The following is a 144,179-nucleotide window of genomic DNA, read 5'->3' on the forward strand; positions in this document are numbered from 1 at the left end:
CGTATTTGGGTATCGGCCAACAACAACATAATTACTCATCTAGGGGTTACACACAGCAGCAGTAACAGCAACCATTGCCTTCCGACTGCGAAAACTTGGCAAGACCCTCCTGAAAAAGCGTCTTGAGACTTAGCGAGGCTTTCTGGGGTAAACATGTGGATTAAAAACAATAATACACAATTAATAAATAAACAGACACGACCGTGCTCGCGAGGGTGGCGATTCAATCCACAGTGGCTAGGAGATGTTAACAACCTCGCGTGGTCTACAGGAGGTCGTGGGTTCGACCCCGACCCCCGACGCCGGCTGCTGCTGTATATTTGGAGTTTGCGATGTTTCTCTCTCTCTCTCCCCGTGGTCGCGTGGATTTTTCTCCGGGTCCTCCGGATTTTTCCCCTCCACATTTAGAAACGTGCGTTTCAGAGTATTTAGCTGCTGTACATTTCCATGCGATGACAAGCCACTTCTTTGAACTGTCATCTATGGCCAGAAAAAAAAAGTTCCGTAGCTCAGTTGCCCTTAGAGGGTAAACAAAATGAATTGTTTAGTTTAGCTTAATTATTTCCCAAATCAGCCAAATTGCAGATCTGTTTTAAGTTGTCAACGATCTTCCCCCCCGATTGGCTGTTGCTACGGAAACGGTGTCCATGGCAACAGTCGTCCTTGAAAACGTGAGGACCCGTTGCAGTGATGGAGACGCGGTCTGACGAAACAACAACAACAAGCACACATCACCTTGCAGTCAGAGCCAACTTTTCAATTTATTAAAATGTTCTCTCCGTTCGTTTGTTTCGGTTTATTTTCTCGCACAAAAATAAATAAATAAAGCTGTGTGGGGTTTTTTTAAAATCCTTTATATTAAGTTCGCTTGCTTGCTTGCTTACGACCGTGCAAATCTTTCGGTCGTTTTTTAACCCACTTCCTGTGATCCAATCGAGCTGACATTTTCCACACAGACTCGTTGTGCGTGACAATTAATGTTCGTGAAATTTTTTTCCAAAATTTTACACTTTTTAGGACAAAAATATTATATTTAATTACCAATTGCTTAATGGTGCAATGCAATCATCTGACCCATAGGTGGCAGCCATCTCAAGCCAGAGGACGAGAGGACTCTAGCCGCCATGCATATAAAGGATTTATAGTGAAAAACTTTGTTTTTACAGGTTATACTTATTCCGGGCTGTTCTCATTTCTCTTCGTGACTGCCCATGAGGACACAGCTAATCACAGCGACGCTGCGTCACAGGCGAGGTGGCACTGATGGTGGACATGCCCCGGTATTGATGGCGGACATGCCCCCGCATTGATGGTGGACATGCCCCCGTATTGATGGTGGACATGCCCCCGTATTGATGGCGGACATGCCCCCGTATTGATGGCAGACATGCCCCCGTATTGATGGTGGACATGCCCCGTATTGATGGTGGACATGCCCCCGTATTGATGGTGGACATGCCCCCGTATTGATGGTGGACATGCCCCCGTATTGATGTTGGACATGCCCCCGTATTGATGGTGGACATGCCCCCGTATTGATGGTGGACATGCCCCCGTATTGATGGTGGACATGCCCCCGTATTGATGTTGGACATGCCCCCGTATTGATGGTGGACATGCCCCCGTATTGATGGTGGACATGCCCGTATTGATGGTGGACATGCCCCCGTATTGATGGCGGACATGCCCGTATTGATGGTGGACATGCCCCCGTATTGATGGTGGACATGCCCGTATTGATGGTGGACATGCCCCTGTATTGATGGTGGACATGCCCCCGTATTGATGGCGGACATGCCCCCGTATTGATGGTGGACATGCCCCCGTATTGATGGCGGACATGCCGCGTATTGATGGTGGACATGCCCCGTATTGATGGCGGACATGCCCCCGTATTGATGGCGGACATGCCCCCGTATTGATGGTGGACATGCCCCCGTATTGATGGCGGACATGCCCCCGTATTGATGGTGGACATGCCCCGTATTGATGGCGGACATGCCCCCGTATTGATGGTGGACATGCCCCGTATTGATGGCGGACATGCCCCCGTATTGATGGCGGACATGCCCCCGTATTGATGGCGGACATGCCCCCGTATTGATGGTGGACATGCCCCCGTATTGATGTTGGACATGCCCCTGTTCGACCCCTGGTCTGCACGGTCTAACTCTACTAAATAATAACAACGTCCAAACTTCCTGGCGATGATACTCTTTGGTTCTTTCGGCAAAGTCACGTAGATAGAAAGTTAATAGATCACGACGTTTCGATCGCAACACAAGCAACCGTCATCAGGTGACACAAACACAGCAGCAGAACTGCTGACGAAACGTCGTGATCTATCAATGTTCTACCTACGTGACTTTATCGAAAGAACCACAGAGTATGGATTCCTGCGGTCACGAAAACTTCAAATCAAGATTACCGGCGATTCTTTGTTATTGCTACTCGACACTCACAAACCAATACAGCCGGCCGACTACGACCGAAGTGAGAGTGTGTGTGTGTGTGAACGCTTCACCATCCTTTAAAACCACGTAAAGATTCATCAAAGGCAGCTCTATTCTTTTCAATCCACTATTTAACTCCCTGCTACTTTAAACCTGCTGCTCGTTCTCTTCCCTCCAACTCCAACCCCCTCCACATCCTGGTGGCGCTCCTCTGTTCTCCACTCCTCCAAAATGTACAACTACTCGAACTATTCTCCACTCTCTCCTTTATCACAACCCCGTGCCCACCCCCCAGGTGTCGTTACCCAATCAACCATTCACAGATACCCACGCCTTCCCAATGACACACCCGTTCCAGCCAAACCAACCCATTGCAAACAGGTCCCTGCGGGGTGGGCTGGTAGGAACGAATAACCAAAGAATATAAACATCATGTATTATTACACTTGTTTAGCCAGGAAAGCCTCACTGAGTGTAAAGGTTTTTGTAGGATCCTGCCAAGTGTTTGCAGTAGGGGGCGATGCTGCTACACCTAATCGAACGATACGAAGGGAGAGTTTGAGGCCTGGTTCTAGGCTTTAGGCCTAGCTGTAGGCTTTAGGCCGCTGTGAGTTAATTTTTAATTTAAATGTTTTAATTAAAAGCTATCTCAGGGAATTATAAGGGAATGTTACACTTGTTTAGCCAGGAAAGCGTCACTCAGTCTAAAGGTTTTGTAGGGTCCTGCCAAGTGTTTGCAGTAGGGGGCGATGTTGCTACACCTAATCGGACATCGGACGGACGGACGATATAATCTATTGTAGGCTGGTTCACTTCGTTCCTACCAGTATAACACAACGCTCCCATCCTTCCCTTTCTCGCTCAACATACATCATCGTTCAACGCGGCGGTGGATGCCTTCCTCCAAAAAGGCCACGCTTTCAAGCCAAAATCAATGTGCGTGTCCGCTACTTCAGTTCACCCCCCCCCCCCCATCTCGTCCGCTTCGTGTGACTTCGGCTTAGAGAGTTTGCGGGTCAATTCTAGATATGAAGCTTTAGTGACTGCAAGGATTCATATTCTTAGGTTTTTTCGGTAAAGTCACGTAGGTAAAAAAAATTAATTAATAAAAGTAAAATAAAATAATAAAATAAAAATCACGACGTTTCGGAGGCAACACAAGCCTCCGTCTTCAGGTGGAACCGTCACAGCACGATAGCTGTATCAAGTGAGAGAAATTCCAAGAACACAGTATTTGTATATATACTGGTTGAGGGTGGGAGGAGCCAAGGTAGGCCCTGCATATTATTTTTGTGAGGTTCGGTGCGGCTGAAGCACGCTGCTAGGAATGAGCCTTTGTTGTTTAAGGCGCAGGCCCTGCAATTGCGTGCTTCGGCAGTAAGGGGGCCTCTGTACAGATTCAAATCCAAGGCAAAGATCTCGGCCCGGCATGCCGGGCTCAATTAGCTCCGGCGACACATCTTAATGGGGCCATCTGTGCATTGTTCGTCTCTGAACTTCGATTTTTTTTTTTTACACGGTCGGTTAGATACGTTAGGTTTATAGTAGGTTAGAAACACTGAGTCAGTCTGTGGTGCTGATCTCCAGTTGACTGGGTGAAGAGTGAACTCCGTTTTGCCCAAATCCTGGCCAGTTGGCTCAACAAACTTAATAAACTAACATCGAGGCTCATGGCGATACATAGCTATAGATCGTCTTATAGGGATACGTAGAGACACATAGAGACTCACAAGGATACACAGAGACTCATAGAGATACATAGATACTGATAGAGATACATGAAGTCTCATAGAGATACATAGGGTCTCACAGAGACTCATGGAGATACAGAGACTCATAGAGACACAGACTTATAGAGATGCATAGAGTCGCATAGAGATAGATATACTCATAGAGACACGTAGATACTGATAGAGATAGTCACATAGAGATACATAAAGACTCTTAGAGATACATCGATACTGATAGAGATACACAGAGATACATAGAGGCTGATAGAGATACATAGATAGTGATAGAAATACACAGAGGTGCATAGAGTCTCATAGAGATACATAGAGACTGGGTGAAAAGTGGGCGAAGTTATACCCTTGGTTATTTCGGTAAAGTCACGTAGAAGGGAAATAATAAAATAATAAAAATATAAACCAATTAAATTTTCACGACGTTTCGACTGCAACACAAGCAATCGTCATCAGGTGTGAAATCCACAGCTGGCTCCAAACCCGGATGGACGCACGAACTCGGACCTGAAGCCAAACGTCCCTTTGCCCTTGCCGTGTTCTGTTGTTCGTACAACTTGTGTCCGCCAACTTCTGTGGGCCAGGTAAGGCGAGGCGGTGGGGGGGGGGGCGGTGTTTGGGCCCACTCAGTAAGGGAGGGGGTGGGGGTAATGGAGGGAGGGGGGAGGGGGAGCCCTTGGCCGGGGAAATGAAGCGATCGATGATGCGTCGCCTTGTTGGCCTGTCATTTTTGTAGCCACGCAAACCATATCGGTGGCACAATCACTGTCGTCATCTTCATCAATGTCGTGCAATGAGCTTTTGTAGAGGCAAGGATGGCGCTAGGAGTAACACGTGTAGCCTCACATCAAGAAGGCGCTGGGTTCTAAGCCACTTTGTTGAGCTATAATTTGCAGCTGTGCAGGGAGGGATGTGTGGAGGAACCAGAGATGAGCCGGCGCCAACGATTGCCCAAGCTCTGCGCTCCTCTGTGTATCACGGGTGTTGTCGGCCAATTAATGAGTGCTTGCATGTGGGGAATGTTTGCCTCTTATCAGTCGCAGAAGCTGCGAGAACGCTGTGTGATTGCAATAACGGGGCAATGAAGTGGATATCAAAGGAGCTATACATTGCATTATATCGACACCATAATAGAGGTTTTTCTGGGGGGGTTTGAGTTAGATCGCGAAAATTTCAATGTGTCGTTAAACCCGCCGCCACCCAACACCGCCAATTACCGTATTTTCCCGCATATAACCCGCGGGGTATACCACTTTTTACAAACAAAACAAGACCCTGCGGGGTATATGGAGGTGCGGGCTATCCCAACAATATTTTAACACGTGTGACATGTCATAACTCGTTCAATGTTTTCATGGTAGGACTATCCACTATGCAACACTTACCTTTGACTAAAGCACTGCTGAATAAACCACTCACACTAAAATTGCACATGTTGTCACGTTTTTAATTATTCGAATTGTTTGTACAATGAAACGACAACGTTTGAAGTGGGCGACGGAAGAGCTGGGGGAGAGAGAGGTTTGGGGTTGGGGGCGAGGCAACGCGTTACCGTAGTGCCGCTATTGTCTGCGCAGTGCGCAATCTAGCAGTGCTAAAACTGTACTTACTTATCTACCAGTTATGTGTTACTTATTTATTGGATATTTACTTTTGTTATTTATTTACTGTTCTAAGTTCACTCGTTTCCGGTTAGTTTGTTTTCTTTGTGCACGTTATGGTTTTAATATTAACAATTGACAGTGGAATGTATTACAAATGTAAACTTCGTATTAATGATGGAATTAAGCTGCGGTAACGACGTTAAAGATATGAATGCATGCGGGGTATATGGAGGTGCGGGCTATCTGAAATTTGTTTTACACAAAACGCCAGAGGTGTGGACTCGAGTCATGTGACTTGGACTCGAGTCAGACTCGAGTCATGAATTTGATGACTTGCGACTCGACTTGGACTTGCATAACAATGACTTTGTCCCACCTCTGCAAAACGCTATTTTTGCGGGGTATATGCATCTGCGGCTTATATGCGGGAAAATACGGTTGTAATTGTAAATGTTGTGGGTTTACTCTTCAACACAACCGGTGTGCTGTGCTCGTGTAGTGACATAGAATCGGTCACTACGTAGCATCGTGCTGGCTGCTGTCAGGGCAAGATATCTGTAGCTTGAAGCAGCCCTGACTGACAGCAGATCACGTGATAGACCGAGAGGGATCTAGGAGAAAGGTTACGGAAGGGACGCCTCGAGAGCCCCGCTAGTAGCTTCCAGAAGGGGGGCGTGGCCCGGGCGGAGCGGGGCCACGCTGGGAGGATAAAAGGGGACCCCGAGCGGGAGCTCGAGGCTGTCGTTTGGAGTGGGATCCCCGTCGTCGTCGTTTCTGCTGAAGATCGTCGCCATCGCCGCTGTCGTCTCGTGCCTTCGTCGCTGTCGCCTCCACTTGATAATTGCGCTGCTAGACGTAGTTGGCTGTCTCGGTTCAGCGCCGTCAGTGTCAGACGGCTAGCGTTGTGTGTAGGCTTGCAACCAGTGTAGAGTTACGTATAAGCGAGAGACAGAGAGTGTGTAACAGCGTAGGGTGTGTATTGTATAAAGTGTACAAAGTGTGCTCGGTGTTTAATTAGAGAATTGCCTCCAAGAAGTTACGTCTCTAAGTAAGTCACTACACTAGTAACGAATCGGCACGTTTTGTGCACGTGACAAACCTCACTAACTGGCTGTGTCGGGTGGTGGCGGGTTTAACGACGCATTTATATTTACGCCATCTAACCCAAAAAACAACATCTCGTATGGATAATATTGGTAGCAAAAGCCTACTACTACTCTTAGGTTTTTTCGGTAAAGTCACGTAGGTAAAAATAAATAGCGCTGCGTGGCACCACGCTTGGAGTGCACTACTACTACTACGTGATATTTTGCGGGAACAGAACAAAGCAGAGGAATTGAAGCACAAGCATTCGAAGCGAACTCCCAGTGCCCTAACGCAGCCTGAATGTGGGGCATCACGAATCAACAATGGACACTAATGACCTTAATGGTGCCTTGGGCTGCACATTGATTGAGCGTTAATGTTCGAAATTAGCATCACCAGAGTGGCTTATTCGACCCTCTAGCATCGCGGGGGGGGAGTGGGGGCTAGCCCCACCCCCTTCTTCCCCAAACCCACTTCCCTTTTGAAGGGCTCCACCCCCCCCTCCCTCTATAGTCTTACAGTCGAGTCAAAGAATGTTGGTACAATATTGAACACCAGTGGCAATTAAGCGATTGGGCTACACAGCCTTGAACCAGAGGTCGCAATCGGGTACCCGATACCCGTACCCTACCCGATACCCGGCTACCCGTACCCGGGTACGGGTACCCGTTTGCGACCCTGGTGCAGCCGGGTACGGGTACGGGTAGGCCGTGAGTCACTGGTGAGTCACCGTTTGTCACTCATTTCCCAACGTCTTGTCTCTTCTCACAATTCAAGTTCCTAGAATCAACCCACCCGCGCCTGCAACATAGCTTCATCCCAGAGGTCGCAATCGGGTACCCGTACCCTACCCGATACCCGGCCGGGTACGGGTAGCCGGGTATCGGGTACGGGTACGGGTACCCGATTGCGACCCTGGTGCGGCCGGGTACGGGTACGGGTAAGGAATCACAACCGGTTTGCGACCTCTGCCTTGAACCCAGATGTAGTGGCATCGGCAGGATGTCACTGTGCTGTGCCGGCCCTACAGAGGCTCGGTGAGCGCTGGTTGACAGCGCTGCGTGGCACCACGCTTGGCGTGCAGTGCCGGCCCCTACAGGATTGGATGTGCCGGGGTTACCAGAGTGCCATGGCGATTTGTTCGTAGGCTTATTTTGAGTTGAAATTCATTTTAAAAGATGCAACACCCAAAATGATTGCTTAATGAACCCAATTCCACAGGTCAAGGGCTGTCTCTGACAAAGCGGCTGTCACCCCACTGTGATTTATAACAAATAAAAAAACGTTATTGCTCAAATGTAAATGTGTACAATGTGCACGCCAACAGAAAACCACGTCCTATCCAACACAATACTTTTCAGACTTCATCACAAATTACCATCGACAACCGGCTAATTATCTATCAACTGCTGGGTGAAAGTCTGCCCACACCATCATCACTAGTCGTGGTCTATCCACTGCTGAATGGACGACACCTCTCCCCCCACCACACCATCCACATTGACATCGCCATCACTCATAATCCCGCATACGAGCTTACAGTATCACTCCAACCGTGATGATGGGTACAAACTGAGTAATCATTGGAAAGATGTTATTAACCATGTAAAAAAGATTTAACTACACATATTTGAACCATCTTATTTGACCGAGTGTTGACATCCCCAACGTTTAACAGTACTCTCCTTTTTGTATTTGGATTGTCAACCAACACCGGGTACAACAACATGTGCACCTATTGTTCTCTTTTAGCCCCGCCCACCCCCCCAACACGTTCCATTGATTGGCTACCACATTCAGATAAGCCCCTCCCCCCTTAACTTGTATTTAAGAGCTTGTCTCTTGGAATTTTGCCTCACTTGATACAGTAAATTTAGCTGTGACGGTCCCACCTGATGACGGAGACTTGTGTTGCCTCCAAAACGTCGTGATTTATAATTTTATTTCTATAATTTTAATTTTATTATTTATTTTTACCTACGTGGCTTTACCGAAAAAAACCTACTTCATCTCCGATTAATGACGGTGATAATTTAGATGATGATATTTACGTTGAACTTATTTTACGCCCCGTACGACTGAGCGTATGAGTGGTTTTACATCACATCTCATCAACACATTTGGCATATCTCTCTCTCTTCCACACAGTGACAGCGAGCTGTTCCCTGCGGGTTACGAGACGACTTCGCGAACCGAAATTAGTCTGCCAGTAGGGGGCAGCGACAGGCGGCTGCGTGCGTAATCCCAATCGAGTAATATGTGAAGCGACTGACAAACAACAACAAAACCACAGCCTTTAGCGACGCATCATTTATTCATCTGAACCAAAAGAAAGTCAATTCAGCGAGAAGATTAACTGGCAGAAAAACAAGGGCGGGCTGAATATTTTTTTTAAAGTGTTTAATTTTCTACCTCTGCTTGGATAATTAATTTGTAAATTTTCGACGGCACTGAGAGCAGGGAGGGGTGTTTTCTCAATGGTGTAATGGCAATACATCAAACATTGCTGGCTACATTACTACCCGTCTTAATCATCGTCAGTTAACCATCAACCTGTACACGAAAACCCTGTAAAGGTGTATGTTAACGTTGGGCACAATGATCATCATTCATAATCGTCATCGTATTATCACTTCCGAATATTATGAGACTCGCGTGAAATATCGTTGATCATGAAAACCATGTCATCTTATAAATGTCATATAATTCGCTTTTGTCGAGGCAGGGTGGCGCCCGTGATGATGGATGCTTGAGTTGCGCCCGAAATGTCGTGATTTATTTTATTTTATACCTACGTGACTTTACCGAAAGAACCAAAGAGTATATTAACTATTTTTTATTTTACCAGGTAAGGCCCACTGAGCTATACGGCTCTTTTTCAGATGCGACCTGGCCACAAATGATAGCTCAACGAAGTGGCTTATCGTCAAAGTGGAAATGTATAGCAGGCAAACACTCTAAACGTGTGATGTTGATTCTAAATGTGGAGGGAAACATCGGAGGACCCGGAGAAAAACCCACGCGACCACAGGGAGAAAGAGAGAGACATGCAAACTCCAAATATACAGCAGCAGGCGTCAAGGTCAGGATCAAACACACTCCGTCATGCATACCACAGCCAGGCAGATAACATCTCGTCACAATGGAACTGACCTAACATCCCAATGCCAACACAGTTACCTACACAGCACACCACTCAATTGAGATTGCACATAGCAGCAGCGCCCCTTCCTGCAAAAACCTGCCAGGACGTTCTGGAAAATGGGTCTTTGAGACTCAAGTGAGCGTAATACGCGTATCACTCCCATCACATCCCTACTTCATGTGATAATATAACACGTTATCATCGTCATCGTTACAATCACTGTCACCCCTCGACCATGGACTAACACGTGACCCCTGTGGATGTACCTTGGGTAATTTCAGCCCCATTATCGTCACCATCGCAATTAGACTGAACCATCATACGATGTACCCTCGTCATCACCATCGTCAACGGAATCATCACCTGCATCATCACCTTGCATGTGTCCACTCTCACTCCACATTATCATCATTCCGCTTGCTCATATCTAGCTGGGAGGCGCGAAAGAAACGCACCCAATTCACAATTGCCAGTTTTCGAGTTGGTGTCGCTATCAAACCGTTTGGAAGCTAGGCCAGGTGTGGTGCTTGTGCAATGACTGTCCCACGCTATACCTGGGACAGAGTAATCAAGGAGGAGGGAGCAAACACTCCACGCTCTGATGGGTTAGGGCACGGGGAGCAAGAGGCTTGGCCGTAACATTCAACAGGGAAAAGAGCTGGAGGGTTGGATGGGCGTCAGGTAGGACGGTTAGGCCAGGTGAGGGTAAGAAGAGAGGATGGTGATTGGTGGAGACGAAGTGCGGAGCCAGGAAGAGGTTAAAAGAGGGAGCCGGTGGGTGAGCGGGTGAGTGGATGGGTGGATGAGTGAGTGGGTGAGCGGGTGAGTGGATGGGTGGGTGAGTGGATGGGTGGGTGAGTGAGTGAGTGGGTGAGTGAGTGGGTGAGTGGATGGGTGGGTGAGTGGGTGAGTGGATGGGTGGGTGAGTGGGTGAGTGAGTGGATGGGTGGGTGAGTGAGTGGGTGAGTGCATGGGTGGGTGAGTGGGTGAGTGAGTGGGTGAGTGGATGGGTGGGTGAGTGGGTGAGTGAGTGGGTCAGTGGATGGGTGGGTGAGAGTCAGGTGGGAAGGTTAGGCCAGGTGAGGGTAAGAAGAAAGAATAACGATTATTGGAGACTGAGTGCGACGAAGTGCGGAGCCAGGAAGAGGTTAAAAGAAGGAGGCCGGTGGGTGAGCGGGTGAGTGGATGGGTGGGTGAGTGGATGGGTGGGTGAGTGGATGGGCGTCAGGTGGGAAGGTTAGGCCAGGGGAGGGTAAGAAGAGAGGATGACGATTAGCGGAGACGAAGTGCGGAGCCAGGAAGAGGTTAAAAGAGGCAGACGGTGGGTGAGCGGGTGAGTGGATGGGTGAGTGAGTGATTGAGTGGGTGAGCGAGTGAGTGGGTGAGTGAGTGGGTGAGTGGATGGGTGGGTGAGTGAGTGAGTGAGTGGTTGGGTGGGTGAGAGTCAGGTGGGAAGGTTAAGCCAAGTGAGGGTAAGAAGAGAGGATGACGATTGGTGGAGACGAAGTGCGGAGACAGGAAGAGGTTAAAAGAGGGAGCCGGTGGCGGAGTTCGTGGGCGTTGCGGGAGAGAGAGAGAGAGAGAGCGAGGAATGGAGGTGTTGAACCCGTGCCGTGGAATAAAGACCTTATCTCGTGGATAAGGAAAAGGGCCCAGCGTCTTCTTTCACTTGTACCCAGAGTTGTCCGCTTGTATCAGGATTTTCCCTTTGTCTTTGCCACCCGTTGTAATCTAAGCGTGGGTAGCTCGTACCAGAACCGCGCTTGTTGTATAACGTGCGCTCACAGCCAGCTTCTTAACTGTAACACCGTCGTTGGAAGTCCAACAATTACTCTGTTTTTTTTCGGTAAAGTTACGTAGGTAAAAAAAAGGAAATACAAATAAATTAAATCACGACGTTTCAGAGGCAACACGAGCTTCCGTCTTCAGGTGGCACCGTCACAGCAAAATTACAGTAATGTTGCTGTGACGGTTGCCGCCGAAACGTCGTGATTTTATTTATTTGTATTTCCTTTTTTAAACCTACGTGATTTTACCGAAAAAACCAAAGAGTATGGACCCTTGCAGTCACGAAAACTTCAAATCTAGAATTAGTCCAACAATTGTCACGTCCGGGAAGAGACTGGCAGTCCCTGTGAGAGGAATGTGGAATTTCCACCACCGGCTGAAAGCAGTGCACAATTTAGAGAAAGCCGCCACTCCCCATTCGCCGGCTTGCCTTTTTTTTCAATTCCCAAACGCAACGAATTCAATCATCTCAAAAAAACACCACCACAACCACCAACAACAACGAAACAACATGCCTCGCTCACTGTAAATCTCCACTCTCATCAGCACTCTGGGCCGAGAGACCGCTGCGAGCAGAGGCCATAACCATCACGGTCGTTAATCACGGTGAGCATCAATCATTGGTGAGCGAGCGACCCCCCCCCCCTCCTAATGAAGGCGCTCGCGACTTACACGAGCACCCCCCCCACCCGCCGCCGCTCATAACAAGGATGAGATTTCATTTCTTCTCTCGTCGACCCGTCCTCCGGGGATCTCGAGATTTCAGAGTATCTTACCGCTCAGGGAGACCGCGTGGGGGGATTTACGCGTGATCCTTAAATATACCTTAAGACTTTTCTTTCTGATGAAACGAATATGAGAAGGCTGTAATGGTGGAACAAAAAAACTGCACCCTCCGTCTTTTTTTTTAACAAGACAATATAAAACATAGGGTGCGGGAATCAATGCACCGCGCGAGCGCGTGACACATTGATGGTATAATTTGTTTGGTGCGAATGCGTGGAGGGAATTACGCTTCAGGGTGAAGAAGAGATCGTGACCCGTGGCGCAACCGCCCGAGTGTGTGCAGGCGGTGCAACTGCGCGGGGGCTGCAAGGGGGCCACAAGAGGCCCAGACACCGGGGCTATGCAGAAGTAGTAAATTGGACATTGGGGTCGGGGGGGAGATCCATCACATCTCATTCCTTGCATCAGGGCCCATGCCAATCACCCTATATGCGTCACCGATCGTGGCCAATGCTGCTGGTGCAATATCTCGCCATTGCTTGCTTCCTTCTGCTAGATTCGTCATCTGTCATTGAGTCGACCTCCAATGACCGCCCTTCTGCAAGCTCATCATCATCTTCCCCACCACCTCCATCTGGCTTTCGGTCTTCTCTTCCCCTTGGTTGGGGCGCCATCGTGGCGAGCCGTTAACTACCTCGCCTGGTGTCCAAGAGATAGTGGGTTCAATACCGACCCTGACGCCTGCTGGATATGTGGAGTTTGCGTGTTCTCCCCGTGGTTTATAATCACACGTGTTTCGGAGTATTTGGCTGCTATAAATGTCCACGTGATAAGCCACTTCGTTGAGCGATCATTTGTGATGGGCCAGGTCGCTTCTGAAAAATAAAAGAGCTATATACGCTTTGGTTCTTTCGGTAAAGTCACGTAGGTAGAAAAAAATAATAATAAAAAAAATAATATATCACGACGTTTCGATCGCAACACAAGCGGCTGTCCTCAGGCGGAAAAAATAGTGGGCCTTACCTGGGAACGTAAAAAAATATATTGGAGTAATAATAACCTCTGCGTGCCACCACACCTCAGTCACGTGCCCTCTTCCATCCTCCTCCAGCTCCACCCCCGCCTGCCCCCCCCCATCCCCCCATAGGAGCCCAATTTTGTGAATGACCACAGGCAACGTGTTTCCGTAAAACGTTAATGAACCCGTTTATAAACGCGTAAAGTGTTCACGCGTCATTTAAATTTGAGCATCACACGCACATTTACCATTTGTATCGGAGAATATACACGTTAACGCAACACACTTTCGTTTACACAAACACAATTCCGGAGCGTTGTAAAATGGCACGGGGTTTTTTTGTTGTTGTGCAATAGCAGCAACCAAATGGTCATCGATTAATAACACAAGATTAATTGAATATATGCAACTTTAGCACTGGTAAAAAAAAGTACAAATCACGTACAATATTAATCAATGCCATTTAAACCACAAACATAAACACTTTGCAAACACACTCGCGGTATCTTTGGTGGCATCAAGTAACAATTGTTTGCAATGAAATGTAAGTAAACAACCTATAGAATAATCATGTTCAGAAATCACAATAAATTACGTGGCCATCTTTGAAATCATTAAAGGTACAGCATTTGGTCGGGCTGTTCTCCGCTAGAGCACTCCTCCCTCCATCACTCACAATCGCGTGGAGTGTCTTCAGGAGTGGAGAAAGGGCCGAGTGTCCACTCTCTTACGTACTCGTTGTCCGACACCAAGCGTCCCGAGGCTTTCCATACGCGCCGTCGACGTTTTGAAGTCAGATCAAGTGCTCTGACTTCATCACAAACGTCGCCGTGACAGCCGGCACTGGTTGGGGCACCGCGGTGGCGAGATGTTCACTACCTCACCTGGTATACAGGAGGGCGTGGGTTCTATGCCGACCTGACGCCTGCTGCTGTATATTTTGAGTTTATGGATTCTCCCCGTGGTCGTGTGCATTTTTCTCCGGCTCCTCCCGTTTTATCCCTCCACTTTTAGAATAACGCGTTTAGAGTATTACGGCCGCTATACATTTCCACACGACGATAAGCCACTTCGCTTGAGCTATCATTTGTGGCCAGGTCGCTTCTGAAAAATAACGACATAGTTCAGTGAGCCTTACCTGGTAAAATAAAAAACAGTTTAGTTATATAGTTTACTTCAGTCTCCTCAATGGAGAGGACCTCATCCGCCACCGCCACCTTGGCCCATCGGGGTCGCGCATAGCTCGCCTTCGAGTGTCGAGGTCAGAGCCGAAACAAATTCCCGGCCGTACGCGAGCTCAAGGCGCAAGGGAGGAAAACACTAACACCGGGCATGGTGCTGCAACGCGGATCATCACACTCCGCGATGCGCACCGCATCTATCCCCACCACGGGAGTCGATGGCTCAGTGACCACCGCTAACGCCTATCAGGGGGAGAGCCATTGCCGTGAAGCAACGCGCTGCACTGCTCACCGTCAGTGTCCGAAAAAAATATTTCCTTCGATTTATGTTATGATGGCGATGGCACAGATGGAATGTAATTTACAGAAAATAAAAAAAAAATGTGTGTATGTGTGTGTGTTGAGTCTAGTTCAGGGGTACGACGAGAGGGAAATATGTTCGACCTGCTAAAACCGCGTTTCTAACTTTAATAATCTTAGTCACCACCTCTCTGACTACAAGGTACACTTCATACTCGGTCGACACTAGGGTTGCCACCAGTCCACATTTTCCCAGGAATATCTCCTTGTTGAGGTAGCGACTGTCCTGGGAAATATGTAGTTCTTCCCAGCACATTGAAAGTCCTGCGTTTTGTAAGCTGCATAATACTAATATACACCACTCGAGACGATAAATTCACATGTAGTTCTCCCCATTTTTCCGGTATTATAATAAAATGTTCTCCTTCCCATTACGTCCCGGTTATTCGAACCTCAGGTGGCAACCCAAGTTGACACGTGCGTTATTTTTCGCGTTATTATTGGATTACGCTGACGACGCGTGTGTTCGTGTGTTCGTGTGTTCGTGTGTGAGCGGCCAAAGGTGCACCTCGACGTTTCCTGCCGTTTCTGGAAGGTGCACAAGCGCCTTAGCGAAAAGCGGTCGGATGTCTGTTGTTGTTGTCGTTGTGGTTGCTGTTGCGGCCCTGAGTGTTGTTTGAAAAAAAAGGGTTTGCCGCCGCTGGTTTCAGGCGGTGTCAACACTGCCACACCATAGCACTCGTGTCACATTCAGAGGTCGCAACCGGGTACTCGATACCCGTACCCTACACGATACCCGGCTACCCGTACCCGGCCAGGTACGGGTACGGGTACCCGTTTGCGACCCTGGTGCGGCCGGGTACAGGTACGGGTAGGCCGTGAGTCACTGGTGAGTAACCGTTTGTCACTCATTTCGGGTAGGGTACGGGTAGGGAACGGGTACCCCATTTGCGAGCCTGGTGCGGCCGGGTATGGGTAAGGAATCAAAACCCGTTTGCGACCTCTGGTCACATTTCAGCGAGTCAGCCAAAACCCACCAGGCGGCGAGGCTGTACTCAGGCAACAACAACAACGAAATTCATTCAACGGCAACAATGCCCAACGCCCGCGGGACAAACAAAAAAACCTGGACGGCAACGTGGATGGTCGCGTTTCACAAGCCAATGGCCCTCCTGGCGATTCCATCGGCCACGGCTGAGATGTCCTCAACGGACGAATAGGGGGGAGCCGGCGGGGGGGGGTTTCGATCTGCGGTGAATTGGGCGGTGCGGCACTTTGAACGAGCCGCGCATTCGCGGAGATGTTTTTGCGCCGCGGTGTCTCAGGCCGCGTGGCAGCGGAGTCATTGAGGGTCCAACACTGCCACCAGGGGGGATAAAGTAGCCACAGCAGCTCGGGTCGGGGGGAGGGAGGGGTGGGGTTGCTGGTGCGCCTCTCCCACTCGCAGTAATTCCGCAGTGCTTCTACAGCCGGTTGAATCGGCTACTGTGACGTTGCGTGGAATCGACGCGGCAAGGCGCGCTGTCACGCAATTCCGGTCGAGGTTCGAAGTGTAAATGCATTCGCTCCGGTCCGTCTGTGCATAAGGCAAAGGGGGTTCACGATCACTCCCATGAAGATGATCCAATGTGAACCGAAAGTACTCAAGCGTGGAGTTGCATTGCTGTGGGGAAATTGCCCTCGACCAAAAATTTGGCCAAATTTGACAAAGGGGGTTGCTCAAAAAAATCTGGACACAAAAAAAAACAACGCAAAGAGGTTTCGACTTAATGGACAAGGCGAGTGTGGATACCCTCCCGATGACGTCATTACGTAACGTTATCTGGCGCGGTGTGACATCGTCTGATTGTGCGGCTTGAAATGTAGCACGGTAGCCAATTAACAACAACCGCCATTCGCCACTAAGTGGTGGTGACGTCACCACGGCGCTTGTGCCAGGCTGTGTGCACATTAAGGTCAAGTGAAGTGTCGAACGCCCGCTGGCAGGAGGTCACGGGACAGACCCAGCAGGTGCCATGGGTTGACTGACCGAGATGGCTCAGATCCGAGGACAAACGCGTACGTTGGAACGCGTTACATAATCCATGCATACTCGTGGTGTTTTCATTTTCTATCCACAGTAGGTAGGCAGCAAGCAGGCTTGCGTGGCATAACAATTCAAGCGAGCAAGCAACGTGACGAATAAGAGGTGGTGAAGAGGTTGAAAGATTAAGGAGATTGAACACATTTCGCCATAAACACTGGTTTATAACCGACAAAAATATATATAACAGGCTTGTGTTTGAGGCAATGGTCCTTCTTCGCAGATGGCAGAGAGATTGACTACTTTCGAGAAAAGTGCGACCACCCTTAAGTCGATTTGCATGCTCAAAATAAAACATCAGTCTGCTTTTATATATAAATGATGAAAGTGGTCAGTTTTTGCTCTTCTAGGGAAACTTAAAGAGCTTTGTTCATGCTATGCTTGTGCGTTAATGCTAAGGGGGTCTCTCCCCTTAACTTCCATAGAATTCAAGTAAAATTGTAAGGTGAGATTTTACAAGCTTCGTGAACCGAGTCAGTTAATAATGCGAGGCAGTAGAGGCAGACCAAGCGAGGGAATTACAAAAGTGTGAGCTGTGTGTGCGAGAGAGAACGAGGAAGAAAAATCATGCGTACGCGTGTATTCTGAAAATTGCTTTCCGAGACGCATTTGCCATCGGAAGGATTGAATTACCTCCAATAACGTTATCTTGGGCACCGCAGAACAATTAATGCCACTTGAAATGACATCGTGGGGAGCCGGTGATATCATGGCCATTATTTCTGGGGGGTTTTTTTATCTTCAGGATTCGTGCAACTTTTGATCGATTTGGCTGGTTTTCGGTTGTATAAGTCCCTAATGGCAACACGACTTCATCCTAAAATGTAATTTGTATTGGATTATCTCTCCGAGCGTTACCATGACCCCCCTGCTACAGACGGACACGGTTAATGAGAGTTAGAAATTATGGGACGTGCTCTGTTCTGCGGTGAGGCAGCTGCACGGAGTACAGACGAGACAATCGGGCCCAGCGTATAGGCCTCACTCTAGATGTCAGAGCCAGAATCAATGTTCACAGCAGTCCGACGTGGCTGTGCCTCGGAGGGTGAATTCCAAGTCAGAGCGCTGAGCCAACACCATGGAGATTCTGGGTTTACGTCCAGGCAACTACCCATGATTGCAATCAAGTGTACAGTACCTGCGATAGCATGCGGAATCAGTGAGTGGATTTTTATTTAGTTTATTATTTTATTATATTATTTTACCATATTATTATTATTTTTTATTATTTTTTACTTTTATTAATTTTAATTATTTTATTTTTATTTAACTTTTATTAATTTTAATTTTTAACCTACGTGACTTTACCGAAAAAACCTAAGAATATGGAATCCCACCGCCAAGAGGCAGATTGCAGAACAAGCACAAGCAAGGCACCCACGATGTTGACTGTTAAGTAAGTCAGCGGGCCAGGCCGGGAGGTCGTCGCGATTTGGGGCGATGGTTGAGACGGATGACAAGGGTGGGTGGCAGCCAAAGGAGGAAACGTGAACGAGAGGACGTCCACCGGGGAGAGACGGAGCCGTGAGGTCGGCCCTCCTGCAGGCACTTGATGGGATCGTTACATTGCAGGACCGGGAAGGATGTCAGCGGCGTGGGGAGAGACCTTTATCCAGCGGTGGATGGACAACAGCTGGTGTAGCCAGGTCTTCGCCCGGATCAGCAATAACTGCACACACACACACAATTAATGATAAATTAAGTATACATCCAACTGTCTTGAGTACTACGATTTGGGATTCAAATGCCATGTCATCAGAATCGTTAGGTAGATTTAAGTCTGTCTTGAATACTCACCTCCTTAAACTGCCCTTTACCCCCAAACTGCGACTGTGGCGAAGCCAAAACCGTCAACCGCATCAGCGACGAGTTGCGCCATCCACGCACACACCCTGGCGGTATCGCTGCAATCCATACAGAATCGACTACCACCTTGAATTGGTTGAAGGACCTTAACATTCAACGGTGACATCTATACAAACTGTTGCTGCCCCCCCCCCCTCACCCATGCCATACGAAAGAGGAAGAACACCCTAGTTCTGGCCGTTTACCCTGCTTCTGATTATTTCCTATTTTAATTACATGGCACATTTGGATCTACGAATGAAATGCGCCTTGCAAAGGTTAATTTATATTTATTATTATTATCTACATTGCAGGACACATGAGAATGTGCGGTGACGCTAGTGTGGATAATAAGCATGTAGTGAATCACCCCAACCTGGCTACTCGATGCACTGTCAAAATTCAGGATCGGCATTCGATTCAACAACGGATTCTTCTTCTTTGGCTTCTTTGTGCCGTCTCAATTATATCGTTTCTCGTTGTAGTTTGCCTCGGTTGTAATAGTAACAAAAGTGCAATTTGTTACGCACGCAATATTTCAGGGGCTTCGTGAACGACCGTGATTGTGATGCTCACAGCCAAGTTCAGTGTCACTGGAAAGCCAGTTGGGGCACGAAAGAGGTAGGGCCTTTGAGTGGCTCTTAACAGTCGGTGAAGATTGCTGCGAGTGTGCAGTGGGGTGGCGTTCCAGATACTGAGGAATGTAACAGTTCTGTTCGCTCCATTAACCCAAATTTAACATCAGCATATTATCGCCTGATGCATTGCCATGTGCATGAGCCAAGGCTTAACTTTATTACACTAATCGATGCATTGCTGCATGCCTAATGGACAAGAGGCAAATTAAAGAATCTCATAAATGGTTGTCTGATATCACCTTCAAGTGGGCATCATTTAACCTGCACTACAGCAAAGGTTCCAGATTGAAATTCCTTCGTTTCGTGGCACGATGCCGAGTGAACGTTTTTAAACGTAATCCGATAAAAGACAAACAAAAATGACATTTGAGAAGGCACACACTGGTCCTTGACAGCGACAGCCACGACAGATGCAGAACAAGTTTCCGCAGAAGATGCGAGAATGTGCAGGCACGCCACGACGAAGCTTGCTAGACGACTGCGTAACAATTTCGAACGCCTCCTCGGCAAAAACAAACCTTGGGCAATGGGCGCTAGGGCCTGTTGGCCAGGCCTTCCCTGAAAGTATGCGAGGCCGAGAGCAGCTGGTTCCTGTAGTCATAGATCCTCTGCCACTCGGCGCTGCTCCGCAAGTGGTCGTTGTTCTTCCTGGCTTCGTAGTGGAATTGAGGACCCCTCATCTCGTACCTGTCATTACATAAAAAAAAAAATACATTTAATACGCCCGATCCTGTCGAATGTACGTATGTTGGACTTCTTTCGTACCGTATGTAGCCAACCGTGCTAACTGTAGGTGCGGGGAGGAAGGACAACACACTAAACACAAAAAGCATTTCTAAAGAAATGAGTTTTCAATTTAGATTTAAAAGTGCACGGTTCAGTGGCTTCCTAATATCGGAAGGAAGAGTGTTCCAGACGGCTACAGAAGCGCATCTGAAAGCGCGCAGTGCAGTGACCGTTCTATGGTTGAAAGCTAATCAGCTTTGAGCCTGGTTAGTAGCTTGATGGGAGACCACCAGGGCTTGTCAGGTGTTGTAGGTACAAAGCTACAGCTCCATGGTTAATCTTTACCCGTAGCCATCACTCCTCCTAGCGATGCGTCCTGCCCACTTTTTTCAATGGTCAGCATGACGCATGTATGTTGCATGTGTTCTCTAATCCGTGTATTCTTCTTCCTGTCATTGAAACTAATCCCATGCATGTACACTTGAGGTGTATAGCAAGTTTTAAATATATATGGAGAAATATGGGTGGGGTTGGGTTAAAAGCTCTTGATAAAGGACCAATCAGCCGAAGATAGTGAGGATTGTCTTATCAGAGTTTGCAGAGATGTCAGTGTGTCATTCAAATATCCCGGAGAGTCCCAAGACTCCCTTTCAGGGGGGACCTGCATTGGAATGTTCGGTCAATTTATTTTTTTAAACCCAGGGTGTTCCGGTCAAGTTGACCGAAATTTCCCCGTTACCCGGGAATGAGCACATCATGCACTGGCTCGTTCACGAACCAACTTGCTGTACTTCCTTCCCCTGGCCAGATGGCAGGAAATTTCTGAAAATCTGCATGAAATAAACAAACCCTTGCTTCTCAAGCGGAGTATTACAGATACGTGCCACCACGCCCGGCTATCAGCCTCATGAAATGCGATAAGTTCTCATCCTCTGGAAAAAAAATCCAAAGCCATTTAAGAGCACAACATTCGCCAAACAGTGTATTGCAATTGTGCTGCTACAGAGATCGCACTATTGTCGTAACACGACATGGAATTTCAATTCAGAACTCTCACAGCAAGTAGTTTGACACGAAATACTACATACAGGCAACAAGGTTATTATACCGGGGATCCAGACATCAGCTCCACAACCTTAACTTTCCCAAAATTGACATCTGTGGCTTTGTCACTGAACCAAAAATAGACGCTAGTCAAAGCCTTAAGAGTTATTTTTGATTCCAACCTTTCCTTTGAGCCCCATATCTGAAATGTTACCAGGTTCTCTTTTTTTACAGCTCAGACACATTGCCACTCTCAGACTCCCCCTTGTCTCTCTCACCCGCTCCCCTCTTCTGAAGGCGAGAAGTTAATGCATTCTAGATTTTAAGTTTTCGTGACTGCAGGGATCCATACTCGTTGGTTCTTTCGGTAAAGTCACGTAGGTATAAAGTATAAAATAAATTAAATCACGACGTTTCGATTGCAACACAAGCAATCGTCATCAGGTGTGAAAACTACAGCAAGAATATTATTTTTTTCCCACTTCAGCTAAACATTTTCTTGCTGTAGTTTTCACACCTGATGCAATCGAAACGTCGTGATAAAATTTATTTTATACTTTATACCTATGTGACTTTACCGAAAGAACCAAAGAGTAGTGAATGCACTCTTTTACTTTATCTCAAGTTGACTACTGCGGTGCTCGCTTTATTGGAATGTCTGCGAGAAGCATTGTCCCCACTGCAGGTTGTACAGAATGTCGCTACCCGGGTTTTTAACAACATCTTAGAAATCTGTCCACATTACTCCAACCCTGGCCTCGTCACACTGGCTCCTGTGTCGTTTTCGAGTAGATTTCAAGGTGTTGTGTTTAACTTTAAAACCATGAGATGGTCCCGCTCCCTCTCACCTGACTGAACTCCTGTCTCTTTATATCCCAAGCTGTTTACTCTGTTTAAGACTCTAGACTATTACCGTTCCCTTGGTTCACAACATACACTCAAGGTGATAAGAGCGTTAGCATTTCATCCTCCCAACCTATGGAACGCATTACCGCCCACAGTAAGCGTTGACGATTCCACGATGATTTTAAATCGCGGCTGAAGACGTATTTGTTTAATGAGACTCTTGCTAACATATAATTTAGGAGCAATGAGGTGTTTTTTTTATTTGATTATACATCATATTCGTCTGCTTTGATAGTCACTCCGTATTTAAGTGCAATCGTTGAAAGATGCTATCGACATGAAATGTTATTGTTGTACATGTTTAAGAAGACCTACTCTCTTACCCAACACTAGATGGCAGGGATATAACGATTCACCCACCTCGCAAGTCAAGGGATTTTAGCAATTCTTTCGAAAAATGTATTCTCACAACCATATTTAGCAAGGATGTGTGTTCTGAGCTAAATTTGATCGTGAAAATTGCTCTTAAACTTACCGGTCAGCTGAAACAATAATTAGCGCATTAAACACTTGTACGCGTGACAATTTAACTCGCTATTTTCGGTAGTGGAGTTTCACAGCAAGATATTTGGCCAGATGATTATGTGGCCTAATCTGGATTAAATTATAAATTATCATACATTTGCCTAAAGCATTAAGTGATCAAGTATCATGCGCATGATATTATGCAAGCATCGCAAGGATCAATTTTAATCAATTACTCAATGGACGATGACATTATACACCAGCTGAGTCGGCATCCATTTAACTATTTTTATTTTACCTGGCGATCACAAATGACAGCTCAGCGAAGTAGCTTACCACGTGGAAATTAATAACAGCCAAATACTCTAAAAGCATATGGACTCTAAATGTGGAGAAAAAACCAGGAGGACCCGGAAAGAAATGCCACGCGACCACGGGGAGAACATGCAAACTCCAATATACATGCATCAGGGTCGGGATTGAACCCACGACCTCCTGTATACCAGGAGGAGGTAGTCAGCCTTTTCTTGTTCAGAGATGTCTGCAGGTTTCAGGGTGGAACGCGCAAGCGGTTAGCGTTAATTTTATTTACAGAGGCATAGCGCTGCTGTTTTTTAAGACATTGTACTGTACTCCCCTCAGAGAACTGTAGTGATTCGACCACACTCTATGATAGCTGGCGTCACTCTGTGCCACACGTCCTCCCGCATGGCACTTCCGATTCCGTTAAAAATCGATTTTATTCCGTTTGGAATCGATTGCATTTCGATGACGTACACGTACATAAATCAGAACGGAATCAGAAGAAAACCCGATGACGGACACGTACGTCATCGGAAAAAGAATGGGTTAACATCTCGCCACGGCGGCTACACGGCAAGTGAGGTCTTTGTTATTTGGGCTGTATCTTCATTTCACACCTCGAGGCCTTTGTTTTGTTTATTGCGTCCACATGGGACCACACCTCATGGCACCGTGACTCTCACTGAGCGAGAGGCCACGGGGCGGCACGCACCACTTAGGTCGGGGCCCGCGCGTCCTCTCCAGTTCCAGCTGCCGCTTGAGCTCCAGCAGCAGATCCTCCTCCACCCGCAGACGCTGCCGGCGCAGGCGGCGCAGAGCCTCCCCGTACGGAGACGTGCCCCCCAAGCGGCCTCCCAGAGAACCAACAAACCTGGTGGGGGGGGGGGGGCGGGTAGCGGCAGGGACAGGGTTCGAGTCAGAGAAGTTTAACATAGGGCAAGGGGTTAACAATTATGAAAGGGGTGAGAGCTATGGCTTGGGATACATTAGATTCCGTGTTGAAGTTCGAGTTGGGGATGAAGTCGGGTTTTAAACTTAGGGATAGGATTAAGGGTTGTAGCTAGGGTCCCAGGATTCTCCATTTCCGTCTCTTTCCTTGTTATCGTGCGTATTACTCTCCAGGTCTCTCGTTGTGCCTGTCTCTCTATGAGACTGTTTCTCTTCATTCCTCTTTGCGTTTCTCTCCGTGCTTCTGCGTTTGCTCCTCTTCACGTGTATCTTTCCTCATGTAACTCCATGTAACTCTGCGTGCGTCTCTATTGTATCTCTCTTGCTCTGCATGTTTCTTTCTGTCTCTATCCCTGTCCGGGTCCCTCTTCATGCGTCTTTGCCCATGTTTCTCTTTGCATCACTCTCCATGTCTTTCCGTGTCACTCTCTGGTTTTTCTTCGTATCTCTCGGTGTGTCTGTGTCTCTTCACGACTCTATTCACGTCTGTCTCTCTTTGCGTTTGTTTTTTCCTCTCTCCAGGTATCGCTGTGTGTCTCTTTACATCTCTCCAGGTTTCTCTCATCTCTGGTCGTGTCCGTGTGTGTTCCTATGGGAGCGGTAGTGTCGCGGTTTGCGTGCTGTGCTACAAACCCAGGAACCCGAGATCAATTCCCGCTCACGGCTAACATCACTGACGATTATCTGAACCGGTCCTGGGCCTCCCCTATGTCGACTAAGCCTCAAATGAGTACCTGGTGCGGTGTGTAAACATCGCCACATGGAAACAAAGGCGGCTGGGCGTGGTGCTGACCACCCACCCCCCCGTGTGCCATGACAGCCTTCATAGGTGCTCGCTAACAGCACTTGCCCCAACAGTCTTGTTAAGGCTATGAGAGGGATCTTTGTTCCTATGGCCACATCCATGCCTCTCTACCTGTGTCATCAACACAGGCCTCCACTCGGCGTTGCGGCATCTCTGCGAGTGGGACACACCTTTCGCTCACGTCCAGTGCCGTGGGACCCCGAGAAGCGGGCCTTGGACTGTGCTCGGCGGAAAGCGACCGCAGGGACGACCGCAGGCCCCGCCAGGGCCGCCGGCCACGCTCGTCCTCCGAAAGCCGTCCCTCCTCGTCACTCCTCCCCCTCGCTCCGCTCCTGCGCGCTGCACGCAAAGGGTGGGCGGAAGCTCGCTTGTCGCTGCAACGTTCGATTTAACGGGCGGAGCCACCGTCTACGGTATAACGGTGACGTATCTTTCAAGTTTGCAGGTGGTGTAGCTGCACCGGGGCACACAGGCCGGTGGGGCCCGGGTGTCGTGCTATGGAGATGAGGGGAAACTTGAGACACTGGTGAGACCCATGGCACTGCTTGCACCAGTGCCCATGCCAACCATGGATTTTTTTTTCCCTAGGTCCTCCGGTTTTCCCCTCCACATTTAGAATCATGCGTCTAGGTTATTTCGATAATTTTGCTATGGATTTCGACATGATGAGCTATTTCGTTGAGCTATCATTTGTGGCCAGGTCGCTTCTGAAAAATAAGCTAAGAGTTCAGTGGGCCTTATCTCGTAGATAAAAAATATATCTGTATATGTTTTTAAAGTGATTTTTTTTTCTTTGACTATAATTTTCACTACTGAACATCCATCAAAAAGAGCTTATTACCTCATCGGATTCCTCCAGTATGAATAAGTATTCTGATTCTGATTCAACCACACTACACCACTGATCCAAGCTCCATATAGGCGTTGTGACCACTGAGCACAATTGGAATAAAAAATGAGCGGACAAATGTTTTTGTAAATAAAAATGTCATGCAAATGACCGAGCACTGCACACGCCGGCGAGTGTGACGTACACCGCAGCGGCGGCGGAGGCCGTGAGCTGAGGTCGGGTTTTGCCGAGCTGGGCCTCCATGCCGGCTTTGGCGACTGCGACCGTGAGCGGGCCATCCCGCTCCTCCGCGCGCCTCTCCCGTCCGCGGCCCAGCGCTCAAGCGAGCGCGAGCGGCGAGCCCTCGCCACCTCCTCCAGCACCACCGTCGCCACCGTCCGCACGGGTGACCTGCCCCGCACGGGGATCGCCGGCGGCAGCAGCGACGGCACGCCGACGACGTGCGGAGCGCCGATCTGCACCGGGAACGCCTCGCGGTGCAGCCCCAGGCCGGTAGTGGTGATGGTGGTGGCGCTGCCGTCCAAGGAAAACCTGGAGCGGCGTCTCGGACTGAGAAACCAGGCGTCGTCACTGTCGTCTTCAAGAGCGCCCATGCCGGGCTCCGGATCCGGCAACAAGGACCACTGTCGGGTCTTGCGGGTTTCTCCGGCGGCCTTGTCCGAGGTGAAGTCGACATCCAGGCTAGAACGGAGGTCACTCACCTGGAGCTTCAAGTTGTGTAGGCTCAGCTCCAGCTCGTCCAGCGTGGGGCTGTCACCATGGCCATTCACTGCCGAGGAGCCTGCTGCATGAGGTTAGAGCAAGGGTCAGAACCTTTCAAAGAAGAAGAGCCATCTTTTTTTGTTTTTATCTTGACCAAAATAGGTCGAGAGCCACATCACACGCAGAGCTACTTATACACATATACGCAAATACAGCAGATATACAGCAGATGACAGACATTCTAATTTCAATAAGCAAAATAGGTGATGGAATAAATTGCATCTATTTAATGTTTTTTCCCCCCGAGTTATTCTTTAACAATAGAGTTTGACTGTACATTTTGTCGTCACCAAGACATTCCATAGTGACCCATTCCATGCCATATTTCATCAATTATCTTTACAAAAAATTTTGTTTAAGGTTTACGGGGTTTTTTTTAACGGCTGCCCGCAAAGGGGCAGCTAAAGAGCTGCAACGGGGAAGTCAAAGAACCACCACATGCGGCTCCGGAGCCGAAGGTTGCCGACCCCTGGGTTAGAGTGATTGGGAAGGAGCATGCTGCTACACACACAAAGACAAACCTCCCCCGTATAGCCATTCAGAATGTTGGGGCAAGTGCTGTTCAAAAGCACCGATTAAGGTTGTGACACAGCAAACAAAAGAGATGGTTGGTTGTGGGCAGCACAATGTTAGGTCAGCTTGGCCTCCCCAGGGCTCATGTTTGCACACTGCACAAATGCTAATTTTGCAACTGACATGGGTTGAAGCGAGGGCACCTTGCACCAGTTCAGGTATCACTCAGCACCCATTTGAGTCGTGGTTATAATTCAAGCTCAGTTCACCGGTTTGTTAGCACAGCACAGTGGAAACACCGGTTGTATGTCAAAACTGGAAAACACAACCGGAAGTGCATATCTAAAATACAATTTGGCTCTCGAATGTCTGGATGCAACTGATATGTATATGGGACATACATATCACGTGAAAGAGGAGGCCTATACTTGTGTATTCATATTCCCCAATTTTATGAAAAATATCTCACGTGATTATTTTTGTGCGGTTATCGGTAAACCATCAACTCACTACACTTGCAAACTCAGTTTAATCAAAGGCAACTGCCTGGATTCAAATCCAGGATCTCAGCGGTGCAAACTCAAGGCTCTGACTTTTGTGCCACCCGGCCACTTCTCGTTATGATATATTTGTAAGCAGTCATACAAGAGAAGAGAGGAAGGTCTCGAGGCTGGACCTCAACATGGGTAAGACGAGAGTTGTATTAGATATGCATGTGTGATGTACAGCTCCTTGAGAAAGGCGCTTTTACAAATGTAATTTATTCATGTTATTTGCTGTGTTGCATTTTATTTTATTGCATCACATACCAGCAGTAGGCATACCTGGGACACTTTTTGGCCTCATGTTCCCAGCTGAGAAGCTTGGGCTCTGGCTGAGGAAAGAGGACGTTGAAGTCCTCTGAGAGTTGGTGAGGTAGTCACCTGGCTTGTCTCTAGCAGTGGCACAGGGGACGAAACTACAAGTCAGAGAGATAAGGAGCCAACATTCTTTGCTAAGCGCAATAGCACTGAGGCAGTGTTTTATTTCAATTCAAAGGTGGGAGATAATTAAAAGTCGCTTTTTGAAGAAAAAACCCGGAGTGCAAAGTACGTAGTGGGCATCTAACGATGCACTGATTCATCGATGGCAATTCGTGCACAAGCTGGCAATCGTGCACCGAACGTTGCCAGTGTGAACCAATTGCTTAATATGTATGTAAAGCATATGCCAATGTTACATTTAGGGAAACAAAAAACTGCATGGAGAAAATAAAAGAGAAATTATACGAACAAGATGACAAAATATGAGTTTAAAATAATAATGTTTTGAAGAATTGTTGCATGCTTACGAAGGTAACTAAAAACATATCTCAAATCAATACGTTTGAACAATGTCTCAAAACAAATATATTCGAAAGGAAACCTTTACAAAAGTACAACACAATCACTAAAATGTACAAAGTTCAATGCTTTAAGACCACAACTCACTATCAGCTGGTCGCAAGTTTAAATCCCTGTTGACTCAGCCGAGGCGAATGGGAATAGATGAGAAGTTAGGTACTTTTTTTTAAACAAATAACAATAAAAGCTAATATCCTTTATTTGTTTAGATCAGCCTCACTGAACGTCAAGACGAGTTTTCAGGAGGTTCCTACATTTGACATGTTTGTAAAATTAATGTTTTAACGAAATTAAATACTGTAAGCAGGCACGAATGTCCCCTTCACTCATCCCATCAGCCGCACGGACCTTCTTCTTGGGGGTGCGTAGTTTGAGCAGCACAGATTAAAGACGAGCACTCAAACGCGGGGCCGGTTTCGACACTCCAGTGTCTCATCAGCAGTCAGACTGCATCGAATCATTGCTGGTGCATTGCCGATCTTCGTTACGCCACGGGGTCTCGGTTCGATGCACGTTTACAATGTGATATTATTCATAATATAGGTTTTTGGGTCAGATCGCGTTATTTATGAATGTGTCGTAACCCTCCACCACCCGACACGGCCAAACAGTAAAAAAAATGTGTCACGTTGACGAAGCGAACGATTATGCTGCGCCCAACTGCAATACACAACATCATAATGATCTCGATTTAAAGCTTTCGTGACTGCAGGGATTCATCTTCTTGGTTCTTTCGGTAAAGTCACGTAGAAGGGAAATAATAAAATAATAAAAATAAAACATAATAAAATACAATTTATTGCTATTTTAATTATTTTATTATTTCGACACTCCAGTGTCTCATCATAATAAAAATAAAACATAATAAAATACAATTGTATTTAATTATGTTTATTTTTTATTATCCGGTCCGAACGTGTACGAGCTCGTAACTCTGTTCGCCAATTCAACACCCAACGCCCATCGATATCCGAAGGTTTAAAACAAAATACTTCGATCTGCATGCCCTTGCCGTTCGCGTTGCTAGGCAACAACTCGCGGGTTGCCTAGCAACCCCTCGGATGCCCCTCCACCCCCCGACTTAAAATTTTACATTTTAAACAACTCGACGCTTTCTCGACCGGGGCTGCTTAATCTTTCGTGATTTAAACAATAACAAAACAACGCGCCGTAAACGAACACAAAGTTGGGAGTGGGTGGTGGGCGAAGACCTGAGGGCGGCCTTGAATCCGTGCAGAACGAACGCCGAGCGTGATCCGCGAGCCGACATCTTTGGGACGCCGTCGTGGTTGCTATGGGAGAGGAAGAGGTGGGGGGGGGGTTGATGGGAAAGGGGGGTGGCGCCGATTGGTCCTTAACGCATCACGTGCGCCGGGCCCGCGATCGATTCCGAAATTTGTAATCGATGGTCGATTCCGGTGTTATCGAGTGCGAATCGAATCGAGTGTTTCCGAGTTAGAAAGTAACCGTGCAGGTAAAGTCACGTAAATTGGTTCAAATTAATAACAAGTATAACCCGTAAAAACAAAGTTTTTCACTATAAATCCTTTATATGCGTGGCGGCTAGAGTCCTCTCGTCCTCTGGCTTGAGATGGCTGTCACCTATGGGTCAGATGATTGCCTGCCACCATTAAGCAATTGGTAATTAAATATAATTTGTATGTCCTAAAAAGTGTAAAATTTTGGGAAATTTTTTTCACGAACATTAATTGTCACGCACAACGAGTCTGTGTGGAAAATGTCAGCTCGATTGGATCACGGGAAGTGGGTTAAAAAACGACCGAAAGATTTGCACGGTCGTAAGCAAGCAAGCGAACTTAATATAAAGGATTTTAAAAATAAACAAAAACACAAGTGATCGAAACGTCGTAGTTTTTTTGTTTATTTTATTAATTTGAACCTATTTACGTGACTTTACCGAAAGACCCAAAGAATATGAATTCTTTCAGTCACGAAAGCTTTAAGTCGAGATTTAGCCGTGCAGGTTGCAACGTGCGTTGTGTTTTAAGTCGGGGCGGGTGTACGTATATATATGTACGTGCTGCGTTGGCAATAACAATGTGGGTGGCCTTAGAAGGGAAACGGTGCAATGGACGATGTTTCGGGCAATGGGCCTTCTGCTTATATGCTCTACGTTCACACACACAGTACGCACACGGTGCACGCACACACAGTACACTCACAATGTTGTGTCTCTGTGTATGTAGCTGTCTGTGTTCATGTGTGTGTGCGTCTTTGTATTTCTGTAGGTGGGGAGCGGTGGTGTAGCGGTTAGCGCGCTGCACCACGAACTCGGCGACCCGAGTTCGATTCACGCTTACGACCACCACCAGTGACGAACAATCCCAACCGGTCCTGGGCATCCCCTAGATCGACTCAGCCTCAAATTAGTACCTAGTGCGGTGTGTAAACATCGCCACGGGAGAGACAAAGGCGGCCGGGAGTGGTGCTGGCCCACCCACCCCCTCGTGAGCTGTGCCGACCTTCATAGGTGCTCGCTAACAGCACTTGCCCCAACAGTCTGGCTATATTGCTGGTAGGAACCTCGTGGTTACACCAGCCCACAGGGGATTATTGTGTCCGTCCGTCGTGCAGGGAGGGGCTGTGTGGGGGGTGGGGAGGGTGGGGCTGGGTGGGGAGAGTAGGGCTGGGTGGGGAGGGGCTGGTCACCCCGTGGTGCCCTTATAAAACTCAACGTTTAACCTACTCACGCCGGCTTGTGCCCGCCCTCACAGTCGGCCATATTTGCGGAATACACCACGCCGCCGTTGACCCTGGCCATTGACCGAGCAACCCAACGTTCCTACCAGCTCCCTCCGCAGGAATGTGTTACGGGGGAGGGGGTCTTTGCGTAGTGAAACACGATCCTTAATGATGACATTACCTCGCGTGTGAAGGAATTGAGAGGCTGTGTGATGAAGGGACGTGGCCACCACGACGGGAGACTGCAGGGATGAAACCCCCGGGACTCACGGTGCCGAGTGAGAGCGTTCACAGCGCCACTGAGTGGACAAGAGCCCCGGCCCTGCAGCTTGTGGCTCTGACTTGGGAGTGTGATCGGCGGGCAGCCACAGGGCTGTCAGTTGGGGCAGTTGAAGGGCAGCCACGGGGCTGTCATTTGGGGCAGTTGAAGGGCAGTCACGTGGTTGTCATTTGGGGCAGTCACGGGGCTGTCAGTTGGGGCAGTTGAAGGGCAGCCACGGGGCTGTCAGTTGGGGCAGTTGAAGGCCAGTCACGTGGTTGTCATTTGGGGCAGTTGAAGGGCAGTCACGTGGTTGTCAGTTGGGGCAGTTGAAGGGCAGCCACGGGGCTGTCAGTTGGGGCATTTGAAGGCAGTCACGAGGTTGTCAGTTGGGGCAGTTGAAAGGCAGCCACGTGGTTGTCAGTTGGGGCAGTTGATGGGCAGTCACGTGGTTATCAGTTGGGGCAGTTGAAGGGCAGTCACGTGGTTGTCATTTGGAGCAGTTGAAGGGCAGCCACGGGGCTGTCAGTTGGGGCAGTTGAAGGGCAGCCACGGGGCTGTCAGTTGGGGCAGTTGAAGGGCAGTCACGTGGTTGTCAGTTGGGGCAGTTGAAGGGCAGCCATGGGGCTGTCAGTCGGGGCAGTTGAAGGGCAGTCACGGGGCTGTCAGTTGGGGAAGTTGAAGGGCAGCCACGGGGTTGTCAGTTGGGGCAGTTGAAGGGCAGTCACGTGGTTGTCATTTGGGGCAGTTGAAGGGCAGCCACGGGGCTGTCAGTTGGGGCAGTTGAAGGCAGTCACGAGGTTGTCAGTTGGGGCAGTTGAAAGGCAGCCACGTGGTTATCAGTTGGGGCAGTTGAAGGGCAGTCACGTGGTTGTCAGTTGGGGCAGTTGATGGGCAGTCACGTGGTTATCAGTTGGGGCAGTTGAAGGGCAGTCACGTGGTTGTCAGTTGGGGCAGTTGAAGGGCAGTCACGTGGTTGTCAGTTGGGGAGTTGAAAGGCAGCCACGGGGCTGGACATCTGTGGACATGTGTGGAAAAGAGCTTTATAGCTCTTCGGATTCCTCCAGTCTAAATGAAGATTTTGAGACGTCTCGTCACGTGACCACACGACGGGCGTGGCCAGTCCCGTTACCCTGGTCACGTGGTAATACCCCTCCGCCCTCCCCCACACGGTATCACGTGACACGATTGCCCCCCCCTCACCAAACCCCCCCTCACCATGCCCCCCCCCCTCCGGCACGTGATTGGCTGGCACGGGCGACGGGTCACGTGCTCGTCCCAACCAACGATCCAATGGGAAGCGCCGATGCTAGCCAGGCAATGCTTAAACGGACTGCGAAATATAGAACTAAGCTCGCCTCTGTACGCGCTTATCTATTGTAGGGTTTTATCGCCGCTTTAAATATCGCTAAAGAACGCCTCGTTTAAGCGCGAATTAACGCCGCGAGCGATAACAAAAAAATAATTTAAGAACAAGAAAAAACACGCTATTATTATTACTACTTTTAATTGTTTATCATCAACGGGTGCTCGCAAGATGAACGAGTCGAAGGTGCGTGCGTGCGTTCCGTTTGATTGTGGTGGCTTTTTGCATGTAACTTTGTGTATTTGTATTGCTGCTGCTTCACGCCAAGCGTATGATGCCTCTTACAACCCATACGGTTATAACCCCGTATTCTTGTACAGGGAAAATTGAGTTTTCAGGTCCATACTGCATCCAGCCGTTTCAATACGGGTAAAAAAATGTGTCTATTTGTGTTGTGTTTCTCGCCTTGTGATGGGGCTTTTGTAGGATGAACGTTGAGATGTTTAAGGGAACGGGATGACCAATACGGTCTGAGTTGGTCTGTAATAAGGTGGGGCACTGATAAGCGGTTGACAGGTATCTGAAACACTACTATACACTATATTACTATACACTACACTATACACTACACTATACACTACACTACTATACACTACACTACTATACACTACACTACTATACACCACATTACTATACACTACACTATATTACTATACACTACACTACTATACACTACACTATACACTACACTATGCACTACTACACTATACACTACTACACTATACACTACATTACTATACACTATACACTACTACACTATACACTACACACTACATTACTATACACTACACTATACACTATACTACTATACACTACACTATACACTACATTACTATACACTACACTATACATGACATCACTATACACTATATTACTATACCCTACACTATACTCTACACTACTATACACCACATTACTATACACCACATTACTATACACTACACTATACACCACATTACTATACACTGCACTATACACTACACTATACACTACACTATACACTACACTATACACTACACTACATTACTATACACTACATTACTATACACTACATTACTTTACACCATACACTACATTACTATACACTACACTATACACCACATTACTATACACTACACTATACACTACATTACTATACACTACACTATACACTACACTATACACCACTACTATACACCACATTACTATAAACTATACACCACATTACTATACACATTACTTTACACTACACTATACACCACATTACTATACACTACACTATACACTACACTATACACCACTACTATACACCACATTACTATACACTATACACCACATTACTATACACTACATTACTTTACACTACACTATACACTACATTACTATACACTACACTATACACTACACTATACACCACTACTATACACTACATTACTTTACACTACACTATACACTACATTACTTTACACTACACTATACACGACATTACTATACACTACTACACTATACACAGTACCATACCTGTCACAACCAATACGGCCTACCCCGTATTCTTGTACAGAGACATTGAGTTTTCAGGTCCATACGGCGTATAGCCGTTTCAATGCGGGCAACAACAACAACATTGTCTAGTTGTGTTGTGTTTCTCTCACCTTGTGATGGGACATTGTAGGATGAACGTTGACATGTATAAGGGCACGGGGCGACCAATAAGGTCTGAATTGGTCTGTAAAAAGGTAGGGCACTGATAAGGGGTTGACGCATGTGCAAATTTGTGCTAGTTTCCGATTATACTGGTGGGAACCTCCTGGTTACACCAGCCCACAGGAGATTATTGTGTCCGTCCGTCGTGCAGGGAGGGGCTGGGTGGGGAGGGGCTGGGTGGGGAGGGTGGGGCTGTTTGGGGAGAGGAGGGGGGCTGGGTGGGGTGGGGCTGGGTGGGGAGGGTGGGGCTGGGTGGGGAGGGTGGGGAGGGTGGGGCTGGGTGGGGAGGGTGGGGCTGGGTGGGGAGGGTGGGGCTGGTAGGTGAGGGTGGGGCTGTGTGGGGAGGGTGGGGATGGTGGGGCTGGGTGGGGAGGGTGGGGCTGTTTGGGGAGGGGAGGGTGGAGAGGGGTTGGGTGGGGCTGGGTGGGGAGGGGAGGGGAGGGTGGGCTGGGTGGGGAGGGGAGGGTGGGCTGGGTGGGGAGGGTGGGGTGAGTGGGGATGGTGTGGCTGGGTGGGGAGGGTGGGGCTGGGTGGGGAGGGTGGGGCTGGGTGGGGAGGGTGGGGCTGGGTGGGGAGGGTGGGGCTGGGTGGGGCTGGGTGGGGAGGGTGGGGCTGGGTGGGGAGGGTGGGGCTGGGTCGGGAGGGTGGGGCTGGGTGGGGAGGGTGGGGCTGGGTGGGGCTGGGTGGGGAGGGTGGGGCTGGGTGGGGAGGGTGGGGAGGGTGGGGCTGGGTGGGGAGGGTGGGGCTGGGTGGGGAGGGTGGGGAGGGAGGGGCTGGTGACCCCGTGGCACTATCCAGGATCAACCCCGCTTATCTTCCTGAGATCTGACGAGATCGGGCCTATTCCGGGTGAATTGCTCATGGTATTTTAATTATTGTTTACCATTATTATTTAGCCAATGTTAGTTACAATTAAGGTTTACTAATTTTATTTTGAGGTTCATTCGTTACGTATGGTATCCTTTCGTACTGAGAATAATTGCCATGTTGTTTATTTAACTTGTTGGTATTTCTCTTCTTTAAAAAAATATTTCACGTGAAAAAATCCATTTTGAGATTTTAAAAAACATCTCGTTTGCAACTTTATTTAACCATGAGATGATCTGGCCAAATGTGTGTCGCTAACACACTCTGCGACCCGACGCAGCCAAGAAATTGGATTGTTACGTTTACAAGTGTTTAGCGTCGGAGAATGTATCACATTTTGAATCCGAATTGGCTGCGAAAACCCTAAATCTTAGGTCAACATGGGAACCTGTTATAAATATATGTACGTTGAACTTCTTTAGCAGCACCGTACATAGCCAGTTGCGCTAATCGGAGTTGTGGGTCGGGGAGGGAAGCACAGCAAACTAAAGACAAGTAAGCAGTTCTAAAGAAATAAGTTGATGCAAGAAACTCATTCACAGTGGTGACCCAGGTCACTCTTGCGAATGACACTCGTCCTGGTATCTCTGAGTTCTCACCACCCGGTTACACAAATGAAACCTGAAACATCGTCAAGCCACACGGACCAGTTTCAACCTTCCACGCCGCCAATAGTCAAGCATCAACCGAATCGGGACCGCGTGGCCGATGCGGCCACCTGATGCATAAGTGGTGCATCAAAGATTCGGCGAACCTGTGAGTGCGGCCACGAAACCCAAAACATCGACCGCATCGTAAACACTCCGCTGCTGTTGCTGCTGTTTTCACTCCTTTAAAGTTCAAGTTCAAGTTCATTTATTAGGTATAGCCCTGTGAAGCCATTCGGCTCTTGAATCGGGTGCAACCGCAACAAACAAAAAACGTGAACAAAAAAACATATTAAAGTGACTGTGTGGCTGAGTGCAAACAGAAAATCCAAGAAAAGACAGCAAAATATTGCAGAAAAAAACACCGTATACCAACGCTGTGTGCAAAAATCCCAGTGGGATGCAAGTCAAACAACAACAACCACAAGACAACTTAGATTAAGGCCATCAGTTTAACTCTGTACTACGACAAACAAACATGGCCAAACCAAAAAACTTTTCGAAAATCACCAAAATAAAGCCATAAAAGCAGTGAAACAGTGGTCATAGTCATCTCGGGTCAACCCATGGCACCTGGGTCTGTCACGTGACCGGCTCATGCACCTAGCCTGGCACAGTGGATCTGCCAATCATCTCGGGTCAACCCATGGCACATGGGTCTGTCACGTGACCAGAAAAAGCACCGTTCACCAACGCTGTGTGCAAAAATCCCAGTGGGATGCAAGTCAAACAACAACACCAACAACCATAAAGGAGGAATGGATGAAATCCACTCTGCGCCTGAGCAGACAATTGAGTGGATAACAAATCTAAATTACATCTGTAATCTTCTGCTGTTACGAGAGAAAGATGAAGACTGACCAGTATGGTGGTGTATGGCCACAATGACCAACACAGCATAATGGGGAGGACTGCATCCAGCAGCGGATTGACAAACGTCTGAAAAGTATTTTCACTCTAAAGAGTGATTTCCTACTCGGAGAAAAGTCTCGGTGAGCCAAAAAGAACCATTTTCAATAGGATACTGTATTGAAATGTTGGGCCAGTTTCTTTGTTTGCATGTGATAGGAAACCCGAGTAACGAGAGAAATCTCACACACATGGGTATAACACTCAAAGGTCGATACTGATGTCAGCACCCTGCTTGCTGTGCTGCTATCTACTAACCTCTGCTCTGCTGAGTTGTTGGAAGTCTTGACACCGATTTAAAATATCACTACATGACCCACCAACCCCGGCTCCTAAATGCTATATCACAACTGCTGTAATTGAACCCCCACATGCCTCTATCGGGAATTGAACCTTCGCTTATGTGGTTCGGTGGCGGGCTGCCCGGTCATTGAACGCCACTCAATATGCGGGTCCACCCACGCGTATATGTGCAATCATCTCGAATGTTGATTGAACTACTTGTTACTGATAATGAGAGAGATCAATCATCATATTTATGGTCATTAAGTTAATTAAACCGCACTTGGGAATTCCGAATATCGATCCCCTCCAGGGTATGTGCCTTCGGCTATAAATCCAGACCTTGTGCCATGCTTAAATAGATTAGAAAGAGTAGTTTTATGCGAGGAGGTCCCTGATCTTAATAATGACCCTTGGTAATAACAGTAAAATATGATGATGATGACAATGAGTCAAAAGTGTCTCCCTGCTCAAATGACCATTGCGCAGCACTCGCCGCGCCTAGACTTTCGATCGTCCACCGTATCATCGTGCCCGTCACTTCGCACTACAGCTCACGGGAGAAGTCTCCGCAGTAGCGCGAGTCACAACCTCCTCCGCTCTACACAAAGGACCGTCACTGCCAGGGGTCGTTTCTCTGCGTGGCAGCCCCCCATATCTCTCTTTCTGCTCCTGTCCCCCTGCACTACAACTAATGGTAGAAGTCTCCACAATAGCACGAGTCACAACCTCCTCTGCTCGACACCAAGGACCGTCACTGCCAGGCGTCGTTTCTCTGCGTGGCAGCACCGGTATATCTCTCCGGTCCTGTCCCCCTGCACTACAACTCATGGTAGAACTCTCAATATCGCGACTCACAACCTCCTACGCTCTAACCTAAGGACCGTCCCTGCCAGGCGTCGTTTTTCCGTCGGAAGCCGGCCATCACCGTCGCGCTGCATATTTGCAGCAACATTCAATCTTCACCGACTTTTTGAAGGCACTTAATGGGCACAAACTCTATCCCCTTTTTCGCCCGGATTTTGATCGACGCCGAGCTTGGCTCCGTGCCTCCCAGGGGCCACGATCATTTATGCCCGTGCAATATATTGTGTGCGTCGCAAATTGCGTCATCTTTATTATTTCTGTCGACGACCATGTAACGTTGGGGAAAACTCCTCATTCCTATGGCAGGGTCCATTCCCTCCCTAGCATTCATCTCCCGCACTTCCGATTTGCACTGCCGGCTACGAACGGTGCGGAAGAAGATCAACAGACACTGAGGAGATAATGATGTTGATTTTTTTATTTTGGGCTTTCAATATTGAGTCTGGTTCTTTGAAACTCCACCCCCCGCAACTGGAAATATCAATCGTCGTGAGCCATGATCGACCCACTGCTCGATGAACACCTCCTCCCCAAACCGTCGCTACGTCACGGTGCAAATACTAATGCAGCTTCTGTACTTGTGCGTGTGTATATGTTGCGCTTCTTTCGAACCGTACAACAAAACATAAAAATAGGCTTTACCCTTTCTGGCAATGAAACAGGATGTGTTAAGATGCTCAAACACCAAATACTGACAACTATTGCAAGGCATCACACCTGCATTAGCCACACATACTTGTGGGAAATCATGCAAACAAACACGCTCCGATTATAATAAACGGCATTGTCATTGAAACCGATTGACGCACACCAGAGAAAGCCTTATTTTATGACCTTGTTTCACCAGTGTTAGACCTGAGAATGCCAAAAGATGAACAGTACAAAGGCAAAGCAAGTATGAAAGTATTAATGGCTCGGGTTGAGGCGTTCTATCTATTGGACCTTTTTTCTTGTATTGCCAGAAAGGGTGAAGCCTATTCTTATGTTGTGTCCTCATCAATTAGATACAGACAAAAATGGAACCCATAGATATCACCAATTGCTGTTGTTGGTTTTATCCATTGCTATGCAATGGTTTCAGTGCAAGGGCGCCACAGTGGCAATATGTTAACTACCTCACCTGGTATGCAGGAGATCTTGGGTTCGATCCCGATCCCTGACACCTGTATATTTGGAGTTTGCATGTCTGTCTCCCCGTGGTCGCGTGGATTTTTCTCCATGTCCTCCGGTTTTTCCCTCCACACTTAGAATCAACATCACGCGTTTAGAGTATTTGGCTGCTATACATTTCCACATGATAAGCCACCTCATTGAGCTATCATTTTTGGCCAGGTCACTTCTGAAAAAGAGCTTTATATCTCAGTCGGCCTTACCTGGCAATTTAGTTTTGTTTTTAAATCCTTTATATTAAGTTCTCTTGCTTGCTTGCTTACGACCGTGCAAATCTTTCGGTCGTTTTTTAACCCACTTCCCGTGATCCAATCGAGCTGACATTTTGCACACAGACTCGTTGTGAGTGACAATGTATTTTCGTGAAAATTTTTTTTAAAAAATTTTACACTTTATAGGAAAAAAAAAATTATATTTAATTACCAATTGCTTAATGGTGGCAGGCAATCATCTGACCCATAGGTGGCAGCCATCTCAAGCCAGAGGACGAGAGGACTCTAGCCGCCACGCATATAAAGGATTTATAGTGAAAAACTTTGTTTTTACGGGTGAATTTTTTAACGCTTTGTAATAAAATGGCAGCCTCGTGGTGTGCGGTCCCCCCCCCTCCTCCACCCCGTCGCGTTCCTTTCAAGAACCAGTCGGCGAGTAAACCGAAGCCCGGCTCGCTGGATTCAGCCACCAAGAGGGACAAGCCGAGGACCCCGAAAGAGGCCGGCAACAAATTGGACAAAAACAAGCAACAAAAGACGGCACTGCAGGAGACCAAGGCGCGGCAGAGAGCCGAGGTTAGTTTTCTCTCCATCCACTCCCGTACGGCACGATATCAACACGGTGGCTAGGAGATGCTAACTATATTCTTAGGTTTTTTCGGTAAAGTCACATAGGTAAAAAAATGTAATTAAAATTAATAAAATAAAAAATTAAATAAAAATCACGACGTTTCGGAGGCAACACAAGCTTCCGTCTTCAGCAAGCGTGCTGTAACGGGTCCACCTGAAGACGGAAGATTGTGTTGCCTCCGAAACGTCGTGATTTTTATTTTATTTTACTTTTATTAATTTTAATTTTTTACCTACATGACTTTACCGAAAAAACCTAAGAATATGAATCCTTGCAGTCACGAAAGCTTCAAATCTAGAAGAGATGCTAACTACCTCGCCTGGTATACAGAAGGTCGTGGGTTCAATCCCGACCCTGACTCATGTATATTTGCAGTTTGAATGTCTCTCTCCTCGTGGTGGTCATGTGGATTTTTCTCCAGGCCCTCCAGTTTTCCCCTCCACATTTAGAATCAACATGTGTTTAGAGAATTTGGCTGCTATACATTTCCACATGATAAGCCACTTCATTCAGCTATGATTTGTGGCCTGGTCGCTTCTGGAAAAGTGCCTATACAGCTCAGTGGGCCTTACCTGGTAAAATAAAAAAAATATCGATTTAAAGCTTTCGTGACTGCAGGGATTCATCTTCTTGGTTCTTTCGGTAAAGTCACGTAGAATGGAAATAATAAAAAAATAAAAATAAAACACAATAAAATAATTCTCACGACGATTCGGCCACAACGCAAGCAGCCGTCCTCAGGTGAAGACCATATTGTTTCCATTCTACGTGACTTTACCAAAAGAATATAAAAAAAATAGTTTAGTTTTCTAAATGAACAAATATAATAGACGTTCCAGACAGTCACCCTTTTTCGGACCACATTGTTTGATTTGTCTTGTGTGTGGACAACACGTCCAGGAGCTAATTTGCCAATGGCAAGGTCTGATAGCCACGAGAAGGGTTTCAGCAGTCTTAGAGGCCGTGTAGTTTTGCTCCTCCTCCGCTGAAGGAACAACAGACTACGGTGGCATGGCTTGCGATATGGCCACCACCGTTTGGGTTGCAAGGCCACAGAGCACGTTAATCATTCTAGATTTGAAGCTTTCGTGACTGCAAGGATTCATACTCTTAGGTTTTTTCGGTAAAGTCACGTAGGTAAAAAATAAAATGAAAAATGTAAATAAATTATAAAAAATAATATAATAAATCACGACGTTTCGGAGGCAACACAAGTCTCCGTCATTAGGTGGGACCGTCACAGCTAAATTTACTGTATCAAGTGAGGAAAAAATCCAAGAGACAAGCTCTTAAATACAAGTTAAGGGGGAGGGGGGGGAGGGGTTTATCTGAATGTGGTAACCAGGGAATGGAACGGTGGGGGGGGGGGCGGGGCTAAAAGAGAACAATTGGTGCACATCGACTTGGGGTTGTGGCCGGTGTTGGCTGATAATCAAAATAAAAGAAGAAAGCAGTACTGTTAAACACTGGGGATGTCAACACTCGGTAAAGTAGAATAGTACCTGTCAGATAAGATGGTACAAATATGTGCAGTTAAATCTTTTTTACATGGTTAATAACATCTTTCCAATGATTACTCAGTTTGTACCCATCATCACGGTTGAAGTTATGTCTGTGTTTGTATATATGGATGGCTTCGTGTACAAACCTTTGATGGTAGCCAGAAGGTTGGCAGAGCACCTTGGTCTCGGAAAAGACAATATCATGAGAGCCCACAGCGTTGTAGCAATGATCGGCAACGGCGGAAGACTCAATTTTGCCGTGTTTCAGATCTGACTTGTGCTCGCGGACACGATCGGAGACATGACGTTTCGTTTCCCCAATGTAACAATCACCACAGATGCAACTCACGTTAATCATACCTACAATATTACGTTTGCCTGTGCATCCTTATTGTCAATCCACTGCTGGATGATGGCCTCCTTGATGCCTGCGTGGGTTGCGAGGGTCGTTTGAGCATACTTCACCAAGCTGGTCAGTGCAGAGGTTGGCGAGGTGAGCGTAGATGTTAGTCAGTTTAACACATAGGCTTTCACGACCAATCGTATCCATAATAAAGGGGTTTTTTTTGGGTTAGATCACAGAAATTCTGGTTGTCGCCTGACGAGGCTGGTTGTAATCACCAGCGAAACGTCGTACTCGAATTGTAAATGTGGGTTTACTCTCCAACACACCATTGTAACTAATTAGCCAGTTTTGTTTACTCAAGAAACCTTACTGATCAGCTGTATGTGTGGGTGGCAGGTTTAAGGATGTGGAACTAATTAATTGTTGATGCTGCTGCAGCTGTGGTAGTGATGCACAAGCCCAATTAACAAAATAAACAGTGTGGCCTTAAAAAAATTGAAATACATAAGGGACGTTTTGGGCCATAACCCTTCTGGGGACTTTATCATAGTGCCGCAAAGAAGGCTTCATTGTCCGAAACTTCGGCTGTTGTATTTATATTTCATTTAAGACAGTTTTGTTGGTGTATATTTTCCAGGTTTTTTTGGTTGTCTGTCATTAGATGTGGATGCATAGAAGAACAATACAACGATGGATTTTCCCGCACTGCCTTTTGCTTTGTGAATCGCGACTGAGCAGTTTCGCAGAATGCTGTGCAACGTTTAATGACTATGACCTTGGGTATGCAATGCTACTTTGAGCAACTGGGAATAAAAAAAATCCAGTACTATTTTGCATTAACTTGGTCTTACAACCCAACAAAGTTTCTCCAGGAGAATCTTTGGAAAGCTGCCATGCAAACGCATGCTGTGCGGTAAAATTGCTCTCCGTATTATCCCACGTGAAATTAAAATTTCATGCATAATTCATAGCTTTCTAATGTGCCACCACGCACGTCAGTTAAGCAGCTTATCTGGGGCGCTGGTGGGGCGCGTATCACGGATTAATAAATATCGCAAGCAAACGCTCATTACTCCCTGCTGCGACAGGAAACAGAAATGCCGCCACAACGTGCCCTATTGGTACGAGTTGTGATGGATTATTGTAAATAATAATCCCATCAACCCCTGCTTCGAAAGCGCCCGCCGCAGATATAGAGGCATGTGCCCTCGACAGCTCTGACGCGGCGGTCTCCGCTCAGGATGTGCGTACCTGTCAATCCCTTATCCGTGCCTTCCTTAATTGCAGACCAATTCAGACCTTATTGGTCACCCTGTGCCCTTATAAATCTCAACGTTCATCCAACAAAGTCCCATCGCAAGGGAGAAACACAAACAAATAAACTAAACAAATGTGCCCGTATTGAAACGGCTGTACGCCGTATGGTCCTGAAATTTATATTTCCCTGTACAAGAATATGGGTGAACCGTATGGGTTGACAGCTATGGACGTGTTCCTGATTTTGGCATTATTTTTTGGTTTTTTTTCCTTCCCCCGCACCTCCAATTAGCACGGTTTGGCTACGTACGGTGCGAGAGAAGTTCAGCTTACACACATTCAATCCGAAAATCGAGCCTCGATATGAAACGCCGCATGATCCGTAGAAATAAATGTGCTCGGATTGATCTAAACAAATGAATGACACAGGAAGTGGTGTTGCTGTGGTGAAGTCACGGGAATTGACGTCGCTTTCATGATATCACTTCCACACTTTGCCTGCCGCTCGACATTGAGTGATGTCACTTGTTGGCAGGAAGACATTAAGTGATGAAGTAATGCAAATTGTGAGAAAATCTGAACAAACGATTTGGTGATGGTGTTGCCGCATTGGCAGTGGTGCACAAGCACAATTGACGAAAAAAAACTCAACATGTCCGTCACCAACGCTGCGGCGTTAAAATAAAATACATACTTGGTGACGTTTTGGGCAGTGGCCCCTTCATCGCGCGTAAATGAAGCGTGCATAGAAAGTCCAAAAATTTCCTCGAAAATATGAGAATCCAAAAAATCGTAAATGTTTACTTTCGAAACTCATCGCTGGCCCCTGCCGATTGCTGCTTGCGCGGGCGCGGTGCGGGCACACAGATCTACGCGCTCAACAAGGTGATGACGGAACTGGAGCAGCAGCAGTTTGAGGAGTTCTGCCGCCAGATGCACGAGCAGATCGCCAACGGGGAGGAGGGCGGCACGGAGGCGCACGACAGCGACATCATCGCCGCGTGCCGCGTCTGATTGCGGCCACCAAGAAAGAGCAACCCCTTCCACCTCTCACACCCCCCCCCCCCGCCCCCTCACTTCCCTCCTCCCCCCCCCCCACTAACGCCCTCACCGAGAGCCACGTGCAAGCGACCCAGCGGTCTTAACTTGGCGTCAGAACAATCGGCGCAATTCACGGACGCTGTTCGATTTGCGAGATTGTTCTTTTTATGTCAAATGGTAGCGCCTCCAGTGGCTGCTGCTGCTGCTGGGGTGACGTGAGCCTGTCGTGCGGAACTTGGCGCGAAGCAACAAAAGCATTGGTTGTTACACGTGCGATCTCATGCATTCATAGCGGGTCGAATAATCGGTATTGATCGACGACTTTCAAACTTCGTTCTACCCAATTATCCTTAAGCTCCGTAATACGGCAATCGGATCATGTGCAGGGTAATCGCTCGATGCAAATTATACGCGGACACACGTCGAAGCCATTGGAACAAACGAGACGGAACAAATTTCAAGCTTCCAGGTTTATTCAAATTTAACCAGATGAGAACGCAAAAGGCCAGGATGAGTCTCATTTGCAAGAGTCACCTTGGGGCATCAGTCTGCCAGTACCGTTGGTGGAGGGGTGGCACGGTGATATTTGCTATTATGTACAATCCCAATTGTGTGATTGGAACAATCGACACGCACTGTTAAAAATAATGAGGGTACCACAGAGGCGGGGAGCGGATCGATCCTCGACGCGGAAATCGTGCCGTGACGTTGCGACCGACTACAACGCGGTAAGAGAGGGCTTCTGGATTGCTGCGTGAATACAAAGCGGCCTTGTCATCCGTTGCGCTGGCCATGGCCGTTATTCCTAACGGTCGCTCGCATCCATTTCCCTATTGTATCGTGGTTGTTTACCTTTTGACGGGTAACTTTGCCACCCACTATTTGTTGGAACTGTGTCCATGTCTTTGAGCTAAAAAAGTCAACGATCCATGGGCGGTGGTGCTCATATCAACCCGCGGCCCTGAGTCAATGTCACGGAAAAATTCCAAGCTACAATGGGGTGATGATGAGCCAGTCACTGCACAGAAGAATGCCTGCTTTGTTGACCACTTGCATGTTTAGTGGTGGCTATTATTTTTAAAATCTACAGGGTGGATGATGGCCTCAGTTGTAACGCCTCAATGGGATTCGATATCGCATCGTTAAGGTCGTGAGTCGCACGATGAAACAGCACTACGCAATATTTCGTCCGCTTTCGAAGAGTTATATTCTTTGGTTCTTTCAGTTAAGTCGCGTAGAAAATGTTTCGAATAGTTGTTGCCGTCCCGTGTATATTTTACACACACAGCCCAACGATGAATTTTGCTGCACTGCCTTCTGCTGCCCACCATTGTAACTTATAACACCTGTTATGCATGGCGACCACTCATCAAAGCACTATCCAGGCTTAAAAAAAAAACCCTGCTTGGCTTGCTAAATCTGATCGGGCGGATGTCAAGTTTCATCTTCGTACGGCTGACATTGATGTAAGGAGCGGTGTTTCTCAAACTTGTTAGGCCCACGAACCACTCGGCTGATGAAAACATGAGGTGGTGTTTGTTGAGCCAGATGATCGCGTCGGGAGTCGCGGAGTGGTGCATCGGCGCTTCTGACGATGCTGCCTCTGTTTTTTGTTGTGAATCTGGAATCGAGGCACGGGTACGTTCCCACGGTTAAATTTCTGGGTGGTGACCACAGTCGCACAGCGAGGAGTTTTTCAGTTTAACACGTAGGCTTTTGCAACCAATATCATCCATAATATAGGTTTGTTTTCACTATATAACCCAAAAAACTTATATTATGGGGAGTTTTTTAATTGCCATTTGTGCATCATCAGCTCGCCACATCAGCCGCCACCATTTGTGCGGGTGTAGTTTAGAGTTAGATTTTGAGTGATTTGGTCACAGGTTTTCGTCGGATAAGCTATTTTTTATTGTATTAAATTTTTCACCACATAAGGCGACTTGGGCACAAATGATAGCTCAACGAAGTGGAAATTTACAGCAGCAAAATACTCTTAAACGCGTGATGTTGATTCAAAATATGGTGGGAAAAACCGGAGGAGCCGGAGGAAAATCCACGCGACCACGGGGAGAACATCCAAACTCCAAATATACAATATGTGTCGGGGTCGGGATGGAACCCACGACCTCCTGTATACCAGCCGAGGTAGTGAACATCTCGCCACCGCGGTGCCCCAACGCCGCTGGATACCCAGTTTATCGGTCTACAGTAGCAACATTACTGATTTGGATTCATAAAAAAAAACTTTGGGATGCATTTTTAAATACTCGACAATCAAAGGTGGCAAGGTTATAAGAGGGCACCGTCGTGGCCAGCGCTGTTTACATCGCCACAACTCGCCATCACTTCCTGCTGGCAGATCCACAGCTGTTGCACAGTCGCCACACCGTCTCCAAGGGACGGAGTTTGTGACTGTGCCGCCATCTGGCCCTCCAGTCTCTTCTCCCCCCTCGGCCGCCGACCGATCAGCTTTGCATGCAGCTGGCGCGCCAATTCGTCGTGGCTCCTATTCAAGGCTCTTCAATCCAGCGTCCGTTAGAGGCGGCAGCAAGGGTCGGTGGATCGGTGCGCGGCTTCCCCGCGAGCTTCGAGGAATTGACGTCGGAGAATGAAATGCAGCAAATGCGGACTCCACCTGTTCCATCTGTGTGAGATAGTGTTGTCGAACCCCCCCCCCCTTGTTTCATGGGTTTTCTCCGCGCTCTCCGGTTTGCTCCCACATGTATAAACACTCATTCGTTTGCCGGTAACGTTTTGATAAGTAGAGGACTGCAGAGCTTGGGCAATTGTTGGTAGTGCCGGCTCCTCGCCGCGTGGCTGCTGCTGCTTCCGCCGCCTTCGCCGATCGTCGGTGGCTGCTCGTCCTCCATCTCCGGGTCGTTCTCTCGCTCGTCCAGAGTGAGGCAAATTATTGTAGTTGTTTAAAAGTTTCCCAAGGGCGTGAAGCGTAATTCGCACAGTTGAAAGTGCTTTCCACACCCGATTTGAGCACGGGGCGGAAGGTCGTCTACCGCTCGCATTCCTCAGCCAGTGGTGGAAATTCAACATTTCTGTGGCGAGGTGTGGGCCAGGGTGGTGGTGAGTCTTGTTAAGACAACCACTTTTCATCTTCTTGGTTCTTTCGGTAAAGTCACGTAGAAGGGAAATAATAAAATAATAAAAATAACACGTAATAAAATAATTAATTTTTTATGCATTCTTTTTTATAAAAATAACTTAATAAAATAACTAAATTATTATTTTTTATTGTTTTATTTTAATTTAAAAAATTCAAATAAAGCATAATCAAATAATTATTTTTATTATTTCCCTTCTACGTGACTTTACCGAAAGAACCAAGAAGATGAATCCCTGCAGTCACGAAAGCTTTAAATCGAAAGACAACCACTGTTTACTTACTCTCTCATGGTATTAATGTTATTGACCCCGCCCTAAGGGATGAGAGGCCGAGTTGACCCCCGACTGGGATTTGAAGTGGAAACGTGCATTGTCGAGTATTTGGCTCCTGCTATAATGTCCGCATGATAAGCCGCTTCGTTGAGCTATCATTTGTGTCCAGGTCTCTTTTGAAAAAGAGCTATACAGCTCACTGGGTTTTTACTTGGTAAAATAACAACAAAAAATGTTTATAGTTAGTTACACCCCTCTCCTACCACTGTGCCTCGTAGTATTTCTTGCAAGATTTCAATCTCGGATCTAACTTCGAGGACATTGTTTCGTTCTAGCGTGAGACACATAGGGGCTTTTTGCTACTTACTGCCGCTAAATAATCAACAAACGATCAAAGTGCTGTCGCTGAAGAAGACGCTGATTGCTACTCTCAGCCATCGGCATTTGTTAATGTTTATATTACCAAGCATATAATGTTGGTTGTCTTGTCTTGTTGTTTTGTTGGCGATACACATGTACTGACATTGCCACTGTTTACGTGCAAGCTGTAACACTAAATTATAACTTCCACTACTGTATCAAGAAAACATTTCGTTTCTAAAAAGGAAGTGCCCGGTTTTTTGTATTGCCTGTTTTTAAGACAACGTCATTGTCGTGAAACATTGATAAAAGCAAAAAAAGCACCTCTAAATGAGGTAAAATGTACCGATCCATAGTTACCCGAGCGCTTGCGTGAGTTTGGTGTGTACCATTTGGAATAGGGGTGTTTGTGTCTCTTTCTATCCTACCACTCCTGCAGCAACCCACTGCGTGTGACTTCTGTATTGACACGAGTCTTGAACTGAACTGTTTCTGTTTAAATCTCAATTGTAACGGTTTAAATAAAACAAATGACAATCTTGAACTGTTTAAAAATACATTCATGCGTTTTTGTTTTTAATTCCATGAAATATCCAGAGGTCAGAGTGTGCACACACAAATAAATATTGGAGTGATCTATTTGGGTCGGTCCAGAACCACGTATGGAAATTCCACAGTATCATGACGGGGGAGCAGTCCAAAAATGTAAAAATTTTTATCATATAATTTGATCCTCTTACTCCAATAGAAAGCTGGATGATAATTATAATATTTAGGGTTTTTCGGTGAAGTCACGTAGATAGGTTCAAAGAAAATAACAAAATAATAAATAAAAACCACGACTTTTTGATCGCAACACAAGCGTTCGTCATCAGGAAAAGGGGGGTTAGCCTCTAAAGGCAAACTCTTTATAAAGGTTTAAAATGGGCGTAGCCCAGACAGTTATGACTTAAACGGGTTGATCACGTCCTTCCAATGATTGCTAGGTTTGTCCCATCCTGCCACCTTCCGATGTTATTTTCGGCTCCGCTTTTACATTAACAGCTTACATTTCTCACACCAACACAGCCACCTTCGCGCGCCGACCTAGAGAGGGACAGCTGCTGAGGCAGAATGTTTTAAAAGGTTCAAAATGGGTGTAGCCCAAGGGTCATAAGCGAAGTGGGCGGGGCGAGTGATGTTATTGTGAGAGATTAGCATGTTAATGTGATAAATTAGCATGTTAATGTGATAAATTAGCATGTTAATGTGATCAATTAGCATGTTAATATGATAAATTAGCATGTTAATGTGATCAATTAGCATGTTAATGTGATCAATTAGCATGTTAATGTGATCAATTAGCATGTTAATGTGATCAATTAGCATGTTAATGTGATAAATTAGCATGTTAATGTGATAAATTAGCATGTTAATGTGATCAATTAGCATGTTAATGTGATCAATTAGCATGTTAATGTGATAAATTAGCATGTTAATGTGATAAATTAGCATGTTATTGTGAAAGATTAGCATGTTAATGTGAAAGATTAGCATGTTAATGTGATAAATTAGCATGTTAATGTGATAAATTAGCATGTTAATGTGATAAATTAGCATGTTAATGTGATAAATTAGCATGTTAATGTGATAAATTAGCATGTTAATGTGATAAATTAGCATGTTAATGTGATAAATTAGCATGTTAATGTGATAAATTAGCATGTTAATGTGATAAATTAGCATGTTAATGTGATAAATTAGCATGTTAATGTGATAAATTAGCATGTTAATGTGATAAATTAGCATGTTAATGTGATAAATTAGCATGTTAATGTGATAGATTAGCATGTTATTGTGAAAGATTAGCATGTTAATGTGATAAATTAGCATGTTAATGTGATAAATTAGCATGTTAATGTGATAAATTAGCATGTTAATGTGATCAATTAGCATGTTAATGTGATAAATTAGCATGTTAATGTGATAAATTAGCATGTTAATGTGATAAATTAGCATGTTAATGTGATAAATTAGCATGTTAATGTGATAAATTAGCATGTTATTGTGAAAGATTAGCATGTTAATGTGATAAATTAGCATGTTAATGTGATAAATTAGCATGTTAATGTGATAAATTAGCATGTTAATGTGATCAATTAGCATGTTAATGTGATAAATTAGCATGTTAATGTGATAAATTAGCATGTTAATGTGATAAATTAGCATGTTAATGTGATAAATTAGCATGTAAATGTAAGATCGGAGGGCGACCTCCACAACGAGAGCGTTGAGGTGGCTATGTTAATGTGAGAGATGAGCATGTTAATGCGTGGAGGTGGCTCTGTTAATGTGAGAGATGAGCATGTTAATGCGTTGAGGTGGCTATGTTAATGTGAGAGATGAGCATGTTAATGCGTGGAGGTGGCTATGTTAATGTGAGAGATGAGCATGTTAATGCGTGGAGGTGGCTATGTTAATGTGAGAGATGAGCATGTTAATGCGTGGAGGTGGCTATGTTAATGTGAGAGATTAGCATGTTAATGCGTGGAGGTGGCTCTGTTAATGTGAGAGATTAGCATGTTAATGCGTGGAGGTGGCTATGTTAATGTGAGAGATTAGCATGTTAATGGAAGATCGCAGAGCAGCAACTTCGAGCTCGCGAGCGAGGTGGCTGCTTTAGTGTGGGAAATTTAACCTGTTAATGTAAAATCAGAGATCCGAAAATAACAACTAAAGTGGTATGATGGGAACATAGCAGCCAGTTCTGAAGCGTCGTAGTTTTTTGTTATGTTTTGGTTATTTTCTTTGAACCTATCTACGTGACTTCACCGAAGGACCCAAGAATACGAATTCCTGCAGTCACGAAAGCTTTAAGTCAAGATATAATATTTAGCTTTATTCTTTTTGTGTCATCGTCCGTCCGTACAGGTTACATGTCACAATCGCTGAGGAACCAAAAAACTGGAAGGCATCGGCCATTCGGTGGTGAACCGGCGCTACCATCAATTAAATTACCAAAGCTCCGCAGTCCTCTATATATAAAGATGTTTCAAACCAATCGACGAGTGTTAATGGGATCAAGGAAACTTTCACCACTGACCTGCCCACGGGGACATAGAGCCCGGCGAAAGCAGAATACTTGAAAAAAATGCATCTTTCTTGCTGAATGCGTGCAGCAAATCAACTTCAAAGTTCGCGTATTGAAAAGTATTCGCTGTTTCAACCACTCGCAGCGACGACGAGATGGTGGTGATGGTGGTGATGCCAGATTACGTCTCCTCCATCACACGACACCGAATGGGCCGTCGCCAGCCGCGGTAAATCTTTCGGTCCTGCACCCCCCCCCCCTCCACCCCTCCACAGCGTTGGTGAAAAGCATCGGCAGGCTCTCAATTAACGGGACCCTCGGTAAGATGGAGCGAGCACGCGCGCGTGAATCATTTTTCTAACAGATTCAACTTCCAGGAGGTGTGGCCACCCCCCTCGTCGCTCTTTTAGAGATGGAGAGAGAGGGGCACGACTCAGAGGTGTGCCAAGGAGGAGGAACCGTCGGCAAGCAGGAAGGCAGCCAAGCGGTGAGCCGCCACCAACAATTGCCCAAGCTCTGTAATCCTCTGCATATGATGGTGTTATCGACCAATTTACCCTTGCCCATTCCACCCTGTATAATACTACTGTAATAGCCATGTGTGTCCTGACTTTTTGATGTCACTCTTTCGTACTGAAACGACCACATTCCGATAATCCCTGCGTATAAGATGACGATTAACAAGTCGCAGGGTCAGACTTTTGAAAATGTGGGTATTTATCTCAATGGACCCGTATTTTCCCATGGCCAATTGTACGTGGCTCTGTTAGATCTAAATATCCTCAGCGGATCAAAGTGTTCAAGGATAGCCAACTGCAGGGAACCATTTTGAACGGTGATAAGAGATTCACATAAAAAGTGCTTAATTTTGTTTAATAAGTTAAGAACATTGTCTTCATGTGCTACACAAAAGTCAAACGTTAATTTACACCTTCAATATTACAGCTTCCGTCCTAGGACAGGCTAACAAGCTCGTTCTATCTTCTTGGTTCTTTCGGTAAAGTCACGTAGAAGGGAAATAATAAAATAATACAAATAAAACAATAAAATAATTCTCACGACGTTTCGGCCACAACGCAAGCAGGCGTCCTCAGGTGAAGAACAGGTCTGTCGGAAAGACAGCGTCTGAAATTCAGACTCTGTCTGTTTTATTTTTATTATTTTATTATTTCCCTTCTACGTGACTTTACCGAAAGAACCAAGAAGATGAATCCCTGCAGTCACGAAAGCTTTCAATCGAAATTTAATCTCGTTCTAAATAACAAAATAAATCGACAGACATGTCGCCTTTCGTATATCCCCTCTCCCTCCCTCTGCGCACGGTTCCTATGAATAATTAATTCATGCTTCATTGTCATTAGAACCTTGCCGTGTTATTAAAATCGTGGTGGTGGCATAATGAGTGTGCCCTTGAGAGCTTTCTGCAGTCGAAGGCCCCCCCCCACCCCGGCTGCCCTGATAGCCGCATCTTTGATTGTCTGAGAGACTCATTCTCCTCTCGGGCTGGTGGTGTGAGGAGTAGATAAGAGCGGCCATTCGTTCCCCTCCTTTTGTTAACAAAGCCCCACAGCTCTCCGATCAACACGTGCGGTATGTTCGTGTGCTGAACCTCTTGCGCGCCGTACGTAGCCGAAAGGTGCTCATCGGTCGGTAGCCCTGAACCCCGTTGAACCTGAACCCCCTTCCACCCTGAACCCCCTTCCACCCTGAACCCCCTTCCACCCTGAACCCCGTTCCACCTGAAACCGTTCATGGCTGACATAAATGGCGAGTATGTTGAACTTCTTTCGCACCGTACGTAGCCAACCGTGATAATCGGAGGAGCTAATCTGAGAGGCAGGAGAGTGAGATGAGAGGGGAGAGGTAGGCGAGTGTGTGTAGGGGTGAGGAGTGAGATGAGAGGGGAGAGGTAGGTGAGTGGGTGCAGGGTAGGAGAGTGAGATGAGAGGGGAGGGGTAGGCGAGTGGGTGGGTGTAGGGTAGCAGAGTAAGATGAGAGGGGAGAGGTAGGCGAGTGGGTGCAGGGGAGTAGAGTGAGGTGAGAGTGGAGAGGTAGGTGAGTGAGTGCAGGGTAGGAGAGTGAGATGAGAGGGGAGAGGTAGGTGAGTGAGTGCAGGGTAGGAGAGTGAGATGAGAGGGGAGAGGTAGGTGAGTGGGTGGGTGGGTGCAGTGATGGAGAGAGTGGGATGAGAGAAGCACGTAGCAAGGGGATAAATCGCCCCCTACTTGGCCGTTATGAGCCCCCCCCCCCCTCTCTTCTTCGTCTAATGCGAGAGGCGCTTTGCGACCCGTGACTTGGCTCGATCCGTCGCATCGCAGAGGTCGGCGTTTTGTAAACTCATTGCTTGCCAGAGGGGAGCGGCAGGGGGGGGGGCAGGGGAGAGATTCAAGGGCTCTCATTTTAGGACTCATTAACCCAACACCCACACCCCCCTCTCTCTGTCACGCGGCGAGCCGGGGACAGGGGGGACACGCGGGAGGGGGTACAGGTCACAAATTGAGTTCAGCACCGCCTGAATAATTATCGCATGGCTACCACGTGTCCGAAGACACGACAACAACGACGACAACGACAGCGGCCACACAAATCTCCACCAAGGAGCCCATCACCTTGGGCAATAACGCCGCGCGGTCTCTAAGACGGCAGCAGAAGGGCCACAGAGAGAAGAAGGGCGAGATGAGATCGGCTTTTAACGCAACGTTGCGCGAGGTGTAGGATCGAGGCACCATCAATCATGAGACCGCGAACGACAGCGCGGTGGATAGATCTTAACTTCGGAGTTTGATGTCGAGACTCGATTTTCGGAAGGTACGTATGTTGAACTTCTTTCGCACCGTACGTAGCCCAACCGTGCTAATCGGGGGGTGCGGGGGGGAGGGGAAGGTCAACAAACTTAGCAGAATAAAATCGCTTCTAGAGAAATTAGTTTCTGCGTGTTTGTTCAACTTCTTTCGCACCGTACGTAGCCAACGTTGCTGATCGGGGGGTGCCCGGGAAGGACAACGGGTTCATTGTATTCCTCTGAAGTCGCTTTTGCAAATGAGGTTCAAAGTATGAAAAACAAGAATACATTTTGACCATTTCTGGCAACAACAAAAAAAACTGGTGTTGAGATGTTCAAGCACCAAATCGATACATTTTGCAAGGAACCAAGTGTGCATTAACCACGCGCGCTTGCGGTGAAGCTTGCAAACACACGTGCTTTGATCGTGTCACCAGTGTCAAACGAGAGAACGCCACAAGGCGATCAGTACAAAGCCAACGCACGTTTCTATTTATCGCATTTATAGCAGCTTTATGCCATGCTACAATTGCTCACACCGAGCTATGAATGCTCTGATAACAAGGGTCGTCGTCTAAATCGAGCTGTCACTTCGTCGCGTCGTCTTTGATTGATTCGTTAATTTTCGGCTGAGTTGACCCAAAGGTCACCCAAGGCGGGTTCATCACGGGGGGGGGGGGTGGGGGGGGTCAGAGTTCAGATCGTGAGCCCCTTCGATTCACCTGCCTTTTCACGGTCCCCTTTATTTGCCAACAACAACAATCTTCTTGGTTCTTTCGGTAAAGTCACGTAGAAGGGAAGTAGTGAAATAATAAAAATAGAACATAATATGTTTTAATCCTTTATATTAAGTTCGCTTGCTTACGACCGTGCACATCTTTCGGTCGTTTTTTAACCCACTTCCCGTGATCCAATCGAGCTGACATTTTCCACACAGACTCGTTGTACGTGACAATTAATGTTCGTAAAAAAAATGTGCAAAATTTTACACTTTTTAGGGCAAAAATATTATATTTAATTACCAATTGCTTAATGGTGCAATGCAATCATCTGACCCATAGGTGGCAGCCATCTCAAGCCAGAGGACGAGAGGACTCTAGCCGCCACGCATATAAAGGATTTATAGTGAAAAACTTTGTTTTTACGGGTTAATTTTTATTATTTTACTACTTCCCTTCTACGTGACTTTACCGAAAGAACCAAGAAGATGAATCCCTGCAGTCACGAAAGCTTTAAATCGAAATTCAACAACAACAATTTCGTGCGGGGAAAAACCCGTCACGCAGCGTCACGTGACTCTCGTTCAGGAGGGTCTTGGTTTTTCGGGATGTTTGACCCAATGCCTTTAATGAATGCGCCGTTGTTGTTGTTGTTTGCTTCCTGATGGGAGGAAAACCCCCGGAGAAAAGCCGCCGACGCGTAAGATGAGGCGACACTGGCCAAACTATTTTAACTATTTTAACAATTTTTTCCGTGTTCTTCAGCAACAGCACTTTGGTCGTGTGTTGATTATTTCGCGGCAGTACAAACAGTCCCTTTGTGTCTCACGTAGCACGTAACGATGTTCTCGAGGTTAGAATCGGGCTTGAAGTCTTGCAAGAAATACCGGGAGGGTACGGTGGTAGGAAAGTGCACGGCTCGCAATCAGAGGGTTTTAACTAACTATGAACTATTGTTTTTATTTGACCAGGTAAGGCCCCACTGAGCGAAAGAGTTCTCTTTCAGAAGCCACCTGTCCATCACAAATGCAAGCTCACCGAAGCGGCTTATCATCATGTGGGCATTTATAGCAGCCGCCAAATACTCTAAACGCGTGATGTTAATTATGAATATGGAGGGGAAAACCAGAGGACCCGGAGAAAATAATCCACAGCAAACTCCAAATATACAGCAGCAGACGTCAGGGTCGGGATCGAACCCACGACCTCCTGCATACCAGGCGAGGTAGTTAATATATCCTAGCCACCGTGATGATGATGAGATAGAGACACGAAAGCTCCAAATACACAGCATGCGTCAGGGTTGGGATCGAACCCATGACCTTCTGTATACCAGGCGAGGTAGTTAACATCTCCTAGCCACCGTAATGCTGATGATGAGATAGAGACACGCAAACTCCAAATATACAGCAGCAGGCGTCAGGGTCGGGATCGAACCAACGACCTCCTGTATACCAGGCGAGGTAATTAACATTTCCTAACTACCATCATAAGAAGGGGGGACTGGTCGGTTGGTGGTGGTGGGGTGGCCGCGATCCCCTGGAAGTAAATGAGATTCATACTTTTAGTTCTTTCGGTAAAGTCACGTAGGTAAAATTAATAAAAAAAAATAAAACAATAAAAATCACGACGTTTCGGAGGCAACACAAGCTTCCGTCTTCAGGTGAGACCGTCACAGCAAAATATCTGTACCTTATATAGTGGTTAAGGGGGGAGGAGCCAGGAAGGGCAGCGGGGGAGTTGTGAAGTGGTCAATTACTGCTTTTGTTATACTGCTGGGTGGGTAAATGAATTATATACGATTAAGCCGCTCTTTGTTATGCTGTTTATGCGCAAGTCACTGTGGGATGAATGGACTCACCTGAAGACGGAAGCTTGTGTTGCCTCCGAAACGTCGTGATTTTTATTGTTTTATTTTTATTAATTTTACCTACCGAAAGAACTAAGAGTATGAATCCTTGCAGTCACGAAAGCTTCAAATCTAGAAGTAAATGAGATCCCCCTCATTGAACCTTGACCTTCCCCCTCCCCTGCACCCCCCTCCCACCTGCCCCACCAATTCCCCACCAATTCGTAACTGTGCGGTTCAATTATTCACGCACGTTGCACTCGCAACGTCTCGTTGACATTGACGGTGGGATGGCAGGGGGGTGGGGCGGAGAGGAACCACCACACCACACCTGACGTGCCCGTCTCGTTCAGCCAGCGCTGTACCCATGTGCATCTTGTCAGCCGAATGTGGCAGATGTTGTTACTCTCTTTACACGCGGAGGGGAGATTGGAGGTGCGGGGGGAGGGGGGAGATTTAATTTTGGCTCAAATATGTTTTTATATATTCCCGTCAGTTAACAAACTGACATCACGTTTAAAATAAATAAAAAATAACAGCGCGTTGAAATGATGAGTCACTCAAACGTCTTGTCTTGACTTTGTGCCCGCGTGTATGAGGATGTTGAGGGCAATGTCGCCTACAAATTGAAAATTAAAGACACAGCCACAAGTAGCAGCAGTGCGATTGTGGGCCACGCCATGCAACCCGAGCTATGGACCCGCACAGTAAACGCATCGAGACACGTAGAGATACGTAGAGACTCATAGAGATGCATCGGGATACACAGATACCCACATAGATATATCAAAGACAAGCCACACGTAGTAGTGCGATTGTGGGACATGCAAACCGAGCTATGGACTCACATAGAAACCCATAGAGATCCGTAAAGACTCATAGAGACACGGAGAAAGACACCCACACATGTATAGAAACACATATAGATATAGAACGCATAGAGATACATAGAGAATCACAGAGACCATTAGATATATATTAAAGACAAGCCACATCAGTGTGATTGTGGACCATGCAACCCGAGCTCTGGACACGCACAGATACACTCACTGTGATCTGCGCTCCTTCAACGGAGGAGGAGGAACAGCGACACGACACGAACGCTCTCTCTCTGTCTGCTGAAGCCCTCTCGTCGTTTGCCAGCAGCAAACCTCAACATTGGCATTTAACCCCTGAATATATTGCTACCATACGCAAGGACAGAAAGTGGGGATGTAACGATCACTAGGTTGCCTTTAAGAAGCAGAAGAAAAAAATGTGGCTATTTTTTTTATAATAAATAAAAATTGCCACCTTCATAGCCTTAAAACTAATGTTCAAAGCGTGAATGCATCGGCTCTGTCCATCTGTAAAACCGGGGGTTAACAGGGCTTACGATTACTTAAGATAATGCGTAACGTTGATCCGATACAGTATCACCTCCATTATATAATCCAATTTTTTTCTACATTTTAGTATAACGTTGTGTGTATGTGTTGCTATTAGGATTTACCCTGGAGAAATCCGACCAAATTGGTGAGAGTTGGCCAAAAAAAACCGTTGCAGTAAAAACTTTTTTTGAAAATTGATAAGCCTTAATTAAATTCAGGCATGAAAAGTCTTAAGGCACAGGTCAAAATTTGACCGACGCATAGGCACGTAGAAATAATGCTTTTGTAAACGTGACAATCTTATCAGGTGGTGGTGGGTTAGGTCAAGAAAAAACGTATTTCGCACCGTACGTAGCCAACCGTGCTGATTGGAGGTGCGGGGGAATGACAACAAACTAAACATCAAAAGCAGTTCAAAGTAAATGGGTTTTCAATCGAGATAACCGAAAAGTGCGTACCTCCTAGCGACTTCCTAACATGTTAAAAGTAAGAGCGTTCCAGACGGCCGCAGAAGCGCATCTGAGAGCGCGCGATGCGGTGACCGCCTTTGTTCGACGGTCAGCCAAAAGTCACCGCTGCTGCCGCTGCTAATGATCGAAATTAGAGATTTCGATCGGATCATTCGGGTTTATTAGTAATAAATCGGCATTTTGCGACCCCCACTGCCACTGTGTAGCATATTATTACGTGCCAGGGACTCTACGAGATGATAGGACAATAGTCTGAGTCGATAATTGGCAATAAGTAACGGCAAGCGGTTATAAGTGACTCACATAATTGTGCGCAGTTGCGTCTACAGTACACGACTTCCCTGAAGACATTCACCTTCAGTGAGCGCGATGCCGATCACACAACGCGGTTCCAATTCGACCCTCGATCGATGGCTGCACCATCGCCGCACACGCGTCGGATAAAAAGCAAGGGACAAGTCCTTACTTGCTAACAACTCCTCTATCATTTCTCATTGCTGGAGGGGTTGCCCCCCACCCTACCTGAAAATCCTGGCTCCCGCCATTGACTGCGAGGATGATAGATTGTCACGGCTCTGACTGGACACATTTTCACTTTCCGTCTCTCTCCGCTCGCAAAGTATTCCTCTGCCATCAAATTGTTAACTGCTGGCATTGTGCACTGTTTTCATTTTGTGTGTGGTTTTTTTTTTACTCCAGACTTATTGTTCAGCCCCCCCTCCTCCTCCTTGCCAATGTAATCACAATTTGTGGTCCCGAGGTCATGCCACTGAATGAAGAGATGACCTTGAGGGATGAACGTGCAGGGGTGGGGGGGTGCTTTTTTTTTTCGTGCTCGTACAAAAAACAAAGTTTGGGCGGTTCTTACATTCGTTGACAAGGCCCACGACTCAATGGGGGACGGGGTAATTCCACGTTCCTGTGGCGTGGTGGTGGGTGGGTGGCGGGTGTGGGGGGGAGAGACCAGAATTTCGGTCTCGGAAATTTGAAACGGAACGCGGCTGTTGTAACGACACGCTCCGAATCTAATTTTTTTTTATTAATTAGCAGTTTTAATAATGCGTTTTGTTGCGATACATTTTAGAGCAGTTTGTCTATGAAATCACAGGGTGCTTCAAAAAGTTTTGAACACTTCTGATAATTTACAACAATATCACAAGAAATATGCCTCCTCCGGGCTCTGGAGACCACCTGGAGAAGATTCCAGGCCACGCGTTGACAACGATGGCGAACAAGTGCGAGACTCTTGGACTTTTTGTAGTTATTGACATTACATTTGTGATCATGTCACAGTGAATTATCCGCTCTTTTTCCATTAAGAACGATCGTGCCATATAAGTGTAAAACACATTCCTGCGGAGGGAGCTGGTAGGAACGTTGGGTTGCTCGGTCAATGGCCAGGGCCAACGGCGGCGTGGTGTATTCCGCAAATATGCCCGACTGTGAGGGCGGGCACAAGCCGGCGTGAGTAGGTTAAACGTTGAGTTTTATAAGTGCACCACGGGGTGACCAGCCCCACCCCTCCCACCCCCCACCCAGCCCCACCCTCCCCACCCAGCCCTTCCCCACCCTCCCCACCCAGCCCCTCCCTGCACGACGGACGGACGGACACAATAATCCCCTGTGGGCTGGTGTAACCAGGAGGTTCCTATCAGATGCATTGTTGGCTGTTGCTAATGTATAATGGCATGGGTTTTACTCTGTTCTCAGATAACTTTTGCACCGTAAACTTTAACTATTTTAGAAAATTTTCCCTCCCAATCACGGGATATATATAAAACATCCCAATGTCAACCAATTAAAGTGTAATTCCAATTTTGCTCTGCGATTTCACGAAGCGAAGGAATTTCAATTCAAACTTCTAGTGTAGTGATAGGGGTAGTGACAGGGGTGGTGATAGAGGTAAGTGATAGGGTCTGGACAAGGATAGTTTAAATAAGAAAGTGAAGACTGCCTGACTTATGCCTCAGAGCTGCCAATGGAGGACATAAAACAATTTGTATTTGGGAAAAACTCGCGAAGATTCAATATCTCTTGCACCGGTAAGATTATTTATATTGTTATTTTTTGGGGAGAGCTGCTATAAATTTCCACGCGATAAGCCAACCACTTTGCTTAGCTATCATTTGTGATAGCCAAGTCGCTTCTTAAAGAGAAGCTCATCGAGCTCAGTGGGCGTTTTAGGACCGTCCATAAATGACGTCACGCGATTTTGGACAATTTATGACTCCCCCCCCCTTCGTCACACGGCGTCACAAAAAGTCAACCCCCCCCCCTCAAATATGACGTCACAAAGCTCTGCCCCCCCCCCACCCAAAATAAAACATGCTTCAAATCGCTTTAAACTATTGTCATTGTAGTGCGTATTTAATATGGCGCTGCACTCTGATGTTGTAGGAGAAAACATTTATTAAAAAGTCTATATTTATTTAAAGTTGCGCATTTTGATGTGACGTCACATTTCTCAACCCCCCCCCCCTCGTCACACATCGTTACAAATGTCTGACCCCCCCCCCCCCTAGGTGCGTGACATCATTTATGGACGGCCCCTTACCTAGTAAAGTAAAAATTGTTTTTTTTTTTTAAAGCTTTCGTGACTGCAGTGATTCATATTCTTGGTTCTTTCGGTAAAGTCACGTAGAAGGGAAACAATAAAATAATAAAAATATAAAACAATAAAATTCTCTACGACGTTTCGACTGCAACACAAGCAATCGTCATCAGGTGTGAAATCCACAGCAAGAAAGTTTGAAAAAAGTGGCGTTTTTTTCTTAACGTCAGCACCACGGACAGCGATTTGGCAGTTGGTCAGACGGACGAGTCCATCTATGTTCGGAAAAGAGGAGGGGGGAGAGGAAGAGAATGGAATGCGGTCTGAAAGTCACCGTAGGCGTGACCACAATCAATTAAGACCCGAAATGGTTTATCAAATCCTTCCAATGATTGCTAAGCCAGAATCCATCTTCTCGGTTGAAATTGTCTCTGTGTTTGTATATGTGGATAGCCTCATGAACGAATCTCTCATGGTAGCCAGATGGCTTGCAGAGAACCTCTGTCTTGGAGAAGTCAATGTCATGTGAGCCCACTGAATTATAACAGTGATCTGCCACGGCCGAGGTGTTGGTCTTACCGTGTTTTTATTTTTTATTTTATTGTTTCCCTTCTACGTGACTTTACCGAAAGAATCAAGAATATAAAAATATCTTCTTGGTTCTTTCGGTAAAGTCACGTAGAAGGGAAGTAATAAAATAATAAAAATAAAACATAACAATACATATAATATATATTTCTATTATTTTATTACTTCCCTTCTACGTGACTTTACCGAAAGAACCAAGAAGATGAATCCCTGCAGTCACGAAAGCTTTAAATCGAAATATATAAATAGTTTAATATACTTTTCACTCTCGTGGTTTGTTGTTGTTGTATTCCTTGTTGTAACGTTCTGACCCATTGCCCCTACTGGACATCTGTGGAGGGGATGGGGGGGAAGAGCTTTTTAGCTCTTTGGATTTCTCCAGTAAAAAAATAAAATGTATATTCAGATTCCATATTCACATGGCCTCTCTTGCCAACCACTAGAGGCCGCTAGCGGATATTCTAACACCTGCTTCGCCGTGTTACCAGCCATCTATTTAATAATGCATCACCAAATTGTGTTATTTGTTTGCGTGGGTAATTAAAATTATGTTAAAGTACAGCAGCTGTACCTGATTGTGTGACTTTGATAATGTTATCGCGGTCGTGTTTACAATTAGTTCATGATATGTATGGGGTTGTTGGGTTTTTTTTGGAGGGTGGGGGGGTGGGAAGGATTTCCAACACATAATTTCAATATTAATCAGTACACGACTGAATTATAATAATAATTAGCAGTTTGACGACAACATTAATTAACGGCGTCTTTTATTTACAAAAATGCGCAACATTTCAATTACATTTCTCAGACAACACAAGCATAGGCTGCACTTTGGCCGATTCTGATTGGTCGACCCTCTTAGCAACGGGCGCGCACGCGCAGCCGCGTGATCGATCGCGACCAATCGGCTGCCTTGCACAGGCGCGGGGTCGCCCATGCGTGTGGGAAATGTAAACGGGGGGAGCCGCGCTTCGGCCTAAAACTACGTCTAAGCAGCTACGCACTTTAAAAATTTCAAATTAAACGGCAATTTTTTTCTCGGACCACTTTCTAACGAATTAATGTAGAACAAAGTGTGCCCTTTGCACATTTGTATTCTTGATATTTTTTTAATATTTTTTTTCATTTCACAAGGCATGCCGCAAACGCCTCTGCGTGTCGCTGTCATTTGCTCAAGCAATCAGAACCGAAGCATGGAAGCGCATAGCTTGCTCAGGTAATCGATAATGTATTCATCGATTATTGATAACAACGGCATGATCGTTCGATTAATTTCGCGACGCATCTTAAACCCGATACAACTCTAGTTTGGATTGTGTGTGTGTGTGTTTTTATTATGATGTGAGATGACTTATGAACTGACGGTAATCGATACGCGAGTTAATCGATCATTAATCAATTGCTTGATGCACCCGACTTGTAACCGGGTTGAAACTCCGTTGTGCTTTGTGTTTTTTTTTCTAATGAGGGAGAGGCGTTGGTAACTTGCTAACTCATAGCCGCTCGTTTGGTGATAAGAGAGTAATCGATTACAGCGTATTCTATCGATTTATTGAAAGATGCACCTTAAACCAGGTGAAACTGCGTTGTGATTCATTCTGTGTGATGTTTCTCAAGAGCGAGATGCCTATGACGTGTAAACTCACAGTCACTTGGCAATCGATCAATCGATTAATCTAGTAAATGGTTAATATCGTTTAATCTCGTAATTTAGCGAGTGAGTCGTGGGGCCTCTAACTTATAAAGGACAAAGAGTGACACTATTCAAGGTGATGCTTAATCGTTTGTGAATCTTTTTTTATATCGACGTCCTTAATTCACCTCGGGGGTTGTTATTTGTGATTCGTTATCGTCATCTGATAAGGGAACCGTACAAGTAACCCCGTATTTGGAAGTCAGCAGTCATTTCACGAATAATTCGCAGATCATATGACGATTAATCGATTAATTAGTCGATCTTAAAAGAGGTAATTTCCCAAAATGTGATTTTTTTATTTTCATTTAAGTAACTTGCGTTTATTGGATATCATTCATAAACTGGCTGAAAACATCTTAATATAAAGAGGACCGGAAAACTTGGGCAATCGTTGGTATCGCCGGCTCGCCGCCTGGCAGCTGACCTGCCCCGCTTCTCTGCGATGTCTCAGCAGCCGTGAGATGCAATGTGCATGAAGGGCGCTATGCAACAATTGAACATTCTATATTAATACTGGTAGGAACCTCCTCGTTACACCAGCCCACAGGGGATTATTGTGTCCGTTCGTCCGTCGTGCAGGGAGGGGCTGGGTAGGGAGGGTGGGGAGGGGCTGGGCGGGGAGGGGAGGGTGGAGAGGGGCTGCGTAGGGAAGGGCTGGGCGGGGAGGGGAGGGTGGAGAGGGGCTGCGTAGGGAGGGGAGGGTGGGGAGGGGCTGGGTAGGGAGGGGCTGGGTGGGGAGGGGCTGGGTAGGGAGGGGCTGGGTGGGGAGGGGCTGGTCACCCGTGGTGTCCTTATAAAACTCAACGTTTAACCTACTCACGCCGGCTTGTGCCCGCCCTCACAGTCGGGCACATTTGCGGAATACACCACGCCGCCGTTGACCCTGGCCATTGACCGAGCAACCCAACGTTCCTACCAGCTCCCTCCGCAGGAATGTGTTATTGCCACTACTTTGTACGGTGTCATTTTTCGTATCCACCTGCACATCAGCCATCCTAATCTCCCAAGTAGATATCCTCCTGTGGATCTTTTGTTCTGCCTTGGCTATCACTTAGTTGTTATTCCCATCCGCCTTGCCATTAGAATGTCTTCTCGCGACATATCCCGTCAAACGATGTCCTTTACAGTCAACATTACGCCTTTAACCAGTTCACTCTGTATGTATGTTGAACTTCTTTCGCACCGTACGTAGCCAACCACGCTAATCGGAGGTGCGGGTGAATGACAACCAACTCATCCACGTTCATCTTTGCTGCTCCCATTGCAATCCTACACACGCACCTATCCCGTGCTTTGCACACTTTTCAGTTTTTGTTCCACCCTCTTGTCCAATCAGTGTCCCGTGTTTCTGATCCGTATGTCATCGCAGGTAATAACGCACTGAATAAAAACTCTCCTCTTCGGACGCATCGGCGGGTTGCAATTAATTCAACTTTCCAAAAGTGCTCCAACCTGCTCTCATCCATATTTGTTTTTATTTCGTCATTTTGATGTCGGTATGCGTCCAATAACTGCCCTCGGTACACCATCTCGCTGTGTTTTCATTCTATTTGCGTTCTCACCGACAAGAGATCTCTTACTATACTCTAACAATAAGCTGAGTTACTAACAACAAATAATAAATTACAATTCTACGTCGTATTATGTTTTATTTTTATTATTTTATTACTTCCCTTCTACGTGACTTTACCGAAAGAACCAAGAAGATGAATCCCTGCAGTCACGAAAGCTTTAAATCGAAAGAGATCTCTGTTCGGCGAACTTTGTTGTCCGTGATATTCGTTTAGCAAATATGTACACGTAACGTTCTAATAATACAATTATAATGCACGGACTTGTACCAATCCACTCCTCGGTGAGGGACACCCAGACGCCGTGGGGAGTCGTGGATGTTGATTGACCATACTTCACCGCAGTGCTTAATGCGGGTGGGTGAAGTGGAGCGACAGAAACACGAGGCAGGAAGATGTTAGATACCACTGGTCAACACACTTTTTCTGGCATAAGGTATTCCAACAGTTGTAAGGTAATTTTAGGGGTGCTGATTCCAAATCTGGCATCAGTTTTTGTCTATCACATCAGGTGTTTGAGATATCAAATATTGCATTTTCAATAAAAACTGCAGAATAAAAATATTAAATAAATGTGGATATCTACATAAAATGATATTATAAACACACTATCCTAAAAATACAGCACCATATTTTAACACTAAAGCAGTCACTGACTCGAAACAACTTGCAATCATAAGTGACAGAGTTAATTTTGGGTAAAATCAATGAAAATGGAGTATGCCGATAGCATAAAATGAGATGTGATAGAGCAAATCTGAGATCAGATTTGGAATCAGCACCCTGAAATTAGTCTAAAACAGCTGCAAAAGTCCAGGCCAGAATTTTTTTTTTGCTGACCAGTGTATAATCTGAAGGAAGGAAAATATAATCACACGAGAAGAGAGAACGGATATTGAATAGGAGAGTGAAGACCGCTTGACGTATGCCTCAGACCTGTCAATGTCGACAGAACACAAATTGGATTTGGAAAACTCAGGAGGATTCAATACCTCTGGCATTGGTAACTGTTCTTGCCAGGGGACAATAGTAAGCACTGGATTTTCGGCATTCGATCATTTGCTGTTTTATTTTAACTAAATAAGTGTCTATTGACATTCATTTCCGTTCAAAATGGCAGGCTTGATTACCTGCTCTTAAGAGACAAAAGTTACCCATGATTATACTGGTAGGAACCTCCTGGTTACACCAGCCCACAGGGGATTATTGTGTCCGTCCATCCGTCGTGCAGGGAGGGGCTGGGTGGGGAGGGGCTGGGTGGGGAGGGAGGGGAGGGGCTGGGTGGGGAGGGGAGGGTGGCGAGGGGCTGGGTGGGGAGGGGCTGGGTGGGGAGGGTGGGGAGGGTGGGGCTGGGTGCGGGGTGGGAGGGGTGGGGCTGGGTGGTTGAGGGGCTGGTCACCCCGTGGTGCCCTTATAAAACTCAACGTTTAACCTACTCACGCCGGCTTGTGCCCGCCCTCACAGTCGGGCATATTTGCGGAATACACCACGCCGCCGTTGACCCTGGTCATTGACCGAGCAACCCAACGTTCCTGCCAGTTCCCTCCGCAGGAATGTGTTTAATCCACCAGTGGATTTTGTATCTTTCATTTTACCACGTGAGAGTCCCATTGTGGGTCTGTTTTTGTCGAAGTTGTATTTCTAGAAGGGAGACGTGAATATTGTATTACCATTGGAAACGTTGGGATAAGCATTGTTTAACATGGTTTAGCTGTGCACTTGGATATGATACTGCTACGGATTGCCAAGTGTATAGGCTTCAAATATGAAGTGACGAGGGGATGCAAGAACAGCAATGGATTTTTTTCCGTGTGTCTGTGCAGAGCGTTAAATGTTAAACTCTCGTATTGTGTGGGCTCAAGCCAGATACTACCAGTTTCCTCCCATATTGAAATTGCACGAAAAAAATTACTCATTTATAATGAAAAATGAGACGTTATTTTTACTCTAACCTAATGATAACAGCTGAACAAATATGCTTGTAACTTAGGACAGCAATTTGTTTAATCTCAAATCGCATTTTCCTAAACGATTGTTCCTAATGTGAGAACTGTGATGATTATCCACGACGAAATTGACCAATAATTCTGGATGGTGCGATAAACTTAAAGAGAGAGGCTTTTTTTAAAATATATATCGGTAACCCTGCCGCAATCTATTCGGTCTCCTTTCACGAGCGGAGGAGCCACCCGAGCATTACCTTTTTTTGCGCCACAATTAAACGCCCGTTCATCAGAGATGATTAGTCCGATAGAGTCACAGCGCTATTGACAGGAGGTGGACTGTGTGACTCAGGGGGCCCATCGTGGCTATGTCAGAGCAATGAGCCAGCACTTCCGTTATGCCTGGTTCGAATCCAGGCAGCCGTCAGCAAAGGTCGCAATCGAGTACCCGATACCCGTACTCTACCCAATAGCCGGCTACCCGTACCCGGCCGGGTACGGGTACCCGTTTGCGACCCTGGTGCGGCCGGGTACGGGTAGGCCGTGAGTCACTGGTGAGTAACCGTTTGTCACTCATTTCGGGTAGGGTACGAGTACGGGTAGGGAACGGGTACCCGTACCCGGAGGAGCCACCCGAGCATTACCGGGTACGGGTACGGGTACCCATTAGCGACCCTGGTGCGGCCGGATACGGGTAAGGAATCAAAACCCGTTTGCGACCTCTGCCGTGTGGCGTCGCGGGCGGTTGGGCAGGGGATTAGCACGAGTTAAGCCGATAGATCACCATATTTCTTCTTTGTGATGCCAGGGGAGGTGTACGAAGGATGTGGCGGTGCAAATACCGCCACCAGCACCATCATCAATACCATCACCACCACAATTACCACCACCACAATTACCACCACCACCATCATCACCAGTGTTTTGAAGATACCACCCTGTAAAGTAAAGAGATATGTTTTTTTTAAATCTATTTTTCAGGGAAGACCAGGGACATAGGAGCAATGTAGACATATCTGTAGAGTACTACACACTGTTAACCAGGTCAAAAACAGCATTTAGGGTCAGGATTATCCGCATTACAATTGTTTTTATTTTAAATTAAACTGGACAAATGTTTTTTTACTGTAAACTGAAAATGTAAAATGTGATATGTTGTAGTACTATACATATGACATGCCGGCCTCCCAATGGTGTTTTCGGGTTATGCCAAGTGTTGTTCGTCACGCTGTTCAATGTATAAGCTGGGTGCTTATTCAGCACGAAGAAACTCTCAGGGTGTGATGCGGAACGTCGGACGTCACGCTGAACAACACGTGGTAAAAAAAAAACCCTGAAAAACACTCGTCTTTAGGAGCAGTACATAAACGACAGCGAAATAAAATATAAGCAAAACTGTAGCAATATAAGGTAAAATTCCGAGCAGTGTGATGTCCAATAATACGTTCGTATTTTTTGCCTTCTGTCTGAAGAAAGGTCATCGTCAGAAATTTTAACCTACTACTTCGTATCTATTTTAAGGTGGCAAAGATTTTTGTTTTCGCGTAGAGAGCACCCACCGTGTTACGTGGTGGTGTGGTGTTTTTTAGTTTGTTTCAATCTGTGTTTTGTACACCACTGCCAAGGTGGTGCCCCTGGAGTTTCGTTTTAATTCCAGGAAAGTTTTAAGTGAGACCCGACAAGCTTCGTGAATCGAGTCGGCTTAACTGAGGTTCGAAAGACGGGGGGATCAAGTTCAAGTTCATTTATTATATGAAGTCAGGTGAGTTCCTAAAGGCCAAACTGTCGCAAGCAGGCACTGGAGAGAATGCTGCTGGGAGGCAGATAGACGCGGTGGGGAAAGGAGTCGTCGGCCAAAGGTCTAGACAACATCTTAGAAAGCAGATTTTAAATGACGGAGGCAGTGGGACAGAGGTCGCAAACGGGTTTTGATTCCTTACCCGTACCCGGCCGCACCAGGGTCGCAAATGGGTACCCGTACCCGGCCGGGTACGGGTACTCGTACGCTACCCGTACCCTACCCGAAATGAGTGACAAACGGTTACTCACCAGTGACTCACGGCCTACCCGTACCCGTACCCGGCCGCACCAGGGTCGCAAACGGCTACCCGTACCCGTACCCGGCCGGGTAGGGTACGGGTATCGGGTACCCGGTTGCGACCTCTGCGGTGAGGGTGTTTTTTCGAAATCTTCACGAAGCATATAAATAATTACTCATCCTGGCTTTTCATCGGTGCGTTATCACAATTGGGCATCGCAATTAAATTCGAGAATCAATTTTGTTTTATCTCCGTGCATTTTGTCTACCTTTTTCTTCTTCATTCCCTATACCATTAGCATATGATTTGCATTATGTCTTTAAGTAATTTATTCTTGAGGCAGCCACGTAGCTCGGAGGTCAGAGCGCTGAGCTAGTACTACGAACAACCTCGGTTCGAATCCGGGTTTCAGCTGCCCTGTGATGACATCGGGTTCTCAGGTGTAGCAATCCATAATTAGATCATGGGACCTCCTTTGCCAGTGCCAAAATATGAAAATAGGTTTTCCCCTTTTTTCTGGCAACAAAACAGGTGCTAAGATGTTAAAACACCAAACTGAAACCTTTGACAGGGAATCATGTCTGCATTAACCACAATACTTGTAGTCAGAATGCAAAAAAACATACTGATAATATATGCATTGTCTTTGAAACTGATTGTTCTACACCAGAGACAGCTTTCTTTCGAGCCTAGTCTCAAACGGTGTTAGACCAAAGGACGCCAAAAGGCATGAATGCCTTTTCTCAATCCATAATTAGTTTGTTTGGTTGAATTAGATTGCGTGAATATAAATGTGTCGTTAAACCCGCCACCACCCAACCCAGCCAATTAGTAAGGTTTGTCATGTAAACGAAACATGCCAATTCGTTACTAGTACAGCACACCGGTGTGTTGGAGAGTAAACCCACAACATTTACAATTCGAGTACGACGTTTCGCCAGTAATTACGACTAGCATCATCAACTCAGGTGACAACTCTGGCTGTCGCCTGATGATGCTGGTTGTAATTACTGGCGAAACGTCATACTCAAATTGTAAATGTTGTGGGTTTACTCTCCAACACACCGGTGTGCTGTACGAGTAACGAATTGGCACGTTTTGTTTACGTGACAACCCTTACTAATTGGCTGTGTTGGGTGGCGACAGGTTTAACGACACATTCATATTTACGCGATCTAACTGGAAAAAAAAAACTCTTATGGGGATAATACATGTTCAAATCTGTAACTGACGAGAAAAATATACCGTGCTGATGACAAAACCAGTCCACAGCTGTCTGTCACTACATTACCGGTGCCTGTCAGTCAGTCACATTTGCTTACGTTTATTATGATCTTTACCTGAGACGAGAGGACCACAATGCACCTCGTTGAAATGCTGATAGTTTTGCATATTCACACGGAGGATGTGTGCTTTCTGCATATTTTTGGCGGCTTTAACGACGCATTTATATTGACGCAATCCAACCCAAAAACCTCTTGTGGATATATGGGAAAGTGTGAACCCTGGTACGTAAAGGATAAAAGAGGCCACATGAAGGCATTTTCAAAAGTCGTGTGCACAATTTCTTCTGCCGCCATTTTCTTAACACTTGGTGGCGCACTGGTCTTCAATATTATCCAAATTGGATGATCTATAGTAGTAGGTTTTTACCCTTTCAACTGGTACAAAAAATGACACCTTTATACAAGGCATCATGTTTGCAATAACCACAACACAAGCAGTCAAAATGCAAACAAAAAGAAACAACTCTGATAATGATATGCACTGTCCTTGAACTGACACCTTTATACATGATGCCTTGTATAAAGGTGTCAGTTTTTGTACCAGCTGAAAGGGTAAAACCCTACTACTATATTTTGCCACTGGTAAAGGAGGTCTCATAGTGTAAATGCTTACCCCGAGCTCTCAATACTCTGATATTGCGCTGTTTTTGAGTTGTACGCCTTTTGGCGTCATCTGGTCCAACACCAATGGAGACTAGGCTCTAAGGAAAGCTGTCTTGGGTGTGGACCAATCAACTTCAGGGACAGTGCATATCATTATCAGAGTTGTTTCTTTTTGTTTGCATTTTGACTGCTTGTGTTGTGGTTATTGCAAACATGATGCCTTGTATAAAGGTGTCAGTTTTTGTACCAGTTGAAAGGGCAAAAACCTACTACTGTATTTTTCCACTGGTAAAGGAGGTCTCATAATGGATGATCTATCTTTAGATATAATGCCAATTGCGTGATGGGAATATTTTCCAGTACCAAAAAAGAAAACAGTTTTATTTATTTATTCATTCATATCAAGTGTACTGAAAGTAATTGTGGAAACAACGACCCAAAAAAGGGTATGAAAGGAAAATAACACAGGAATGTCACCCCTCAAAGAATAAAATAATAAAGTACCGTTCTGTGTCAATCTCCTGCTGTATATAGGCCTCCCCGTGCCACGTGGTCTATGGGAGCTCTTCACCCCGCTGGACAATGTGTGTTGCTGAAGGAGGGGGGCGTTGCACAGGACAGGTTTCTGATAATCACCCGCCACTGGGGTTTGCCGTGGCTAGGAGTGGAACTCGGCTTGCCATGTTGGCGGCGCGGTGCGCCCACCACTGCACCACCACTCCACCTCGCTCTCTTATGAAAGCATGACGTTGACGAATCGATCGTTCACACTGCGACACGCACGATCTTTCGCATCGGGATCTATCTCAATCGTAGCATACGACGAATGGTTGGCGCGTCTTGTACATAATAGAGACACATTCCCTGTGCAATATCTCCAGTGGAGCGGCCCTGATGAGGGCCATTTCTTGTCATCTCTGTCACGACTTAGCCGATGTGACCACATCACCTTGTGTTCCGGAACACGTTTAAACGGGTAACCCTCGCACGAAGGTTGTTTCTGCGACGCAAGGACACGGCCGCGCACGGCACGGCGCTCCTAAGCGAGGCGAATCCAGCCAGCGTGCCACCGCTGATTGGCGTCGGCCACCGCGGCCACCGGAGACCCACCGCCTCCCCCCCGCCTCTCCCGTCTCTCCCCGGCCGCATCGCCCACCTCGTCGTTGCGGTTTGTTGGCCGCCACGTGATTTATTTGCCGCCACGTCTCCGTGTGTGCTCAGCACGGCTCGCGTCGCCGTTACGCTGACACAGGCAGAGTTTTCTCCCTCCTCCTTCCCTCCCTCCCTCCGACCGCGGTTAAACTGGAGCGCGCAAAAAACCGAGCTGCGCACGCCAAAACGTGTACCGCCTAACGTCCCACCCCCCCCCCCCCCGTTCCCATTTCGCTGTCTTCTTTCACGTCCAAGAAAGAGCTCGCTGCTGCGTAGGTATTCGCAGTTGTGCCGTACAGCTCTCCGAAGTGTTTTTAAATCATTTATATTAAGCTCACTTGCGCGCTCGCTTGCTTGCTTAGGACCGTGCAAATATTTCGGTCGTTTTTTAACCCACTTCCCGTGATCCAATCGAGCTGACATTTTCCACACAGACTCGTTGTGCGTGACAATTAATGTTCGTGAGAATTTTTTTCCAAAATTTTACACTTTTTAGGACAAAAATATTATATTTAATTACCAATTGCTTAATGGTGCCATGCAATCATCTGACCCATAGGTGGCAGCCATCTCAAGCCAGAGGACGAGAGGATTCTAGCCACCACGCATATAAAGGATTTATAGTGAAAAACTTAGTTTTTACGGGTTATACTTGTTTGGGTTGTGGCCGCGTGCTGTTTGGCTGCGAAGATACGTCGTCGCCGTCGTCGACAGCAGCCAGAAACGCCGCCGTATAATTGAGGGAGAATTAATAATCTGAGAGCCAGGGAGCTTACTGTTCACACATCGATTAAAAAAAGATTTTCACGGTTACGACGCACGCATCGAATTTTGGTGCGCGCGAGAAACGATTAGTTTCAATTCTCACGTGTGTGGTGGCTGTCAGTGCAAAATGCGTCTACATATGTTGAACTGGTCGTCTTTGCTCTGGTTTAATGTGTCAGGGGTGTTTGGACAGCCCTTTTGATTAACTTGGCCTATTTTCAATGGGGTAAGTCCTTCAAAGCAACTCGAGTTTGTATTCCAGTTTCGTTCATCTTGGATCATCTGTACGAGAGTTACCATGCCTCCCCACGACGGACAGACCACTGGACAGAGATTATGCATAAATGCTTTAAACCTTTGTTGGAAAGCGTTTAAAACATCTGCTTTTTTAACACATTCGTTAATACTGCATTATCAATGATTTTTTTTAATACATTTTTATTAATTTTGCTTTATGCAAAATTTCCCCCTATGTTAAAGAATATTACATTTTCATCAAAATCCTGTGAGCTTGTTGTGACATTCTAATTTAACTTGATTTGTTTAGTCTTTGTGAATTAGGCCTATATTACATTATTTATTGACCAAAGCGAACCTTGAAAAAGAGACTATAAAAAATTCCAACAGATTCTCACCCTGTAAAGTCCATCAGTGGATCAATTATAACAAATGATTGTGCAACAAATTATACGGCAACATGACCAAGTAACTCGCAACGGCGCCGGACCTGATTCAAACTAAGAAGCTATACGCAGATTTACACCATTGGAACCTCATTTGCCAGTAAAAAATATGATAATTGGTTTTTTACCCTTTTATCTGGCAACAAAACTGACACCTTTTGGCGTCATCTGGTCCAACACCATGTGAGACTAGGCTCTAAGGAAAGCTGTCTCGGGTGTGGACCAATCAACTTCAAGGACAGTGCATCCATTATCAGAGTTGTGTTTTTTGTTTGCATTATGGCTGCAGGTATAGTGGTCAATGCAAACATGACTCCTTGTAAAAAAAGGTGTCAGTTTTGTTGCCAGATAGAAGGGTAAAAAAACAATTATCAAGCTAAGCAGAATTAAGCCTGGACAGCGCTTGATAGGGTTTACGAACGTGCATAACGAAACGGGCGTTACAGGCTGCAACTGCAGGGCTCCGTCGTTGTGATCTGACGACAGTGCAGCAGCATCCATTCTTGGACTGTATCAACAACCCACGCCGGCCAGCGTGGTGATGCAGTATGGTCAAATCGCCTCCACAATTTCGATTTAAAGCTTTCGTGACTGTAGGGATTCATCTTCTTGGTTCTTTCGGTAAAGTCACGTAGAAGGGAAGTAATAAAATAATTCTCACGACGTTTCGGCCACAACGCAAGCAGCCGTCCTCAGGTGAAGAACAGGTCTGTCGGAAAGACAGCGTCATTCAGACGCTGTCTTTACGACAGACGGCTGCTTGCGTTGTGGCCGAAACGTCGTGAGAATTATTTTATTATGTTTTATTTTCATTATTTTATTACTTCCCTTCTACGTGATGACTTTACCGAAAGAACCAAGAAGATCGCCTCCACAATCCGCAACGTCACCGGGAGACCCTCATCCAGCAGTGAATCGACAAACAACGACTGCGCGTGTACATGCAGCGCATCCAAAAAGTTGCCCGCAACAATATGCTACGAAGGAGAGAGACATTGCCCCGCGACGATATAATTTTCTCTCAGAAGGCCGTTGTTAATGAGGGCAGTGGCGAAATGTTTACGATTTTCTCTATCGCGGTCTTTGGTAACGAGGCGGTTGGTCGTCTCGTGGGGGGGGGGGGGGGCTCGTAATGGACGTGCTGAGCCAGCGCTGTGTTAACATTCTACGTTTTAACCCCAGGCACTTCTTCTTCTTGGTTCTTTCGGTAAAGTCACGTAGAAGGGAGATAATAAAATAATAAAATAAAACATTTAAATAATATAATTCTCACGACGTTTCGGCCACAACGCAAGCAGCCGTCCTCAGGTGAAGAACAGGTTTGTCAGAAAGACAAACGTCGTGAGAATTTAATTTAAAGCTTTCGTGACTGCAGGGATTCATCTTCTTGGTTCTTTCGGTAAAGTCACGTAGAAGGGAAATAATAAAATAATAAGAAAGACAGCGTCTGACAGATCTGTTCTTCACCCGAGGACGGCTGCTTGCGTTGTGGCCGAAACGTCGTGAGAATTATTTTATTATGTTTTATTTTTTATTATTTTATTATTTCCATTCTACGTGACTTTACCGAAAGAACCAAGAAGATGGGTCGTGAGAATTGTATTATTTTATTATGTTTTATTTTATTATTTCCCTTCTACGTGACTTTACCGAAAGAACCAAGAAGATGAATCCCTGCAGTCACGAAAGCTTGAAATCGAAAAATCCCAGGCACCTCGTTCAAGGGATGCTCATTTTGCTCCGTGTACTCTCAGCTGAACAGAAGCTGTATTAAATTGGTGTGGCCAATCGCATAAATGATAGAAATGTATAAAAAAAAGCTTCACTGAGTTCTCAAGGTTCTCTCTCTCCGATTCTGCATTGGGACGTTTGGAGAATTCAACCTCATGGCGATACCCCGGCTCTCGCATAATGCCTGTGATGCAGTCATTAAATCCTTTATATTAAGTTCACTTGCTTGCTTGCTTGCGCGCCTACGACCGTGCAAATTTTTCGGTCGTTTTTTAACCCACTTCCCGTGATCCAATCGAGCTGACATTTTTCACACAGACTCGTTGTGCGTGACAATTAATGTTCGTGAAATTTTTTTCCAAAATTTTACACTTTTTAGGAAAAAATTAATTATATTTAATTACCAATTGCTTAATGGTGGCAGGCAATCATCTGACCCATAGGTGGCAGCCATCTCAAGCCAGAGGACGAGAGGACTCTAGCCGCCACGCATATAAAGGATTTATAGTGAAAAACTTTTTTTTACTGGTTAATTTTTTTTTAGTCTGTTGATGGTCGGCGATGTGGCAATCGACTCATCTCGACGAGCTGTACACTATGATGCACCGCTACGGTGCGTACCGAGAGCGTTCAGGGTTTCAGCGCAATCGTCCTCGCTGCGTTTCGACATCGCGGAGTGGCACCGATTTCGGATTGATTGGTACCCCAGTCGCGGAGTTAAGTTACACCCCTTGGAAAAAAATTGTGTCCCAGAAATAAAATATTTAATTGCCTCGGCCAATTTGTATTATTTGGTACCACGGGGTCCAGCCATAATGATCAATTACTACTTTGAATGTGGATAGCAGAACACCTAGAAAAAAAACCCACACGCGCCAAGGGGGATAAGCGCGTAATCGTTATTTACAACCTAGTTGAGAGTCCGTTGAGACGAAACATACTTTTCAAGGGAGCCCTGCCTTAGGAAATGAAATGCAAATAGCAAAGCAGATACAACGAATACAAAAAAACACTCAAAGGTCCGTACGCGTAGATTCAAGGATCCACTCGCTGCCCTGCCATCTACCGACCACTTATGCAACCAACCAGATTTGGGAGCTTTAGAACCCTGCGTTATCCACCAACCCTCCTCTACAAAGCACCGGATCTCATGCGTGTGCCGCGTGATTGTATTTCCATTATTTTCTCCGTCGTCATCAGTCACGATCGATCCACTGCAATAAATTTCCACGTAATGATCAGGCACTTCGTTGAGCTATCATTTGTGGCCAGGTTGCTTCTGAAAAAGAGCGAAACAGCGCAGTGAGTTTTATCTGGTAAAATAAAATAAAAAATAGTTTCGTTTTTAGTTTAACTTAGTCCGGTCACAGACGTATGCTTTTTAACGTAATCAACTCGGTTTAACACGTAGGCTTTCGCGACCAATATTATTCATAATCAACGTTTTTGGGTTACATCGCGTTATTTATTAATGTGTCCACCACCCGACACGTCACCCTGCTGCTGCTCTATATAAGACCGGGAGCCAGAGCAGAGCCTCACCATTCTGGCGAATTGCCCGATGATGCTGGATGCAATTACCAGCAAAACGTCGTACTCAAAAATTGTAAATGTTGTGGTTTCACGCTTCAACACACCGGTGGGCTAAAGCAGTGAACTATTTGTCTTTTGTCAACGTGACACTTTTTTTTGCTGATTGGCCGTGTCGGGTGGTGGAGGGTTACGACACATTTATAAATAACGCGATCTAAACCCAAAAACGTTTATTATGAGTAATCAGCTCGGCACAGGGCAGCTTCGTGGGCTAATTTGGCGAGACAGGCATGTGGTAAACTTCTCCCAAGTCGCCACAGCATGAGCGGCTGTTGTAAGACAGATCCTTCAAGGATGTAAGCCAGAGGGCCTGGCAGCGTCTTTTCTCCAGACTCTTGGCATCTGTTCGGTCGCGTGGAATTGAAAGCGTTTTGCCGCATGCTCCCAAATGCCAGTACCCTGATTGTGGGAAAAATGTATTAAACAACATTTTTCTTGGGCTTACCCCCTCCGCCCGCCGCTCCCAGCATTATCAACCACACCCTAACAATCACGGAGAAGTATAGTCAAATTACAATCTCATCCTTGACAGACGCGCCGGAGGGGGAGGCCTTCATCCAGCATCGGGATTGTCAAAGGGCAATTGTTGGTGCCACTTCTGTCTACTTTATCGCTTTTCTGTGCAGATAATTGCCAATAACAGTTTCTCACCCCCCACCCACCCCCCCGGCACTCCATATCGGCGCGTATAAAAGGCGTTTCACCATACTGTACCAGGACCCATGATTTATCCTGAAACTCTTAGCCGAGTCTCAAGGCTCTATTGCCGGAGGGCCGTTGCACTCGGTGATTGGCCGATGTATCTCTGAAGGGCATTGTGCAAACTCCCGAATACAAAGCTGCCATTGGAGGAGGTTAATTATTTGGCCGGCAAACGCGGGCCACATCTGGCTTAATGATATCACTTTTGAAGGACAATGTTGATTGTTAAGTCATTTTTTTTCTCGTCAGCATCCAGCAGAGCTCCAATTAGCCAGCCCACGCACTCAAGAGCTCTTTAATTGCTTTCAGTTCCCAGTGGTCTCTTCGAGCCCTATACTTAGCCAGGTCGCTTCCGAAAAATAATCTGATAGCTCAGTGGGCCTTATGTGGTAAGAAAATGTTAGTTTAGTTTTATTTGTATAAGCATTTTAAGTGATTTGTTTACTTTTGCTATATTTTGAACTCCTATCGTGTGTTTTTGTATTGTGTGTTGTCGTAACGTCCTGACCTGCCCCTAATGGACACGTGTGAAAAAGATCGTTATAGCTCAATGGATTCCTCCGGTATAAATAAATACACTGATTTACACTATGAGACCTCCTTTACCAGTGGCAAAATATAGTAATAGGTTTTTACCCTTTCAACTGGTACAAAAACTGACACATTTATACAGGGCATCATGTTTGCAATAACCACAACACAAGCAGTCAATATGCAAACAAAAAGAAACAACTCTGATGATGATAATGATATGCCTTTTGGCGTCATCTGGTCCAACACCAATGGAGACTAGGCTCTAAGAAAAGCTGTTTCGGGTGTGGACCAATCAACTTCAAGGACAGTGCATATCATTATCATCATCAGAGTTGTTTCTTTTTGTTTGCATTTTGACTGCTTGTGTTGTGGTTATTGCAAACATGATGCCCTGTATAAAGGTGTCAGTTTTTGTACCAGTTGAAAGGGTAAAAACCTATTACTAAAATACACTGATTCTTGGGCATGGCTCGGCTCGGCTCGGCATCTAACGCTCCACAGCTGCGTTCAAAGGCGGCGTGCGTGAGCGGCTTATCCGTGTGGCTACCGGGGCTCAGACTCAGCCTCCGGAATACAGAGCACGGCTCGGACCGTGTTCGAGAGCCGGCTCAAGTTGAGCACGGTGGCTTTGAGCCGAGAGCCAAGCCTGTGAGCCGAGCCGTGGCTCACGATCGGCGCTGAAATAGCGACGTCATGAAGGTCGTCGTTTCCTTCGCCTGCGCGTGTCTCGCGCCGCCTGTGCACTTTACCCAGTGTCGCAGGCATCTTCTAAGGTGGCCTCAATGTAATTTTCCGCAATACGATATTTTGATTTCACGATATGACGACTATCTCAATATCAGCCGTCCTATAACTTTGTAATTGTGTTTTGCATTTCTTGTGCTTTTTTTTTTGACTACGAGTACAAATGTATGTACGTTAAACTTATTTCACACCATACATAGCCAACCGTGCTAATTGGAGGTGCGGGGGAAGGACAACAAACTAAACACAAGAGCAGTTAATTCTAGATTTGAAGCTTTCGTGACTGCAAGGATTCATACTCTTAGGTTTTTTCGGTAAAGTCACGTAGGTTAAAAATTTAAATTAATAAAAGTAAAATAAAACAAATTAAAAAATTCACGACGTTTCGGAAGCAACACAAGCCTCCTAAAGACGGAGGCTTGTTTTGCTTCCGAAATGTCGTGAATTTTTTTATTTGTTTTATTTTACTTTTATTAATTAAATTTTTTTACCTACGTGACTTTACCGAAAAAACCTAAGAGTACAAGAGCAGTTCTAAATAAATTAGTTTTCAGTCTAAATTTAAAAGTGCGTAGCTGCAAGTCGTTTGCTAATATTGAAAGGAAGAACGTTCCAGATGGCCGCAGAAGCGCATCTGAAAGCGCGTGAATAGTAACAAAATTAACCCGTAAAAACAAAGTTTTTCACTATAAATCCTTTATATGCGTGGCGGCTAGAGTCCTCTTGTCCTCTGGCTTGAGATGGCTGCCACCTATGGGTCAGATTATTGCCTGCCACCATTAAGCAATTGGTAATTAAATATAATTTATTTTTTCCTAAAATGTTGAAAATTTTGAAAAAAAATTTCACGAAAATAAATTGTCACGCACAACGAGTCTGTGTGCAAAATGTCAGCTCGATTGGATCACGGGAAGTGGGTTAAAACACGACCGAAAGATTTGCACGGTCGTAAGCGCGCGCGCAAGCAAGCAAGTGAACTTAATATAAAGGATTTAAAAAAAGCTTCAATCGCAGTCCACTCCACATAAGCCCGCTTTTCGTGTTTTAATATTGTAAGAGTAACATTACAATGGATAGCACTCGCAACGCATATACTGTCGGTTACATGAAGAAGAAAAAAATCCAGTGAACTATTCTACGAAAATGACGACGTCATACAATTGGCATGCCATCAATTCACCCTGAAAACCCCATAGCAAAGCAGTAATTGAATGGTTAATATATTTTTTTCCAGGTAAGGCGCACTGAGCTGAATAGCTCTTTTTCAGAAACGACTTGGCCGCAAATGATAGCCCAACGAAGTAGCTTATCGTGTGGAAATTTATATCAGCAATATACTATTCAAGGCATATTTATAAATGTGGAGGGAATAACCGTAGGACCCAGAGAAATGTCTATGCGACTACAGGAGAGAATATCCAAACTACTCCACATTTACAGCAGGCGTCAGGGTCAGGACCGAACCCACAACCTTCTGTATACCAGGCGAGGTAGTTAACATCTCGCCACCGCGGCACCCTTTACTTATTTACAACTTTAATTGCATTCGTTATTTCCTAGCTATTTTCTCATAAAATAAATGCTTGAAGAAAAAAATATCAATGATAATCAGGATATGATCATATATATAAAAAAAAAAGTATTTTACGTTTCGATTTAAAGCTTTCGTGACTGCAGGGATTCATCTTCTTGGTTCTTTCGGTAAAGTCACGTAGAAGGGAAATAATAAAATAATAATAATAAAACATAATAAAATAATTCTCACGACGTTTCGGCCACAACGCAAGCAGCCGTCTGTCGTAAAGACAGCGTCTGAATGACGCTGTCTTTACGACATGCCTGTTCTTCACCTGAGGACGGCTGCTTGGGTTGTGGCCGAAACGTCGTGGGAATTATTTTATTATTTTTATTTATTATTATTTTATTATTTCCCTTCTACGTGACTTTACCGAAAGAACCAAGAAGAAATATTTTATGATTCTTGGGTTATGCATCTCATGATGTAGCATATTATCGTAATGACCTGGGTTATGACATCGCCTCGCAGGAGCACGTTTGCTGATTGCTGCAGAGGTTCATGGTTCAAACCCAGCAACCTCCCTGGTTAATATTGCAGGTGTATTATCCAGTAGATTTCGATTTAAAGCTTTCGTGACTGCAGGGATTCATCTTCTTGGTTCTTTCAGTAAAGTCACGTAGAATGGAAATAATAAAATAATAAAATAATAGAAATAAAACATTATCTTACTTTCTTATTTCCATTCTACGTGACTTTTCCGAAAGAACCAAGAAGATGTATCCAGTAGATGTTAAAGATCCCGTGATATCATTCACAAGAGTAGGCGGTTTTGTGCCGGCTTTGTGGTCCAGATTAGAAAATGTACCCGCGTATTACTAACTTGGAATATACTTTGCAATCATTGCCCCCTAGGGCAAAACATTCGCAGGCCCCTCCTGAAAGAGATTCATGAGCCTAAACAAGGATCATAATTTCTGTTTTTAATACCACAATAACCATAGAATCTCTCCACTCTTTTCTGCACGGAAATTTTCCGAAGCCCTGAGAACAATATTAAGTGCGTCATCTCGGTGAGTATTGCTTCCTGGGCATCTGAAAGAATTCTCACTGTGCCGCGATTTGAAGAAAGGTCACGATTTTTTGGGGGGATGGGCGTCGCCGTTAAATTCAAGGATTGTGCGATTCACATTAGACGGAGCAAATGTTCTTGAAATGCAGCGCAGGCAAACGCACCATTACCCCAAAGTGACATAATGTCTATGGAACCAATAACCTGAGACCATCGTTTTGAACGGAGAGCTATTAAAATAACGAGTGATATCTTAACCACTTCCGTACACCCATTCTGCTTCACCAACTCCACTCACTGGTATGGTCTCCACTTACCCACTCACCAGTATGGTGAGGTATGGTCAAAATAACCCCTCCATAATCTGCACGGCATGGAAGGACCCTCATCCAGCAGTCGATTGGCAAAGGGCTGGATAAAGTTATTGGTGCCACATGTTCTTTGGATGTCGGTGGTGATTGTGCCTATGAAGAAACTGATCCCTTTGCCAATCTGCTGCTGGATGAGGGCCATGTCATGCTGCACGGGGTTTTTTTTAAACCAATACTTCTCCTCTGTCAACCGTGTGGGTTGGTGAAAGCGGGGAACCATCGAAGCACAGTACAACAGTGGATTTTTTAAATCCTTCATATTAAGTTTGCTTGCTTGCTTGCGTGCTTGCGTGCTTGCTTGCTTACGACCGTGCACATCTTTCGGTCGTTTTTTAACCCACTTCCCGTGATCCAATCGAGCTGACATTTTCCACACAGACTCGTTGTGCGAGACAATTAATGTTCGTGAAAAAAAATTCCCAAAATTTTACACTTTTTAGGCAAAAAAATGTTATTTTACATATATTCAAATAGAACTCATTCATGGCTTTGGCTGAACGTCACAGTATAAGAGCCCAGAGCGTAACCCCTCCACAGGCCGTGGCGGAGTAGCGCAGTTGGTAGCGCCCTCGCTTCCCATGCCAAAGGTCGCGGGATCGATCCCCGCGTCCTCCACAGGTGAATATCTTTTTAAATCCTTTATATTAAGTTCGCTGCCACGCATATAAAGGATTTATAGTGAAAAACTTTGTTTTTACGGGTTATACTTATTTAAATATTTATATTAAGTTCGCTTGCTTGCTTAGGACCGTGCAAACCTTTCGGTCGTTTTTTAACCCACTTCCCGTGATCCAATCGAGCTGACATTTTGCACACAGACTCGTTGTGCGTGACAATGAATTTTCGTGAAAAAAATGTCCTAAATTTTACACTGTTTAGGGGAAAATTTTTAAATATTTATTTACCAATTGGTTAATGCTGGCACACAATCATCTGACCCATAGGTGGCAGCCATCTCAAGCCAGAGGACGAGAGGACTCTAGCCGCCCCGATGCCACGCATATAAGGGATTTATAGTGAAAAACTTAGTTTTTACGGGTTAATTTTTTTACTGCTGCCGTAGCCTCTAGCAACCTGTTGTTGTTGTTGTCGTACTTCTATCTCCACAGTATCTGGAGGTGCTCAACCATTGAGTGCTCTGTGATGTGAATAGGACTTGGAGCGGTAGTGGGGGCGGGTGACGGGGCGGCAGACGGTCCACGCGCAGCTTGGGTCTGCGTCAATGATCAAGCTCGTTAACTTAACCCGATTAATAAAATCACGGCCTTCTGTTCGCGGATGCAAGGGCAATCTGGTCACGTGAGCGCCTAATCGCGTCCGACCAAGGCTTGCACTGGCGATTCCGCTAACCCCGCCAATGGGAAGATTTGCGTGTTCAAGTCCCGGTTGTGGGATGATGGCTCTGCCCATAATAATTATCATGCGCTCTGGGGCTGGGGGAGGGGGGTGTAAAATGATTCACACTGCCTTTTTGAGTCATCGGTTGTGATTTTTTTTTCCACGAGGAGGCTGATGCCTGTGACATATTTGTACAGCACGTGTCACTCCACCACAGAGGTCGCAAACGGGTTTTGATTCCTTACCCGTACCCGTACCCGGCCGCACCAGGGTCGCAAACGGGTACCCGTACCCTACCTGATACCCAGCTACCCGTACCCGGCCAGATATCGGGTAGGGTACGGGTATCGGGTACCCGATTGCGACCTCTGGGATGAAGCCATGTTGCAGGCGCGGGTGGGTTGATTCTAGGAACTTGAATTGTGAGAAGAGACAAGACGTTGGGAAACGAGTGACAAACGGTTACTCACCAGTGACTCACGGTCTACCCGTACCCGGCCGCACCAGGGTCGCAAACGGGTACCCGTACCCGGCCGGGTACGGGTATTGGGTAGGGTACGGGTAGCGGGTACCCGGTTGCGACCTCTGCTCCACTGCTGAATGAGGGCCTTGACACGCAGTGTGGGTTGTGGCCGGTTGGTAAAGGAGGGGAGCATAGATGTGGATATATAGAACATTTAATCCACTGGATTTGACTGCATTTCAGTCTGCCTCCCACCACGTACCCCTCCCCCCGCAGTTTATAACCCCATAACAACCTGTTGTGCATGACAGCCGCCCATTCGAGCACTGTCCAAGCTCAAAACTACTTGGCCTCCCAGATCGGATGAGATCGGGCCCATTCTGAGTGATCCGGTCATAGGAGAGCTCCGTGATGGGATTGTGCAATGTCTGCCTTTGCTCTATTTCATTATTAATTCTCTTCGGGTGTAATATGATTGTTACTGTCGGCATAACAACGATAATACTACGTGCCATCTGCTTCACAGTGGCCGTTAAAGTTCCCATTACGTCATTCGCAAGAGAGGGCTGGCATCAAATGCCAACTTACAACTCATAAAAATTGCCCACAAATTTCTCAGTTGTAATTCGACATCGCAATTATTGCCCCCTAATGGCAAACTCATGTCCCAGGCCACTTGCAAATGAGACTACAGGGACTCCTCTTCTTCCAAACGAGTTAGGTTCCAGAGGTCTGTTCGTAAATCAATTTGATCGGAAGTGCAACTTTACTCCTGTCGATTCCAAACATGTTGTTTGGGATCAAGGCCTTCTCCGAAATTAAAATAAGGCTTATAGGCATACAATCCTGATGCTGGTCCTCTAGCCACACTCTCTGAACAGTTTCTCCATCTCTTCAATCATATGCTTCTTTTCTTACTAACAAACGTGGACTGCATTGGCACAGAACCTTTCACATGTTTTGCATAATTCGCTCCTGATCCTTTAAAATTGTCGAACAATTTATCACAAAAGGCACGCGGAATGTTTATGAACGTCTCACCACTCACAGCGCCTTAGTTTCCATCATAATAATGCGCCCCTTCTTACTACCACCTCAACACTTCCACCACTATTACGCTTCTGAGACATGATGGGGGTTGATCATCTTCGCGAAAAGCACAGAGAATGTCGTAGGGAACGGCACAGCGACAACACAACAACAGACAATGGCGGCGGCCCAAGGCAGGGAATGCTGGGTAATGACACCGAACAACCACCGCCGTCTATTGCGCGGCAGTTGAACTTAGGACTCTCAGTCCGAACAGGCAACTGGAAATACAGACAGGCTTCATAATAAAGTGTTTTGGGTTAGATCGCGTTATTTATAAATGTATCCATGATGACGTCACCCTGCTGCTGATCTATTTAAGACCGGAAGCAAGAGCAGAGCCTCACCATTCTGGCGAATTTCCCGATGATGCTGGATGCAATTACCAGCGAAACGTTGTACTCAAAAATTGTAAATGTTGTGGGTTCACTTTTCAACACACCGGTGGGCTAAAGCAGTGAACTATTTGTCTTTTGTGAACGTGACACTTTTTTGCTGATTGGCCGTGTCGGGTGGTGGAGGGTTACGACACATTTATAAATAACGCGATCTAACCCAAAAAACTTCATTATGAATAATATTGGTCGCGGAAGCCTACGTGTTAAACAGACAGGCTTGTCCGTATCTCTGAAGGTTTGTAAGTCGAACGTTCATCAGCAGAGCAGTCCCTGTATCCTGCTGGCTTGAGTTCTCACCTGGTCACACAAAATAAAACTACAGTAATCCCTCGCCACTTCGCGGTTCAAGTTTCGCGGCCTCAATGCATTGCGGATTTTTCAAACTGATTTAAAGGCCTCATTATACCTGTGCAGTAACACCATCATCATCATTATTCATCATCACGTTCATCGAACTGCACAGGTCTGTCATCGTCGTCATTGTCATCGTCGTCGTCGTCATTACTGGAGTCAAGTCTCAAGATACTACTGTCATTGGTGAGTGTAGAACACCATAATACGTATCGCATGAGAGAGAGAGAGTGCATGTATAATATTAAGGTTTTATAATTAAATAGATTTAAGTAAAATATATATATAAAGTATAAATATGCATATTTTAAACATTCTGGTACCCACACACACATATACGGAAATTCCTAGGGGGCCAATCCTACTTCGCGGATTTTCACCTATCGCGAGGGGTTCCGGTCCCCATTAACCGCGATAAACGAGGGATCACTGTACAGTGATACCTCGGTTCACGAACGCTTCTGTTCACGAACAACTCGGTTCACGAACAGAAAAGTTCATAAAAATATGCTCCGGTTCACGAACTCCGCTTCGGTTCACGAACAGGAGTCGCGGCCATTTTAATGCAATTTCCAGGCTGTCACATGGTCGTGACTTCCTGTAGGAAGATCGTGGAGAGAAGAAGAGACGCAGAAAGAAGTACTGTGAGTACTGTGAAGACACTTTCAGTGACTTTTTGCTTTTTGGTGTGCTTCTTAGCACATACAGTACTGTACTGTACTACTGTACTGTACAATACTGTACTTACTGTATTGTACAGTTCACCCGTTTGAGTGCTTACTGAAGTCATCTCAAGCAAGGTTAGTGTTCTCTCTTTAGACATTACTATACTGTACAGTACTAATGTGTATTGTAATTTGTTTCATATTTTTGTGCTTCAAAAACCAAAAAAAAAGATCAGAACGGATTAACCGGATTTACATTGAACCCTATGGGAAAATGTGCCTCGGTTCACGACCAATTCGGTTCGCGACCAGAGTCAGTTCACGAATTAAGTTCGTGAACCGAGGTATCACTGTATTCTGTTTTGAGCATAGGGCAGCATTTTTTCGCTTCTCAAGTGAGGCGACTTGATGGTGTCAGCTCCATCGCCAGTGACTGCACAAAGAAAACCATTACTTGCTTTTTGGATAAATTCCAGCTCTTGAGAATAAAAAAAATATATATTAGTTTGACTGTCATGCGATAGTGCGATATACATTGCTGCCAATGACAAAGCGGATGGGAAACTGCTGCCCTCTACTTGTGCGGACCAAAGGTCACTTGATGGGATTTCAGTGGTAGCTCTGTGACAACTGTTTCTGCAGGGTCGTTTTCTTAGCGCAAAAGGGTTAATGATCCAAATGGAATGGGCACAAATAACAGGGGTGGGGGGGGGGAGAAAAAAATAGTTACAAATCTAATCGGCAGTCTCATGCCAATCAACTCAAAATGATTAGTTCTCAGAGCTAAAATAAATTTAATTGAGAATCCTTATTTAATATGATATGTTTTCGTGCAGTAATTGGTAATCGGGCAGAGACCTCGCTCACTACACTTGGGAACCCAGTTTAATTAAGGCGGGGGGGGGGGACAGCAAAGGGTTATATAACACTGGTCAACAAAAAAAAATCATTTTTTTCTGGCCTGGACTTTTGCAGCTGTTTTAGACTAATTTCAGGGTGCTGATTCCAAATCTGATCTCAGATTTCCTCTATCACATCTCATTTTATGCTATCGGCATACCCCATTTTCATTGATTTTACCCGAAATTAACTCTGTCACTTATGATTGCAAGTTGTTGCGAGTCAGTGACTGCTTTAGTGTTAAAATATGGTGCTGTATTTTTAGGATAGTGTGTTTATAATATCATTTTATGTAGATATCCACATTTATTTCATATTTTTCTTCCGCAGTTTTTATTGAGAATGCAATATTTGACATCTCAAAAATCTGATGTGATAGACAAAAACTGGTGCCAGATTTGGAATCAGCACCCCAAAATTACATTAAAACCGTTGGAATACCTCGTGCCAGAAAAGTGTGTTGGCCAGTGTAATAATCACGGGAGGCTGAAACTCTTCATTTGAATCGAGATCTCAGCAGTGCCGCCTCAGCGTTGTGACATTGTCTGAACCCCATGAGCCACCCTAGCAACTTTTAATACAAAAGGACAATTACTCTTGACTTTCATCAAAGTGGTTATATTTTTTTATCAACCCCTACTGAATTACATTTAGAGATATTTAAAGGGACGCCACTGTGGTGAAATGTTAACTACCCTGCCTGGTATACAGGAGGTCGTGGGTTCAGTCTTGACCCTGATGCCTGTATATTTGGAGTTTGCTTGTCTCTCTCCCTGTGGTAGCGTGGATATTGCTCTGGGTCCTCCGGATTTCCCCTCCACATTTAGAATCGATATGCGCTTCAGAGTATTTGGCTGCTGCTCTAAATGTCCATGTGATAAGCCACTTAATTCAACTATCATTTGTGGCTTAGGTCTCTTCTGAAAAAGCTATACAGCTCAGTGGGCCTTACTTGGTAAAATAAAAAAAATAGATTAGTTTTTAGTTGAGAGTACTACTCTGTGAGGTACAGTGAGGGAAAAAAGTATTTGATCCCCTGCTGATTTTGCCCACTGACAAAGAAATGATCAGTCTATAATTTTAATGGTAGGTTTATTTGAACAGTGAGAGACAGAATAACAACAACAAAATCCAGAAAAACGCATGTCAAAAATGTTATAAGTTGATTTGCATTTTAATGAGGGAAATAAGTATTTGACCCCCTCTCAATAAGAAATATTTATGGCTCCCAGGTGTCTTTTATATAGTTAACGAGCTGAGATTAGGAGCACACTCTTAAAGGGAGTGCTCCTAATCTCACTGTTCAAATAAACCTACCATTAAAATTATAGACTATAAAAAATGCTATAAGTTGATTTGCATTTTAATGAGGGAAATAAGTATTTGACCCCCTCTCAATCAGAAAGATTTCTGGCTCCCAGGTGTCTTTTATACAGGTAACGAGCTGAGATTAGGAGCACACTCTTAAAGGGAGTGCTCCTAATCTCACTGTTCAAATAAACCTACCATTAAAATTCTAGACTATAAAAAAAATTTTCAGTGGGCAAACGTACAAAATCAGCAGGGGATCAAATACTTTTTTCCCTCACTGTAAGTCAATGGTGCTTTTTCTCACGACGAAACTCGCCCCCGCCAGGAGAATGTGAATCCTCCACCGCTCAGGGCTGTAAACAGGAGGTGATCACCAATGCCTCCAATGCTCATTTGAGCGGGAAAATCCCTTCGACTTTTCACCGTCAGGATTATCCCTCCATCGGCTCGTTGTCGTCTACACCGGTTGTCCCGGGCCGGGCCCGCGAACGCGCGGAAGATGAAAAACGCTGTAATTGTGCGTGTCGTGCGCGCAACGCGACGCTTCCCACACTGACATTGATCCATGCGCTCGCATTCTCCCTCTGACACCAGTGGCCCTATTAAGGCACTCAAGCACTCAATTGCAAAACCCAGCAAAAAAATTAATGAATGGATCTATTGTAATTTGGGGTTGGGGGGGGGGGAAGGTCGATGGAGCAGTGGTTAGCGCTCCGCGCTGAGAATCCGATGACCGAAGTTTGATTCCTTTTGATGTCCAGCATTAGTGGCGAGTGATATTCGAACCGGTCCTGGGCCCCTTCCGCACTTCACGAACCCACGCCAATCAATTTGGTGAGGTACAGTCAAATAACCCCGATGACCAACCCAGCATCGGGAGGCATTCATCCAGGAGCTTGCTAACAAAGGGCTGTAAAATGATTTAAAACTTTCGTGACTGCAGGGATTCATCTTATTGGTTCTTTCGGTAAAGTCACGTAGAAGGGAAATAATACAATAATAAAAATAAAACATTATAAAATACAATTCTCACGACGTTTCGGCCACAACGCAAGCAGCCGTCCTCAGGTGAAGAACAGGTCTGTCGGAAAGACAACGTCTGAATGAGCACCACCAAGATTGGCAGCGTATATTTAAGCTGGGTTAGAGGAGGAAGGGCGCCTTGACAAGAAGATGAATCCCTGCAGTCACGAAAGCTTTAAATCGAAATTCTCACGACGTTTGTCTTTCTGACAGCTCTGTTCTTCACCTGAGGACGGCTGCTTGTGTTGTGGCCGAAACGTCGTGAGAATTTTATTTTATTATGTTTTTATTATTTTATTACTTCCCTTCTACGTGACTTTACCGAAAGAACCAAGAAGATGGCTGTAAAATTATTTTGTTATATTTTATTGTATTCGCTGCAGCCCCTGTACCATCATCTAAGCATACACACTTGTCACTATGCATATACATTTGCCTCTGTAATTATAATATTGCCCTTTCTCTACGCAGGAAAAGCCTCACAAACTCTTGCAGGATAGTCATGTATTGAATTGTTTGGCCCATTCCATTACTGTTTTTGACTTGTGGGAGGAAAACAGAGAATCCAGAGTAATCCTCCCTCCATATAAAGGGCTCATGCTCAAAGCTCTGCACAAATAGGTTCAGTAATCCTTTGCTGTATTGCCACCTTCTGATCATCTCACACTCACAAGACCAACACACGTTATCACCGTTATTGCGAGGACAATACTGTTGGTAGTCTCTAGACAACAGACTGGCAGATCAATCTTTGACGGTGTGTTCAAACATTAGACCTATACAACCACGTACGTGTGTATGTTGAACTTCTTTCGCATCATGCGTAGCCAACCGTGATAATCGGAGGTCTCATATACGATGCAATGATAGACTAATAGCTGGATTTTTGGTTAGAATTTTTTGTTGCTATTTCATTTCTACCTGATTATGATTGCTTGTGTTGCAATCGAAGCGTCGTGATTTTTATTTTTACCTTTATTTTATTTTACTTTTATTAATTTTAATTTTTTACCTACGTGACTTTACCGAAAAAACCTAACAATATGAATCCTTGCAGTCACGAAAGCTTCAAATCTAGAATTAATAGCTGGATTTTTGAGGTTTGTAGATTATGATAATAATAATAATACTCTTGACGGAATGGGCTGTGATGTGATCGTTAGATCATAGACTGCCAGAGCAGTCGGTCTGTGATGTATGGTCCTTGGTCATTAAGATAATGACTGAGTGGCTGGCTTGTTTTGAGCAACATTACCTATGAAACGAGCATTAAAAAGATTTGCAATTGCTGAGCCAGCCTTTTCATACGTGCGAGCATAAACGATGACTCTGCATTCCAAGGATTTGGTTGCGTACGCCCGAGGCTTGTAGGAGCCCAAATTACGGCCACCGTAATGTGTAGATAAAACACGTACGTATACACACACAAGCACACAAACGCACGTATAATCTACATATATATATCCAGCAGCAATCCAATAAAGTGCTTTGCTAGGGAGGGGGGGGGGATCATGTCGCGGATCCTGAAATCCGCGGTGCTCCTCGGAGGTTAGACAGGTAATCGGCGAACATTTTTTTGCATCGACGCGCTGTGTCTTGGATTATTGGAGGAATTGGCCGCGAGGTTACATGTATCTGTGCAAAATTTTGCAGATTGCAGGGGTAAGCGTGGCACGGCGAAGTGAATCTTGATGTATTTTGCGTATTTTGAGGTGACGAGTATTTCCTAGACTCGTAGCAAATCTGCCTAATGAATCTATCTGTGTTATAAATATATTTCTTGGGGAAAAAAATATTAGACTTGATTCCCAAGTCTAAAAAGTATAAACATCCTTTTATACTGTACAAATCATATCAACGCAGCTAGTGTGTGTGTGAGACGTAAAGCATAAGAAATAAAATAAAAATGCTAAATAATAAGCATCTTACCATACAAACAAGGTCATGAAGAAGGCTGTCTCTGGCGTAGGCCAATGCATATATTACCAGAGCATTTTTGTTTGCATGTTTTGCCACAAGTAATGTGTGGTTAATGCGGACCTGATGCCTTGCAAAATGTATCATTATTTGGTGTTTGAGCATCTTAACACAACTCCTGTTTTATTGTCAGAGAGGGTAAAACCCATTCCGATTTTTCATCCTGTTTTTATACGGGCAAAAAAAAAGAAAGGTATCCCGTAGTTATGTTACCATCGCGTTATCCCTGCAGCTCCATTCCTGCAGCGCCGGGTTGGCCCTGGCCACTTCCCTACGGATCATGGTTTTTTGCGGTCCGCGAATCACCAATGGTCTGTGAATGACGGGGATTCGCGCATTATACGATCGCAAATTATTGCATAATATGAAATAGTCATATTCTCACCTATAATTGTTCATACTCTGTATTGACCGCAGCATAAACGTCGGAGGGTCGTACATTGCGATGTTTGGCCGGTCCAATTCCATTATTGATTGTTTGGCTTCATGCGGTAGGACACCGGAGGAAATCCAACATGAGAAAAGATAAACATTCAATGTTGCATACAGATAGATTCAAGATGTCATTGCCATACTGCTCTCTCCTTGCAACCTCGCAGCCCAAGCCTACAACACCTGGCATTCGCTGGCAGTCTCCCATGCGAGCAGAGCCGTCCCTTTCTGGTGCGGTGAATCAGGGCGACCGCCCGGGCCCCACGCTTCGTCGTGGTGTCAGAAGTAATACGTCTGGTTCAGTGTGAAGGCGTCGGGGGTAGGAGGGTGGGGTCCACATTTTGTGATTTTCCCCGGGCCCCGCACCCCCACTATGGACGGCCTTGCATGCAAGTACCAATCGGGCCGGCTTCTGCTTGGCTTGCGAGGTCGGACAAAGTCGGGCGCGATTCGGGGCGAGTCAGTCGTAGGCTGTATTCTGTGCACACCTTGAGGCTAGCAAATAAAATATAAGCTCAGCCCATCATCGTTAAGCATGCTGCCGTTGGTGAAATGAACACCGTATGTTGCAGGGAAGTCGACATTGGTTGTATTTAATGATCCTGAGCCCTGATAGACCCAGTTCATCATAATTTATCCCTTCTCCGCCCAATAACATTGAGAACTGCCGCACGCACGAACATCATTGGCCTACCGCGGGACTGGAGCCAACCTGGGAGATAAGGGTATTTGGCTGCTATCAATGTCCACATGATAAGCCACTTAGTTGCGCTATCATTTGTGGCTGGGTTGCTTCTGAAAAAGAGCTATATATAGCTTAGTGGGCCTTACCTGGTAAAATACAAAAAAATATAGGTTTAGTTTCTCAAACACCGCGGCCTTGGACTGTGCTCAACGTGGCGGCGTGCTGCTCGTATGTACAGTATGTTGAACTTCTTTCGCACCGTACGTAGCCAACCGTGCTAATCGGAGGTTCTGAGGCTGAGGTCGCAACAGGGTACCCGATACCCGTACCCTACCCGATACCCGGCTACCCGTACCCGGCCAGGTACGCGTACGGGTACCCGTTTGCGACCCTGGTGCGGCCGGGTACGGGTAAGAAATCAAAACCCGTTTGCGACCTCTGTTCTGAGGACATGGGGTCACGTGTGGTCGTCTACGTGGAGACCGCCAAGTCCCGGCCAGGAGCAAGCAACTGATCACGATGACAATAATGATGTTGATGATGATTGTAAGGTATTTGAGTTGGTCACCATTTGTAGAGATTGTCTCCTGTCACAGAAATGTGGAATTTCCACGAATGACTCTGGGCTGCCAACACTGCTGAGCGCTGCCCAGTGCTTCTGTATGGACTTTTGGGGGGGGGGAGGGGGTCACCGATTTATCTTTCGTAGAAAAGATGGGGGGGGGGGCTGTCAATTACAATTTGTGCATCATCTAAATGTGGGGAGGGGGGGTTGGAACGACGCATCGGTCCAATAATAATTCCTAAACTGACCAGTACATGCGTTGAACGGCGTACGTTGTAACACACACACACAGCTCACATGCTTCACGTAATAATTTGATTCCTGACTCGTTAATCGTGACCACGAATTGCGACGGTTCACGAAATTGCCAAGAAGGGTGGCGGTGGGGGGCGGTTGGTGGCGGGTTGGGGTGAATTGAGAATTGTTCCACCCCGTGTTTAAATGTGACCTTGTTTCAAGACTACGTAAAAATGCCCCCTATTTTTTTTTAAATAGGGGGCATTCACATGAAGAAGCGTAGCAGAGGAGGGGAAGCCTCTCTCCCTTTATTTTCAAAGAACGCAGTTGCGGTTGGTAGAAGAGAGGCCAGAGGGCAGCCAAGAGAGATGATGGAACGGCAGGGCGCTGTTAAGGACGTACAAAAGAGAGAGAGAGAGAGACGGACAGACAGACAGTCGTAGGCAGAGGAGAAAAGGGAGGTCACGAACCCGCGCTTGAACAGGGTAAGGGGGTTAGACATTGCGGGTGGCTGGCGGGAGGGAATCTCAAACCTGTTTGCCCCGCGCATTGTGTTGTGCATCGGGCGGCGCGTATTTTCGCGTGTAGTTAATTGAATCGCAATGGGTCAATGGCAAGTGACAAGCCACTAAAGCAGCACAACTTGACCCCACTCCCCGCCACCACCATGCCAACACCACAATACTACTACTGCTACCGTGACCGCCGCCAACACAGTATCACTCACTGTAACTATCACCGCAATTACGACCACAACCACCATAACCGCTATCCCCTCTGCTACCATCACTACAACCAGCACAACTGCCACTGCCACGACCACTATGACCTCTGCACTTCCGATTAGCACGGTTGGCTACGTACGGTGCAAAAGAAGTTCAACGTACATACATGACCGCCACCACTATTTCCATCACTACAGCTACTGCTGAATAAGCTGTCACGAACTTCACCGCTTCCACCACAACAACAATAACTCGGCTACCTCCATCAACATCCCCTACCACCACCAACACCTCTACCACAGTCACCACCACTACCTCTATCAACACCACCCATATATGAAAACAGCCACCAGCACCACTACGACCCCGACCACTACCATCAAGACCACTACCACCACAACTATTGCTACCAACGCCGCAACAATAAGCACACCTACGACCACCACAACACCACTACAACCACCCACACTACTAAACATCACAACCACCACCAAAAAAAAGACAAAGATACCCCGTATAGCCTTAGCAGACTGTTGGGGCAAGTGCTGTTATCGAGCACCTATGAAGGCCGGCACGGCACACGGGGGGGGGAGGGGGGGGGGCACCACCACCACCATTGTCACAGCCACCAACCACTACAATTTACCCACCAACAACCACCACCACCCTCTTGCTTGTGCCTCCCCCTCTCTCACCGCCCTTGCACACCCACCCCACTCACCCACCCCCCCCCCAGTCCCTCCCCAGCCTCCCGGCTCTCACCCCGTGAAATTGAAATCCGCCACACGCCCACGTTTTGCTGCAGTGCGATTGACTGTAATGAGCAGCGACGGGTTGTTCTCAGACGCAAGCGAGAGAGCGGGCGCACCACCGGATTTCCCCTGCACCGAGATACGCGAGAGAGAGAGACGGAGACCTAGGTGCACGCGCCCTCCCATCATTGCTGTCTGCGTTACAGCGGCATCATAGCTTCCCAACGTTATTGTCTTGCGTTACAGCAGGCCCCGTAGCGGAGTAAAGTAACTGCGGCCCCCGAAGCGTCACAACATTGGCTGTCAACGTTGCTGTTAACGTTACCGACAGCCTCATCGTTTCTCGTAGGCACAGCGGCATCGTGGCTTGGCAACGTTTCTGTCACTGAGTAGCCTTCTCGACGTTGCAGATTTCGTACCGGCAGCCCATAGCTTCTCACCATTGCAGTCATCTAGTAGATTTTTTACGTGACGATCAACATAACAATCAATACTCTTAGTTCTTTCGGTAAAGTCACGTAGGTAAAAAATGAAATTAATAAAAAAATAAAAAAAAATAAAAACGACGTTTCGGAGGCAACACAAGCTTCCGTCTTCAGGTGAAACTGTCACAGCAAAAAATCTGTGTTGCCTCCGAAACGTCGTGATTTTATTGTTTTTATTAATTTTAATTTCATTTTTTACCTACGTGACTTTACCGAAAGAACTAAGAGTATGAATCCTTGCAGTCACAAAAGATTCAAATCTAGAAATAACAATCAATGTTTTAGGGCAGCCCCAATCGTGTCGTGTGCCGTGCCAGCCTTCATAGGCGCTCAAGAGTCTGTTAAAGCTATAGGCGGCGGGGGGGGGGTGATCTTTGTTCATCTTTGTCTTTTTGTTTGTGTTCGCGCAGCAAGAAGGGCTTCGATGTGCGCTCGTTCGGCACGGGAACGCACGTGAAGCTGCCGGGCCCCTCGCCCGACAAACCCAACATCTATGAGTTCAAGACGCCCTACGACGCCATGTACCAGGACCTTCTGCAGCGCGACAAGGACCTGTATCCTTGAGAGGGGCTCCAGAGACAGCGGCGTTAGCCACCGAGCACACACAGGCTGTGCAACTGCACCAGGGCACACGGACGGTCCGTAGCTGCCAAGGTGTTGGACTGAGAAGAGCGGGGAAGTTTGACGGTGGAGGGAGGGGGGAGGCATTCCATTCCATTCCTTGCACCACGGGGGCCCATGCCAAGGACGTTACACAGCTGCTCAGAGGTCTAACTCTGTCTCACTTAGCTCGCACACACAGATAAACGCCTGGGTTCGATTGCTGGTTGGCTACCTGTGATGAAACCAAGCTCTCGGGGTGGAGCGAGTTGATAGCTAGTCACCAATAGCTGAACAAAATACTGGCATTTAAATTTGATCCTTCGCTTAATTTGACTACATTCCAACTCTTGGTATGACTGCCATGTGATGAGCAATGTTTTTTTTTGTAATTTAGGAGTGCATTTGGGATAGTGCGCCCTCTAGTGTGGATAAGAAGTCACTTTAAGGCAGTGGCTCTTAGCCTGGGGTGCACGCACCCTCTGGGGGTGCGAAATGCCCTTTCTGAGGGTGTGAGACATGGCCATATTTTTTTACAAGGTAAATAATCGAAAACACAAATTAACCACGGACACACAAGTACAACTACTTGGTTTAATCAAACCTATGTATTTATTAACGTATATTTTTTTACGATTGAAAACCAAAGGGATGCAAGGCTGCAGTAGAGGTTAAGAAGCACTGCTTTGATGGATCTTCTGAAATGCCGTAATGCTCCGCTCACCAATTTCTAGAGGGACATTCCGCCATCTCGTAACACGAAGTTGACAAGGATCACAATTCTCAATGAAGCCAAAAATCAAAGCCTTTCTCTGCTCAAGGGAGCAACGGGGAAAAGCTCGTATACAGTAGAGGCCCTGCGCTGGTGTTATAAATTCCACATTTCCCTGTCTTACCATAGCCTCTAAATTCATGGCCTTATCAGTCCAAATCGTGACTGCAGCTGGCATCCCTAGGAAATTTTGTCCTTTGAAAAAGTTTTTCAAAGGACAAAATAATTCACTTCTTTAGCCCACCGGTGTGTTGAAGAGAGGAATTATTTTGTCCTTTGAAAACGTGACACATTTTTTACTGTTTGGCCGTGTCGGGTGGTGGAGGGTTACAACACATTTATAAATAACGCGATCTGACCCAAAAACCTATATTATTAATAATTTTGGAAAGCCTACGTGTTACATTTGTTGTCCTTCCCCCGCATCTCCGATTAGCACGGTTGGCTACGTGCAGTGTGAAAGAAGTTCTATTTACATACAAATTACCTGCAAACAATATTTACCCATCACTGGAAGCGTTTTAGCCATGCTAATCAGGTACTAGAGAGGATGAATATTGTTTTGACTTGGCACCAACACTGCGTTTCCAATGTTTTCACCATGCCCAGCCACTTCTGTCATTGCAAGCATCTTGACCACACTAATTGGGTGCTGGAGGGAAATATTTTCCGGGATATATAACAAGGGCCTCTTGCAATGACAGGAGTAACTGAGTTGTCTGTGTTAATGCATGGCCCAAACAAAAGTATTTGAAAGGCAAAGAAATCAGTTTTCAAGTATCATGGTGTAGTGTAAAGTAGTGTATAGTGTAATGTACTCTGCAGCGTATAGTAGTGTAGTATGTATGCTGAACTTCTTTTGCACCGTACGTAGCCAGCCGTGTACAGGAAAGTTTGCCCACCCCTGGCCTAAAAAAAACCAACAGAGGGTTCTATGCCGGCTGGAGGAGGTTGGCGGTGAGCACCGGTTCTCTCGCTGCCAAAGTCACACGCGTTGTGAGCACACGAGGGTGCAGTTAATATCGCTGTCGATGCTTTTGTGTGCACTCGCCCCCGCCCAGCCACTTACGGGGGTCGTAGGGTCATCGCACACTGTGAGCGGTCGTCAGGGGCTTTTAAAGTAAATCAGCCTAACGGGGCTACTCAATTACCGCCCCAGTCCTATCTCTGGTCGCCCCGCCACACGCTCCTAAAAACCGCCCCCCATCGCTCTCGAAATCCCGTCCCCTCTCTACCCCCCCCCCCACCCGGCGCGCAATCACACAGCTCCCGCCTCCTCTCCATCTCTGCCCCCCTCCCCTTCTTTTATCTCCTTGCATCAACGTCTACCTCCGTCTGCTCGTCCGATATTAAGTGATTTTTTATTCGCGGCAGTTAAATAGGTCGGCCACTGGGGGCCTCTTAATAGCCATAATTCATTGCTCGCCGGTTGGGAATTCGATTGGCGCCCCCTCCCCGGGGTGTTGTGTTTGTGCTGTCGATGCACTCCCGGGCGGCGGGGTAAGTGATTGGGAAGTTGTGACCTTAAGTCGGCGGGGACGGGAGGACAAAGCGTTCGCTGCGCTCGGCAGAAAGCGCGACCAATGGCGGGCCGACCGGCAGCAGCGTCGTCGTGGATTCTCCACCGGGGTATTTTTTTTTTCCTTTTTTTCCCTTTTTTCCCTTTTTTTCATTTTTTTTTCATTTTTTTCCCCTTTTTTTCCCTTTTTTTTCCCCTTTTACCCCCTGCCCGAGCGTGGTTGCGGCGCCGCGCGTGATGTAATCCGGAGTTGATGGATCGCTTGCGTGCGTGATGTAGCGATTGGGCTCGCGATGTACGTGCGCGAGGCATTCCACAGCTTGACGAGGGGCCCTCCCCACGTTTTTCCAGTCGCTCGCTGTTACGCGCGTCGAAATTACGTGCGCAGGAATTCTTGTAAGATTCACGATTGTTGTGATTGTTTCTTGGAAACGAGGCATGTAATGGTTCAACCACCCCACCTAAGCATTGTATTTTGTCTTATCTGCCTCTTGTCTTGTTTTGTCTCATTCATTCTTTTTTGCTTATGTGTAATATTTACCTCCCATTTACAATAGATTGACTTAATGGTAAATAATCGATTCCTAAATGCACAATTCCCTCTTTGTATTCTGAGCACGCGTATCCATTTTAATCGATGATATGGTTTCCACATCCGATGGAAATTATCAGACACTATAGAGTCTAATTGCACAACAGCCGATTCGTCAATTTGTAACCCCCGAATCGCCACAATCCTTCGGCAATGTGGAGATGGTGGAAATCGTGACAGTTCTGTATTCATCTTCTTGGTTCTTTCGGTAAAGTCACGTAGAAGGGAAGTAATAAAATAAAAAATAATAAAATAATTCTCACGACGTTTCGGCCACAACCGAAACGTCGTGAAAATTATTTTTATTATTTTATTACTTCCCTTCTACGTGACTTTACCGAAAGAACCAAGAAGATGAATCCCTGCAGTCACGAAAGCTTTAAATTGAAAAGTTCTGTATTCGTTCGTGATTTACTTGCAGATTTCTACGTCGCCTTTTGATGCAAGTACAGCAAGTAGCTTGCCGACTTGTCTTTAACTCTCTCTCTCTTTCGAGGTGGATTTTTATCTTTTCCAATTCTGTGTGTGCCGTTGGCCTCGCGCCACGACAGATTTACTGTTAGGAGCTCTGTCGGCAGCGGGGTAGAGAATGGTCCCGGAAAGGTGATGTAACGACACTGCTTCTGACATCACTTCATTAGGCCTCTCCTCTTATCCGCCCTGTGTGGCACACGATTTATATACATTCGCCGCGGCGATGACTGTGGCATGAGAGTCACACCGATGCGTGATTCCTGGAGACGTATTCGACGTTGCACTTTGTAACGATTGCGCAATTGGCGCCACGCCCCCAAGGTGGAGGATCCGTTCAGATTGCAACCCCTTTATTCTAGATTTGAAGCTTTCGTGACTGCAAGGATTCATACTCTTAGGCGTTTTCGGTAAAGTCACGTAGGTAAAAAAAATAAGAATAGAATAAAATAATAATAAATCAATTGAGTTGTTTTCATTTCTTATTATTTTATTTTATTATTATTATTTTTTCTACGTGACTTTACCGAAAAAACCTAAGAGTATGCAACCCGTTTAGTTTCAGAGAACGGCGCACAGAAGTGGATATTATGGAGCTCCATCTGGGATTCCTTTCAAGTTGACCTCTGGTCCACAAAGTATGACAAAGCACATTTCCCGCCCACTCTGCCACTCCGAGTAATACTCCTAGTTTTTTCGGTAAAGTCACGTAGGTAAAAAATGAAATTAAAATTAATAAAATAATAATAAATCACGACGTTATTATTTTACTTTTATTAATTTTAATTAAATATTTTACCTACGTGGCTTTACCGAAAAAACTAAGAGTATGAATCCTTGCAGTCACGAAAGCTTCAAATCTACAACTCCGAGTAATGTTTATGATGTAACAATCAAACCGATTGTTTAAATTCTATATAAGCAATCAAATGCAGAACCAAATTTAACGTGATGGATTTTTTGTGCGGTCATTAGGCTCAGATCATGGCCAGCCAAAACCTGGATGTGAACTCAGGATCTCAGTGTGCCAGTCAAGTGGCTATTCCGTGGTATCAGCATGTTTGGATCATCCCACTACATCGTATATCAGATATTTGAGTGTTTCCCACTGTTATGGGTGTGTTTCAACCAGGTCGCCTGGTTTCCCCATACTTTTTTTTTACTCCTTAAGGAATTGGCGAAACGTTGGAATACACTCAAAAATACACAGAGGAGGTCAGCAACCTACTTGCTCCACCACTTTCTGCTGGCCACCCTAAAGCACTACATTAGTAAATTATCTTCTTGGTTCTTTCGGTAAAGTCACGTAGAAGGGAAGTAATAAAATAATAAAAATAAAACATAATTAAATAATTCTCACGACGTTTCGGCCACAACGCAAGCAGCCATCCTCAGGTGGAGAACAGGTCTGTTTTATTTTTAGTCTGTCAAGTAGACAGACCTGTTCTCCACCTGAGGACGGCTGCTTGCGTTGTGGCCGAAACGTCGTGAGAATTATTTTATTATGTTTTATTTTTATTATTTTATTACTTCCCTTCTACGTGACTTTACCGAAAAAACCAAGAAGATGAATCCCTGCAGTCACGAATGCTTTAAATCGAAAATTTGTAAATTAATTTAACTGATAATGCTGCTCATCGAGAACAAACTATAATGTTGTTACTTGCATTGTTACCTATAAAAACATTGATGTTCTTGCTTGCCAGACAGTGATTCAATATGAAATTTGATTGTTCGGGCAAATATGATAACATTGCATGTAAAGGCCTTGTTACACTTCCGTATATATATTTAACTAAATGATAAAAAACATTTTATTTTACCAGGTAAGGCCCACTGAACTATATTACTTTTTATTTCCAGAAGCGATCCGGCTATAAATGATATCTCAACGAAGTGGCTTATCACGTGGACATTTATAGCAGCAGAATACTCGAAACTAATGTTTCTAAATGTGGAGAGAAAAACCAGAGGCCCCGGAAAAAAAACCACACGACCACGGGGAGAGAGACATGCAGATTCCAAATATACAGCAGGCATTGTCAGGGCAGGATCGAACCAACTACCTCGCCTGCATTCCAGACGAGGTAGTTGGCATCTTGCCACCGTGACCCCCATATGTTTGTGGAGATACAGAGCAGCGTGCTGCTGTACGGTATATTGTTTTACCCTTAAAACGCCACAGGGTTCCGCTCTCTATTCAGCTGGGGTGTTTGCCGCGATTGGAGCGCTTCACTCGTGATATGAAACCCCCTGAGTTCAAACCCCGTTCAAGGGTTGGCTCGGCAACGTAGTCCCCTGATAGTTCATCAAACTGAGTTACCACAGCGTGGGAAGTCACCAACGACAAAACCACCCTCGGTGTGGAACGCTATCCCCTTTACACGTCCGCAACATCAAATGCACTCTTGACTACTTTCAAGAAACATCTGAAGGCTTCTTCTTCTTATCTGTGTTGGCTCAGGGCTTTCGAGCAGCCCTGAGCTTGGCTCCGCGCCTCTGAGTTGTTGACTTTTCTGCAACATCTGGCGCGTTATAAATGTCATTATTATTTCCAAAGCTCAGCAGAAATTGAACCTGGATATATATTGTTACGGATGAACGACCTCGGTGCATAAAACAGATGTTGCAGGCTGCCGCGGGGCGACGTTAGCGGCAGAGGGCTGTACGACCAAATCAACTTTATTCTGGCCCTCTGCTCCAATCGTCGATACTCCCCGACCTCGCCAACCCGCGCTGACCAGCGCGCTTAAATGCGGCTCAAATAACCCCCCAGGGCCCACGCGTTGCAGGAAAGTCCTCGTCAAGCAGCGGACCCTATGGAGAGACGAACCCTCCGCCTTGAAGGTGTGTGGCCGATGACCGCCCCAGGCTCGTTGAGACTTTCCAAGTTTCCCTTTTGGGGGCGCGGAATGGCAGAAGAGTGCTTCAGTCACATCTCGGGTTGCAGGGATTTGACAACGGAATGAGCAGCTGTTTATACAGCAGAGTATTGGCATACATACATGTCGATCAATGCAGGCAGTCCGCTGCTGAGGAGGTGGGATGTACAATTATTTTAATAATAAATCACTACGGATGTTCCGTTCGATTACGCGACTAACCGGATAACATGAAAATAGTTAGGGGAAAGGGGGGGGGGAAAGTGGGTGATGAGCAAGGTTTGGTGATGTCATCGTCACCATTCCCCGCGTCACGCTGGGCGTGGCTTGTAGGGGGGTTTCCGGCCTTTGTGAGGCAGAATGTGAGGGCGGCCATCGTTTCCAAAGGGACCCGCGGTAATTACCGTAATTACCGCGGGTCCCGTTGCAAAAAAAGTAATTGTTAAGAATTTGTTGTCGATTAAATCAACTTTCCATCCTCGCTCTACTCAGTTGTGTTGTACATTTGAAACTTAAAGGAACGCAACGTCATTGGCGAATGCACGGGTGTAACAGTGTGAAAAAAAAAAACAAATGAATTAACGAAATTCGATCAGGTTGTTTGAAAAAGCGAGAGCGGTAAAAAATGCATGAATGATTAATTGTTCGTTTCTGAATCCGCTTGTCCTGGCGAGGGTCGCGGCGGCGGCAGCGTGTTGAGTAGTGGCGGTCCACACCTCCGTTTCCCTGGCGACGGAGGAATTCCCAGGCGTTCCCAGGCCAGCCAAGCAACATCGTCCCGGCAGCGTGTCGTGGGCCGGCCCTGGGGTCTTTGCCCAGTTGGACGTGCTGCCCAGTAGAGTTCCAGGAGGAGTCTACCGGGGGGGGGGGGGGGGGGGCAGCATCCTTACCAGGTGTTTCGTTGTAATTTATAAAATGGTAATTTTGTTAAATGGTTACTAAGACGGTTAGAGCCTTGCTGCGTGGCAGGAGAGCGTTGTATGATTACTGAAGAGGACAAAGTTTCAAGTTTTCAAGTTTCATTTATTAGGTATAGCCCTGTGAGCCATTCGGCTCTTGAATCGGGTGCAACCGCAACAAACAAAAAACAAAAACATGAACAAGAAACATGTTTAAGTGACTATGTGCAAACAGAAAATCCAAGAAAAGACAACAAAATATTGCAGAAAAAGCACCGTACACCAACGCTGTGTGCAAAAATCCCAGTGGGATGCAAGTCAAACAACAACAACAACCACAAGACAACTTAGATTAAGCCATCAGTCTAACTCTGTACTACAACAAACAAACATGGCCAAACCAAAAAACTTTTCGAAAATCACCAAAATAAAGCAATAAAACAGTGATCATAGGAACTGTGACCGAATTTTCACAATTAACGACGTAAACAACATGTACCACCAAACCCTGCAGCCATAGCTGGCTGCAAAGTGATCGGTAGGAGACTATGCAGCGTGGAGGAGGGCAATTTTACAGAGAAATTCGTTAGCGCAGTACCAGAGGTCGCAATCGGGTACCCGATACCCGTACCCTACCCGATACCCGGCTACCCATACCCGGCCGGGTACGGTACGGGTACCTGTTTGCGACCCTGGTGCAGCCGGGTACGTGTACGGGTAGGCCGTGAGTCACTGGTGAGTAACCATTTGTCACTCATTTCGGGTAGGGTACGGGTAGGGAACGGGTACCCGTACCCGGCCGGGTACGGGTACCCATTTGCGACCCTGTTGCGGCCGGGTACGGGTAAGGAATCAAAACCCGTTTTCGACCTCTTCGCAGCACCCAAGGATCAGCAATCATGCGGGACACCTAGAGCAAGATGGTGGTGGCGGTGATGAAACTGGACAAACACCGGAAATCAGGTGTCGTTCGTGCAACATATGCAGGGTCTTTCACAAAGGAAGTGATGGCGTGGTGTGGTGGCATCGGTAACATTCATAGTGATAACCTCGTGTTGTTGATTTTTACAATTTACCTCGAACCTCTTAGCCGGGTACCTCAGAGGCCAGTGCCGAGTTGGCACTGCTCATATCCTCGGTTCGAATCGAGGCAGCCATCTGTGGTTAAACCGGGTCCTCACGTGTCGTGGATTGTTGGTCTCAGCCCTGGTCACCAATGACTGCGAAACATTCAATTTGTCTCTGTGCTCAATTTGAATCATTCAAGCTGCGATGATAAAAAAATATTCACGGTCATTCGATCTGCATTACTCTCGGTGGCAGGGCAAGTGTGAAAGTGCTGCCCCTACTAAGCACAAGAGAGGCCCCTTAATGGGATCCCAGAGATGGCTTTGTGATATCCACTTCCATGAGTCGTTGTCTAAAGTAAATATTTGTACTGCTCTGCGAGAGATCCAAATGGAATTTTCGTTTCGTGACATGAATTGGGTTGAACTTGGGGAAAATAAAACTTAACACGGAGGCTTTCACGACTGGCTAGTTGTAATTACTGAAGAAACGTCGTCCTCGAATGGTAAATGTTGTGGATTTACTCTTCAACACACCGGTGTGCTGTACTAGTGTAGTGTCGTAGGTCTCTTCTTCCTCCTGCTCGAGGCTTGTGTGTGTGCGCGGGTGGCGTGCATCGCACACACACTCAGTCGGAGACGAGGTAGTTGCAGGAGGCACCGTACTTAACTTTTATTGTTGTTGTCGAGTTCACGCCACCAACTCCGGCCCCTCCTCTCTCACGACCACGCGGCCGCACGACCCGGCCCAGACACGACCCTGTCTGCGCTGCACCAACGGCGTCGACCAAAACAGCCAACTTCTCTCCGGCTGCTCAATGATCAGGCGAAGGCGGCAGCGACGACAGCGACGACGAGACGAGTCCACTCCCAGAACCGACAGCCCGGAGCTCTCGCTCTCCACTGCTTTTATTCCCCTCGGCGTGGCTTGGCTCCGCCCTAGCCACGCTTGGCTCCGCCCTAGCCACGCTTGGCCCCGCCCTAGCCACGCCTCCCTTCTCGAACCCACCAGAGGGTTCCAGGGGCCTCCCCACGAGGTCTACCGTGACCCTTGCCCCAGTTCCTCCGCCCTGCCGGCACACACACCGTGTATATGTTCAACGGCGTGTGCGCTAAGTGCCCACCTGCAGTTGCAGCTGCTGTACAACAGTCAGCGCTATGTCACTACACAAGTAACGATTCGGCATGTTTTGTTTACGTGACAAACCTTAGTAATTGGCTGTGTCGGGCGGTGGCGGGTTTAATGACACATTTATATTTACGCGATCTAACCCAAAAAAAACCTCTTACGGGGATAATACATGCTCAGATTTGTAAATGACGATAAAAATATACCGTGCTGATGAGTCCTAATCAGGACCAAACAAGTCCACAGCTGTCTATCACTGCATTACCGGTGCCTATCAGTCATTTGCTTAAATCTATTATGATCGTTACCTGAGACAAGCGGACCACAATGCACCTCTTCTTGGAAACGCTGATAGTTTTGCATATTTACACGGAGGTTGTGTGTTATCTACAAAATATGTACTGTGTACATATTTGGTTTATTCTCATCTCTCCCAGCCTATGTACACTTGTTCCTTAATTTCCTAACCTAACCGGACCCTCCGCGATGATAGATACACACAAAACGGAATCCTGCACATGCTTGACCGCAACCGACGCATCAAGCCGTGCCCAGAACGCTTCCAAGAGTGCCCCGAAAGGTTTGCCTCCCACTTTCACTCCCATCGTGCATCACCAGATTATCGTCATACCGCTGTCGATTCGTTGAAAGGCGTTTGTCCTTCGTCGTTTGTCCATCATGACTATAACTCGAGAAACAAAACTGGTGCAAGGATGAGCAAGGCAGTGCCAACAATCTCCCCTCAAAACTGGGGATTGTTTTTTTTTTATTGACAGGGTATATATATGGAGCCTTACCAGACAAGAGGGCTAAATATGCCACGGAGCCATTGGTGGGTTGTAATTACTGACAAGAGATGCCTCTTGACGGACATCTGAATTACGATATATTTCAACTCAATGTCTGCTGGAAGAAGGCCTCCCCAAACTCACCATGGTGGCGAGATGTTGACTGCCTCGCCTGATATACAGGAGGTCGTGGGTCCGATCCCGACCCTGACGCCTGCTGTGTATTTGGAGTCTACATGTCTCTCTCCCCGTGGTCGCGTGGATTTTTTCTCTGGGTCCTCCGTTTTTTTTCCTGGGCCTTTAGAATCAACGTACCTAGAGAGTATTTGGCTGATGCTATACATTTCCACGTGATGAGCCACTTCGTTGAGCTATAATTTGTGATAGCCAGGTCACTTCTGAAAAAGAGCTACGTAGCTCAGTGGGCCTTACCCAGTAAAGTAAAAAACATAGTTTATATTCTTGGTTCTTTCGGTAAAGTCACGTAGAAGGGAAATAATAATATAAATATAAAACAATTAAAATTCTCACGACGTTTCGACTGCAACACAAGCAATCATCATCAGGTGTGAAATCCACGGCAAGATATACCGTGCAAGAAACATTTCTTGCTGGGGATTTTGCTCGTGTTGCAGTCGAAACGTCGTGAGAATTTTAATTGTTTTATATTATTTTATTATTTCCCTTCTACGTGACTTTACCGAAAGAACCAAGAAGATGAATCCCTGCAGTCACGAAAGCTTTAAATGAAAAAAAAATAGTTCAGTTTAGTAGTTTAGTTTCAACTGTGTCCGTTGTAGTGGTAGTTGGGACCACGCTGGTCAGTGCAAGTTGGTGAAGCGGGGGGGAGGGGGGGGCACGCCCAGGACCGACGCAGCTATCACTCGTCACTGATGTTAACCGTGGGCCCAGTATTCTAACTCGGGTCACCGAGTGGTTAGCATGGAAACACATCTCGACAAACATGCGTCTACACCATTGGAACCTCATTTGCCAGTAAAAAATATGACAATTGTTTTTTTACCCTTCTATCTGGCAACAAAACTGACACCTTTTTTTGGCGTCATCTGGTCCAACACCACGTGAGACTAGGCTCTAAGGAAAGCTGTCTCGGGTGTGGACCAATCAACTTCAAGGACAGTGCATACATTATCAGAGTTATGTTTTTTGTTTGCATTATGACTGCAGGTATTGTGGTCTATGCAAACATGACTCCTTGTAAAAAAGGTGTCAGTTTTGTTGCCAGATAGAAGGGTAAAAAAACAATTATCAAACATGCGTCTGTACACGTGTTCACGGATGTACACCCACGTAGCTACGCACACACAGAGATAAACACATGCACACATCTGTGTACCTATCCACAAAACGATTCAAATGTTATGGCCTTACACAGATTGGCTAGAGGGTGCTATGGTCACCGCTATACCCAGCCATCTCTTCACAATGCTGATGTTTAACACACCACACTCGGTACTCATTAAAGGCTGAGTCGACCTAGCGGAGGGTCGGCACTAGTTTTTTTTCCAAAATCTCATGCGCTCCACATGTTTGACACTGGGATGTGCGTGTCGTACGTTAGGTTTGACCTGATCCTGACGTGTGAGGAACGGGTTTACGACCAGGTCGTGGAAGGTAAGAGGCCATGGCATTGTCCTCTCTCGGTTTGACACGTAGGAGACTTTTGCGACCAATATAATCCATAATACAGGTTTTTTTAGTTAGATCGCGTGAATACAGTTATAAATGTGTCGTCGCTAAACCCGCCACCACCCAACACAGTAGTGTACAGCAGAGCAAATCTACAACGTCATCACATCTACCCCTCTATTTAAGGAACGAAACTGGAGGATTTCTCCCCAAATCTTGCCGTCGCCTGATGATGCTGGTTGTATTTACTGGCGAAACGTCGTACTCGGCTTGTAAATGTTGTGGCTTTGCTCTCCAACAAACCGGTGTAGTAACGAATTGGCACGTTCTGTTTACGTGACAAACCTTACTAGTTGGCTGTGTCTGGTGATGGCGGGTTTAACGATATATTTACATGATCTAACCCAAAAAAACCTGTATTGTGTCCTCTCGCTTTACATTCTTTACATTTTCAAAATATCGAAGCATCTCCCCGTCATGAACTTCAGTTGCACATTCAACAGTCCCCCTTAATCGCCTTCCATTTCTCTCTCAAAGCCACACCTCTTCTTCCAATCTCTTCCCTCCCCTCGCCCGTTCACTCCTTCCCATCCCTCCCCTCCCTGCCTTTCCTTGAACCGCTTTTTGTGTTTAGTTGGTTGTCCTTCCCCCGCACCTCCGATTAGCACGGTTGGCTACGTACGGTGCAAAAGAAGTTCAACATGCCTAAGTGCCCCTCTATCTCTGTCACTCATTTCTCAATCCTTGTAGCACGCCCCTGTCAACTGCATCATTCAATTTGGTGTCACCGCTTTGTAAGCTACTTCAAACACCGCTCTTTAAATATAATTAGATGAGAAATTGGAATTAGATTAAACCGAGCACCACACGATGATCACCTCTCTTGGCAGCGAGGCTTTCCTGCATACATAATGATAATATGTTTGAAATACCATCGGTGATACTTTATTGAAATGTCCGTGGTTCGGTAGGCAGTTGACTCTGGCAATGAGACTTATCCCGATGAGATCTCACCTGGTTAAACACATCAACTCTCTAAACTCTGGAGCACAGCGTTCGGGAACCTGCGTCAGCGGAGTTTCTGTACACCCTCGCTGCGTCGCGGTCTGTGCTCCGTACAGGCTTCTTATTGCGCTCCAATAAAAAACATTTAAAAATAAATCCGTGCATGAACCTGACTCGACTGGGCCTCACAGAGCCCACCACCCCAGGCGTCCCCGTTGCTTGAGAAAATGTATTTATATTTCGATTTAAAGCTTTCGTGACTGCAGGGATTCATCTTCTTGGTTCTTTCGGTAAAGTCACGTAGAAGGGAAATAATAAAATTCTAAAAATAAAACATAATAAAATAATTCTCACGACGTTTCGGCCACAACGCAAGCAGCCGTCCTCAGGTGAAGAACAGGTCAGACGCTGTCTTTCCGACAGACCTGTTCTTCACCTGAGGACGGCTGCTTACGTTGTGGCCGAAACGTCGTGAGAATTGTATTTTATTATGTTTTATTTTTATTATTTTATTATTTCCCTTCTACGTGACTTTACCGAAAGAACCAAGAAGACGTATTTATATTATTTTTGCTGCTATAAATTTCCACGTCATAAGCCGCTTGGTTGAGCGATCATTTGCGGCCAGGTCGCTTCTTAAAAAGAAGGTAATAATACAGCTCAGTTGGCTTTACCTGGTCATATAAAAATACTCTTTGGTTCTTTCGGTAAAGTCACGTAGGTATAAAATAAATTAAATTAAATCACGACCTTTCGATCGCAGCACAAGCGACCGTCATCAGGCGGAACCAATACAGCAGGACAACTGCTGATTTATCAGTCGCGAAAACTTCAACTCTAGAATATAAAAAATCGTTTTGTTACAGTGCTTTGTTTACCTTTCCTATACTGTGCAATCCTATCGTGTTGGCGTATCGTTTGTTGTAACGTTCTGACCTCCTTTGGACATCTGTGAAAAAGCACTTCATAGCTCATCGGATTCCTCCGCTATAAACAGGGAGATCCCGTTCCCACAACCAATCTGTCAGCGTTCTGTCGAGCAGACCTGAGCGGCCGTGAGCAGGAGAGCTTCCAGCCGGTGCATGTCATCAACGTGGACGTGCAGGACAACCACGAGGACGCGACGCTCGGCGCCTTCCTCATCTGCGAGCTCTGCCAATGCGTGAGTGCGCTCCTCGGTAACACACGGGCGACATAGCACGGTAACCCGGGCGACTGCACAGTAACCCGGGCGACTGCACGGTAACCCGGGTGGCGTAGCACGTTAACGTGGGCAGGGTTGCCCACATGCCAACACACGCAGCGTCGCACAGTGACACGGGCGAGGTATCTATATATATAAAATCGCAAATCTGTCTGTCTGTGTGTGTGTCTGTGTGTCGCCGGACCATACGCAGTTTCATTGGACGGCGGTTGCCCCTGGCAACGGGTAGCGACGCATTCGCTGCCGGGTGGACGCCATTTTTAATTCCCATTAAAAATATGCGCACGCAATTGTCGTATAAACTCGATATACCCAGCGTTGCCTGGGGGGAAAATACATTTAAAATCTTATGAAAACTTTCAAACATTACATACCAATGAAAAAACAACTGTGTAATTACTTTTAAACCCGACGCGCCAAGAATCGATTCTCTGAATCGCGCAAAGGAATCGAAGGTTGTAGATTCCTTTACATTCGGACGATTCCCGTTTACTATAAGTTGCTTAAAGTCGATATAAACTGCTACGAACGGGAAATATCCGGCGTTGACCGGGGCAAAAATGTAATTAAAAACTCCTGAAAAAATAAAAAAACAATGAAAATGAAACTCTATCATTCAAAATGTAAACCCCCAACATGCCAGGAATCGATTCTTTGAATCGCACAAAGGACTAATCGAAGGTTGTAAATTACTTTAGGATCGCGCTTCCTGTTTAATATAAGTTGCTTATAGAGTTGATATAAACTGCTACGAATGGGAAATATCCGGCGTTGACTGGGGCAAAAATATAATGGTGAGGGCGGTTGTGAGTGGCGATTGTGAGTGGTGATTAGTGAGTGGTGAGGGGAGGTTGAGTGGTGAGGGTGACTGGTGAGGGTGAGTGGTGTGGGTGAGTGTTGAGGGTGAGTGGTGAGTGGTGATTGGTGAGGGTGTGATTGGTGAGGATGAGTGGTGAGGGAGAGTGGTGAGGGAGAGTGGTGAGTGGTGAGGGTGAGTGTTGAGGGTGAGTGGTGAGTGGTGATTGGTGAGGGTGTGATTGGTGAGGATGAGTGGTGAGGGAGAGTGGTGAGGGTGAATGGTGAGGGTGAGTGGTGAGTGGTGAGGGTGAGTGTTGAGGGTGAGTGGTGAGTGGTGATTGGTGAGGGTGTGATTGGTGAGGATGAGTGGTGAGGGAGAGTGGTGAGGGAGAGTGGTGAGGGTGAATGGTGAGGGTGAGTGCTGAGTGGTGAGGGTGAGTGTTGAGGGTGAGTGGTGAGCGCGTGTATGTGTACCTATGGACGGGGGGCGCGTGTGTGGGGCGAGCGGTAGTGTAGTGGTTAGTGCGCTGCGCTATGAACTCGGCGACCCGAGTTCGATTCCCACTTACTACCACCACCTGTGACGATCATTTGAACCGGTCCTGGGCCTCCCCTAGGTCGACTCAGCCTCAAACGAGTAACCGTGGTGTGAACATCGCCACTGGAGAGACAAAGACGGCCGGGCGTCGAGAATCCAAGTCCCGGGCGAAGCCGGGTAGTAAAGCTAGTATGTGTATGAAGTCGTGGTTGCACTGTTTGGCACACTGCGCTCTGAACCTCACGAGTTAAGTTCAACTCCCAGCCGCGGCTAGCCGAGTTAGCGAGCGGTATCTGAATTGGTCCTGGGCCCCCGACCTTGACCAAAGCGCACTGACTAGTGTGAAGAAGTATGGTGAAACATCCGCCATAACCAACAAACCATGGCGGAAGCCTCCTCCACCCAGCAGTGGATTAACAAAGGGCTGTAACTTATTTATAAGAGAAAAAAAATCTTATATTTGCCCTTACGCCACCGCTTAATTTCCCATGCACACGGCAACGTTTTCAATCCGAAGTCATCTTCTCATCACGTCTACCCATTAACTTGAGCTTGACACAGGGAGGCTCCCGCGCGTTAATAAAAGTGGAGCATCGTTCGGCATCAACACGGCACGGGGCCGTGACACGTTCCACGAACGCTCGCTGCGCGGAACTTTAAATAAATCACGGGGCGACATTCAGCGCTCCTCACGATACCCCCCCCCGCCCCGCCGTGCCCCACGAGCGTAAGAAGGGCTTCTCAAGAAACGTTTGACAAATAACAGCACCGTCGTTACTGTTTACTTTAGCGGAGAGACAGACCGCGGTTAAATGTGGGTCCTGAGGCTCGTAGCGAAGTGCTCGGTGCTTCACGATTTAACGGTGGTAATTTTGCGCTTTTTGCAATTTCTTTCGGTTTGTGGAATTGCACGTGGCATGAAAAGCAGTGTAGATTTCATCGGGAGGAGGAGGTGGTTGCGATTGGTTCGGGGGCCACGTGTGCAGGGTGGAGGAGGAGGGCATTGGAGTGGCTCCCAGAGTGACGGTGGTGTTGGTGGTTGCTGACTGTGGCGCAGAGTTCGCAACCGGTTACCCGATACCCGTACCCTACCCGATACCCGGCTACCCGTACCCGGCCGGGTACGGGTAGCCGTTTGCGACCCTGGTGCGGCCGGGTACGGGTCGGCCGTGAGTCACTGGTGAGAAACTGTTTGTCACTCATTTCGGGTAGGGAACGGGTACGGGTACGTTTGCGACTCTCTTCTGTGGCAGTAACTGTAAAAGTGGCCGTTGAAGGATGTGTTGGACGTGTAACAGCTACGCAATCTAGCGGAAAGGAATCATTGGCAAGGTGTGGTAGGATTGGCAGTTCAGGCCCATGGTAACCTCTTGATCTCAGCACCTTCACCTCATTTAACCGCCGAACACAGCCATAACCTTCATTAACATCGCTCCTCTGCCACCACTTGTCCCCTTGACGTCACTTGTGCATGCGTCTGTTTGTGTGTGTGTGTGGGGAGCGGTGGTGCAATGGTTAGCACGCTGCGCTACGAACTCGGTGACCCAAGTTCGATTCCTGCTCGTGGTCAACACGAGTGACGAATATCTGAACCGGTCCTGGTCCTCCTCCTAGGTCGACTCAGCCTCAAATGAATGTATGCATGAATGTTGAACTTCTTTCGCAGCGTACGTAGCCAACTGTGCTCATTGGAGGTGCGGAGGAAGGACAGCAAACTAACCAACAAAAAGCAGAGCACCTGGTGCGGTGTGTAAACATAACCACTGGGGAGCCAAAGGCGGCCGGGCGTGGTTCATAGGTACTGCTGCTACTCGCTAACAGCACTTGGCCCAACAGTCTGTTACAGGCTACACGGGGTGGCATCTTTGTCTCTTTGTTGTTTGTTTGTGCCGTCTCATTCGCGAGCTGCAGATCCAGCTCACCGAGGACCTGGACAATGAGATCGACGAACTCGTGCAGGACTTTGAGGAGAAGAGCGGGAAGCTGATTCTGCACACGGTGTGCTTCTACTGATGGCGGAGTGGGGGGTTTTCTCTCCGCGGGTACGAGGAGCTTTTGGGGGGGGGGGGGTGCTGAGATTCACGAGGTGGGGGGGGTGGGGCTTGAGATGGGAGGCATCCCATCTTGCACTGGCACCTCCCCCGCCGCCTTTCCACCATGCCCCCCAATTAGTTCCGTTTAACTGCCAACCGAGATGACACTTGGCTGACACTCGGCTGGCGTTGAGCTTGCTCATGGATGGCCGCACCGAGTGCCCGAGACGATGCCATTGCAGTGCCGGGTCCCTGGTGCAAGGAATTAAATGGGACGCCCCCCCCCCCCCAGCTCCCCCTCCACCTCCCCCCACTGCCCCCCCCCCACCCTCGTGCGTCGTCTGGGGGATCCTTCCAGCCCGTGGGCCGCGATGCAGTTGCACCGCCTGCACACTCGCCAGCCGTGCCGCTGCGCCAGTGAACCCCGGTTATTGCGGTCGCGACAAAAGGGAAGAGAATTGATCACCGCCAAAGGTCACAGGGGGGTGGGGTGGGGGGAGGGGGTGGGGGGGGGGGAGGGGTCACGCACGTGATTGCGCAACGCAACCTCGCGTGTTTTTGCCGGTCCGCAGCAAAATGTCACAAGCCGTCGGTGTCCCGTCTGCCGCAACTAATTAGACGGAGTGAGTCATTAATTCCTCCTGCGTCTCTCCCAATTCCTCACAGGGTACCCCCCCCCCCCCTCCAACCCAGCGCCTAGCGTCAACCCCCCGCCTCTTGGAAGGGAGCAGATGTGAGTGAGTGAGTGAGTGGGTGAGTGAGTGAGTGAGTGGGTGGGTGAGTGAGTGAGTGAGTGGGTGAGTGAGTGAGTGAGTGGGTGGGTGGGTGAGTGAGTGAGTGAGTGACTGGGTGGGTGGGTGAGTGAGTGAGTGAGTGGGTGAGTGAGTGAGTGAGTGGGTGGGTGGGTGAGTGAGTGAGTGGGTGGGTGGGTGGGTGGGTGAGTGAGTGGGTGGGTGGGTGGGTGAGTGAGTGAGTGAGTGAGCGAGCGGTACGTTGCCGTTTTGCTCATGGCAGAGTGGCGGGCACTGGTCAAAGTGAAAAGTCGGAATGGATCGGGCGCACAGCGGAGCGGAGTGGGGGCTGGGTGACGGTGGGCGCTTGAAGGTGAAGAACGGACAAAGGAAATGTTTAAGACTGCCGGACAAAACACCGAGAGGTAGCATTCGATTTAAAGCTTTCGTGACTGCAGGGATTCATCTTCTTGGTTCTTTCGGTAAAGTCACGTAGAAGGGAAGTAATAAAATAATAAAAATAAAACATAAACTAATTCTCACGACGTTTCGGCCAAAACGCAAGCAGCCGTCCTCAGGTGAAGAACAGGTCTGTCGGGGAGACAGCGTCTGAATGAAACACCACCACGCTTGGAGCGTATATTTAAGCTGGGTTGGAAGGGGGGAAGGGCGCCTTGACAAAAGAATTTGCATCCCAACTTAAATATACGCTCCAAGCGTGGTGGTGTTTCATTCAGACGCTGTCTCCCCGACAGACCTGGTCTTCACCTGTGGACGGCTGCTTGCGTTGTGGCCGAAACGTCGTGAGAATTATTTTATTATGTTTTATTTTTATTTATTTTATTACTTCCCTGACTGCAAGGAATCATATTCTTAGGTTTTTTCGGTAAAGTCACCTAGGTAAAACATCAAAATTAATGAAAATAAAATAAAAACAAAAATCACGACGTTTCGGAGGCAACACAAGTCTCCGTCATCAGGTGGGACCGTCACAGCCGAATTAACTGCATCACGTGATTTTTGTTTTTATTTTATTTTCATTAATTTTGATGTTTTACCTACGTGACTTTACCGAAAAAAACCTAAGAATATACTTCCCTTCTACGTGACTTTACCGAAAGAACCAAGAAGAGGTAGCATTCGGTTTGGGGACAGTCCCGGGGGTTGGTGCTAGTGCTAGTACGAGTGCGGCGAGGGTTAGGGGATAGAGTTCGTGTTTTATTGACTCGTTTTGTTAGCGGTAGGGCGAGTGTTTGGCTAGTTTGCCTATGGATTGGGTGGAAGAGCCGTGTTCAGTTAGCCAGTGGAGTTTGGGTTCGGGGTAGAGCTTCTAGGGCAGTTTGGTTAGGGGTGGGCGTAGTGTGTGTGATTCACGAGTGGTAGTTATGGCTACGGGTCGTATTCAGGTTGGCTAACGTTGACGATATATTCAGTGGCAGTGTTGGTTTATCGTGAGCTCACACACTTGAGGTCGGCGGTAGAGCTCGGAGCTGGTTGGATAGTGATTCAGGGTGCAAAGTATAGGAAAGGTAAGCAAGTCACAAAGAAGTCTTATGAGTAGAAATTGCTATAGTACATCAAATCCTGCCGATTTTTCAACAAGAAATGCAAGCATGGGCAGCAACATAAAAAGTATCAGACCACACCAAGACAACAACAACACAACCCCTCACGTTGAAATGTGAGCTGTCGAAACCCTCGGGGGGGAGGGGGGGGCATAAGGATCAAAAGTTACAAATCACAATTGCAAATGATCACACTTGTTTACCCGGGCTGGCCCCACCGAGTCTCAAGACTCTTTTGCTGGAGGGTCCTGCCCAGTTTTTTACAGTAACGGGGCGGTGCTGCCGCTGCGTGTAATCCCAATCGAGTGATTTCCAGGTAATTTTTAAGTTTTTATAATTTGATTCCATGGGTTTAAGTATCTATAGACATGTGCGTATGTATCTATTTGTCTTTGTGTGTGTATAGACACACGTGCGTATGTACGTAGGTAACAGCCTGTACCAATTAGGATTGCCGCATCTGTCCACACGTCACACTCTGCGGCTCGAAACCAGAATGCACGGCTCCCCAAAATTCATTTGTCTGGAATTTCTGCAGCTTATTTTTTTCTACGGTAGTTGAGCCGCCGTTGACGCGCGATTGGCTCGCGGCCCAATAAACCACAGTGCGGGGGAGCGACGCGGACAGAGCCAGCTGCCGTGGCCCTGTGGTTAAAGGCACTCGGCAAAGAATCAGACGGCGAATTCACATCATGGTTTCGGTGTGGGGTGGTCCGATCTTTCGGTCATCATTTCTTTACGTTCGTTAAAGTTCATTAACGGCTGTGCTAAGAAAGAGGTTGGACGCTGCCGTAATAATGCGGAATTTCCACCGGTGAAGATGATGCGCTCGTTTGAGATGGGCAACGCCGACTTGGAGACGGAGGCTAGAGGCGAGTGGGCAGTCACAGGGCGGCACTCCGTCAGTGTTGCTGCTGGTGGAAATTCCACGTTCCCGTGACGAGTGGCCAGTCTGTCCTCGGCCGAACACCTCTTTCACGTGGAATAAATGAAAGCCGTCTCAATGTACGCGGTCGAGCGTTGTGCAATGGTGATTACTCGTCACTGTTCAAGGTCGCCGTCTGAGAAAATCCTCACGCTGCGAGTGAGGGTTTTGGCGCATTCGGTAAGAGAGCCGCAGTCCACGTGTGATGCAGACCTCAACCCACCCACGGGAGAAACCCTGCACACATCTGGCACAGAACCTTAACTTCAATCTTGGCGGAATTCTCAGCTCGTGCGTTTCCAATCCAATTCACACGACCGTGATGTAATGCGATGTAAATATGCAATATAAATAATAATGTAATAAACGCTAAATAGTGCTTAATGATTCTCTAAATGAGCCCTTGCTGTCTCGTCACGCCGTGTTAATTAAATACATTCTGCGGTCTCGTTGCAAGTGCTTGAACTCGGTGTTTGTTGTCCTTGAGGTTGTCTAGTGAGGGCATTGTCCCGTAGCGGCGGTGGTGGCGGTGAGATGTTGTCTCCCTCGCCTGGTGTGCAGGACGTCGTGGGTTCGATCTCGAGCCGGACGCCAGCTGCTGCTGTATATTTTGAGTTTGCTTGTCTCTCTCTCTCTCTCTCATCATTATCACGGTGGTTAGGAGATGTTAACTACCTCGCCTGCTATGCAGGACGTCGTGGGTTCGATCTCGAGCCGGACGCCAGCTGCTGCTGTATATTTAGAGTTTGCTTGTCTCTCTCTCTCTCTCTCATCATTATCACGGTGGTTAGGAGATGTTAACTACCTCGCCTGGTCTACAGGACGTCGTGGGTTCGATCCCGAGCCGGACACCAGCTGTATATTTAGAGTTTGCTTGTCTCTCTCCCTGTGGTCGCGTGGATTTTTCTCCGGGTCCTCCGGTTTTTCCCTCCACATATAAAAACACGCGGATGAGATGAGGGTTCTGTATGGGTTTAGATGAGGGTTCTGTATGGGTTTAGATGAGGGTTCTGTATGGGTTTAGATGAGGGTTTTGTATGGGTTTAGATGAGGGTTTTCTATCGGATGACAAGATAGTTCTGTATCATATAATTCTCCTGTATTGGCTGGCAAACAGGTAAATGAGATGATGGTTCTGTAGTGGAAGGAAAAGAGTTCCCGTATTGGATGAGGGTTCCGTGTAGGATTCGGCAAAGGTTCTGAATTGCGTGCATGAAGGTGTATCGGCCCGGTGATTTCTGTACTACACGGTCATGCATCTGATACGGCAAACCCTTCGTCTGGTTAGGGTGCCTTTGTTCAGCTCATAAAGTGCTGACCAATTTCACGCAATCATGCACAGTAATAATAACCCTACACACCCTATTACAACACTCTATTAAACACCATTGTCATGTACATGCCGTTGTTAATAACTAATTGCTATTTCGTGACTGCTGCCTTATTTTATTAATATTATGCTTGTTTACACAGGAAACTATTGTTTTTTTATGAGGATCCTGTAATGGTTTTGCAGTTGGAGGACGATGTCGTCGCTGCTATGTGTACTTGAATCCCAATTGAGTAATTTTACTGGTTTTGTTTTTCGGCATTTGGGATGTTTCGGCCAATGCCAGTTACATTGTACGTTTTTTTTTGTTTTTTTTTGTTGTAGCTATGCGAGCAAAACCAGAGGACCTGGGAGAAACCCATTCAGAACACGGGGAGAACATGTTGAGAACATACAGAAAGGCACCCGAGGTCGGGGAATCGAACACGGGCCCCTGATGCTGTGAGGCGCAAGTGTTACCGATGCACCACCCTGCCATATTAACACTGATCGTTGAACTTAAAAAAAACTCGTTATGCGTTGGTGCGAAGCATTATAGGGGGGGGGGATAATTAATTTAATATCGCTCCCGACAGCGCATCATCAGCCTTGTTTGTGTGGACTTAGGATCCCCTTGAGGTAGACAGACCCTCCGTGCGCTTGCCAATAACATCTGGCAACCCAGCGGCGGTATTCATTTACCAAACAAGACTCTGCTGATGGAATCCTGAAGGTTGAAACTCGCCTGAGAGATCGATGTGTGTGCTGCCGTGAGTTACGTCTGCGTGGAAGGCCGCTATCCGCTGAGTCACCCGCTCCGCCCTCATGTCAACTTAATTCGGTAAAACTGTGGGGTCATTTTGATGAAAGAAGTGTAGAGTCTGCCCTCCTGATTATTGATACAGAGCCCAGCCTTGCCCCCGTGCCGTGCACGTTGCTGCGTGACAGAGGAGGCTACCCCCTTTTAAAGGCTGCCGGTTTAGCGCATGACTCAGCTAATGCGCTTGACAGCCGGGCTCATAACGCGCTGAAGACTCGCGTCGTCCCGCGTTAAATAAGCCGCCCGAACCACTGCAGCTGTGAAGGTCTGGCAAAACTTGTACGGGAAGAAAAAAATTATAATAATCATTTACATGCCGGGGGTGGAGCGGCGGGAACAGCGGTTGGCACAGCGGCGCTGCGAAATTCAGCGACCTGAGTTCAATTTCGAGACGTGGATAACCCCGTAGGTGGTGTAGGTGGTGTTTGATATTTCATTTTTTACCTACGTGACTTTACCGAAAGAACTAAGAGTATGAATCCTTGCAGTCACGAAAGCTTCAAATCTAGAATTGGAAACCCGGTCCTGCACTGCCCCCCCCATCCCCTCCCCTTTAAGCAAACCTGCAGTGACCAGCGTGGTTTGAAGCAATGGTCATCCAACCTCCATGATCCACGCAGCATGGGAAGCATCTTCTTGGTTCTTTCGGTAAAGTCACGTAGAAGGAAAATAATAAAATAATAAAAATAAAACATTATAAAATAATTCTCACGACGTTTCGGCCACAACGCAAGCAGCCGTCTTCAGGTGCAGAACAGGTCTTCTCGACAGGTCTGTCGAGAAGACCTGTTCTCCACCTGAAGACGGCTTCTGTTCTCCACCTGTTCTCCACCTGAAGACGGCTGCTTGCGTTGTGGCCGAAACGTCGTGAGAATTATTTTATTATGTTTTATTTTTATTATTTTATTATTTTCCTTCTACATGACTTTACCGAAAGAACCAAAAAGATGAATCCCTGCAGTCACGAAAGCATGGGAAGCCTTCATCCAGCAGTGGATTGACAAAGGCCTGAACATTATTGTTTTTATTCAATAAATACCGTCGATGGCAGCGGTGACGGAGTGATGTCTGAACTGGACCTGGGCGCCCTTCCACTCGTACCGGTCATGCACGGAGAAGTATGGCCAAACGACCCCCCGTGACCGACAAAAGCGTCCGTCCGGCGGTTCACTCTCCGTTGTTTGAGCAGACAATTGAATAAACCCAACAACTTTCGATTTAAAGCTTTCGTGACTGCAGGGATTCATCTTCTTGGTTCTTTTGGTAAAGTCACGTAGAATGGAAATAATAAAATATTAAAATAATCCTTTTTTTATGTTTTCTTTTTATTATTTTATTATTTCCATTCTACGTGACTTTACCGAAAGAACCAAGAAGATTAACCCAACAACGCTTTGTGGAACAGCATTGCCTCCTATATGTTGGCAACCCCCCGGGTTGCATGAAGTCGTTGTAAGTACACCATTGGAACCTCCTTTGCCAGTAGCAAAATATGATAATTGTTTTTGCTACCCTTTTATCTGGCAACAAAACTGACACCTTTTTTTCACAAGGAGTCATGTTTGCATTGACCACAATACCTGCGGTCGGAATGCAAACAAAAAACACACAACTCTGATAATATATGCACTGTAAGTACCCCGGGTATTTAAAAAATAAATGTTTTGACCAAATCTAGACGAAATTTTAACAACGATCTAATTGTGCCTTTTAAATAACCCGGTACAATATGAGGGATACGAGAAATGCAATTTCTGGAAAGGAAAGCGACCAGGTTAGGCAAGCGGGAGGCAAGGGAGACACTTCTAGCTTAATTGAGTTAGCCGGCAGCGGGATAGACAAAGGGCCCAACATTATTGTTCATATTCATTACACGCAGTGGTATAGGGCAACAATTGACTATTCCTCGCCAAGAGTGCGATGATACGAACAGAATTCCGTACGACGGGAGATCGGGTTTCATGCTGACAGGTTTTATTGTGTGGAATCCAATTGACTAGCTCTAATAATAATAACCGCCTTGCGTCTCCCGGCTTTGGACGGCGAGCTCTTGGCACGCGAAGGAATCGGGGAGGCTGATTTATGTCTCAAAATATGAGCCGGTGACCTGCGCTTGAGTCATCGCCAGCGGGTTTTTGTGAAAACCGGTGAGAACAATATACACGAGACAGGGTCGGGGAGGAGGCAAAGAGAGTGGCAAGCGGGGACTTAAGCACGGTGGCGAGGAGATGTTAACTCCCTCGCCTGGTGTGCAGGAGGTCGTGGGTTCGATCTCGACCCTGACGCCTGCTGTATATTTGGAGTCTGCATCTCTCTGTCATCATGAACACGGTGGCTAGGAGATGTTAACTCCCTCGCCTGGTGTGCAGGAGATCGTGGGTTCGAACCCGACCCTGACGCCTGCTGTATATTTGGAGTCTGCATCTCTCTGTCATCATGAACACGGTGGCTAGGAGATGTTAACTCCCTCGCCTGGTATGCAGGAGGTCGTGGGTTCGATCTCGACTCTGACGCCTGCTGTATATTTGGAGTCTGCATCTCTCTGTCATCATGATCACGGTGGCTAGATGTTAACTCCCTCGCCTGGTATGCAGGAGGTCGTGGGTTCGAACCCGACCCTGACGCCTGCTGTATATTTGGAGTCTGCATCTTTCTGTCATCATGATCACGGTGGCTAGATGTTAACTCCCTCGCCTGGTATGCAGGAGGTCGTGGGTTCGATCTCGACTCTGACGCCTGCTGTATATTTGGAGTCTGCATCTCTCTGTCATCATGAACACGGTGGCTAGGAGATGTTAACTCCCTCGCCTGGTATGCAGGAGATCGTGGGTTCGAACCCGACCCTGACGCCTGCTGCTGTATATTTGGAGTTTGCGTGTTTTCCCCGTGACTGCGTGGATTTTTCTCCGGTTCCAGTTTTTCCCTCATTTATAATCAACACGCGTTTAGAGTTTTTGGCTGCTATAAATGTCCACCTGATAAGCCACTTCGTTGAGTTATCATTTGTGGCCAGGTCGCTTCTGAAAACCCCAGAAGACCATGAGGAAAATCCACGCGACCACGGGGAGAACGTGCAAACTCCAAATATACAGCAGCAGGCGTCAGGGTCGGGTTCGAACCCACGATCTCCTGCATACCAGGCGAGGGAGTTAACATCTCCTAGCCACCGTGTTCATGATGACAGAGAGATGCAGACTACGAATGTACAGCAGGCGTCAGGGTCGCGATCGAACCCACGAACCTTATGCATACCAGGCGAGGTCGTTAACATCTCCCCACCGTGGCACCCCAGTCTCTCACGAGCTATGTTGGAACCTATTAAGCAAACAGTTGCTCGAGGGTTTAAAAAAAATCAAAATTAATGGGGGATTTGGTTCGGAAGAGCAAGAGGAATAAACACGTCACGATTCTTCTCCGTAATTCAATTTTGGCTTAACGTAATTTACATAGCGCCTTAGCGAATGCACTTCACAGAGAAATGGTACATATGAATGTAATGATACGATTGAGGATGACGATTCGATTCATGAATGGTAAACTAACCTGTAAACTAAACTTTTATATTTCGATTTACAGCTTTCGTGACTGCAGGGATTCATCTTCTTGGTTCTTTCGGTAAAGTCACGTAGAAGGGAAGTAATAAAATAATAAAAATAAAACATAATAAAATAATTCTCACGACGTTTCTGCCACAAACGTCGTGAGAATTATTTTATTATGTTTTATTTGTATTATTTTATTACTTCCCTTCTACGTGACTTTACCGAAAGAACCAAGACGACGATTTGTATGTTGTATTATGTCGTGTATCATCACCGACGCAGCCCGTAAACACGTCGGAGGGCTGTGACTTGCGTAACGCCAAACCATGTACCCGAATACCCGAGTGTTTCGGGCAGTGCCTTGTCTCCTCTGGCGATCCTGAGACCCTGCGATTTCAATGCCTCGTTCCCACGCCGAGACAAAGCTATTCTCCGTAAGACAACGAGGGCTATATTCTTGGTTCTTTCGGTAAAGTCACGGAGAAGGGAAATAATAAAATTATAAAAATATAAAACAATACAATTCTCACGACGTTTCGACTGCCACACTCGCAATCGTCATCAGGTGTGAAATCCACAGCAAAAAAAATTGAAAAAAATTAACCCGTAAAAACAAAGTTTTTCACTATAAATCCTTTATATGCGTGGCATCGGTTTTATTTTATTATTCATTTCTGTTTTTCTTGAGTAAGAGTTTCATTTTTATCACATTGGTATTTTAAATTAAATGTGAAAAAAAAATTGTTCCTAAAAAGTGGAAAATTTTGGAAACATCTTTTCACGAAAATAAATTGTCACGCACAATGAGTCTGTGTGCAAAATGTCAGCTCGATTGGATCACGGGAAGTGGGTTAAAAAACGACCGAAAGATTTGCACGGTCGTAAGCGCGCAAGCAAGCAAGTGAACTTAATATAAAGGATTTAAAAAGTGGCGTTTTTTTCTTAACGTCAGCACCACGGACAACGATTTGGCAGTTGGTCAGATGGACAAGTCCATCTATGTTCGGAAAAGAGGAGGGGGGAGAGGAAGAGAATGGAATGCGGTCTGAAAGTCACCGTAAGCGTGAACACAATCAATTAAGACCCGAAAAGGTTTATCAAATCCTTCCAATGATTGCTAAGCCAAAATCCATCTTCTCGGTTGAAATTGTCTCTGTGTTTGTATATGTGGACTAGCAGAAGTGCCCGGCGTTGCCCGGGTGAAAAATATATTTCTTAATAACCTTACATATATACACAGATGGGCTGCTACCCCTGCCCCCCCCCCCCCAGCCACGATCTCCTGGGCCGCTGTGCAGTAATATGTACGGCCTATAGTGTGGTGGGGTGTCGAGGCCTAGTACCGTGCAGAGCCTCCGGCCTCGCCTAAATTGCCCACCCGGCTGAGGCTGGGTACTGGGGCCGTTACCCCCCCCCCCCCCCCCGCGCTACAATAATACTGTCTAATCGCTATAATTTTATTATCTACCGACCCTATAATAGTAATTGCACACATTGGGGTGGGGGGGGAGTGAAGAGGACGTGAAACGTTGATGAATTTACCTCAGAGTCGCGTGTTAATGCATGCGCATATTTTTAACGGGAATTAAAAATGGCGTCCACCCCGCAGCGAATGCGTCGCTACCCGTCGCCAGGGGCAACCGCCGTGGAAAACCAAACGGACCAATCGTGTCTCGCAAATCCCTCACATTTCGTCCAATGAAACTGCGTATGGTCCGGCGACACACAAACAGACAGACAGACAGATTTGCGATTTTATATATATAGATAGCCGCATGGCACCGTTACATTAAGTGCGTCTGGTGTGTTAGCTGATCGTAATCTATCGCATGTCCGTAAATATGTCAGCGAGTTAAAGCGACTACTTTTGAGATAGAATAAAAACAGATGGAATATCCGTCTTCACCCCCCCCCCCCCTCATTCTATGTAAGTGAACAATAACTATGATTTTCATCGTATAAGTTTCATTTTTTGTGCATTAATCCGTGTTTTCGTTTTTGGCCGGGCCACCTTTTTTCCCCCTCTTCTCCCGGACAATCGAGAGATGACTGCACTCATTTTATATTCCCCGTAAGAATATTTAAAAATATATATATTCAACACATTCGTCATTAACACTGTGCGCGTGGTCTTACCAGAAGAAGAAACACAATATACAATAGGCGACGTTTGGAGCAATGACCTTTAACTTATCTGGCAGCTTAACGTAGGAACAAAAAAGGGGGACAGAATAGGGACGATTTAGATGGCAGGGGCGTGCTGCGTGGATTGAAGAATGGGTGACCGCTATAGAGGACTACTTGGAGATCACGAAAGGGTCGGGAAGAGGAAGAGAATGACAGCGCTTTTATACATTGATATCCTATGCAGAATGTGCTATCAAGAAGGGCCGAAATATCGCCTGTATTATATAAGTTTGTTTTCTTTTTAAAGGCCACGCAGTGTTATTAACAAATGCGTTTGAGTCATGTACAGTGTCGTGCTTTACGCACCACTGCCAACGCAGTGTCATTGAATAATGTCACCCCTAAGGATGGTAGGACCAGTTCGATCCCTGCTTTGGAGTTGGAACTCGCAATCCTTCCAACTGCGTGCCGGGCGCTCTTGCAACATAGCAACTCGAGCAGATCGATTTTGCAATCGATAATTAACGCATCTCAATCGGCCCCCACCTAGTTAACAAATCACGTGGTACAATGTGACCTGTAATTCAAAGATTTGATTTTGTTTCAAAATGTAGCGATGCTGTGTTGGTCTCTCTACGTGTAAACAGAAAATGGTCAAAGTTTCTGCTCAAATGTGCAGTGGGGTCGTGATCATATCCCCCCTTGGTGTCTTTGCGTTTCTCACATTCTGGGAATTCCACACTCCTACGGAGCGGACCCATCAATTAATAGGAAGACCACGGCACTGGTGACTTTGTACAAAGTGATCAGTTGAGAAATGAAACGAGTAATTTGGGTGCCACTCATCTCCATTGGCGCCTGTGAGCCTGAGGTGGAAATTCCACATTCCCACTACGGGTGCCAGCCGTATATTCTTAACGATTCTTAAACCGATATACTGACTACAACTGCACAGTAGTCTTATGATCCCGATCTCGTATCATGTTGGAATATGAGCAGGGTTGAGCTTAGTGCTAAATGAGAAACTAAACTATTTTCATTTTACCAGGTAAGGCCCAGTGAGCTATCGAGCTATTTTACAAAATCGACCTGGCCATAAATGAAAGCTCAAAGAAGTGGTGTATCATCAACGTGGAAATGTACAGCAACCAGATACTCTTAAACGCGTGATGTTGATTCTAAATGTGGAGCGAAAAACATAAGGAGGACCCGGAAAAAAATCCACGCGACCACAGGGAGAACATGCAAACTCCAGATATACAACAGGCGGGATCGAACCCACGATCCTTTTGTATACCAGGAAGAGGTATTTACACTATGAGACCTCCTTTACCAGTGGCAAAATATAGTAATAGGTTTTTACCCTTTAAACTGGTACAAAACTGACACCTTTATACAAGGCATCATGTTTGCAATAACCACAACACAAGCAGTCAAAATGCAAACAGAAAGAAACAACTCTGATAATGATAATGATATGCACTGTCCTTGAAGTTGATTGGTCCACACCCGAGACTGCTTTTCTTAGAGCCTAGTCTCCATTGATGTTGAACCAGATGACGCCAAGGACAGTGCATATCATTATCAGAGTTGTTTCTTTCAGTTTGCATTTTGACTGCTTGTGTTGTGCTTATTGCAAACATGATGCCTTGTATAAAGGTGTCAGTTTTGTACCAGTTTAAAGGGTAAAAACCTATTACTACAGGAAGAGGTAGTTAACATCTCTCCACCACGATGGCGTGCCAGGTGTTGTAGGTACAGCTCTACGAGTTGGACAGGAGATGGCAGGACACCAGTGAGTCCAACCCGCATACTTGTGTGTGTGTTTGTGGATTTAATCGATCGGTGCAGAGATTTGAATAATATCCCCTCTTGCATGTGTGGGTTTTCTCTGGGTGCTATAATTTCCTTGCACACGACAAGTAAATTAATGTTTTTTATCGTCCCAGAATGCAGCACTAAAGTAAATGAGTTTTTTTTTTGTTTCGTATATATATTGCGAAATGTTAGTTTGTTTTATGCTGACAGGAACCCCCCCCCCCCATGCTTTATAAATAGTGCTCTTACCAGTAACGTCAGCTTCAGCAAATTCTGACACTGCTGATAATACCCTGCAAGTTGAAACTGGTCTGGAGGGCTTGTTTAAATAAACACCGCTGGTTGAATAAAGTCTAGGATCGGCAATAGGGGCGATTGACTAACACCTTTTATTTTATTTTTTTCACAAGTCATGAATGGATAAAGCGAACGCAAACCACCCCCAGTTACTGAAAGGTCCTCAGACTCAGCGCGTCTCTACTGGGTATATAATTGGCATCGTATACTGATTATGTATTTGTATACAAGATGGGAGCTGTTTTGTTTAATATATATAACGGGGGTTCCTACATTGGCTTATCGCATTCACCACAAACTTACACATTTTATCCCCCCCCCCCTTACCATCTCCATGCCGCCCCCACTTCCACGCTCCCCCAATCCCATTCCTAACCCCCCCCCACCTTCACCTCACCTCGGCACCACCACCACCATCCCCCCCCTCTCCACCGTCATCCCCAACCAATTGATGTGCACGTTGCGGCGTAGCGAAAGCCAAACGTGTGACATCAGTGCAGTGTCGCGGTGCACAGCCGCACATGCATGCATCGCTCGTTAGTTCCGGCTGCCCCCCCCCCTCTCGATGTTGGACGAGGCAATTGCATAGGGCACGCGCGTTCGTGTTAATACAGTATCTACTGCAGTATTGTGTCCGAGCACAATTGCAGTTTCGCGGTCACGTGCGTTTAGGATTCTGTGCGGGTATCGAGTTGATTTTTTTGTGTCTGCCGGCGATTTTGTCGCGTGTCGGTTAGCAGTTCCACTCCCGAGCGTTCGTTACAACAGCAGCATTGTATTATTAATACGCTCAGGACACATATATATAAACAAACAAACACGTAACGTTTATTAATGTAGCATTTTTTTTTCGCGACGCGTGACAGAGGACTGCAAAATGCAACGCAAATTCGGCAGCCTCAATTAAAACCGGTGCATTCTTAGTCGGCGGTTACGGCGGCGTGAACGAGGGGACGAGACAGCTCCGGTGAGAGGGGAGAGAGAGGGGAGAGAGGTGGGTGGGGGAGAGCGCAGAGAGAGAGAGAGCGGAGACAGGGGGGGGGGGGAGAGCGCAGAGAGAGAGAGAGCGCAGAGAGCGAGCGAGAGGCGCCTCAATGCCGTAAGGAGATGGGAGGAGAACGGCAGAGGTACGCGCCGAGGACGAGAGAACCGGGGGAGAGACTTCGTTGCACCGCCGCGGTGAGGGGAGGGAAACGCGGGGAGCTGAGAGCGTAAGTCGAAGAAGAGAGGCGGGGAGAGAGAGAGAGAGAGAAGCGGAGGGGGGAGGCAGGAGAGGTGCGGTGTGGGGGGAGGGGGGGCTCTCGGTGCTGCTGCACCCGGAGAGAGGGCGAGGGAGAGAGCCTCATGGAGACGGCTGCAGCCTCCGCTGTCCGTGGTGCTGAAAACGAACGTCGTGTATTTTGGCTGTCGATGAGAAGCGGTCGACTTATTCTCGATGGGGGCGACGAAGACGGCGGGATAGATGACGTTTAACGGCGGCACGAGGTCGATTGCAGCAGTGGTGGTGGTGGTGGTACTCATTCTTGGCATCGGTCCTCGATAGTTCGTGCCGGCTTCGAGAGTGAGAGAGAGAGAGAGAGGGGGGGAAAGCACAATGTGCAAAAATCGGCGACCGCCAAGTTCTCCTTGGAATAATAATAATAAGGACCCTTTCGGCTGCTCCGCGCGGAGCTGATCCCGAACCAAGTGGAAACCCACGCTCGGCATTTCCTGATTGGGACGCCAGAGGCCCCGTGCTGTAAGAAAGAAAGAGAGACACGCAAAGGCGACGAAGATTGAGGAAGGCGGAAGAATTGGTAGAAGATGCGTCAAAGAGCGGAGTCTGCTGCTGTAGGAGTAACAAGACCGTGATCCATACCCCGACCCGTTGAAGTCATCCTCTTCCCGAACACACCACCATTCAGCTCTCCTCGACTCAACCAGAAGCATCAGCTCACCCCCCCCCACCACCATCACCTTCCCACCCACCCCTCCCTGTCATCCCATCGGCCCCCATCACTACATCACCTCGCCACCCCCCCCCCCCTTCTCCCTCCCCCATCACCCCCCCTTCCTCCACTGTAAGCGCCAGCGTCGTCCCAATCACGGATGCCGAATCTCGCTCCCGTGACGATGATTTTCATGCTGCTCGGCACGTCGGTGGTGTTGGTGAGAATCGCACGACGCACGACGCTTGCACGCAAGACAAGCCGCGTGGATATGCGCGTGCACACAGACACACACACACATTGGGTTGTGTACACACGTAGACATGTACAGACACGTAGAAATGCGTGTGCACACAGACACACACACACTCATTGGGATGTGTACACACGTAGGCATGTACGGAAACGTAGAATTGCGTGTGCACACAGACACACACATTGAGATGTGTACACACGTAGGCATGTACGGAAACGTAGAAATGCGTGTGCACACAGACACACACACACATTGGGATGTGTACACACGTAGGCATGTACATACACGTAGATGTGCGTGTGCACACAGACACACACACACATTGGGATGTGTACACACGTAGGCATGTACAAACACGTAGAAATGCGTGTGCACACAGACACACACACACATTGGGATGTGTACACACGTAGGCATGTACATACACGTAGATGTGCGTGTGTACACAGACACACACACACATTGAGATATGTACACACGTAGGCATGTACAAACACGTAGAAATGCGTGTGCACACAGACACACACATTGGGATGTGTACACACGTAGGCATGTACATTACACGTAGATTTGCGTGTGCACACAGACACACACATTGGGATGTGTACACACGTAGGCATGTACAGATACTTAGCAATGCGTGTGCACACACACACATTGTGTACACACGTAGGCACGTACGGACACGTAGATATGCGCGTGTGTATATGGGCATACAAATCCGTATACACGTAGACGCATCGAAATGTAGACACGCATAGAACTGTACATACTGTCGAGACGTGTACGCAGACACGTAGAGATTCGTGTACTGTACACGTCGACATATTTAGAAATGCATACGCGTATATACACGTGTAAATATATAAACATAGACATGCATAGACATACGTATGCGTACGTACGTGTGTACATGCACGCACCAATATTATACACGTAGACGAGCACACGGAAGCACTTAACCAGACGTCGGAGCATAGACATTGGCGTATAGACACACATACACGAACATGGACATGCATGGACGCACGTGGAAAGGTAGACACACAACGTACGGAATATGCACACACACACACACGTACACGTGTACATACGGTCACGGAATACGTGGACACATTGATAGGCACACACAGACCAAAATGCGTGCACGAGCACTGCATGAATGTACACTGCATGTGAATCTATCAAGGGATACATGCACTAACACGTAGTGTATGTACACAGACAAAGGTCCCCCGAATAGCCTTCAACTGACTGGGGCAAGTTATATTAGCGAGCACCTATGAAGGCCGGCATGGCACACGAGCGCGTCCTGGGTTGATCAGCACCACGACCGGCCGGCCGCCTTTGTCTTCCCAGTGCTGATGTTTACACAGTGCTCAATTAGGGCTGAGTCGACCTTGGGGAGGCCCAGGACCGGTTCAAACATTCGCCAATGTGATTGGTCGTGAGCTGGAATCTAACTCGGGTAGCCGGGTTCGAAGCGCACCACGCACACAAGCACACATGGGCACGCATTTAAATTACAGGCACACACGTTAACATGCATGCCTCGACACATACAACAGACGCGTTTGCACACGTACCATGCATACAAAGATCCCCCGTATAGCCTTCGACAGACTGTTGGGACAAGTGCTGTTAGCGAGCACCTATTGAAGGCCGGCACGGCACACGAGGGGGTGGTTTGCCAGCCCCCACGCCCGGCCGCCTTTGTCTCCCGAGTGGCGATGTTTGCACACCGCACCAGGTACTCATTTTGAGGCTGAGTCGACCTAGAGGAAGGACCGGTTCAGATAATCGTCACTGGCGTTGGTGGACGCGAGTGGGAATCGAACTCGGGCCGCCTGGTTCGTAGCGCTACGCGGCGCTAATCGCTGTACCACCGCTCCTCCACCCCCCTCCACACTCAAGGACACACAGACAAAGATCCCCTGTGTAGCCTTAACAGACTGTTGGGGCAAGTGCTGTTAGCGAGTAGCACCTAATGAAGGCCGGCACGGCACACGAGGGGGGTGGGTGACCAGCACCCACGTCCGACCGCCTTTGTCTCCCCAGTGGCGATGTTTTTACGCACCGCACCAGGCCACGCATTTGAGACTGAGTCGACCTAGGGGAGACCCATGACCGGTTCACCGGCGTTAATGGCCGCGAGCGGGATTCGAACTCGGGCCGCCGGGTTCGTAGCGCAGCGGCGCTAACCGCTGCGCCACCGCTCCCCCCCCCCCCCCCGCCGTCGCCTACCTCACTCAAGGACACGCACACAAGGGCACGCACAGGTAGCGGGGCAAGCGCAGGGACAAGGGCATTCCGAATGCACAGCGCGCAGACAGAGCGAGATCACCCCACCCCCCCATACTCTACTTCGTAGAGGCCATGCAGGAGCGTGCTGGGGTGACCGTTGTTAGCGAGCACCTATTAAGGGCAGCGCAGCCACTGCACATGAGGGCTGCTGTTGCGAGCACCCCCCCACCCCGTCCGCCTTTGTCTTCATAGTACTCTAATGTCATTGCGCAGTGACCCCACAGGTACTTGTTTAAGGCTCAGGCGACCTAGGGGGCGACCGGATACATTCCGATTGGACTGGCCGACTGAGGATAGCCGTGGGCAGGAGTCGAACGCGGGTGGCTGGGCACGTCGGTGCAGTACACGGACAAAGATCCCCCGTGTAGCCTGTAACAGACAGTTGGGGCAAGTGCTGTTAGCGAGCACGGCACACGAGGGGATGGGTGACAAGCACCACGCCCGGCCGCCTTTGTCTCCCCGGTGGTGATTTATACACCGCACCAGGTACTCATTTAAGGCTGAGTCGACCGTTTAAAATATTCGTCACTGTTATTCGTCGCGATCGGAAATCGAACTCGGGTCGCCGGTTTCGTAGAGCCTCGCGAAAACTGCTGCACGCATACAAAGACAAATATCCCCCGTATAGCCTTAACAGACTGTTGGGGCAAGTGCTGTTCGCGGTGTAGCACCTTTGAAGACCCACGAGGGGGTGGATGGCCAAACACGACACACGCGCATTGGCGTACAACAATCTCCATTCACCGGTCAGTAACTTGAGGTTGGGTTTACTCTAGCGCCTGTACCAGGCCTTGCGCGCACCTTGAGGCCACCACGTGCAGTGTGGGAGGCTCTTGCTGCTGGCAAGGAGGTCACGGGGACAGGCCCAGGTGCCAAAGGGAGGTTGACTGACATCTCGTAAGTGTCGGATTCTCCTCGTAGCAAAAGTATCAGATGCCACGGGCCCCGCACTTTCGAGGGCCACGCGCTCAATGATTTCAAGATATTAATTCCGGTTCAGTATATTCTGCACTTGCTCTATTACTATAGTACTATACCGCCTTCAACTTTTGTGAACGACTGGGTGTTTAAGGTTAGCGATTTGTCGTATTATCTGGCTGTATAGCAAGTGCAAAAATACAATTACTTTACTATGCAGGTAAAAAAAATGTGTTTTAATATTTAAAAAAAAATTGTATTTAGGGCCCCTTTTTAACATGTGCTACAGGCCCCGCACTAGATTCATCCGGCACTGGGAACAGGAAAGAGAGAAAGGCCTGACAGAGCACAGCTTCGAGGACGAGATCGATGTCAGAAAGACGTGGCCGCGACTCGAGCATATTGGCACGACAAGACAGAGAGACAGAGAGAGCGAGAGAGATTGAACGTGTGAACAACAAAAAAACGACGACGACGACGAAATGTCCAGTAGACACCTCCGAGATTATCGGCACACGGTGGATCGTGATGACGACGACGACGATAGTCAATCGATCCCCTTCATAACAGAAAGCTACAGGCCCCCCCACCCGCTCGCTCCATCCGGCACCGCTCCCCGTGCACCGCTGGAGTTGTAGCTGCCTACCGACCGCCCGGCAGCGTCGTTTACGAGCCTCGTCCTCGAAGTGACGACCTTCGTTTGACACCAAGAGCGTGGAGTACATGTTCATTAAATACCTTTATATTAAGTTCACTTGCTTGCTTGCTTGCGCGCTTACGACCGTGCAAATCTTTCGGTCGTTTTTTATTTAAATCCTTTATATTAAGTTCACTTGCTTGCTTGCTTGCGCGCTTACGACCGTGCAAATCTTTCGGTCGTTTTTTAACCCACTTCCCGTGATCCAATCGAGCTGACATTTTGCACACAGACTCGTTGTGCGTGACAATTTATTTTCGTGAAATTTTTTTTCCTAAATTTTCCACTTTTTAGGAATTTTTTTTTTCATATTTAATTTAAAATACCAATGTGATACAAATGAAACTCTTACTCAAGAAAAACAGAAATGAATAATAAAATAAAACCGATGCCACGCATATAAAGGATTTATAGTGAAAAACTTTGTTTTTACGGGTTCATTTTTTAAATCCTTTATATTAAGTTCACTTGCTTGCTTGCTTGCGCGCTTACGACCGTGCAAATCTTTCGGTCGTTTTGTAACCCACTTCCCGTGATCCAATCGAGCTGACATTTTGCACACAGACTCGTTGTGTGTGACAATTTATTTTCGTGAAATTTTGTTTCCAAATTTTTACACTTTTTAGGAAAAAAAAATTAGATTTAATTACCAATTGCTTAATGGTGGCAGGCAATCATCTGACCCGTAGGTGGCAGCCATCTCAAGCCAGAGGACGAGAGGACTCTAGCCACCACGCATATAAAGGATTTATAGTGAAAAACTTTGTTTTTACGGGTTAATTTTTTATTTGTTCTAACGCAGCTTTATTGGCAATAATACACTGGGCGAAGACCCCGGTGACGGCCCAGGTGACACGCTGTGTAGTGTATAGTGTAGTGTATAGTGTTTTGTATAGTAGTGTATAGTGTAGTGTATCGTGTAGTGTATAGTGTAGTAGTCTATAATAGTGTAGTGTGTAGTATAGTGTATAGTAGTGTAGTGTATAGTAGTGTAGTGTAGTGTATAATGTAGTGTATAGTGTAGTGTATAGTGTAGTGTATAGTAGTGTATAGTGTATTGTATAGTAGTGTATAGTGTAGTGTATAGTGTATTGTATAGTAGTGTATAGTGTAGTGTATAGTAGTGTATAGTGTAGTGTATTGTGTAGTGTATAGTAGTGTATAGTGTATAGTATAGTGTATAGCAGTGTATAGTAGTGTATAGTGTATAGTATAGTGTATAGTGTATTGTATAGTAGTGTATAGTAGTATATAGTGTAGTGTATAGTGTATTGTATAGTAGTGTATAGTGTAGTGTATAGTAGTGTATAGTGTAGTGTATACTAGTGTATAGTAGTGTATAGTGTAGTGTATAGTAGTGTATAGTGTAGTGTATAGTAGTGTATAGGAGTGTATAGTGTAGTGTATAGTGTAGTGTATAGTGTATTGTATAGTAGTGTATAGTGTAGTGTATAGTGTAGTGTATAGTGTATTGTATAGTAGTGTATGGTAGTGTATAGTAGTGTATAGTGTAGTGTATAGTGTAGTGTATAGTGTAGTAGTCTATAATAGTGTAGTGTGTAGTATAGTGTATAGTAGTGTAGTGTATAGTGTAGTGTATAGTGTATTGTATAGTAGTGTATAGTGTAGTGTATAGTGTAGTGTATAGTGTATTGTATAGTAGTGTATAGTGTAGTGTATAGTAATGTATAGTAGTGTATAGTGTAGTATATTGCGTAGTGTATAGTAATGTATAGTGTAGTGTATAGTGTAGTGTATAGTAGTGTATAGTGTAGTGTATAGTGTATTGTATAGTAGTGTATAGTGTAGTGTATAGTAGTGTATAGTGTAGTGTATAGTGTAGTGTATTGTGTAGTGTATAGTAGTGTATAGTAGTATATAGTGTAGTGTATAGTGTATTGTATAGTAGTGTATAGTGTAGTGTATAGTGTAGTGTATAGTAGTGTATAGTGTAGTGTATAGTAGTGTATAGTAGTGTATAGTAGTGTATAGTGTAGTGTATAGTGTAGTGTATAGTAGTGTATAGTGTAGTGTATAGTAGTGTATAGTAGTGTATAGTGTAGTGTATTGTGTAGTGTATAGTAGTGTATAGTGTAGTGTATAGTATAGTGTATAGCAGTGTATAGTAGTGTATAGTGTATAGTATAGTGTATAGTGTATTGTATAGTAGTGTATAGTAGTATATAGTGTAGTGTATAGTGTATTGTATAGTAGTGTATAGTGTAGTGTATAATGTAGTGTATAGTAGTGTATAGTGTAGTGTATAGTAGTGTATAGTGTAGTGTATAGTAGTGTATAGTGTAGTGTATAGTAGTGTATAGTAGTGTATAGGAGTGTATAGTGTAGTGTATAGTGTAGTGTATAGTGTATTGTATAATAGTGTATAGTGTAGTGTATAGTGTAGTGTATAGTGTATTGTATAGTAGTGTATGGTAGTGTATAGTAGTGTATAGTGTAGTGTATAGTGTAGTGTATAGTGTAGTAGTCTATAATAGTGTAGTGTGTAGTATAGTGTATAGTAGTGTAGTGTATAGTGTAGTGTATAGTAGTGTATAGTGTAGTGTATAGTAATGTATAGTAGTGTATAGTGTAGTATATTGTGTAGTGTATAGTAGTGTATAGTGTAGTGTATAGTGTAGTGTATAGTAGTGTATAGTGTAGTGTATAGTGTAGTGTATAGTGTATTGTATAGTAGTGTATAGTGTAGTGTATAGTAGTGTAGTGTATAGTGTAGTGTATAGTGTAGTGTATTGTGTAGTGTATAGTAGTGTATAGTAGTATATAGTGTAGTGTATAGTGTATTGTATAGTAGTGTATAGTGTAGTGTATAGTGTAGTGTATAGTAGTGTATAGTGTAGTGTATAGTAGTGTATAGTAGTGTATAGTGTAGTGTATAGTGTAGTGTATAGTAGTGTATAGTGTAGTGTATAGTAGTGTATAGTAGTGTATAGTGTAGTGTATAGTGTAGTGTATAGTGTATAGTGTAGTGTATTGTATATAGTGTAGTTAGTGGGGAGCGGTGGTGTAGCGGTTAGTGCGCTGCGCTTCAAACCTGGCGACCCGGGTTCGATTCCCGCTCACGGCAAACACCAGTGACGATTATCTGAACCGGTTCTGGGCCTCCCCCAGGTCGACTCAGCCTCAAATGAGTACCTGGTGCGATGTGTCAACATCGCCACTGGGAAGACAAAGGCGGCCGGGCATGGTGTTGGCCACCCTTTCGTGTGCCGTGCCGACCTTTATAGGAGCTCGCTAACAGCACTTGCCCCTACAGTCCGTTAAGGCTATACGGGGGATCTTTGTATTTGTGTAGTGTTTAGTAGTATATAGTGTCGTATATAGTAATTTTACCCGTTCGGATAGCTACCTCCTTAGTGCTGCGTGGAAGCGAATCATCGAATGACACATTATTTAAATGCATGATTATGAAGGGCACCACACTTCAATAGGGATTACCGTTGGTAGGGCTATTTTAATACACACAATAGACAGGAAGGACAAGATCAAAAGGCTCGCATCATGCGCATGCATAATGAACGTTGCCTCAGTAATCACCCCCCCTCCCCCCACTTTGCACAAGAGCGCAGAAGCGTGGTCACCACATCTACGCCTCTATGTAACGAACGAATCAGGTGGACTTCTCCACAAATCTGGCTGTCGCCTGATGAAGCTGGTTGTAATTACTGGCGAAACGTCGTACTCAGATTGTAAATGTTGTGGCTTGGCTCTCCAACACACCGGTGATGCTGTACTAGTGACGAATTGGCCACGTTCTGTTCACGTGACAAACCTTACTCGTTTTAACGACACATTTATATATTTACGCGATCTAACCCCAAAAAACCCTCTATTATGGAGTATATAGTAGTGTATAGTGTAGTGTAGTAGTGTATAGTGTAGTGTATAGTATAGTGTGGTAGTGTATAGTGTGGTAGTGTATAATATAGTGTAGTAGTGTATAGTAGTGTATAGTATAGTGTAATAGTGTATAGTAGTGTATAGTATAGTGTAGTAGTGTATAGTAGTGTATAGTATAGTGTAGTAGTGTATAGTAGTGTATAGTAGTGTATAGTGTAGTGTATAGTGTAGTGTATAGTAGTGTATAGTGTAATGTATAGTAGTGTATAGTGTAGTAGTGTTTAGTGTAGTGTATAGTGTAGTGTATAGTGTAGTGTATAGTGTAGTGTATAGTAGTGTATAGTGTAGTGTATAGTAGTGTATAGTAGTGTATAGGTTAGTGTATAGTGTAGTGTATAGTAGTGTATAGTAGTGTATAGTGTAGTGTATAGGAGTGTATAGTAGTGTATAATAGTGTATAGCGCAGTCGTGTATAGTTAGGGTATAGTGTCGTGTATAGTAGTGTATAGTGTAGTGTGGTAGTGTATAGTGTGGTAGTGTATAGTGTAGTGTATAGTATAGTGTGGTAGTGTATAGTCTGGTAGTGTATAGTGTGGTAGTGTATAGTAGTGTATAGTGTAGTGTATAGTAGTGTATAGTAGTGTATAGTATAGTGTGGTAGTGTATAGTGTGGTAGTGTATAGTGTGGTAGTGTATAGTGTAGTGTATAGTGTGGTAGTGTATAGTAGTGTATAGTATAGTGTATAGTGGTGTATAGTAGTGTATAGTGTAGTGTAGTAGTGTAGTGTATAGTGTAGTGTATAGTAGTGTATAGTAGTGTATAGTGTATAGTAGTGTATAGTGTAGTAGTGTAGTGTATAGTGTAGTGTAGTAGTGTATACTGTATAGTGTATAGTAGTGTATGGTGTAGTGTATTAGTGTAGTAGTGTATAGTGTATAGTAGTGTGTAGTGTAGTGTATAGTAGTATATAGTGTATAGTAGTGTATAGTGTAGTGTATAGTGTAGTATAGTGTAGTGTATAGTAGTGTAGTGTAGTAGTGTATAGTAGTGTGTAGTGTACTGTATAGTGTAGTGTATAGTGTAGTGTATAGTGTAGTGTATAGTGTAGTGTAGTAGTGCTGGAGTCTGTCGCCAGGGAGAGGAGGGAGGTGTGGACCGCCACTACTCAACACGCTACTGTAGTGTATAGTGTAGTGTATAGTGTAGTGTATAGTAGTGTAGTGTATAGTAGTGTATAGTGTAGTGTATAGTGTAGTGTATAGTAGTGTATAGTGTAGTGTATAGTGTAGTGTATAGTGTAGTGTAGTAGTGCTGGAGTCTGTCACCAGGCAAAGGGAGGTATGGACCGCCACTACTCAACACGCAGCCGCCGCCGCGACCCTCGCCAGGAGAAGCGGACTGAGAAACGAACGAACGCTAATGATTATTTTGAGGATTTTTTTTACATAGTTCTGCGTTGATCCCTAAGCTGCTGAAGTGCCAGACGTAATAGGCACAGGTGCTTGGCTATTGATTGACGAAAGCCTTACGCTGCTGATGAGACACGGTTGTGGAATCCAGTCAAGAGCTTGCTTTGTACTAAATCAATGCTGCTGAAATTGTGCACTCCCAGAAGGCAGTGGGGCCTGTTGGGTGATGGAAAACATCCTTTTATTTTACACGTGGGGAGACACATCTGGTGGAAATGTATTGTCCGCGTATCTGTTTTGACACCACGAGTACCAATTGTTGGCGAGTCCACTCAACCCCCAAGTCATCCTCTACCACATCATCTCACCTCTTCCCTGGCCCGTGCTGTGCTTGTTTAGCTCCACTCTTATCTGGCTTAACAGAAGCTGCATGGTCATGCGGTGGCTGGACACACAGTGCCGGATTATCCTCGTAGCACAAGTAGCTACATGTGTAGTAGCTACATGTGTAGTAGCACAAGTAGCTACTACACATGCTACGGGCCCCGCACTTTCAAGGGCCCCGAGCTAAATGCTCTCAAGCTATCGATTCCGGTTCAGTGATTCTGCACTTGCTCTATTACTATAGTACTATACTGCCTTCAACTTTTATGAACGACCGGGGTGTTTAAGGTTAGCGATTTGTCGTATTATCTGGCTGTATAGCAAATGACAAAATACAATTACTTTACTATGCAAGTTAAAAAAAAATTGTGTTTGAATACTTCAGTTTTTTTTTATTTAGAGCCCCTTTATAACATCTGCTACAGGCCCCGCACTATCTTCATCCGGCACTAGGGCTACATGACCCAGCCAACGTCGCCTCATCTGGAAGAGCTCACTGATGGGTCTGCGTAGAGATTTCTGATGGATCTGTGAGCGCCTTACACAATGCAGGCCGGTTAAACCCACGGTGAATCGCATGCAGGCGAACCTTGAATGTTTCAAACCGGCGCAGGTGTTTCCGTAAATGGGGTCCACACTTCGCAATCGTAGATGAGATAGGGCGTGATTGTGGCTGAGATGACCCGGAGCTCTGCATGGAGCGACTGGCCAGACACATTACACATCGCTACACGGCTGATGAAAAGTTAACTCCGCTGAACTGAGGTTGCGACCTGCACTGCTACATTCGAACCGATCATTGGCACACTGCTCGGATAGGGGAACCCCTTCACTCTTTCCAAAACGATCCCAGTTGTTCATGGAAGGTTAAGGGGGGGGGGGGTGGTGCATTTGACGACATAAGACACCCATACGGGTGCTTTGTTTTATTTTGGGCTGATTGTAAGGCCCCCATCTGTTATTGCAGTGTTCTTCACTAATTTCCAGAGTGGGGCCACTTTAGCCGATAAGATATCGTCAGTGTGTGAGGGCGGCCACAACATTATTTGAAACCGCTGTTGGGTTTGACAGCAGCACGATGATGATGGAGGTGTGGTGTTGTCACTCGTTGTGTATTGCTGGGGAGGCCCACACTTCAAAGGCCGCACTAAAGGCCACCAGGGGGCCGCCAGTGGCCCGCTGGGCCTTGCAATGACGAACAATGACGTAGTGGCACACTCCAGGTTCAGTCGCGGCGTCTCCAACTCACTGAGTGACCAATATTTATCAGGTCATCGGCATACATACAACAAGGTTGACCAACGGCGTCGATCGGCCTCGCATTGGATCTGTACCAGACGGAACTTCCACTGGTACAACAGCGGGTAGCCTTTTCGAACTGTGTAGTCAAAACGTGTGAAATCGTGTAGGGGCCAGAGGGCATCTCCGTCACACTCCGAGGTGAACAGGGAAATGGTTGTGACTCACCCATGTCCAAGCACGCTGCACTACAAACCACGGCGACCCGGGTTCAATCCCTGCTCACGGCCAACACCGGTGACGAGGATCTGAACCGGTCCTGGGCCTCCCCTAAGTCGACTCAGCCTCAAATGAGCACCTCGTGCGGTGTGTAGGAATAGCCACTGGGGAGACAAAGGCGGTCGGGCGTGGTGATGGCCACCCACCTCCTCGTGTACCGTGCCGGCCTTCATAGGTACTCGCTAACAGCACTTGCCCCTACAGTCTGTTAAGGCTACACGGGGTGGGAAGGGGGGGAGGGGTCTTTGTCTTTGGCGGTAGTGTTGGTGATAATCGTGATGATGGTGCTACTGTGGGTGACTGCGCTGTCATCTGTAACGTGGAGGAGGAGTCGATGCCGTTGCTGTTACTCGTGATGTTCACATTTAAGTTCCGATGTGTGTAGTATGTTGAACTTATCCATAATAGACGTTTTTTGGATCAGATCGCGTCAATGTAAATGTGTCATCATGAGACCTCCTTTGCCAGTACCAAAATATACTAATAGGGATTTTCCCCTTTTTTTCTGGCAACAAAACTGATGCCTTTTGCAAGGAATCAACACCATATGAGACGAGGCTCTAAAGAAAGCTGTCTCTGGTGTGGACCAATCAGTTTCAAAGACAATGCATAAATTATCAGAGTATTGTTTTTTGTTTGCATTTGACTGCAAGTATTGTGGTTAATGTAAGCGTGATTCCTTGCAAAAGGTATCAGTTTTGTTGCCAAAAAAAAGGGGAAAATCCCTATTAGTAGTTGTAAATGTGTCGTTAAACCCGCCACCACCCGACACACACAGCCCATTCGTGAGGTTTGTCACGTGAACAGAACGTCGTGCCGACTCGTTACTAGTACAGCACGAACCGGTGTGTGTTGGAGAGCTGTTGATGAACTCTCCACCGCACCGGGATTGGGACGTAGCAAACCTCACTCATTGGCTGTGTGTGTCGGGTGGTGGCGGGTTTAACGACACATTGATATTTACGCGATCTGATCCAAAAAAATTCGATTGTGGATATTGGTCGCGAAAGCCTGCTCCGTGTCTGTCATACGTTGAACTTCTTTCGCACCGCACGTAGCCAACCGCGCGAATCGGAGGTGAGAACTAAGGAGCTCAGGATAGCAGATTATTTTGCAAGAGTGACCTGGGGGTGGGGGCCGGGGGGGGTGGTGGTGACCAAGATGACAACATCAAAACAAATGATATACAGCGAGTGAAGAAGCCAATATAATTCAGACCCCCCCCAACAAAAAAAACAACGGTGTCATGTGAAATCGAGAATATTGCACAAATTATAAATTAGTGTTACGTAATAAATTCCCGGTTGGCATGAGTCGGATTTTTTTTTTAGATTAATCCACAGGAGGATTACAATGACCTTACAGATACAGGGTGACTGTTGTACTGACGTATACGCAGACAAAGATACATGTCAAATACAATGATAAAGATGCTGATGCTGATATCGGTGCTGACGGTTCTGGTGATGATTGTGCTGAACGAGGTTACTGGTGCTGGTGCCGATGCCGTTAACGATTCATAATCACCGTTTTTGGGTTTAGATCGCGTTATTTATAAATGTGTCGTAACCCTCCACCACCCGACACGGCCAATCAGTAAAAAAGTGTCACGTTGACATGGTGGCGAATTGCCCGATGATGCTGGATGCAATTACCAGCGAAACGTCGTGCTACTCAAAAATTGTAAATGTTGTGGGTTCACGCTTCAACACACCGGTGGGCTAAAGCAGTGAACTATTTGTCTTTTGTCAACGTGACACTTTTTTACTGATTGGCCGTGTCGGCTGGTGGAGGGTTACGACACATTTATAAATAACGCGATCTGAACCCAAAAACGGTGATTATGAATAATATTGGTCGCGAAAGCCTACGTGTTAAGCCGTTAACGATGCTTGCGAGTAAATGTTGGAGTTAGGGCCATTACTAGGGGGGTTATGGTTAGCATCAGGACTCCGGTTAGAACTTGATTCGGGGCTCGTGTTGTATTGGGGTCAGTGTTGGGCTAGGCGAGGGATAGTAGTGTGAAAGGTAGGTCTTCACTAAACTAAACTTTTTATTTTAGCAGAGTAAGGCCCACTGAGCTACATAGCTCTTCTTGATTTTAAGCTTTCGTTACTGCAAGAATCCATACCCTTTGGTTCTTTCGGTAAAGTCACGTGGGTATGAAATAAAATCAATCACGACGTTTCGGGCGCAACACAAGCGACCGCTTAGTGAAGTGCCCTTATCATGGCGTGGAAATGTACAGCAGCCACTTACTCTTAAACGCACGTTTCTAAATGTGGAGGGGGGAAACCGGAGGACCCGGAGAAAAATCCACGCGACCACGGGGGGAGAGAGAGAGAGAAAGATAGACGCGCTAACTCCAAATATACAGCGGCAGGCGTCAGGTTGAGGATCGAACCCACGACCTCCGGTACACCAGGCGAGGTAATTAATATCCCCACGGGGAGAGAGAGAGAGAGACGCAAACTCCAAATACAGGCGTCAGGGTCGGGATCGAGCCTACGACCTCCGGTAAACCAGACGAGGTAGTTAACATCTCTCTCTCTCTGAACATGGCCCATTGCCCAAAAAGCATCACCCCACTCACTCCCCTGTAGAGTATTGTTCGAGTACTTTAATGACTCGTGGCGAAAAGTCTTGCCGACTTCAAGAAGAAGTGCTGGAAGAGTACGGATATCGAAAGTCTGACCTTTCGGCAAAACAAACTTTCACTGGTCTTGGTTCTTTCGGTAAAGTCACGTAGAAGGGAAATAATACAATAATAAAAATAAAACAATAAAATACAATTCTCACGACGTTTCGACCACAACGCAAGCAGCCGTCCTCAGGTGACGCTGTCTTCCTGACAGACCTGTTCTTCACATGAGGACGGCTGCTTGCATTGTGGCCGAAACGTCGTGAGAATTATTTTATTATGTTTTATTTTTATTATTTTATTATTTCCCTTCTACGTGACTTTACCGAAAGAACCAAGAAGATGAATCCCTGCAGTCACGAAAGCCTTAAATCGAAATTTAAACTTTCACCGTTATCGATTTAAAAATACAAACACGTAAATACATTTCTTATCGACAGACCTGTTTTTCACCTGAGGACGGCTGCTTGCGTTGTGGCCGAAACGTCGTGAGAATTATTTTATTATGTTTTATTTTTACTATTTTATTATTTTCATTCTACGTGACTTTACCGAAAGAACCAAGAAGACGTAAATATATATCTTGTTTAAACCCCCCTACCCCCGAACCCCCACCAAAAAAAACGTCCTTCAATCTCGTCCCGACTGCGCTGCAAGTGGCGTTCGCCTCGCCAGACGATGAATCCGCGAGGCCCCTGCGGCAAGCGGACATCACAGAGCTACATCTGAGACCCCCCCCAAAAACGAGGTTGACCCCTGCGTTGCACACGGTGGGGGGGAGGGGGGGGCTCTCCCAGGCCACTCCCCCTGCCACACGGAGCGAGCCGTTTATCGCGTGAAAGGCAGGCGTATACTCTTTGGTTCTTTCGGTAAAGTCACGTAGGTAAAAAATAATAAAATTGCTTGTGTTGCAATCGAAACGTCGTGATTGAATTTACTTTCATTTAATTTTTATTTCTATTTTTTTCACCCACGTGACTTTACCGAAAGAACCAAAGAGTGTGGATCCTTGCAGTCACGAAAACTTCAAATCTAGAAAGGCAGACTAACATTTTGAATTCTCGTTTTGCTGGATTTTAATCTAATTAAGTGCAGAACCAAACGCAATGTGGTTGTGTTGTTGCTCAGCCATTGGAGGGTCGGGCTGAGACCATCAATTTACTGCATGTGAGAACTTGGTTTAATCACTACAGAGTCTATGCGAACGCGTGGGTCTCCACGTCAATCTACGAGTCTCTACATACATCTATGCGTCTCTGTGCAAGTCGATGCGTCTCTGTGCGAGGCGCTGCGGTTTCCTATGTAAATTATGTAATCTGTGAATCTATTGTGAGTTTCGATGCAAGTCTGTGCGTCTCTACGTGAGCCGATGGGGTTCTCCGTTGTTAGTCATTGGTGATCGGGTTGAGATCATCGACTCACTCGCCCCGGTGTCATCACCCAGGGTCACACCCAGGGTCACACTCAGGCTCTCAGTGGTTGCCAACTCATGGCCGTATGAATAGAATCTTGCACACACACGCATAAAGGCAAAGATCCCCGTATAGACTGGACAGACTGTAGGGGCAAGTGCTGTTCGCGAGCAGCCCCTATGAAGGCCGGCACGGCACACGACACCACGCCCAGCCGCCTTTGTCTCCCCAGTGGCGATGTTTACACACCGCACCAGATACTCATTTGAGGCTGAGCCAACCTAGGGGAGGACCATGTTCAGAAAATCGTCACCGGTATTGGCCGTGGGCGGGAATGGAACCCGGGTCGCCAGGTTCGTAGCGCAGCGCGCTAACCGCCACACACAGACAGACACACAGACACACAGATAGACACACACACAGATAGACACACACACAGCCAGACACACAGACAGACACACACACAGATAGATAGACACACAGACAGACAGACACACAGACAGACACACACACACAGACAGACACACACACACACAGATAGAGAAACACGCGCGCGCACGTACGCGGCTTTTTATAGATTTTTTTTTTGCATCGAATTTTGTATTCCTCGTTTTTTTGCCGTCTCGTGCCCGCGGAGTGGCGGCGCAGCGGTGAGCGCACCGCGTCGCGAACCCGGCTGCCCACGCCGGGTCTGACCGCGGCTGTCCCGTTCCCGATCCCTGGACAGCCCGTCCACCGACCCACACCGATCGTGTGAGTCGGCGGTGAAGTGCGGTCGAACACACAACCGAGGGCCGACACGGCACGGGAGTCCTTGGTGGTGGTCTCCATGGTGATGATGATGACGGTGATGATGATGACGGTGGTGATGATGACGGTGGTGATGATGATGACGGTGATGATGATGACGGTGGTGATGATGATGACGGTGATGATGATGACGGTGGTGATGATGACGGTGGTGGTGAAGACGGTGGTGGTGATGACGGTGGTGGTGATGACGGTGGTGGTGATGACGGTGGTGGTGATGATGACGGTGGTGGTGAAGACGGTGGTGATGATGACGGTGGTGGTGATGACGGTGGTGGTGATGATGACGGTGGTGGTGGTGGTGATGATGACGGTGGGGGTAGTGATGACGACGGTGGTGGTGATGACGGTGATGATG

The 144,179-nt window shown here is 46.4% G+C and overlaps 3 protein-coding genes across 9 annotated transcripts; 2 read left to right on the top strand and 1 right to left on the bottom strand.

The window, feature by feature from the left end:
- Positions 1-13,725: 13,725 nt before the first annotated feature.
- LOC144730747 (uncharacterized) lies at positions 13,726-31,284 on the bottom strand. Its single transcript, XM_078611471.1, has 8 exons — positions 31,198-31,284; positions 29,525-29,605; positions 27,756-27,865; positions 25,841-26,440; positions 24,977-25,145; positions 23,766-23,924; positions 20,128-20,296; positions 13,726-18,795 (listed from the first exon to the last, which is right to left on the bottom strand). The coding sequence occupies exons 2-7, from the start codon at positions 29,581-29,583 to the stop codon at positions 20,143-20,145; spliced, it is 1,251 nt and encodes a 416-aa protein (XP_078467597.1). The 5' UTR covers positions 29,584-29,605; positions 31,198-31,284; the 3' UTR covers positions 13,726-18,795; positions 20,128-20,142.
- Positions 31,285-32,604: 1,320 nt separating this feature from the next.
- Positions 32,605-48,365, top strand: SVBP (small vasohibin binding protein). Of its 2 annotated transcripts, none has more exons than XM_078611470.1 (3): positions 32,605-32,827; positions 39,708-39,854; positions 43,882-48,365. In XM_078611470.1, exons 1-3 carry the CDS (start codon positions 32,813-32,815, stop codon positions 44,026-44,028), a joined length of 309 nt encoding a protein of 102 aa, XP_078467596.1. In that variant the 5' UTR covers positions 32,605-32,812; the 3' UTR covers positions 44,029-48,365. The 2 variants fall into 2 exon arrangements, with proteins under 2 accessions (XP_078467596.1, XP_078467595.1); XM_078611469.1 differs by having other exon boundaries at positions 32,607-32,827; positions 39,702-39,854.
- Positions 48,366-61,898: 13,533 nt separating this feature from the next.
- On the top strand, positions 61,899-118,951 carry LOC144730748 (RNA polymerase II subunit A C-terminal domain phosphatase SSU72-like). 6 transcript variants are annotated; one of them, XR_013587843.1, is made up of 7 exons: positions 61,900-62,423; positions 95,015-95,158; positions 105,029-105,115; positions 106,906-106,958; positions 109,007-109,140; positions 112,185-112,316; positions 112,430-112,517. XR_013587843.1 is itself a non-coding variant. In XM_078611472.1 (7 exons), exons 1-7 carry the CDS (start codon positions 62,344-62,346, stop codon positions 117,487-117,489), a joined length of 648 nt encoding a protein of 215 aa, XP_078467598.1. In that variant the 5' UTR covers positions 61,904-62,343; the 3' UTR covers positions 117,490-118,951. The 6 variants fall into 6 exon arrangements, 5 of the variants coding, with proteins under 5 accessions (XP_078467603.1, XP_078467598.1, XP_078467600.1 ...); XM_078611472.1 differs by lacking the exon at positions 112,185-112,316 and adding an exon at positions 117,427-118,951 and having other exon boundaries at positions 61,904-62,423; positions 112,430-112,516; XM_078611474.1 differs by lacking the exon at positions 112,185-112,316 and adding an exon at positions 117,427-118,951 and having other exon boundaries at positions 61,907-62,423; positions 109,022-109,140; positions 112,430-112,516.
- The last annotated feature ends 25,228 nt before the right edge of the window (positions 118,952-144,179 follow it).

The sequence above is a fragment of the Lampetra planeri genome, chromosome 36 (assembly GCF_965212315.1).
Source record: "Lampetra planeri chromosome 36, kcLamPlan1.2.h2, whole genome shotgun sequence".
NCBI classification, from domain to species: domain Eukaryota; kingdom Metazoa; phylum Chordata; class Hyperoartia; order Petromyzontiformes; family Petromyzontidae; genus Lampetra; species Lampetra planeri.

Bases quoted from the DNA above. Each gene is read 5' to 3' on its own strand.
- LOC144730747 (XM_078611471.1), bottom strand. From the start codon at position 29,583: ATGTCGGCTCGCGGATCACGCTCGGCGTTCGTTCTGCACGGATTCAAG. The intron at 27,866-29,524 runs GTCTTCGCCCAC...TGCCACTGCTAG, and splicing joins GGATTCAAGGCCGCCCTCAG to AGACAAGCCAGGTGACTACC. The intron at 23,925-24,976 runs GTGTGTCCCACT...CCCCCCCACCAG, and splicing joins GCACTGGACGTGAGCGAAAG to GTTTGTTGGTTCTCTGGGAG.
- LOC144730748 (XM_078611472.1), top strand. From the start codon at position 62,344: ATGCCGCAAACGCCTCTGCGTGTCGCTGTCATTTGCTCAAGCAATCAG. The intron at 105,116-106,905 runs GTTTGCCTCCCA...GTCGTACGTTAG, and splicing joins TTCCAAGAGTGCCCCGAAAG to GTTTGACCTGATCCTGACGT. The intron at 112,517-117,426 runs GTGTGCTTCTAC...TTTTTGTTGTAG, and splicing joins GGAAGCTGATTCTGCACACG to CTATGCGAGCAAAACCAGAG.
- SVBP (XM_078611469.1), top strand. The intron at 39,855-43,881 runs GTTAGTTTTCTC...GCGGGCACACAG, and splicing joins AGGCGCGGCAGAGAGCCGAG to ATCTACGCGCTCAACAAGGT.